The following is a 121,419-nucleotide window of genomic DNA, read 5'->3' on the forward strand; positions in this document are numbered from 1 at the left end:
AGGGCTCCTTCTGGGTTTGCTTCCCTCTGAATGCTAAAAATAAAAAAACCAGGCCATTGTGGTGCCAGTCAGAGACGGAGAGAGAGAGAGATACATTGCCCAGCTGCTTTCCCTAGTTAGATCCCCAAAGGCTACTGAGGCCATCTTTTCCTCATTCTGGAAATAGGGACTCAGTTTTTATTATTCTTTGTCACACCATCAATATCATTGCTAACATCATCACCATCATTTCAGTTTATACCCTGCTCATTCCACTTAAGCTCTAGATTCAACCAAGTCAAATCCCTGAACCTATTTGCAACCCCAGAATTCTGGGGCATTTGTCTGAGAACTAGAACGACTGAGTACTAGTACTCTGAGCATAAGCAGACTGCCTTACATGTAACCATGGGTAATCCCACCCTCACCACCCCCACAAAAAACACATACACATTCCCATGGGAGATATGAGGAACTGTTCAGAGGCTAAAAAGAGCTTTGCCTGCTACACACATGTCCTTTGGAGACAATCCTGAAGTCCCCACCCTGCAAAAACCATTTTGGCGCACTATTTATTGTCCAGATTGTTTACCAACAGAGTGTACTTGGTGCTGAACAGAACCCAGAAAGAAGTGATGCAATCCCTACCCACAGGTTTTGCAACCCACAAAAACCTATTATCAGTTTGACATATCCAGCACACTTAGATCCAGGCTGGACACAACCATGCCCAGCCAGGCCCTCTTCTGCCCTTTCTTCCATGCTCCCAGACTGCCAAAGCTGCTCTCCACCATCTCGGTATAGCATCCCTCATGGCTAGCCTAGCTGTATCATTTAACTTATAGAGATGTTGCCCTCAGCCTGTTAATCTTGCGCTGAATTCCAGCATCCTAACATGTTCAACCCTCATGTTTCCAATAAGATAGGCCCTATCTAGGCCTGATACCAAACAGAAGTGCCCAGACTGTATATATTGTTGGAATATATGTGGTTCAATTCCAACTTGTGGGTTGAGGGTGCATGGGGTTAAAAAGGGTAGCTAGAGAGGAGACCTCTTGGTTGCTAGGCTATACCTGTCCTTTGATCTCCTGCTGTCTCTTCCTTCCTGCTAGACTGATATGCAGAGGATGTTGATCACAGTTCCTTCCCTCCTTCCTTTTTCTTCTTTCTCTTGAGAGGGAGAGCAGATATATTCCTTTGTCTCTCCCTCTCCTCCAAGCATGAGGACAAGCACTGGGCTCAGTGTTTGCAGCTCCAACTTAGCTAGTTTGCTAGATATAGGACTCTTTCCTATCAAGTATGTATTTCCAGAATAAAGTAGTTATTTCTTATTTTAAAGCTTAAAGTCTCTGTCTGACTAATTTGCAGGGAAGGTATAATCTTTAGCAAGGATTCAAGCACACATATAAGCTCGCTCAGAACTCTCCATTCCCAGCATCGCGACTCTCCGACATATATGTGCCTATAGATCAGGGATTGCCCATGGGGACCAGTGTGCTCGCTACTTCTTATGGCACCCATGAACGGTCTCAGTAAACATCCCCTCAAAAATCCACAATGCACCATTTGCTCTTCCTGCCCAGTCTCTGTTTGCACTGGTTCAGCCTCTCATACATCCCCTGCCCCCTGCCAACAACCATTTTGTATTATGCCAATGCCCTGAGGCAGGCATTTTGGGACTGGCACCTATGGCATTTTCTCAAAATTCCAAATGTGCCCACTGGCCTAAAAAGGTTGGTGATCCCCTGTAGATCCTCTCAGAACCTCTCTGCGCCTTGTGTTATAAGGAAGTTCAGGTGAGCTAGAGCAGAATAGCAATCAGTATTAGGTAGGAGACAAATTATCTCCGGTCTCATCAGTGTGGTGTAGTGGTTAAGGTGTTGGACTGCGACCTGGGAGACCAGCGTTCGAACCCCCACATACCCATGAAGCTCACTGGGTGACCTTGGGCCAGTCACTGTCTCTCAGCCTCATGAAAACCCTATTCACAGGGTCGCCATAAGTTGGAATCGACTTGAAGAGGCAGTACATTTACATTTTACCCCAAATCTCTACTGAGACTTGGTAGCTAGACCAAGCTTCAGCCTTTGATCTGCACTATGTGGGTGATAATACTTGAGTAGTTTCTCCGTTGCTCTAAAGATTCCTGAACCATGTTGTGTGAAGTTTTTTTATTATTTATTATTTTTTAAAAGTTTATTATTTTCAAAAGAAACCAGAGACATCTTACAAATCCAACATTGTAATAGTATTAAAATACGTAACAATCTCCATTCCAACCCCAATCATAAGATCAAAATATTAACATAAAAAACCAAATCCATAAAAACAAATTCCAATGGGCTTTGAGCACTAAGAAAGCACTTAGGAAACATAACAAAGGGCACAAGAGTACAGTTACTGTGGAGGCAATGTTGCCTACAACATAGGGTTTTTGTTTTTTAGAAAGGAATAGATACATTCCTGGGTGACAGGTCCAAATTTGGCACTCATTATCTGCTAGAGTGGGCACCCTCAGACCCAGGGAAGTTCACTCAAATGCTCCATTCTTTTATTGCTGCTGGTGCATAGTACAAATAGGAAACTTACCACAACTTGATACACACAACTGTTAAGTTTGCAGTCCTAGGCACACTTATCTAACAGTGTGAACATTGTGGCACTTATGAGTAAACATGCATATGATTGCACAGTAAGACTATAATCCTATGCCCTTACATGTGAGGAAACCTTACTGAACCCACTGGTATGTATTTCTGAATAAACATGCAGAACTCAGGCTGCAGGATTTTGTAGGAAGAAATTAAAGTCACTGGAAGTGCTTCCCTCATTGTCCACAATTACTGGCTGCAAGGCAGGTCATCACTGTGCCCGTTTTACAGAGATAGGTAAAGGGAGACTCAGTACATTCATTTGCCCAGAACAGGCCTGGTGGACAAGCTGGCATACGAATCCAGGTCGACAGGGTTCAAGTCCAACACAGGAATCCCAGTTTGCAATGTGCATGTATTTCTCAATCAACTCATCTACACTGGTCTTCTTTGAAGCTTTCCTGCCTTGGCATAAAAAGGAAATGACAGGAAAACTACATATGAGATATGAAATGAAACCCTCTGGGTGACAAAAATGTATGACTGAAAGATTACTGCTTTGTTTTTGTTTTCCCTTTTCTTTTTAAAGCCCTACAGCTCTTTCTGTAAATGGGGACTTTTAAAATGTCTTCCGCATTGGATATTTTGTCCGCATTCCTCCCCCAGCCCGCACATTATAATGGACACATTATAAAAAACCACGGCAAATTGTGAGGAGGCAAAATACACTTCTGCATTCCTGAAAATACTGCCTGTCAGCATTTCCCGCCCCAAGCCTTCCATATTCCCTTTCTCCTGGAGGGGAGACCCCAAAAGTGAAAGTGAACCCTCTGTGAAGAAACGGTCCTGGGGACGAAGAAGAGCAGATCCTGCCTCCTGGATGTTTGTAAAGCGGGGGCAGGAAGGCTCGTGGTGGCTGTCAACGCAGGCCCCCAGAAACGGTGTGGTATAAAACGTACGCCAGGCGTTGCAGAGCCACCGTAGGCCCGCGGAGACCTCGCGCTCTTCTGCGCCACGCCTCCCTCCAGTTTTAGCAAAGGGGCCAGCGGGGCAGGTGAAGCCCCTTTATCTGATTTCCTAACCGCCCAAAAATCCCTTTGATGCTCCTTGTCCCGGGGAGTTCAAAGCGAAACTCTGTTTGACGCAGCAGCAGGTGCGCCCGACGGCAAATCTCCATTCATCATCGCTGCTGCGTTGGGGTGAACCGGGCGGGGGCAGACAGCCTTTGCTTTGCAGCCCGGGACACACACACCTCGGCGCGCGGTGCCCGCATCCCAGCCCCGCCTATGAGGCTTGAAAGGCTCCGCCTGCCATTAGAAATACCATATTGTTATTGTTATTAGCCACATGGGATTGGCAGGATTCATTTGCGATCACTACATCGTGGTGCGGTTGCTGCAGATCCTTCTTGTCTCCCCCCCACCCGCCCCACATTTTTAAATTTTGCGTACATAAAAGAGAACTAACTGGAGCTGGGCGCTGGTGACTCGCTCAAGGCCGTCCAAGAAGGGCTGGATGACAGCAGAAGACTCAAAAAGGCTTAGCCATGGAAAACAACCCGTTTTGGAATACAGTACCAGAACTTCCCAGCTGTCGGCCCTAAGAACATAAGAACATAAGAAGAGCCTGCTGGATCAGGCCAGTGGCCCATGTAGTCCAGCATCCTGTTCTCACAGTGGCCAACCAGGTGCCTGCGGGAAGCCCGCAAGCAGGACCCGAGTGCAAGAACACTCTCCCCTCCTGAGGCTTCCGGCAACTGGTTTTCAGAAGCATGCTGCCTCTGACTAGGGTGGCACAGCACAGCCATCACGGCTAGTAGCCATTGATAGCCCTGTCCTCCATGAATTGGTCTAATCTTCTTTTAAAGCTGTCCAAGCTGGTGGCCATTACTGCATCTTGTGGGAGCAAATTCCATAGTTTAACTATGCGCTGAGTAAAGAAGTACTTCCTTTTGTCTGTCCTGAATCTTCCAACATTCAGCTTCTTTGAATGTCCACGAGTTCTAGTATTATGAGAGAGCGAGAAGAACTTTTCTCTATCCACTTTCTCAATGCCATGCATAATTTTATACACTTCTATCATGTCTCCTCTGACCCGCCTTTTCTCTAAACTAAAAAGCCCCAAATGCTGCAACCTTTCCTCGTAAGAGAGTCGCTCCATCCCCTTGATCATTCTGGTTGCCCTCTTCTGAACCTTTTCCAACTCTAGAATATCCTTTCTGAGATGAGGCGACCAGAACTGTACACAGTATTCCAAATGCAGCTGCACCATAGATTTATACAACGGCATGATGATATTGGCTGTTTTATTTTCAATACCTTTCCTAATTATCGCTAGCATGGAATTTGCCTTTTTCACAGCTGCCGCACACTGGGTCGACATTTTCATCGTGCTGTCCACTACAACCCCGAGGTCTCTCTCCTGGTCGGTCACCGCCAGTTCAGACCCCATGAGCGTATATGTGAAATTCAGATTTTTTGCTCCAATATGCATAATTTTACACTTGTTTATATTGAATTGCATTTGCCATTTTTCCGCCCATTCACTCAGTTTGGAGAGATCTTTTTGGAGCTCTTCGCAATCCCTTTTTGTTTTAACAACCCTGAACAATTTAGTGTCATCAGCAAACTTGGCCACTTCACTGCTCACTCCTAATTCTAGGTCATTAATGAACAAGTTGAAAAGTACAGGTCCCAATACCGATCCTTGAGGGACTCCACTTTCTACAGCCCTCCATTGGGAGAACTGTCCGTTTATTCCTACTTTCTGCTTTCTGCTTCTTAACCAATTCCTTATCCACAAGAGGACCTCTCCTCTTATTCCATGACTGCTAAGCTTCCTCAGAAGCCTTTGGTGAGGTACCTTGTCAAACGCTTTTTGAAAGTCTAAGTACACTATGTCCACTGGATCACCTCTATCTATATGCTTGTTGACACTCTCAAAGAATTCTAATAGGTTACTGAGACAGGACTTTCCCTTGCAGAAGCCATGCTGGCTCTGCTTCAGCAAGGCTTGTTCTTCTATGTGCTTAGTTAATCTAGCTTTAATCATACTTTCTACCAGTTTTCCAGGGACAGAAGTTAAGCTAACTGGCCTGTAATTTCCGGGATCCCCTCTGGATCCCTTTTTGAAGATTGGCGTTACATTTGCCACTTTCCAGTCCTCAGGCACGGAGGAGGACCCAAGGGACAAGTTACATATTTTAGTTAGCAGATCAGCAATTTCACCTTTGAGTTCTTTGAGAACTCTCGGGTGGATGCCATCCGGGCCCGGTGATTTGTCAGTTTTTATATTGTCCATTAAGCTTAGAACTTCCTCTCTCGTTACCACTATTTGTCTCAGTTCCTCAGAATCCCTTCCTGCAATTGTTAGTTCAGGTTTAGGGATCTGCCCTATATCTTCCACTGTGAAGACAGATGCAAAGAATTCATTTAGCTTCTCTGCAATCTCCTTATCGTTCTTTAGTACACCTTTGACTCCCTTATCATCCAAGGGTCCAATCGTCTCCCTAGATGGTCTCCTGCTTTGAATGTATTTATAGAATTTTTTTTTGTTGGTTTTTATGTTCTTAGCAATGTGCTCCTCAGATTCTTTTTTAGCATCCCTTATTGTCTTCTTGCATTTCTTTTGCCAGAGTTTGTGTTCTTTTTTATTTTCTTCATTTGGACAAGACTTCCATTTTCTGAAGGAAGACTTTTTGCCTCTAAGAGCTTCCTTGACTTTGCTTGTTAACCATGCTGGCATCTTCTTGGCCCTGGCGGTACCTTTTCTGATCTGCGGTATGCACTCCAGTTGAGCTTCTAATATAGTGTTTTTCAACAACTTCCAAGCATTTTCGAGTGATGTGACCCTCTGGACTTTGTTTTTCAGCTTTCTTTTTACCAATCCCCTCATTTTTGTGAAGTTTCCTCTTTTGAAGTCAAATGTGACCGTGTTGGATTTTCTTGGCAATTGGTCATTTACATGTATGTTTAATTTAATAGCACTGTGGTCACTGCTCCCAATCGGTTCAACAGTAACAAGGAAGGACTGACTCGTCCCATCTCAAACTAGGGGTTGGGGCTTGTCGGCCGGAAGGCGTGGCCTTCTCCAGGCAGTTGTCTTCAGAAATTCTAAGTGCCTAAGTAGACTATGGGCCCCTCCAGACTGCTGTTTTGTTGCGGGTTTATTCTGCAACATGGTTTTGACACAACAATAGTGCATTACTGGGGCATTTATTCTGCTTTATGAGTTGTTCTTCAGTGATGCTTCCCCAGCGCTACCACTTTATTGCTGTCTGGAGGGGTTATAGCACTGCAAAAGCAGGACAAAAAAAAAAGAAAAACCCAGAAGGTTTGTGGTATAAAAAGTTAGGGGATTTCAGCAGAAGGTAACAGGATATGCACAGATCTGAAATGAAGCAATGTGAGTACCCCAAAATGTTTGCAAGCACAAATAGTATTGAAAGTGGGATTGCATATGACTAATCTGATAGAATCATGAACATGCAATAAAAAAGACATCTGGAAAGGCCCTATGAATGAGTTGGGAAAGCCAGTCCTACCATCAGGCAAAGTGAGGTGGCTGCCTTAGCCAGGTTTTGGGCATCATGAAAAGGCAGCAAATCTGTTCCTTATTTTATGTTTTGTTAATAATGCATTTTTCCTTCCCAAGAGAAATGCTTCTGGGATTTTCTCTCAGGGCCCAAAATAATTTGGCTGACTTTTGGTATCTCAGGCAGCAAAAGTTCTTGGGCCAGCCCAGCTTGGGTCATCGAGAAATAAGACTGACAGGAAGGATCAAAAGGTGGCCGAGAAAACTTTTTGCTCTGAGAGAGAGTGTGTGCAGCTAGCATGGGGGAGCTGTGATCCTCAGGATGCTGCTGAACCATTTCCCATCATCCCTGACCATTGGCATGCTGACTGAGGTTCCCATGCATTAGGTAGAAAATGAGAGGGAGGGGGTGGCTCTACCCTTCCTCCATTAATCTATCCCAGAGAAACTAATATCTGCTTTTCTCTTGCGAGTCTGCTCTGCCTCCATATTCCAGTCCTCTTCCATCTTTTATTATTTCCAATAATAAAACAAATTTGTTTTCAGCCTTACATTCCTCTGTCCCTACAAGCAGGGCTTTATTTATTTATTGAACAACATTGATTTACCGCTTGATTGTAAAAACCGCTAAGCTGTTGCAAAAAACATTAAGTATTATCAATAAAACAGTTAACAAGTAATTAAACATTTTTAAAACAATTAAAACAGCAACCAACTAAAAAGATTAAAACACAAGTTTAAAACACAAATTAAATACAAACGAGTTTGAGATTAAACTCATGAGCATAGAGAATATTGGCTCTATGGAATTCTTCTCTCCTCACACTGAAGGACACACACACACACTTATTTGGGATTACTTCTTGCCAGACAGTAACCACTGCCTGCAGGTATTTGAACTGTCAGAAGAGTTTTTATGTTTTTGCATCAGCCTTGGAGAAAAATCCTGACTTACCCACTGAAAGAAATGGCTGACAGCCAAATTCCCTTGATGTTGGAGGCAATCAAGAATGATTGCCTGTTAAGCTGGGGTGAAGAACCTGTGGCCCTCCAGATGTTATTGAACTACTACTCCCATTGTTTCTGACCACTGGCCATGCTGGCTGGGGCTGATGGAAGATAGAATCCAACAACATCTGGAAGTCCACAGAGAGACAGCAGAACAGGCTTGCTGGATCACCATGTGTCCATCTAGTCCAGCATCCTTTTCTCAATAGTGGCCAGTCATGTTTCTGAGAAGCTCACAAGCAAGCAGGAAGGCAACATATTCCGTATTATTTGCTCCTCAGCAACTGGTATTCAGTGATATATGAAGTGATATATGACCTCTGATTGTGAAAGTTTCATTTAGTTATCATGGCTAATGGCCACTGAGAGACAGATCATAGATTTGTTTAATCCCCTTTTAAAGCCATCTAAGCCCATATTTTATGGTGGCAAATTCCAAATGTTTTCTATGGGTTTTGGGATAGTTTTTTTTTATTGTATGTCGTGAATCAGTTTAATTGGGTTTGAGTAACCCAATTAATACTTGAACCCTGAGTATTATGAAAGACGGAGTCTATTCCAGGAACTCTGATTTTGCTATTTATTTCTAAAAGTGGGACATAGAATCACAGAACAGTAGAATTGGAAGGGGTCTGTAAGGTCATTGAGTCCAACCTCCTGCTCAGTGCAGGAATCCAAGTTAAACTACCCCCAAATGAATTAATACTACACTGAGGATCTAGACATTCATGTGATGGTATAACTATGGCAATATACTTCAGTCATAATTTAACCCCTATTCACCCCCCAATGCTTTCATCTACACCACATGCCAATCAAATGTATTTGATTGGCATCTGATGCTATGGAATCCATTCTCCCTTGTGATTGGGGAGGGGGAGCATTATGACATCAGAGACAGATGCACCAGTGTGTGTGTGTCCTGTTTTCATTCATGGGTTTGCTTCAGTTACAACAACATAGGATTAATAGTTGTACTAAAGTTCAGTCACCTGTTGTCTCTCCTGTCTCTTCTTCCTAAAGTTAGGCTTGTGTCAAGCATAGTTTTGATTCTAAATGATCCCTCACATATGTGTATTCACTATAATGTTGAGGCTCTAAGGAAGGGGCCTCGAAATCCATCTTTGCTAACAGGTGTTCATAATATGTAGACAATTTCTTTTTGAAAGAAGCAAACTCTCCTGTCCTGGCAAAACAGGCTTTGAAATATTTGCATGTCTTCTTGTTCTTTCTCTCTCATGCTCTCTCACACGTTTATGAACTGAGCATATCCTCTGCCTCCAAAATATCATATTTTTAACTCTTTTGATAGCTCTCCATTGTATCTGCATGGTTAACATCTTAGAAGGTTGTTATGGAACAGTGAGGTGAGGGGGGCACAAGACAAGTAGGTCTTCTTATAGCTAGAGCCAATTTATGTTTAATGTATACAGGTCTAAAGACTGATCCATCCGTATGGCTTGAGAGACAAGTCACAAATTTTCCGGTGGCTCATTCATCCTAGCCTGGATATAAGGATGGGCACACCATAAGAGTGCCAGGGGAGTGAGAAAGTACCCCTTCCTCTTGCTGGATTATGGTTACTTGAAGGCATTTTTCATATACTCAAGAGTGTTCTCCTTTATTATCATCAAATGATATTGTAGTAGACATATTTAAGTAAAGGTGTGCACTTTTGTTGCTGTTATGTGCCTTCAAGTCGACTACGACTTACGGCAACCCTATGAATCAGTGACCTCCGAGACTTTTGAGAACTTTAATAGATCATGGGATTTGTGACATAGGAATGCCTCTAAGCATGTTCTGAGTGCCAAATGCATATTCAGTGATAATAGTAAAAGAGGGATGTGCAAGCCCTAATTAAATATTTTTATTTTGCATCATGGGTTTTGCAGCATTAAAGATGCATACACAGTTTACCAGACTGGAGTGAGCCTGTTTCATTTGTAAAACTGAAGAGGGTTTGTTGCTCGGTCCCCCAGATATTCAATTTGAACTGTCTATACTTCACCCTGTCCCCACCGCCATGATATTTTTTTTCCCCTGGGGCTCTAAGAGGCACACAGGCAATTGTGCAAAGCTTTTTAAAAACACACTGGATTAGATAAGCAGGGTCAGCCCATGGCATTTTGCTGCCTGAGGTGAAGCAGCAAATGGTGCCCCTCCTCACAAATCAAAGTGGATACTACCCAAGACCAGTCAAGTTATTTTGGCAGAAAATCCCACTAGCTGTCCTCTCCCCTCCCCAGCAGTAAAAATCTGATAATAATTACCTAACAATTTGCTGCCTTTTCACAATTTATTTGTTTAAAATATTTCTATCCTGCCCTTCTGCTCTTCAATAGGGCACTCAAGGTGGCTACAATAAAATTGCACACATATATAATAAAATACACAATAAAAACACAAACATTACAGTGAATTGAAATGCATAGAATACAATTAAAATACATAAAATGCATTATGCATACATACACACACACACATACAAACACATACATGTATATATGTGCATACACATATGAGGGAGTGAGAATAAAAGAACTAAAAAGATAAAAATAAAAGATAAAAAACTTAAAACAGTATCAGGCTGACCCGTCAGTCCAACCAAAGGCTCTACGGAACAAAATAGTTTTGTTTTACAACACCCCAGATCAGATGCCTGACACAGCTGCCTCATTCTGCCTAACAGTAGGGCTAGCCCTATAGAAAGGGATTCAAAGTCAGTATGAGCACAGAGCATCATTTGTGCCAAGGCACAGGACTCAGCCCTTCCTAGCATCTCTTTAGAATGTCATGGCTTTACCTGTGTGGAGAAGCATAACAGACTAAAGTATAAGTCCACAAAACAAGTTCAGCGCTCATCCACTGACTACATAGTCCCTACACATTAGAGATTATAAGAAGGATTTCCAGATCACAGGATGCTGTTGACAGGCTTGACCCCCCACATCTTTTCTTTCTAGAAATTAAGCAGGGATGATGAGCAACAAGGATCATATCATACTCCCACTTTTCTCATCAGGAGATTATGAATCCTGATGAGTCATTTGAATCCTGGTCGGTTCTCAACTCAATCCGTTGGATCGCTGTGGTCAACTTTTATTTTTAAAGCGCCCCCCCCCGTTGCTCCTCAGGCCCAGCTGGAACTCGCCACCCACACCCTTAAATAAAAGACAACCAGGAAAGGCCTCCCTAGTTTTGAGCCCCTGTTTGGCTCAGCTGGCTGGGGCACAGCGACCCCTAGCAGTCAGCCAAGCTGCAAGAGCTTTGGGGGTCAGCGCTGATAATTTCATGAGGACAGTGCCACCTGTCGCCCCTAGCGCGCTCGCTTATGCGTGGGCTGTACGAAGCTGCGTCCCCTCCCTCCCAGCTAGCTTCCCGAGACGTCCTCGGCAGCTCCGGCTTTGCAGCTCTGCTTCCCAGCCTGAGCAGCTTTTGGCTTGCAGAACCTCTCCTGTTGACAGAAGATCGCCCTGCTTCCCCACTGCTCCGCCGACCAAGGGAGGGACGGAAATGGACGATGCCGCTGCGGGGAACACTTGTCTGTCTCCAACTCAAACAGCCGCCTGCTCAGCAGTCACATACTTTCCCATCGCTTCTCTTTGCCTTCATTACCCAGGCCGTCAGTGATTGAATGTCGGTAGGCCCAGCGTCCTGCAGTGAGGTCATCCAGCCATGTTTGTGACATCCCCAACCGTCTCCATAGCAGCACGCTGTGATGTCATCAGCACGAGGTTGCGACCTCACGGCAGGGGGAGGGGATGATCTGATTAGAATAACAAAGCTTCGGCAGAGAAGGTAGTAACATTGGATCCTCCACCACCGAGGGAAGCCGCATGTCGGCCCAATGGAGCTGGCAGGATTTGCTAGAACTCACCCACCCAGCCACACGACTCCAGCGTCAGCGAGGACAAGGAACGAGGAGTTGGCTGGTTCTAGGTCTGGACTCCTGACCCCAAGTTTTTAGGACGTGGGTACGGTGCTCGCTAGCCATTCTGCTCTTTTCGGCCGTGCAGATGGTCTCCGCAGTCGAACAGCTGGGGATTAATTAAAAATCAATTGGCAGTGGGCGGCTGTGTTCACGCTTCAGCCAAGACCTCCCTTTTATCACCCTCAATACTAGACTCATAATACTGGTCGAATCTGTACGTCCCTCCGCTACTGCAATTTTTATCAGCACCCTGTCTGCAGTGTGGTCAGGTCTGGTCAGTGCCCAGGTGGAAGACCACCTGGGAACCATATGTAAGCAGCCTTGGGTTTCATGAAAAGAAAGGCAGGGTATAAATGTAATAAATAAATAACTGCCTAGCTTTGGTTGAATATTATTTGATATTGATGAGAAAAGGCAGTAAGACAAGGATAGGGAACCTGTGGCCCTCCAGATGTTGTTAGACTCCAGCTGCCATCAGTCGAAAGAAGCATGGCCAATAGGGCTCCCTGTGCACCCGATTTGCCTGAGGCCCATCCCAAATTGAGGCCATTCGGATCTTTTTGGGCCTCAGCCAAATAGGGTTCTGACAGCCATGCATGGCTGCAGATCAGACTGGATGACCCAAAGCAACATGGGGCTGTCGGGGTGGGGCACCAGGCAGGGAGAAGAGGCACCCATTGCTGCAGGTGCGTTTACCTTGTGCAGGTTTGCTCCCTTGGCTCCTTAGCTGTTAAGCCCACTGAGCGATTCTGGTGGTGGTGGTGGTTTGCAACACGCTGCAGAAAAGCCAGCTGCAAATGGAATTATGCAGGTTTGCTGACTGCTCATCAGCTGTTCAGCCCATGGAGCAATCCTGCAGGAAAGCGCCTTGCAAACAACTACCCCCAGGATTGCTCCCTGCGCTCAACAGCCAATGAGCCAAGGGAACAAACCTGTGCAGCATTGACCCTGCTTTTGGTCTGGGGGGGGGGAGGAGACAGTAGTCTCCTTTCTCCCTGCTGTATGTGTAATTAGGTTTTTTTACCCTAATTAAACATTAGCCCCACCTCCCAAACTTATAATCATAGAATAGTAGAATTGGGAGGAGCCTATAAGGCCATTGAGTCCAATCCCCTGCTCAATGCAGGAATCCAAGTTGAAGCATACCTGACAGGTGGCTGTCCAGCTGCCTCCTGAATTCCTCCAATGTTGGAGAGCCCATCACTTCCCTAGGTAATTGGTTCTACTGTCATGCCACTCTAACAGTTAGGATGTTCAGCCGAAATCTGGCTTCCTTTGAGCCCGTTATTTTGTGTCCTGAATCTGGGATGATCGAGAAGATATCCTGGCCCTCCTCTGTGTGACAATCTTTCATGTACTTGAATAATGCTATCATATCTCCCCTCAGACTTCTCTTCTTAAGGCTAAACATGCCCAGTTCTTTCAGTCTGTCCTCATCTTTGTGGCCCTCCTCTGAACTTATTCCAGTTTATCAACATCCGTCTTAAATTGCAGTGTCCAGAACTGGACACAGTAATCAAGATGAGGCCTAACAAGTAGAGAATAGAGGAGAACTCATAGTTCACACAGTTCGGAAACTATACTTCTAATAATGCAGCCTAAGATAGCATTTGCCTTTTTTGCAGCCACTTCACACTGTTGGCTCATATTCAGTTTGTGATCAACAACAATTCCAAGATCCTTCTCACGTGTAGTATTGCTGAGCCAACTATCTCCATCTTATAACTGGGCATTTGGTTTCTTTTTCCTAGGTGTAGAAGCCAACAACATGTGGGGACCAGGATTGAAGAAGGCTGGTGTAGACAGTACTGACCTAGATGGACTAATGGTCTGACTTAGTATAAGGCAGCTTCCTGTGTTCCTAATTAAGTTCTTCCTTCCTCCTCCTCCTTCTTCTTCTTCTTGTTTATTAGTCACTTGTTACATAAAAGACCTCCAAGCGGCTTCCATTTCATATATATGTGTGTGTGTGCTCTCATGTAGGTCCTGCCACCCCTGTGAGCTTTGTGTGCCAAAACCCACCATCCACCCCGCCCCATAACAATGATAGGAAGCTTTAGGAGCACACTAACAATAAAGCAGTCTATCAAAAGCCTGGGGGGAAAGGTATGTCTTTACCTGGTGCTAAAAAGATGTCAGAGAAGGTGCCAGGCACACCTTATTATGGAGAGCATTCCACAGACGGGGAGCCACAACTGAAAAGGCCTTTTCCCTTGTCATCACCCTCAGAGGAGGGACCCGGAGAAGGGCCTCAGATGATGATCTAAAGGTCTGGGTACATTCCTATCGAGAGAGGAGTTCCAGAAGATATTCATCGATTCCGTACTCAACTGTCCCCCATCTTGAATGGCAGAAGCTGACAATTAAGTGTTCATCTCCTCCACTATTGGTCACTCCTGACTCCGATAGAATCTTCTGCATCCAGCCTCTTGACTAGCAATGATAATAGCTTGTTTGGGCAGCCCCATCCACTATATCCCACTACTCTCCCCCTGTCTCACTTCACTACAAGTTGTCAGCTGATAACCACTGTGAAGTGGTTGCCTCAGGTAGCGGAATCTGGGAACCATGAAAGGACAGCAAATCACTGGTTCACTTATTTTTTAAACTTAATTACCACTGGGAGCACTATTTGGATTTCCCCCCTCATGTACCAAAATATCTTGGGCTGGCTCTGATGATCAGAACTTAGAATGAATGAAAGTGTAGTCTACACAGAGTTATAATGCACAAATCCCTCCATTTATCTTTTTTCCCCTAATAATGGTCTTCATAACACATTTGTGCTCTCACGGTTACTTAAGCACCATTCCTGTGGCTAAAAAGCCATTTTTCCTGTGTATTTGTGCCCTCTGGGACTAAGATCAGAACATACCTGCAGGCATTCATAATACCAATAATACTAATAGTACAGCACATTTTAGAGTGTTCAGAGCACTTTCTGTACCTAATCTTACTGTAATCTTTACAAAAAACCTGTAAAATGGGACAGCATTATTACCCCCATTTTGCAGATTAGGCAAGGCTGAGGCTTAAGAGAGAGGAACTTGCCTATGGCTTCTTAATGAGTTCATAGCAAAGGCAAGATTTTATTGAGGGGGCTCATCACTCAGTTTCTTAGCCACTATGACAGGGCAACAGTTTTAGTGGCTCGTACAAGCTGAATGATGCTGGGATATGTGGCATGGTGTAAGAGGCAGTCGTGCAATACATAGATGAGTCAAATGGGTGTGGTAATGGACTACTTGCACTGTAGCCTTTACAAGGAAAGATAATAGAGCTCACTGTATCTTCATTAATATTGTCCCCCAAAGATTCCTGACTATTACAGCTCTAGACAACTGTTGAGTTTCTGGAGTTCAGTATATCCTGTTTTCCTGAATTATTGGATTATAGATAGGATGGAGAACCTCAGGCCCAGGGGCCAAATGCAGCACTCCAAGCCTCGCTATCTGGCCCTTGGAACTTTTCCCAGGCCACGCTTTTTACCAGCCCTACTCCTTGAGTGTGGAGTATTTTTGCCTGGCTGGAAAGTGTCCTTGAACGCTGATACAGCATCTTGCTTGCCTGAATGGAAGATAGAGAGGGGTGGGCAAGTATGTGTAGAAACTAGCCTACTCTGCAAAGGTAACATTCACACTTGTTGTCCTGCCCGCTTTGGCCTCCGGCCCTACCCACCACTGGCATGTGGCCCCTGGAGGATTGCCCACATGGAAATGCGGTCCTTGGGCTGAAAAAGGTTCTCTTCTCTTGGATTAGAGGAAGACCGGGTTTTGGAAAAGTGAATGCTTCCCTTGGCCCCAGTTTCTAACCTGAATAAAGGACAGGCTCATTGGGCATCAACATGGAAGGTTTGCTTCAGATGGAGCAACACCAGCACCACTCTAAACCAAGGCCCTGATTGAAATCACCACCTGCCCCATAGGTCAGTAGCTGCTTACACCAGCTGGCCTTTTTGCATTAGAACAATCCATTCCAACCAATTCCCTGCCCTGCAGTCTGATCTGGAGTCAGGTGGAGGCATAATCCCCAACCCCAGGGTGATACGGCTCGAACCTTTCAGGGATGATAGGCCCCACATAATCTCCTTTTTCAGGAGCCACTGATCTACTGACTGCAGTGCTGTGGCCTGAGCAGTCTGGATGCAGCCACTCCAGGGCCTCTGCAGCTGGGAGCTTATCGAGAAGCGGAAGGCCCTTTTATGTCCTGCTGGCCCAGACAGGCAGATGAGCTGCTGGTGGGGGTGGGGGTGGGTGATTGCTGAACCAAAGCCTGTCTGCAGATCACTGTAGGCTCCCTGCACTGCATACTTGAGGGGCTCTTGCATCAGACAAGCCTGTAGCATTGGTAACTTCCTTGCAACAACCCCATCTTCTACTTGGGTCTGAGGGCTTGTGGTGGGATAAAGGAATGTTGTATAAGGCTATCAACTGAGCAAAGTGGATTTTTTTTAAAAAAAAAAAACTTAATCTGGTTTTTAACAAATTAGTTGATAGACTTTAAATGGCTTTATAGATTGCAAAATGTAAAGGTGTGTTTCAGGTGGGAAGGGGGCTGCATTACTTAAGTGTGAAAATAATCCGTTTTACCTATCTTATAACTAGAGTTTAGAAAAGTTACTTATTTTGAAATACAACTCCCATCAGCTTAATCCAGTGGCCATGCTGGCTGGGGCTGATGGGAGTTGTAGTTCAAAAAAGTAACTTTTCCAAGCTCTGTTTATAACCTGCTTTTCCTCTATTGAGTTCAAGGTGCCATGCATGGTTCTCTCCTCCCCATTTTATCCCTCACAACAGCCCTGTGAGGTAGGCATGCTGGAGACATAGTGGCTGGCCCAAGATCAGCCAGCAAGCTTCATGACTGAGATATGCAGATGATACCATAGTACTAGCCGAAACCAGTAATGATTTGGAACAAATGCTGTTGAAAGTTAAAGAGGAAAGCACAAAAGCAGGACTACAGCTGAACGTCAAAAAGACTAAAGTAATAACAGAAGATTTATGTAACTTTAAAGTTGACAATGAGGACATTGAACTTGTCAGGGATTATCAATACGTCGGCACAGTCATTATCCAAAATGGAGACAATAGTCAAGAAATCAGAAGAAGGCTAGGACTGGAGAGGGCAGCTATGAGAGAACTAGAAAAGGTCCTCAAATGCAAAGATGTATCCCTGAACACTAAAGTTAGGATCATTCAGACCATGGTATTTCCGATCTCTATGTATGGATGTGAAAGTTGGACAGTGAAAAAGGCGGATAAGAGAAAAATCAACTCATTTGAAATGTGGTATTGGAGGAGAGTGTTGCACATACCATGGACTGCAAAAAAGACAAATAATTGGGTGTTAGAACAAATCAAACCAGAACTATCACTAGAAGCTAAAATGATGAAACTGAGGTTATCATACTTTGGACATATAATGAGAAGACATGATTCACTAGAAAAGACGCTAATGGTGGGAATAACAGAAGGGAGTAGAAAAAGAGGAAGACCAAACAAGAGATGGATTGATTTTATAAAGAAAGCCACAGACCTGAACTTACAAGATCTGAACAGGGTGGTTCATGACAGATGCTACTGGAGGTCACTGATTCATAGGGTCGCCATAAGTCATATTCGACTTGAAGGCATATAACAACAACAAAACTCTGGTATGTTGGTGAAAATGCAAACCAGACCTTTTGATGGGATGGCCATTGATGGAAACAACAGGACAGATGGAACCTGTAGGTTAGAGACAGGCAATCTGCAGCTGTAGGGCTTCAGGTGGCCCTTGACCTAATTTCAAGAGCCACCTAAAAGTGATCAAGTCAGACCTCTGGCAAGAATGATATTTTCCTTCCCCAGCAGCTCACTGGGTGAGGAAGGAGAGAGAGAGAGAGAAGGGGATAACAGAATGAGAGAAAGAAAAGGTGGCAGAAAGAGAGAGGGGAGGAGGCTATGTACACATCATACACTTAAAACACATTTAAAGCACATGGCTTCCCCCAAAGAATCCTGGGAACTGTAGTTTATCCCTCACAGCGCTACAATTCCCAGCATCCTTAACAAGCTTCTTGTTTCCAGGATTCTTTGAGGGAAGTCATGTACTTTAAATATGCTTTACCTTATGGTGTATACTCAGCCAAAGAAAAGGGGGTGGCACAAAGAGAGAGAGAAAGGAGTGGAAAATAGAGAAGACAGGATGGTCCTGTCCACTTTGGCTGTGGCCCCACACATTGTTAGCTTCAGTCCCACGCACTGCCTATATAGTACTACCCACAGATTACCCTCTCCCCCAAGGGATGCAGCCCTCAAATTGAAAAGGTTACCCAGGCTTATGGTAGGGAAAGAGCAACCAATCAAGGCTTTGAGTAGAGATACACTTCTTGTGGTGGTTCCACTGTGTCTCCACCTCTGTTTTCTGAAAACGGGGGCACATGATGTTAGTCAAACTCTGCCCCCTTTTACTCTAAAACCTAGTCAGATCAACTCCAGTGCAATTTAAAATAAAAATAAAAATTCAGCTTCAGACAGATTTTGCAGCTGATTGGTAGATCAACCCCTCCAGATGTGGCCAATGGAAACACTTTTCTGTAGGCTCAGAGACACCATTTGTGCTGGACAATCCTGAAAAATCTGAAGTCAGCAGTGGGGAAGGGAAGTGTGCCCAGCTGAGTGCAGAGTAACTTCAAACCACATCCAGAAAAAAACATTCTCACTGCTTTTGAAACAACTAGTGTGCCCACAATCTTAGGCTCTATCAGAGCACAGGGCACCGGGATTGTTAAAGGGATGAATGAGGTTTCCGAGTCCCTAACTCTGATGTGCCCAGTTACCTCAGGCAAGATATGAAGTGGCATGGTGAAAGCGGACTTGTAGGGAATCATGGAGAGAGTGGCAAGAGTGTGTGTGTGTGTGTGCGCGCGCGCGCACACACACACACACACACGAGTGCAGGAGCTGATCAATTGAATGAAGCAGCAAAAGAGTGTAGGCAGTAGTGTAGTGGCCAATTCAAAAGAGCACGGTCCCTTCATGTTAGTCACAGCCACATCCCTCCCTCCCCACATTTTTGTTGTTGTGTGGTTGAGAATGAGATCCTTGTTAATGCCTTCTCCCACAACAACAGATGGCTAACTCGCCTCCTTTCACTCTGACTGGCTCCAATCTGCAGAAAAGGGCAAGGAAACATGTTAGAAGACTCTCAGTGGCCACCACACTCCACTTTCATGCTGATTGGCTTATAGGATGATGGAGCCATAAGGACCCTGCTGGGACCCTGCTCCCAAAAAAGTAAGAGGTCTAAGACACACACACCCAGAGCCCAGACATCTACACCCCTGAGTAGAAACCAGCAGAGAGAGAAGAAACCAAGATAAGGCAGTGAAGAACCAGCCAGGTATATTCAATGAAAATGGGTGGTGGTTACAGGAGATCTAATATGATTCAAAGGGAGCATGATTTCATATTTGAGAAAACTCTGGCACGGGGAGATCTATAGATGGGTGCATAACTCAGATACAACAATACTTTTTAAATTAATTCAAAAGGCTCACATGGCTGGATCAACAATGGATGTGTATTTTTGCTATGTTTTAAACCCAGGGTTTTCTTCCTAATGTATTCCATTAGCTCCCCTTTCTCTCTAAGCCCCATAGCACACTTTCTCTTCTTTCTTTGCTCTACCAGTGCTCTCCTCTGCAGAACACCCATTTCTATTAACCTTCTTTCCCTCTTCCCATTCCCACAAGTCTCTCTGCGCCTCGTCTCTCATTCACCCCGTTTCTTCCATCAGGCTTTTTCTTTTGCTGTATTTCAGTCTCGCTCCCCACCACACACACACATTCTTATCTCTATTCCTCTCTGAACTTTGTGGTCACGCAGCACACACACACGACTTTTGGTCTTCAGGCAATTTGCACACTGAGGAAATTGGGCTGGATGCAACAGGCTGAAAGGCAGTTCCAACTCCCCAGTGCACCTACTGAGTCCAGGAAGAGGAGGAGAAACATTCTCCTATATCCCCATCCCAACTGTTGATGGGTCTGTATGGAGCGCAGATGTTCCCACAAAGAGGAGAGAATGGCCCCAGAAAGTAAGTTTTTGGAACACCTGTTGGGCACTGCAATATAATCAAGGAGAAGAAGACTGACAATCAGCCCACAGACATTATGTTATTCCTCTTTTACAATCCTTAGAAATTCAAACTCAAAAGTATTAGAACAGCAAGGGCAAAATTCCCTTGCCAAGGGTGTCCCAACAACACACGAGTCTTCAGGAGCTGGTAGTGGTCCACCTAAAGTAGAATATTATGTGACTGCCCTGCTCTGTTAACATACATCAGACTTCTGCAGCCTGGTAACCTCCTGACAATTGGCCATGCTGGCTGGAGCTTTTGGGAGCTGGAGTCCGATGACATCTGGAGGGTACCATATTGGGGAAGGCTGGTATACATACATGAAACATCTGATACAGACCTAATTTGGAGGAGGATATACAGAAGCTCATTGGCCTGGTCCTTTTGGAACTCTTTCTGAACAACTCTCCTTATCCAAAATGCATGAGTGCATGTTCATAGGGGCATGTCATTCCTGTGTTTCGGCCTGCATGCAGGGATGGCATGAAAAGGATGGTCTGCACAACTAGTTTGAGGGAAAGTCTCACAAAGTCCCACATAAATCACACCAGTCTTTTCCTCGAGCTGTATGCATATATTGTTATTCCCTACGTTATGCTTGCATGTATTTTCGGTCATAGGTATGGCTCATGAGAAACCATGCATATCAGATGGGGAGGTTTTGAGACTCCAGGTCTTCTCCCATGGAGATAACCACTGTCTTTGCTCCTCAACTGACTTGAAATGGGGGGGGGACTGCAGAGACAAATGGCAGCAGTGTAGTCAGCAGGGACAGAGGACAGCAACAGGTCGGGATATGGACTTAAGTCCCACTTCAGATCTCCTGCTGGGAAAGCTCTTCCCTCTGTGTACCTTATGGACAAGTCAGTGGAGGGCTGCACATTTTCTCACTCAGCCTGAGGGAACGCTTTGTGAGGAGTCCTGTGGCTTTTCAGGCAGCAAGACTTTGCAGACTATCCATTCCAGCTTCCTTTTGTCCCTGATTGTGTTTTACAGTTACAAGCCTCGCCTGCGTAGGAGGCATCTAGCAAGGGAAGGCGGCCAACTCTGACTGGAGACAGAGATAAAAATCAGGTTTGCTTAGGGCTGAAGGCAAGCAGCCATATGCAACAGGGGCAGGGACGCTGCTGCCTCGTTGGCTCAGCATATGCGCCACCCCCCTCCCCGCCTCGGAGAGTTTTAAAAAGAAGGAGCTAGAAAGTCTGTGGGATGCAGAAAAATGCTTCCCTGCAGCTGCCCCCCCCTTGCGATTCTCCACCAGACCTGACAGAGCTAGGCTGGGACGTGGCTGCAGAGCCTGGGGTCAAGGGCCAGGCCCACTTGCTGGGAGCAGCAGTTGCTCTGTGATTAGGCACACTGTCCTGAGGCTTCTTGGAAAAGATAATTACTTGTAGGCACTTCAAACCCTAATCAGACTAGCCCACTTGAAAGGGAGACATGGACCTCTTTGGGGACTGGGCCTCGTCACCGCCAGGATCTCCCGATGAGAAGGAGTAGACCCTCTTTGCTGGCATTGGCCTCAGCCTGCATGCCTCACTGTAGGTTTTTCATTCACATCAGAGTCAAGTGGGGATGCGCTCAGGAGGCTTTTAACCCTTTCCTGATTTTGACCCTAAATATCAATGAGGAATGAGACTTAAACAACAACAACCAAACCATAGTTGATTAAGGAATTCAAAGGACTGGTCTTGGGTTTGTTGTATTGTCCACCCAAGCAACACTAAGACAGAAGGAAGCTTGAGGACAATAATTTGGGATATTTAAGGCAAGAGGTCACCAGCCGGTGCTGCTGAACAGCTTTAAATCCACAGAATAGCAGCTGCAGCTTGCCATAGTCCTGGAGTATTACTCCTCCCCCGCTCTTTCTTTGAAAGTCAGTGCCCTGCATTACAAAGAGACCCAGAGAGGGAGTACAGAAGAAAGAAAGCCAGTAGAAGGGAAATCAGTTGACAATTCAGTGGGGAGAGATGCATGCAACAGTATAGGATGTGTAGTTGTCCATCTCCCTCTAGTGGTTGTTAAGAACATAAGAAGAGGATCAGGCCAAAGGCCCACGAGTCCAGCATCTTGTTCTCCCAGTGGCCAGCCAGATGCTCATGGGAAGCCCACAAGCAGGACCTGAGTGCAACACCCTTCTCCTCCCTTCTGCTCCCCAGCAACTGGTATTCAGAAGTATCCTGCCTCCAGTAGTGTAGTGACCAATTCAGAAGTGCAGGGTCCCTTCATGATAGTCACACCATGCCCCCACATAGTCACCCTCCCGCACAGCTATGCCCCCTTCTAAGATGATATAACCTTTTAAGATTATACAATAAAATGAGCTTTCATTTTCTTTCTTTGGAGTACTTTCCCCGAGTGATGCATCGCAACAATCAATGCAGATCTCCATGTGTTGCCATTTAGCTAGAACTACTATTTTCTGTGTATGTATATGGACAGATGTACTAAGATGCTGTAAAGTAAGGAGCCTTCCTTTGCTGTGTTTCCCTTCTTGGTTGCCATACTAAGACTAAGAGTAACTGCATTTGGGCAAAGCTTAAGGAGGAAACAAGCATGGAAATTCTAGAACCTGACCTCTGGTGTTGGCTGCACCACACACACACACACAGAGGCATATTCATTTGAATTTCACTTTACCATGCAGAACACATATACAGATAACATCATTAAAAGCTGAAACACCATCTCACAGACACACTTCTCCCCACACACACACTTGAATGTGACTCGTTTCCTTTCATTCTGTTTGGCTCCAATCAGCAGGAAAGGACGCTGAAACACAGGGATCCTGCTGGGACTCTACTTCCAAAAAAGTAAGGGGTCTAAAAATCCCTGGGGTCCTGGATGACTATACCCCTGAGTGACTCTGACATGGGAGAAATCATAGCTCTCTGCCCTATTCTGGACCATTGTTTTTCAACAGGTGGATTGGGATTCACTACTACCGGATTGCAGATTGGCCTAAGGTGGGTCACTATAGCAGCACCAGCAGAATATACAACAATATATGTGTATGGTTAAGAAAAAAAGAAGCGAATACTGAAATGCATGTATGTTTAGGATGAAGGTGGGTCTCCAGAGTCTAGGGTTCTCTTGAATTATGACTGTGCTCCAGCCCTATAAACCTGCTGCTCATCACCACCTACCTCCAGGCCTGGGTCAGAAAAAGATTCATAGCACTGGAGTACGACCATAATTCAAGAGTAGCTGGTCTAGAGTATGGCAGAGAACTACACTTCTTATTTCTCTTAGCAGCAATCACTAGCGGGAGTCAGAGAATTATGCATGTTAAACATTGAGGCACTTGCAGTCCTATCTGACCTTTCTATCATAGGGAACTTCCAGGTGAGGCTTTTAATGTGCAATCACCATGCCTCCTTTACAGCAGGTCCAGAGGATGTTGTAAGCCCCCATGTTATTGCTTGCTCTGCACTTCCAGTTTCAGAGCCATTTCATGTCCTGGACCACAAGCCCTTTCCCTGATCTACCAGTTCTCGGCCTTAATTGATTGCTTCCTGGAATGAGGTTTCCTCAATCCACACACTTTGATTAGCTATTTAATTATTTTTATTTATTTCATTCATTTTTATTTGGTTGGTCACCTAACACAGGGCCATCTCTAGATGACTTGCAATCAACTTTAAAACATACAAAATTGTTAGAAACAATGGCCATCAAAATTTAACAAATCAATACATATAACAACACCAGCCTCCACAGAAAACAAACAGCAAACAAAATATTTATCAGCAACCCAGAGTGTTTGTTGTTTGTATTCCAGAAGGAAGATAGAATTAGGGTCCTCCAACTGGCTAGGCTTGCCTACTTTTACTCTTCTCTACCTAACTTCCTTTCATTGTAAACTGATATGCTCAGGGAAACTTATCTGCCCCACCTTCCTTTGTTTTTTCTTTGACTGTCTGAGGAGAGAGGAGACATCTCTTTCTTTGATCTCTCTCCTAAACCATGAGGGCAATACCCAAGTCTGGGCATTGCGTCTCCAACTTAGTTAGTTAGAACTAGGTATGCCTTTCCTATCTACTATGTATTTCTATAGATAAAGTAGCTTTTTCTTATTTACTAAGTCTTAAGTCTCAGTAATTTAAATGTAGGGTAAAAGCCTGCTTCTTAGGTAAATACGCACACTGGCACACTCCAAGCTCAGACGCTGAGTTGCTCTGCGTATTTCCATAACAAAGGGTTAATGCACCCAGTAAGCTAAATTGAATTGCAAATTGTGCCTGAAAGCTAAAAAGCTAAGTATTGTGTGTGATTTACAAAAGAGATCAAAAGGAGACTTTAGGTTAGAGAAAGAAAAGCAGAACAAAAGATAGGAAACCATGGCTGAAGAATCACCACTTAAGACAAGTATCCCAAGGCTGGAGAAAGATAATTATGCCATCTGGAGTCCTCGAATGATGGCACTTTTGGAAGGGGAGGATCTGCATGGAGTCCTGACTGATCCTGAACCCTCAGCAGTGGATCAAGCGGCTGCTACCTCCTGGAAGCGCCAGCATGCCAAAGCTAAGTCTCTTCTTATTTCTGCTTTATCAGATGAGGCACTAAATGTTTGCATGGGCTATAAAAATGCTAAGGAAATACAGGGAAAGCTTGAGAAAGTGTATCAGAGAAAATCTAAAAATCATGTGAAGTTTCTCTATAAGTCACTGTACTTAGTTGCCCAGATTCGTTCTGACTTAGATACCAAAATTAATACAGTCTCTGGGGATGTAACTATGGCTCCTGCTTGTTTGATTAGAATGGATTCCTTTCAGCCTGTCCATCCCGAGGATGTGGACAAAATCCTTGGAGGGGTGCGTCCTACCACCTGCATATTGGATCCTTGCCCTTCCTGGCTTATAAAAAATGCCAGGGGGGGGGCTGGTTGATTGGGCCACGGAGGTGATTAATGCCTCCTTATTTCAGGGCAAAATTCCACCCTGTTTAAAGGAGGCAGTAATAAGACCTTTACTGAAAAAACCCTCCCTGGACCCTGCACTGTTAGTTAACTATCGCCCAGTCTCCAATATCCCTTTTTTGGGCAAGATAATAGAGCAGGTGGTGGCTACCCAACTCCAGAGGTTTTTGGATGAAACGGACTATTTAGATCCATCCCAATCTGGTTTCAGGCCCGGTCATGGGACCGAGACGGTTTTGGTCGCCTTGGTGGATGACCTACGCAGGGAACTGGACAGGGGGAGTGTGTCCCTGTTAGTTTTGCTGGATCTCTCCGCTGCTTTTGATACCATCGACCATGGTATCTTGTTGGGCCGCCTTGCTGGGATGGGACTTGGAGGCATGGTGTTCCAGTGGCTCCGGTCCTTTCTAGAGGGGCGAACCCAGAAGGTGGTCATGGGGGATGCCTGTTCGACTCCTTGGCCATTGACCTATGGGGTCCCTCAGGGTTTAGTTTTGTCCCCCATGTTGTTTAATATTTATATGAAACCGCTGGGAGAGGTTATCTGGAGTTTTGGGGTTCGGTGCCACCAATATGCAGATGACACCCAGCTCTACTTCTCTTTTCCACCTAATGAAACCAAGGAAGCCGTCCAGACTCTGAACCGATGCCTGGTATCAGTGGTGGACTGGATGAGGATGAACAGGCTGAAATTAAATCCTGACAAGACAGAGGTGCCCCTTGTCAGTCGGAGGGCGGATCGGGGAACAGGGATCCAACTTGTGCTGGACGGGGTTACACTCCCCCTGAAATCACAGGTCCGCAGCTTGGGAGTACTCCTGGACTTGGCTTTGAGCCTGGAGGCACAGGCCTCTGCTGTAGCAGGGAGTACTTTTGCTCAATTAAGATTGATACGCCAGCTGTGCCCTTTCCTTGATTTGTCAGACTTGACTATGGTGACACATGCACTAGTTACATCCCGATTAGACTACTGTAATGTGCTCTACGTGGAGCTGCCCTTGAAGACTGCTCGGAAACTTAAATTGGTACAAAGAGCTGCAGCCAGAATGTTAACTGGTGCTGGACTTAGAGAATGTACAACCCCTCTATTGTACCAGCTCCACTGGCTGCCAATTTGTTTCCGGGCACAATTCAAAGTGCTGGTTTTGACCTATAAAGCCCTATACGGCTTAGGTCCAGGCTATCTGTTAGATCGTATCTCCCCTTATGAACCTGCTCGGCCTTTGAGATCATCTGGTGAGACTCTTCTCTCTATTCCATCTTCTTCGCAAGTTTTTCTTGCGCAGACACAGCATAGGGCCTTCTCAGTGGCTGCCCCTAGATTATGGAACTCTCTCCCCAATGAGGTTCGTACGGCTCCCTCGTTATCGTCTTTTCGTACCCAGTTGAAGACTGTTTTGTTTAGACGGGCTTTTAATTAATAATGTTTATCTATTTTTAATCTATTTTGGATTTAATGTACTTTTAACTGTTTAATTGTATTCTTGTTTGATTTAATTGTTTTGGTTTTTAGTCTAATTATGTTTTAATTGTAAGCCGCCCTGAGTCTTTGGAGAAAGGGCAGGGTATAAATATTTAAAATAAATAAAATAAATAAATAATGCTTGCTGAAACAATCTAACACAGATCTCAGTCAACATCTGGAGGGGTTTACAAGTCTAGTCCAAGAATTAGAAAGTTGTGGAAAATCTTTAGATGAGGATTTGCAGAAAGCTATACTACTAGCCTCTCTAAGTGAACATTATTGTATCACGGCTTGCATACTACAACAGACAGATCAGAATTTGGACCAGATGATGGCAGATCTTAAAGATCAGGACTATAAAGAAAGACAAGAACAAATTCTGTCTGAAAAAGCAAATTTTAGTGTGGGCAGAAATAGCAGCCAAAGGCGGGATAGGGAGATGAGTCATGCCCCGAAGCCACAGCAGGGCACAGATAAACAAATAAAGAAATGCTTCAAATGCAAATCTCCTAATCACCTTCAAAGAGATTGTACTAGAAGAGAGAGAGGAGAAAGAGTTGCTTTTAAAGAAAAGCAAGCTGAAAGGAAAACAAATAGCTGAACTAAAGTAAAGCATATCTGAAGGGCACTGCAACCATGAAATTGAAGTTAGCAACTACCCGAGATCCCAAATGAGTGGGATATGCAGATGCTGATTGGGCTGAAGACACAACACATCAAATATCCACCTGTGGAAACATCTACTATGGAGATTCAGTTATCAGCTGGGCAAGTAAGAAAAAAGAGACTGTAGCACTCTCTTCCACAGAAGCAGAGTATACGTCAGCTTCTGAAGCTAGCAGACAGTCAACATGGCTATTGAACTATTCAAAGATTTAGGCATCTCTATACCTGAGCCTGTCATGATGCATGAAGACAACCAAGGATGCATCAGACTTGTGGAGTCAGAAGGGGCAAGTTCACAAAACAAGAACAGCACCATTTCATTAGAGATACCTACCGCAGAGGACTACTCAAGATGGAGCACAGCTTGGAAGATTGCTTTTAAAAAGTAATAAATTAAAGTTACAATTATATGGCCCAAAAAAGTAGTAATTAATGTTACAATTACAATTGCTCTGAAAGTAACTGATTACTTTACTTTTTCTCAAAAACAATCACTACAATTACATTACAGTTACTTTTAAAAAAAAACACATACAAGGTGCTGGCCTTGGCTGCTGCACATCTAAGTAGCCTAAAACAACATTAAAAATAAACACACACAAATACAGAGGTAGTAAAATAATTCTTTTTATCCATAAGATAACAATGGTGGTCTCTCCGCTGGTAAGGGAGGTGGGGAGGGAGGCAGAGCCACTACTCAGATCTTTGCACATCAAACCAAATGCAACCCCCCCCTCAGCCAGCAAGCATAATCTCTCTCACTTAACCACCTCCCGAACCCTGCCCTACCACCAACTAAGGGACACTCACTCAAGCAAACATTTTCCCCTGAGATGCAAAAAAGTTAAAATACTGCAAATTCAGCACAGCAGCCAGAGAGGGTGGTGGAGGCCACTTTGTGTCCCAAGTGCAAACACAGTATTCACACACACACAAGTTGTTATCTTTCACCTCCACAGTTCTTTTATCTCCATTCTGCTGCTGCCTCCTTCTCCTCCTTTATCCATATTCTTGCCCTCCGGCTCCTTTTTCCCTCCACTCCATTCTTCACCATCACCATCCATTTTTTTAAACAATTGTTTTTTCCACTCCACCCCATCTCACTCTCCACCTCCTCCCTTGTCACCTCCTACCCACCCACAGAGCATGAGGGAAGAGCGACACTGCACAGAAGCCCAGTTTGAGGCACATGATTTTTATCCACAAATCAGAGGAGTAGAAGACTTCCCCTGCTTCCCCCCCCCAGTAATGCCCAAAAGTAATGCTGGAAACATTACAATTACTCCACAAAAATAATACAATTACTCCTAGGTCTATTACAATCAAAATGTAAAGGAATTACCCACTCGTTCCTCAAAAAAGTAATGAATTACCAGTAATTTGTTACTTGTAGCAAATTACTTCCAAGCTCTGAGATGGAGTGTTGTCCAACAGAAGACATGACTGCAGACTCTCTGATGAAGGTGTTGGGCAAAGTCAGATACTGTAAGCTGCGAGACAAGATGAACCTCATGGGCTGAACCAAACGCTAATTGAGAAGGGGTGTTGGAAGTGGGGCAACAGCAACTCCTGTTTGGGTTCTTTTGTTCGTATTCCAGAAGGAAGATAGAGTTAGGGTCCTCCAGTTGGCTAGCCTTGCCTACCTTTACCTGTGCTCTTCTCTACCTAACTTCCTTTTGTTGGTAGACTGATATGCTCAGGGAAGCTTTGTTTTTTTCTTCAACTGTCTGAGGAGAGAGGAGACATTTCTGTCTTTGATCTCTCTCCTAAACCATGAGGGCAATACCCAAGTCTGGGCATTGCATCTCCAACTTAGTTCGTTAGTTAGAAGTAGGTATGTCTTTCCTATCTACTATATATTTCTATAAATAAGTAGCTTTTTCTTATTTTACTAAGTCTTAAGTCTCAGTGATTTAAATGCAGAGTAAAAGCCTGCTTCTTAGGTAAATACACACATTGGCACACTCCAAGGTCAGACCGCTGAGTTACTCTGCATTTTTCCATAACAATATAAAACCTTGACAGAGTTGGATCATATTCCATCAAATGCTTGGGAGAAGAAAAAAGTCTTAATCTGGCACAGACAAGATTTCAGTGTTGGTCCCAGACAACAAGCTGCACTTGGAAGAGCATTCCACAGGTTTGGGGGGGGGGGCACAGCCAAAAAACCTTTCTCGGAGTGGGCACCTGAGAGGGCTTCCGAGGATGATCTTAGGATTTGGATAGATTCATACTGGAAGAGGTGTTATGTGAGAAATTGGGGTCCTGAGCCGTGTAATGCTTTAAACCATTTTAAAACCAGTTCTTGAATTGAGCTCAGAAACATAGGCAGCCAGTGCAGTTGTGCTGAAACTGGTGTTATATAGTCAGATTGTTTATTCCCCATCAATGGCTTGCCCATGGCATTTGGCATCAGCTGCAGTTTCTGAACAGTCTTCAAGGGCCACAGTGGGATGAATGGTCCACCAGCCAAATCCCAAATCTGTCCTGCAAGATGCAAACATTCTAGATTAGCACTTAGTTGGCCAGGGAGCTGTGGAGAGAGAGAGATGGTATTCTTATAAATGACAGCAAACACCCACTCCTCAACCCTCAAGTCTGGAAAACTAACCAGGTAGAATTCTAGGCTAGAATCCTTCCCCCTAAGATCTAGTTTTCTGTAGAGGGAACTGTTTTCTATGGAGGAGCATTTAATCATGCAAGCCCCCACCTACCGTCTGAAGTAATACAACTCAGGCCCCAGTTCACTGCTTCCATGAGAACAAGACCACAGACTTTCATGTTTTGGAAGCCCTAAGAGGCATGGGACTGACATCAACTTATATTGATGATATAAATTAGAACTATCTGCTGTGTTTTGCTGTATTTTTCATTGTTTCAATATCTTAATGACAATTCATACTGTTTGATGTTGTTTATCACTGCCTATTGTCAGTGACCATAAACGGCTTTGAATGCTCTATCCGGCAAAAAAAGGGGAGAGGAGGAAAAGAATATAAATAAAAGAAACAGGAACAAACACCTTTCCTCCAAGCTACCAGGTATACAGTTTGCCGGTGCAGACTTACTGTGAGGCAAGCAGCCTCCAACCTCCTATTAAGTTTTTAAACCAAATCAGATAGTTCCATTCAAAAGTGAGGGTGTGGATGTCATTTTGATTGTTCACTTCCTGTGCAAAAACATCTAAGACCAGCACTAAGAGTTTGCATTCTCTGTAGTACCAATAATAGCATTGCTTTATGAAGCAGGAATGCAAGTTGCTTCCATTTTTGTAGGAACAATGCATCACTGCTGCCCTCTTGTGGATATAAATGCACCATTTCAGTCGAAAACAGTATGTTTTCTGTCCTAACACTGGCATGTTATAGGGTTTCCAGGTTCCTGGCCTGAGACTGATCCTGTATCTTTAGGAAAAGAGAAAGTCAGCCAAATGCAAGTGTTCTTGCAACACTGTACAGTAATGGGAAAAACCACAAGGTGGAATTCTCCCTTCCCCCTGCACACCTTTTAAAGATACAGAAGACATCTTGGTTGCCAGGCCCAGCCTACAAGAGGTCTTCTGTATCTTTAAAAGTTGTGCAGGGGGAAGGAAGAATTCCACCTTATGGTTTTTCCCATTACAGAGTTGCAAGAACATCTGCACTTCGCTGACTTTCTCTTCTCCTAAAGATACAGGATCAGTCTCAGGCCAGGAACCTGGCAACCCTGGTTATGAACCAAGCTGCCTCTCCTGTGGAAATTATTCCCCAGCAGGGGTGTAGTCATCCAGGGTCGTGGGGGTCACAGACACCTTACTTTTTAGGGAGTTGAGGCCTCAGCCAGGTCCCTATGTACAAGCCAATCAGCATGAAAGCGGAGTGTGTTAGCTACTGAGAAGAGTCCTTGTCCTTTTGTGCTTATTGGCACCGATCAGAGTGAAAGGAGATGAGTCAGCCAGTGAGAAGACTCTTCTCAGTAGCTAAAACAGTCTCTCCATTCATGCTGATTGGCTGCTATGGATATCTGTTGTAGTAGAGTGTGGACTCAGAGATGACACACAGAGCAAGGGAGACAAGGGAAAGTGGGAAAGGGTGTGGCTGTGCAGGGTCATAGTGTGACTATCTTGAAGGGACCCTGCATTTCTGAATTTGCCACCACACTACTGATCCCCAGTTCAGAATGGAAAATGAGACTTCTGTGCCTGCATGATCTCCATCCACAAAATAAACATTCAAAGTCATCTACCTTAAAAGCTGTTGATTCTTCAGTTAATGTGTAGCTTTCTGTCTATGCAACTAACTGAACTTCGTAAATGGGTATGTAGTTTACAAAATGATGCCTTGCTGGACAGAGAACTAAAGTAACTGATTTAGCTGCCACTTCAAGTATGAAGACATACATGTACAGGTGATCTTCTACAACAGTTAATCTGGCATGATGATGCCCTTTCTGCCACTACAGCCATGACCACGTGATGCTCCATGTTTGACAACATGGGGCACCAGCCAGTCACTGAGCAAAATACTGTGATGTACAAAATACATGGAAGGTCAGAAGGCGTTGCATGCAGGGCCAGTGCAAAACAAAAACAGTAGGTACAGTTGACCTCAACATGGAGATACAGAAACAGGCAAATGTTACAAAATGCCAATAAGCTTCCAGTAACCTCTTTCCAAAAGGAACCAAATAACATGGGGAAACAGTGCACCCCTAGAACTTGTCACCACTTGGAGAAGTGGGAGGAGCATGTTTAGAGTCCTTATGTCAGGCGTGGCTGGATTTCCAGCATGTATGACCAATGGTCAAGAAGGATGGTAGTTGTAGTCCCCAAGATCAGGTTAGTCACTCTTGCTTTATGAAGTGAGCATATGCAAAGGAGGAGAAGACTCCCGAACCTTTAATAAAAGCTATACATAATGTGTCATGCCACTCTCCTCATCTCTGCACCCACTGAAATTTCCATTTCTACACTGTGTTTATTAAAGATGCAGGAGCCCCATCTCCTTTTACACAGTCACTCTTATTCCTCATTTGATGTATTCCCTTTCTAAGGATAGATAGATAGATAGTTTTTATTACGACCATATGGTCAGCAAAGAAACATTATAAAACAACATATTTAACAACATAGTTCAATAATATTGGGTACAAGTTTAGTAGATTATACATATACATATATTGTAAATAAAGATAAAATAGATAAAAGTATTATGTAAGTATATAACAAGAATTTTTAAAATTTACTACAGGTTACAATTTGTTATTCATTATGTCTTCAAGTTAAAATCCCACTAAGCTTGGTCTGGGAGATTTTTTATAAAATTATTTCTTAATTTTTGTGCAACAAAGCTGAACTTTGCTAGTTGTACAGTTATCTTTGGTGATGTGTCGTTTAGTAGATATTCTAGCCAAAATTGTTCATTTTTATGCTGGAGACCGGACAACAAAGGGGTGATTAAATGGTGCCTTAGATTCCTATATAGAGTGCAATGGAAAAGGACATGTGTGTTATTTTCCACGTCATTTTCCCCACAGGGACATAACCTATCTTTATATGGGATTTTAGAGAATCTGCCATCCATAACAGCTGAAGGGAGAGTATTCATTCTAATCCAAGCAAAAGCTTTGCAATATTTTGGCACTTCTAAATTCATTAAATAAGACATTGGGATAAAGAACTTGGCATTATGCCTTTGATTTTTTACTAGGACTAGCTGTTGTTGAAAATCTTAGTCTTTCAAGCGCTGGTGGATATTTACTAAGGCAGCATCATGTCCCAGGGAAAGAACATATTGGGTGGAAAAACCTATTTTTAATAATTTTTCAATTACAAGATCCGCCCATGGATAAGGATTATATTAGGGTTGGCATCTTTTTTAGCCTTTAATGGCTAGTGTTACCATATCCTTTTCCCCTGAAGGAGCTATTTTCCTTTTAACAGATGCATGATTGGAGGAAGAGGTGGAAGGATGACAATCCAGAGTGAAGCTCCTGTACCTTAAACAGATACACAAAAGGCAGAAATGCAACAGATGAAGTATCTCCAGCATTGTGTCTCTGAGCTCCTGCTGGAAGGGCGGGATATAAATAAAATAATGAATAAATAAAGAAATACTTCACCTGTTGCATTGCTGCCTGTTGTGCAGCTGTTTAAAGTAAGAAAGCCCTGCTGGAACAAAGATAGAAACCCTGATTATTATATGCTGGACAGGTTGCTCAAGTTCAAGGGACACCCCAGAACAAAGGTTGGCCCTCTAAGGATGCCCTTTAGCCAAAATATCTGATAAGGGAAATTAATAATTAGCCAAGGCATCTGCAGCATAGCAGGAGTGCTAGGAATATTTCAGGGCTGGGATTGGCTTGGGGGGGACTGAGCTAAAAGGATCCTACAAAATCTGTTTTCAGTGTTGGGTCTCAACTCTTAAACATGTGACATGGAGCAGAAATTAAAAACAATACTCCTCATAGTTCAGCTGCAACTGAGTTATTGTGAAGATTATGGGATATAGCCAAAATGACTAAACTAATGGGAGAATATTAGGGAGAATATGTAACCTAGGGAGAATATGTAATGACAGAATTACAATAGGCAGGTTTGAAACAAGAAATGTTCATTAATTACTGAAAAATATTTATTTATTTATTTATTTATTGTACTTATATACCGCCCCATAGCCGAAGCTCTCTGGGCAGTTTACAGTATATTATCTGAGCTTTAACAGAACTGCAGTTCATCTTTTTGCAGTCCCTTAAGATACTGCGTTGGAGAAACTATTTTTTAAAAGATCTCTTTATTTCTAAGGTGACGTAATTCCACAGGATCTATTTCATTTATGAAAATTGCCATACCGACTTTAATTAAATGTGTCATATGGTTACTGCAAAACCAAGATTGGTTCAGTCATCTTTAAACCAACCACCTAACCAACTAATCAAGAAATACAAAGGACATATGCAAAGTGCCTCTAATGCATTACTGAGTAACCTCAACCAGTCCCAACCAGGGTTGCCACTAAATTCTATTTCTACTCTTTATGCTTTTCTTTCTTTTTCTTTAGAATAAGGTTAGGTTTAAAGGCAGATTTAGGGCACAATCTGCTCTTTACACCGGGCTGAGGGGAATTGGATATGGCGGATCTCTGGCTAAGCTGGCTGAGTCCTGGCTCAGCCGGGCTATGCCAAGCTACACCAGCATAAGCCCCTTACCCGGGTCAGCCAGAGGTTCTCCAGGGAAGCCCAGCCTAGTATAAGGGGAGTTGGTGGAAGCTGGTGGCAGGCCGGAAAAAGGGGCATTCCAGCAGCGTGTCAGAAGAGGGGGATTTATGCAATATCCAGGTTCTCCGGCTCCCGCAGCCCTCTGTGGCAGCAGTTGGTATGCCGGAAAAAGGGGTAACAAAAGGAAACATGTTTTCCTTCCTTTTTAACACCCTTAGATCAAGATTATTCTTTTCTTTTCCACATAATTCATACTCAAGGATAGACTTATTTTTTACAATTCCTCCACTGACTAAACAAATAGTTAAATCTGAAATCAAATCACAGTTTGATCATGCACCAATCACAATTTAATGGAATTATGAAACACAATCCTAGAATAATAGGATATGGACATTAGTTGAATGTTGCAAAATCAGGAAGTTGTTAATGATATGACCAATAAAATTCAGGGATATTTTCAAATTAATAACTCTTCTGAACTAACTAGCACAACAATATAGGAAGCATCCAAAGCCTTTGTGAGAGGCAACCTATTACAAAAATCAGTCTTTATTAAAAAGCAAAGGGCAAAAAGGAGATAGAGCTTAAAACAGAAATAAAGCAACTAGAACAAAAACATAAAGTAACTCCTTCTAAGGAAATGCCTAGAGAGTTAGAATTAAAGAAGCAATTAGATCTGCTTACTTTTTGAGAAACTGAAAGGAATGAAAAATAATAAAGTGGATAAATTATTAGCACATGTGTTAAAGAAGCAGCAATATAACAGTATGGTGATGCAGATTAGTTCTCAAGGTAAGATTTATACTGAATCCAAAGATATAGCAAACCAATTCAAACTGTTTTATGAAAAGCTATGTATTTCTGAATCGCCATCTACTCAGAGTATTCAGGCACATCTTAGAGAGATTAGGTTGCCTCTCATGACTGCAGTATATCATATATCTACACTGGAAGAACTACATAAGGTAATAATTAATCTGAAGAATAATAAATCCACTGACCCCTTTACAGCTGAATATGATAAAAACTTTTTTTATCAAATCAAACATCCACTATTGAAACTGATTAACATTATGCAGACACACTCATTTCCAAAGACATGGGAGAAAGCAAGGGTTGTAGTTATATCAAAAAAAAGGTAAAGATGTAGTAAAGACTGAATACTATAGACCAATAGATTTACCGAACCAGCAGTTTAAAATCTGAACATCCATTCTGGTTAATCCACTAAATAATATAATTAGTAAACATATCAAAGAAGATCAGATTGGTTTAGTAAAAAATAACAAATTATCAATGAATATTAGGAAACTTATTAACATCATTCATACCATCAATAAATCTAAAGAATCGTATGCTTTAGTATTTTTAGATGCCAAGAAAATGTTCAATTGTCTAGAATGAGAATTTCTGTTACAAGTCCTAGGTAAAATTAGTTTGGGAGGCCAATTTACCCAGTGGGTAAAAATGATTTATACAAATCCAACAGCCTGTGTTATGGTAAATGGAGTGATGTCTGATAAATTTAAGTCTTAAAAGAGTAACTATACAGGGGTGTCCTTTATCTCCTTTACTTTTTGCAGTGTCAATAGAACCATTAGCTCAAGCTATAAGAATGGATAAAATATTAAAAGGAGTTAAAGGAAGAAGAGTTCAAAATCATGCCTCATATGCTCTATATATACTGAGTAATGCCTAGAATACCTGATGCTGTGATCCTGTACTGACTTCTGGAATAAAGCTTTGAGCAAAACCCAGTCACCAAGTCATGAGTCTGTTTCTTTGGTTGAGAGCCAAGACAGACTCCAACTAAAGCACATTACTCTGAAACTTTATACACATATGGACCGCTCAGGGGAAAAACTGCTTGATGCGTTTATGATTCAAAATATTTAAAAAATCTATTAAAGAACATACATAATATACTTTTAAGTCTAGACACCTCTGTTAATACTTACCAGTCTAAATGGTGATTAGAGTTAGGACAGAAATGCCATCTAATACTTGGGAGATGGATTTGGCAAAATGTCTCTCAGCAGACACTGTGTTAGTTTAAAATAAAACATGATTGTGACATGAGTGACATGATTGCACTCTTTAAGTACCTGAAGGGCTGTCACATAGAGGAGGGTACAGATTTGTTCTCTGCTGCCCCAGAGGGTAGGACTAGGTCTAATGGTTTTAAGTTGCAAGAGCGTAGATTCAGACTGGATATTAGAAGGAACTTCTTGACAGTAAGGGCAGTTCGGCAATGGAACCGACTGCCTAGGGAGGTGGTGGGATCCCCTTCGCTGGATGTCTTCAAGCAGAGGCTGGACGGCTGTCTGCGGGAGATGCTCTAGCTGTGGATTTCCTGCTATGAGCAGGGGGTTGGACTCGATGGCCTACAAGGCCCCTTCCAACTCTATGATTCTATGATTCTGTAAATTTATTTATTGCTGGTACTTAACCCTAGCTAGATTAAGTAAAATTTATTAAAATAGCTATGATTATTGCTGGAAGTGTAAGAGCACAAATGCAGACATGAAATATATATTTTTGGTCCTGTACCAAAATAAAGAAATTCTGGACAAATATAACTGCTGAGATTGAAACCATCAAGGGCTGTCAAGCCCCAGGTGACCCAGGGGAGCCTGGATCAGGAGTTGGGGGAGCCGCAGGGCCCCTTCCTGGTGCAGAGTGACTCTGGGTTGGACGTGTTCGAGGGCACACCCCCAGCTCTGCAGATGGGAGAGATGTCAGATGTGGAGAATGCTCCTGAAGATCTGGGGGGAGGAGACATGACCAACCACTCTCTGATTCCCACGGGAAATTCACCTGGTCATGTGGAGACCCCTCCCTTGCCAAGCGCCCCAGGAGAGCTGTTGGAGCAAGGCGCACCAACTCCACCCCCCAGGATTCCTTGTCTGGCCCTTCAAATGCTTCCCCACCAGAAACGTCTCCGCCCCCTTCAATGGAGCTGGCACCTGAGGAGTCTAGACTGTCCGATGAGCAGACGTGTGTCACCTCGTGCGCGCCACAGAGAAAAGAAGCTTGGCCAGAGGGAGGTCCCATGCAGGAGTCAGAGATTACAGACGAAAACCTTTCCTACTTAAGCCTGCGCCCCCCTGATGAGAGTGCTGAGTCAACTCCCCTTACAAGCTGCAGAGTAAGCCTGAGTAGTTTAGTTAGGGATTACAGTGAGCTAGTGAGCGAAATCTATGAGACGCCTTGCCTTCGATGTTACTCTAATAAAACAGGAATTAATTCCAGTCTTGCCTCCGTTTCATGATTCTCACTCTGGGCAGGACAAGGGCTATAGATTACTTTTCAATCTGCTGACTATCTGGCTATATTAAAGATCTGGTATGCCCTGACGATTAAAAAATGGTTATACATCTTTTGACAGCAGCTAGAATGGTCATATCACTGAAATGGGGAAAAAATCAGAACATCCACATTGGATGAATGGACAATAAAACTCTGGGATATTATCTATATGACAAAACTCTATCTATCTATCTATCTATCTATCTATCTATCTATCTATCTATTTATCTATCTATCTATCTATCTATCTACCATCTACCTACCTACCTACCTACCTACCTACGGATTGCCAGGTGTTCAGTTTTTGTTGAGAGGCTCTGGTTTTTAGGGGTCCTCTCCTGGTCTCCAGGCAACTCACCTTAATCTCCAGACTCTTCGCTTTCATTTTAAAAAAAGTTTCTAGATGGTCAGGTTCAAATGATATAAACCAAAATGTCAGCCACCGCACCCCACAACTTCTGTTACTACCAGCTGCTCTAACCCCTGCCCTTTCAGGTTTTTAGCCAATAAGTCAGGGTTGTGATAGACAAGATTTGTTGACCACAGGCAATAGCTAAACTCAGTTTACTTTTCTGCTTGTTTCACATCAGGAATTCAGTAAACATACAGCTTTCAGCAGCATAAAGAGTACTTTCTCTGTACAGGATTGGGACTTGCTTCTGAGTAAACATGCGTAGGATTGCACTACAACAGAAGATCACAGCAGGATCTTGGATGGTATAAAAGTGTACATGCAGGGTTTTTTTTCAATTACTTGCAAAAATAGCATATTACACATTTTATCTTTCAAATAATTTGTGAACAGAAGTAAAGTGTACATGCTGCAGTGTTATACATTTCCAATTAAGGAGTCAAACAAGTTTAAATTTTACTGGAAGAGGGCAGTTTCTCTTATTCATAACCTGTTCTGAAAACCTTCCCAATATGAAGCTTTTCTGGGAGTAAAGCTGCAATACTAATTCCACATACCTGGGAGCTAACCCCATTGAATTCAGTAGGACTTACTTTTGAGTAGACGTGGTTAGGATTGTGCTGAAAATCAATGGGTCTTTTGAGTGAACATAGAAAAGGATTGAGTTGTAAACAGGGCCAGCCCCACATATGCTGGGGTCCTTGGGCACAAGCCTGCCCAAGGCCCTGGCACTCCCCTTCCGCGATTTGCAGCAGGATTGCTGCCGCAGATCACATGGCGAGAGCTTCGGAGCCCCCACCATTCTCTTGCTCAATCTGCCTTTCTCAGCTGTGTTGTGTGGTTGCACATGCAGTGCTGCCCTTAACCAAGATGGCGGACAAGGTTTCCCTAAGGGGCTGAAGCCTCTGCTGCCATCTTGGTTCATGGCAGGGATGCACGCACATCCTAACAATATCTACACAGAAGTAAGTTCTGTTGAATTATATGGGCCTTAGTCCCTTAGTACGTGTGTTTAGAATTGTAACCTTCAGGGGCATCCATCTTTACTCCTGCATGCTCCCATCTAGCATCTCAACAACACTAGGCTTTCTTCCTACAATGGCCTTCTGGTGACTGGCCTGGCCTGAGGGCACTTAAACCCTTCTTGCCAGAAGCAAGTAGGATAGATTAAATGTTCCTTACCTAGGATCTCAAAGCAAGTAAGAAGGAATGACCCTGGAAACACCCTCATTTAGCTAAGATTTCCATCTTAATTTCCAGTCAGATATTTTTTTTTTGTTTGAGTGGTATGCTTCAAGCAACTGTGGTTTGTTTGTTTGATGATTGATTGATTTATATCTTGCCGTTCCTCCCAGCAGGAGCCCAAGGTAGTTGATGCTTAATGTATCATGCTTAGTGACATCACTAGGGCTTGCCCCTATGACATCACTAGGGCACATCCCCTATGACAACTTTGTACTGTGATACATATATGGGTGGAATTCAACTACTGCATCCCATTACCTCAAGGATTTCCACTTGCACAGTGGGACTTCCCCCCTCCCGTGCCTCTTCCCTCCCCAAATCAGCTCCAGAGGGTTGGGGGAACCCCTAGAACAGGTTTAGGGGGGCACACAGGGGGAGAAGAGGGGGACAACATTCTGCTGTGCAAAGAGAACTCCTTGCACTGATGACATGAGAGACTTAGCACTTCATTGAATTCCACACATGGTCATCTCCAGATGATCAGTATTTTGCTGGGGAAATTCAACTGCATAACCAGAAATTCCAGTTTGTGTAATTCAAGTGGATTCAAATATTATTGTTTCAATATATATTTTAGCTGGTACTTAACAATTTAATAATTTTCTTTATAGATAATTGATTGTTAATGTAATATGTTTAATTCAAAAGTAATGTACACTTATGACTGTGATAATCTGATTGCTGTTATTTCTAGAAACAATGTGCACAAATTTGAAGATAAATAAAAAGTTTTGAAACAAAAAAAGTGGATTAAATTGCTGTGGCACAAATCCACTTTTTAATGGATTTTTTGTGACTGAGAAAGTGACTGATGAGTTACACTAAAAAGTGTGGGATACACTGTTGATAAATAAAGAGGAAGCACAACCAGAGCCAGATAAGATTAACTCTGTGAAGAATGTCTTTAATACCTTCATCTCCTTACCATCACCAGAGAAAAATGACAGGACTTCAGATATATCAGAAGATGTTGAAACACCAAGCAACGGACCTGTGAATTCTGCAGATGAGTATGTTCATGTGATGTCCTTAGGATCACCTGCTCTTCTCGTAGAAGAGGAAGAAAAATCATGTGGAGAAATGTTACATTTTGATGAAGAGGCAATTGATAAAGATTTTCAGGGCAGTGGAGATTCTAGAGAGTCTGAGGGACATCATGCAAGGAAAGAAACAAAGGAACTTTCCATTGAAGATCCCAAAAATTTTGCTGTATCTTCCTGTCAAAAAAAGATACCTGAGTCCTTAGCATCGTTAGAAACTGTAACAAGAACTTTTACACAACGAAATTCAGCCAGAGTGGAGCCAGAAGATGAGTGTGAGTTTTTGATAGATGAATCTTTTGGAGTCCCTTCCACATATTGGATTTCAGCATCCAAAAAAAATCAAAAGCCAAACAACATTAGTTTAATATCGTCATTTGAAGGAAAAAAGGCAGCTAAGCAGCAGAATGTAAGAAGAAAAAGTAAAAGGGCATCAGAGAAACATGTAATGTCAGCTCCACTAAAGCAAACCAAACCTAAATTAAGTAATGTTGCTGAAAGAACTGTTGATGGATTACAGAATGCTTCAAGGCCTAATGAAAGAATCACAGTTGTAGATGGCCAGTCACAGTTGAATGTAAATCTGGTGGCTGTTTTAGAATGTGACCATGATTTTTCAAAAGTTCCATTATCTGTGATAAGTACAGGTGAGCAATTACTTTGCAGTAAAAAAAACTGTGAAGCAAATACATTCAAAAATGCAACCATCTGTAAAAATGCATGAAGATAGCCAAGAGCACACAACTGTAGCCACACCCTCACAAGATTGTCTGTTTGGTTTGATTTTATTGTATTATTGTATTTATATATTTCTTGTAGTTTTATTGTTATGTACACCGCCCAGAGAGCCCCTGGGCTTAGGGCGGTATATAAATTAAACTAAATATATAAATTAAACTAAATAAATAAATGCAGGAGGATGCTCATTGCAATATAACCTCCACGCAAACAAATCAGAAATGCTCAGTAAAGCACCATTCAGGATTTCAAGTGGTAACTTCACATCCGGCTTGCCAAATGCTCAATAAAGGCCGGACATCCATCCTATACCCTTCAGCATAAGCTTTACGCAAGCAAATCATCATGAATGCACAAGATAAAGGGCGTCTGGAAGCGCCCATTCCAAAGCGATTCGACAACGGTCTGGTTTGTCCCATGGAAGTGCTCCAAAGCACAGCCGACACAGAAGAGCTCGCTTAGATCCGGCGGTTAGTCGTCGTTTAAACGTTAAAAAGTGGTCGTACATTTACTTGTCCTCTAAAGGTGCCCGTCCGAATCTTGTTGGGAAGAAGTTTACTATGAAACCCAGGGTAATTAAGCAGCGTCCACTTCCTCTTTCTGCCTTAAGCCAGCTCCGCCCCCGCTTGGCTTGTTGCTTCCTCCCTCTCCGTTTTCCCCTTTTCTCCGCCTGCCTTTCAGTCTGTCCGCGCCATGGCGAAGTTGGGGAGCTTTTCTGGGAAGCTACGGCACTGCCTGGGATCTCAGCGAGGGGCTCCCTGCCCGGATCTACTTCGGAGGGGCGCATCCAGCGCGGCGCAGACAGCTCCGGTCTCCCGGGATGAGGCGCGGCTGAAGCGGCCGGACGAGTTACCCGGGCCGGGCATTCTTGGATCCATCTACTGGCTCTTCGTGAGGGGCTACTTGCTGCACACGCACCGTCTGCAGGTGGGGAGATGCTCGCTTGTGGTGGGCGTGCCGGACAGCGAGGAGACGGGCGTTAAGGGGGCATGTCGCCAGATTGAGCGACACTGATCGCGTTGCCTGGCTCGCAGGTATTTTGAAGCCAGCTGCGCGAGCCCTGAGTCGGGCGTTGCTAGGGACTGAAAGGGACTTGCGGCACAGGCTCGTGACACAAATTTGCATATGAGATTTTATGCAGACGTTGCGTGGCTGAGGTCTCGCTAGCCCTGCCACCTAGCTATCTTATAAGCGCGCACACACGCACGCACACACAGAGGGATGGATGTGTAGGAGACTTGACAGCCAGTGACCCCTTCAGGCCAGGACTTTGGGACAGAAGCCTAGGGTCCCCCAAATGCAGCAAGGCTGGTTTATCACATTTTAAAGTTAGTGACAACTGAAGAGTGGAGTCTGTAAAACTGTTAAACCCAGAGTTTAAAAATTACTTAACTGAAGCACCACTGGCAGTGCAACATGTCTCCTTTGAAGTAAGTCCCATTGACTTTAATGGGGCGTACTTCCAGGTAAGCAGGTTTAAGATTGTAGTCTAATAGTACAATCCTACCATGTCTACTCAGAAGTAAACTCCACTGAGTGAAATACTCCCAAGGAAGAGGGCACAGGATTGCCCTCTAAAGTGTTTTTTGAGTTTTGACCCTTGTTCGCTGCCCTAGGCTCCTTCTGGGAGGAAGGTCAGAATAGAAGTTTAATTAATTAACTGTGTTTTTCCCCCATCTGCAGATAATCTGATGGATTTTGAACCTGTATCGCTGATCTTTTACCACTATCACAAATAATGCTTCTTAACCCCTATGATGCTTCAATAAGATAGGATCCTCCACAGCTAGCAACAGCTGATTGTGAAGTCAGAGAAACTAAAGAGTTAAGGGTCAGAGGACTAAACAGACCATGAGCCCTCTTTAGCAAGTAAAACTAAGGTGATCCTTAGATGCATGTACAAAAAGCAGTGGCAGGGGCGTGTTGTGCATGTAATATCATAAGGACACTGTTGTTGTGATCTCCAGCTGGAGTATTGCCTCATTCTGGTGCCTATGTTCTAAAATCTATGGCCCCAGATGTCGCTGAAGTACCATTCCCATCATCCTTGATTATTGGCCATGCTGGTTGAGGCTGGTGGGAGTTGAAGTCCAAAAAACCTCTGGAGGGCCACAGAGGCTCTCCATCCTTGTTCTGAAAAGATATCAGAGGAATTACACAAATAACCCAAGAATTGGAAAAGTGGTCAGATAGCTAGGCATGGAATGAGTGTGATCAGCCATATGGCTTAAAATAATGAAACAAGGTCTAATTATAGGGCTTCCTCTATAAGAGGAAAAGTGCTGGCTGCTCAAGGACTGTGATTGAATCCACACTTGGGAATTAATACTGACCACATTCAGGGCTCAAAAGAGTTCAGCAAAACCCTAACTCAGTCTAAAGTACACCAAGATGGTGAGTTTAGAGAAGGGAAAATATTCTTCCTTTTCAAATACAAATTGTTGAAAGGAGGTGCTTGGCTTAGCCCAGGAATAGGGAACCTGTAGCCATCCAGATGTTGTTGGTCTTCAGCCCCAGTCAGGATGGTCAATGGACAGGGATGATGGGAGCTGTAGTCCAGCAACATCTCAAAGGCCAAAGATTCCTTAGCCCTGGTTTAGCTGAAAGAGTGATTCTATGCTAACTATGAAAGAAGGCAGGGCAGAATACATATTATGCTAAATACTAAACTGGTTTATCATGCCTATAAAAACAAAAGGCACAGGAAGAACCCTTTGCTAGAGGGATCATGTTCTGTATTCCTGTAAGAGCAAGACAGTAAAAAGTTATGCCAAGATGATAAATATTATGATTTTATTGAATTTCTTACCTGCTTTTCACTATGAGGTTACAGGGCAGGTTGCAATGAAAAAATACAATATTAAAATATATTTTTACAATGCTTTTGTAAATATTATTATTATTACAATATTGAAAGATGTAAGGGGGAATCAGCAAGGAAATATAAAGAAACTTGATAGCAAGAGTCCATTGGGATATTCTCAGTGCCTCTTTTCAAGGTTTACAAAATAATTGACAAAACTACACTGGCTTAGTAATTAGTAACTGGCTTATGGGCATGTTTACAAGTCATGTGGGTATTTGCATCCAAAGGAGGCCCTGTGAATTCAGCCAGCACTAAAGTTGGTGAGACACAAGGAACAAAGACATTGTTTTTTACAAACTATTTCTTCTTGGGAAAGTTGCCCATTTCCTAGCAAATGAGAATCTATATAGTAACAAAATTCTTATGTTCTGCTGCTTGTGACTTGTTCTGAAAACTAGAGCCAAAGGACTCCACACTGCTGTAATTTCTAACTGTTGAGGCTTGTTTGGTATGAAGTTCTGTGAGCAAGAGTTGGCTAATGAAGCAATCCTACGTACATAGAACTGCATGCAGTGTGCATAGGATTGCAGCCTCAGTTAAGATGCCAGGGAGGGGAGAGAACCTATGAAATTCTCCTTAGATTTAACAGTGATAAACATATGTAAAAGGCAGCCTGCAGTGAACCATCACACCCTACCCTCACATACCCAAGAATTACAGAACACAAGTGTTGAAGGAAATATAAAATAAACTTTCAGAACAATGCACTGCCAAAAGGACAAGTTTATTGATAAGAAAAGAATATTGATGGCCATCAGGAGAGAGTGCCCAATGACAGTCAGCAAGTCTCTCTCTCTTGGCATGATTACCATGGGTTATATATGGATCAGCAACCAGCAGACAGATAGCCACATATGGTAAGCGTTTCCCCCCAAAATGGGTGGGAACTTTATACACTTGATGTATCCATTAACTTTTTCTTAAGTTGGCATGTATCCCTTCCTATAATTCTGGCTGACACCAGTTCTTTGTTATTCAAAGTGTCCTGATTGATAATGCAATTTTTCTCTCACCACAACTTCCCCTTTCTAGGAGCCAGCTGGCAGGGCCAGTGCCAAAGGTCAGCCAGGTTGGTGCAGATCGCAGGGAGGGAGCTTGCAAGCCACCTGCCTGTTCAATGGCTCCACCTACCTGTCTTTGCTGTCTTTTGTGGCTGCGCGTGCTGTGCACACAGGGCCGCCATTCACCAAGATGGCGGCCGAGGTTTTCCTAAGGTGCTGATGCCCCTGCCGCCATCTTGGTTGATGGCAGGGATGTGTGCACATAGCACAGCACGGACAAGACAGGAGAGACAGGTAGGTGGGGTGTGCGTGCATGTGCGCGCATGCTTGTGTTATTTTTTCTGCTACAAGGTAAACAGTCTGCAATAGAACATGCTATTATTTATTTATTTATATCACACCTTTCCTCCAAGGAACTCAAGGTCGCATATGCAATTCTCCTCACCCCCAATTTTATCCTCAGAACAACCCTGTAAAAGTAGGCTAGGCTGAGACTTGGGCTGCAGTCCAAACACCATTTATGCCAGGCTGTGTGGGGTTTGGACTGAGTGGAGGCATCCTCCACTTACTTCAGCTGGCCTCTGGTGGAGAGATGCTTGTGTCACTCCGCCAGCACAGACCTCTCCCATTCACCTGCTGAATAGGAAGGCAGGAGGCTCATCAGCGATACCCCCATCAGCAGAACCTGGCACAAGGCCCTGAAACAGTGCTGGGGGCAGACCTGAGCCAGACAAAGATCTGCTGGATCCTTAGCTGCTCTCATAGCCAGCACCAACAGGCAGAGGGCCTGATCTGCTTGTTCCCCTCTTCCACCATTGCTGCAGTGAGTGGCTGGGCTGAGGATGTGGCAGTAGCTTTGCTGAGCCTCAGCAGCAGGTTAGGGTTGCTCTGTGACTGGCTGAAGTTCACCCAGCCAAATCCTCATCCAATTCGAACTTGGGTCTCCCCAGTCATAGTGTGACCCTCTAACCACTACAGCATGCTGGCCCCACATCACACTGATCGTTAGAGAAGGGACCACCAAAAAAAGAGAGGTATAATCAGGAGCAGGGATCATTTCGAGTCCACACTACAAGGGGCCACCTGTTATCTAGGATGAAGGCCCATAATAGCCAGAGAAGAACAAGTTGGAAGAGGAAATACTATATAAGGATGGCTTAATTATGCTGGTTGAAAGCAATGCTTGTGCAGGGAGTTTAACAGTATATTGCAATTGATATGACATGGCAAAAACATCAAAGCCAGTATGGGATATATTTCCTAATCAGCCTTGGCCCAGGGCTGAGTTTACACCTACTTCCAAATGGTAATAGAATGCCAAGTTCACATGGTGAGGGAAGGGCAGACCTCAGATTTTGATTCGAATGGTGAAGTCTACTGTTACAAGTCAGGTGCAAAATGGTCACTCAGGAGATGGGATGGGCAGAAATACACTTGGAGTTAGGGTGCAGCCACAAGGCACTTGTAAATGCATACTCAGACTGAGAATTTGTTTTCAGTACCAGAAATGAGTGCACAGCCCTTTGACACTGCAGATAAATAAGGGTGGTGGTATTCAACTAAACAGTTGCATATGCACAAGGATAACTACTAGCACAACAGAAATTTCCCCCTTTCCTCCCCCCATATGCCCCATGCAATCCCCAGAACAGATTTAGGGAACATGTGGGGGAAGGAGAGGGGGAGAATGTTCCATTGTGTGAGGAGAAAACCTTGTGCAGACGGAACAAGCAATTTAGCGCTACATTGAATTCAATCCAGGACTTCCAGTCATTTTATGTTGGGTTTTGTGGTTGTATATATTGAGTCATAAAATGGTTCCTTTTTGCTTTAAAGGCTTTCGGCCATAGGAGGGTCAAAAGCTCAAAGAAAGGTTAAAAGTATATGGGGATGTTTTGCTCAGCAAGTTGTTCATAGCTGGGTCAAAAGTTCATCCTGGCAATTAAGAAGAAATAGACATTTAACCAAGACTGTCCTCTCCTTCTGATTGGCTAAAAGGTTGGGAGTTGGAATGAAAATATGTATATAGGTCAAGGTAGAAAACAGGGTAGTTGGCCAGAATGTTGTAGAATTAGAAACCTGAAGACCTGCAAGAGAGAGAAGCAGCTGAAACACCTCAAGAGAGATAGCACAGTTGGGTACTGTAGCAGGAAGGAGCCCATAAAGCAACCCAGAAGCTTGATCAAATAAGGCAAGCTCTGAGCAGCCTTTTTTCCCCAAGAAGGAAGTGGTCTAATGGTCCTTGGGTATTTGGCATTTCCCTAATCAGCATTTGGATTTAATTATTCCACTGAGCAATAACATATTTATGCAAACACTGATTTATTGAGTAATCTGATGCCATAAGTAATCCTTTGTGTGTCTGTTCCAGGTCATTTCTAAGAAGAGGTATGGCCCCATCTGGCGATCTTGGTTTGGTTCTTATAATAATATTAACATTGGCAGTCCTGAAGTCCTAGAGCAGCTGGTGCGTCAAGAGGGGAAGTACCCCATCCGAAGTGACATGGCCCTCTGGAAGGAACACCGGGACATACGACACTTGCCCTATGGCCCCTTCACTGAGTGAGTGTGAAGCCAGTTATATCCCATACCATGCTGCTACTGTGTGGGCATATGAAGGGTTGTATTCAAAAAGACGAGGGGCAGCACAGATCTTGCACTTGAATTTTATGAACTTTATTTTTCTAGGCTGGTTTGATACGTCCTGTGTATAATCTATGCTTTCTTTTTTTAAAAAAAGTGCCAAAAAGCTAAATTCTGCAATTTGTGTAAATTAATCAAATTTGCATGTTTGCTTACTTTGCAAAATTTATTCTGTTCCTGGTCTTATTCCCTCTTTCCCATGTAAAAAGTTAAAACCAGACAAAAAAAGTTGCAAAACTTCTTCTGAGACTGGAAAACAGTATTAATGACATAATGGATACAAGCCAATCAATGTCCCCCACAGCTGACTTTTATTGCAAACCACAGAGCCCATGCAATATGTATAATTGTTTGTAGGGTTTTTAAAAGACTTTGCATCTGTCTATTTGGACAATGTAGATTAAAATTAATAAAACCTTTTGAAAATGAAACAACAGTCTTGTGATGCCTTAAAGACCAACAAATTTATTATTGTCAAAAGCTGAGAGCGTCCTGAAAAAGACAGGTATCATTTTCCTTTGGGGTTTCAGTCCAGGTAGCCAGACATGTAGACTGAACAGTCTGCTCTGGCTCCATGCCTTTTCCTGTCAGCCAAGTGAGCAGGCCAGCCATTCTAGGCTAATGGATCTCTTAAGCTATGAAAGTGTTCCAGAACCTATTCCCTGCAGTTAGGGCTACCTAAGCATGCCCTTTGGCAAGGATGGGAAACCTGTGGCCCTCCAGGTGATGTTGGACTACAGCTCTCATAATCCCTGGCTGCTAGTTGGGAATCCAACAACATTTAGCGAGCCACAGGTTTCCCATCCCTGCCCTATCAGGTAGATGGGTGATCAAGGCTTGTTTAGGACCATGAGGGTAGAATCCAGAGCAGAACCAAGAACAGGTATTGGCAAACTGAGTAGTAGTGTTCAGCCTGGCTAGCTACAAGAGACATTTGGATTTCTTACATGGCTCCAACTCTCTCTCATTCTCAGGGAAGGGGAGCGGTGGTACCGCCTGCGGCAAGTGCTGAACAAGAGGATGCTCAAACCTTCAGAGGCTGTTTTGTATGCAGATGCCATCAATGAGGTGGTATCTGACCTGATGGTGTGTCTGGAGGCTGAGAGAAAAAAGAGCCCTTCAGGGGTAGTGGTCCAAGATATGGCCAGTGTATTATACAGGTTTGCCTTGGAAGGTGTGTAACCAGTTATGATGCAATACTGCAGTTTTTTTCCTTTCAGTGATTATTCCATTGTTCTCGTGGTATGGCTGATATGGAGGTGGAAAATGAGCCCTTCAGATATCAGATAGAAGCAGGCATGGCCTCATGCATGTGAGAGACGTCTTACGATTATTAGCCAAACTGGACCTGATATTAAATGCATCTTTTTATTTCATTGACTAGTTGACTCCAGGAGGGCAACAGAGTGCAGGATTCAGCTCAGAAAGGCTTTCTATTTTCCATGTATGAACCCAAATTGGTATTTTTTAAAAATTGAAACCTTTTCTTTTCTCCCAACAACACTCTTCCCCACTATATTTCAGAATGACACATGGCGGGGAGGGGGGGGAGAACAACTTTTCCCTAAAATATTGAACAATTCAAAATGTTTTTAATTTTATTTAACAAGTTTGCAGGAAAGGCAAAAATAATATTTTCTCTAGCACTGGGCTGGGGAGTCTGTAGCCCTCCAGAAGACTCTCATCAGCCCCAGCCAGCATGCCTCATCATCGGGGATTATGGGAGTTGTAGTCCAGCAACATCAGGGAGGCCACAAGTTCCCCACCCCTGAAAGCAGATCAACTGTGTGGGATGTCCTCCTGACATCTAGTATAGTCAGATTAAAAATGGCAAAGGAAGGGCCAGTTTGAAGTTTTTGTGTCTGTCATAATGGGGGGGGGGTTTCCTGTGTTTTTAGTGTTCATGTTCAAGGGACTTCCCCTATAACGCAAGTCCAGCCTTTTAAAATAACCTAACTGGTGGCTGGATAGAAGCCACCCCCACCCCTGGAGAGTTAGCTGAGTTCTATAAAGAGTATTATTCAGCCACCAGTAGCAGCCATATATACTCTCTTCCCTCCAGCATTTATACCCGTTGGAATACTTTCTGACAACCCAGCATCGGTATTGTCTCCCCAAAGTTCCTAGTACAACCAAGCCTGTATTGGGCATTCTCCCTAATGTGATTTCAGTTGCAGGAGGGGAGAGCAGGGCTGCATCACACTCAAAATACAAGGGGGGGAGAAGGTCTGAAGTACATACAGAGGTCTCCCCACATCACATATTCCTCCCACCCCACCACATATTGATGGTGGGAGTGGAACCAGTGAGGATGCAACAGTGAGGACGTGGCCTGAGAGTAGTTTCCTGCCAACATGACCCCAAAGGGCTCTCCATTTTCCTCAGTATGGCCAACCCAGTTTCCTCCTTCTCTTGTACCCCGGGTCTCAGCACCGCGTCCTCCTCACAGCCTCCATTCCTCGCACCCTGTGCTGTGACCCACTTTCATTGAATGGCAGTTTTCTTTTCCTGGTGGCTGCCATTTTATATAGCACCAAGGGCCGTTTCCTTCAGTCTGCCCGCCTGTGCTTTCCACTTCCAGGCATCTCGTACATCCTCTTTGAGACCCGCATTGGCTGTCTAGAGAAGCAGATCCCTGCTGAGACGCAGTGCTTTATCCATGCAATTGGTTACATGCTGAAGAATTCAGTCTTTGTCACCATCCTGCCCAAGTGGACCCGGGATATACTGCCTTTCTGGAGCCGCTACCTACAGGGCTGGGACACAATCTTTGCCTTCGGTATGTTTAGGGTGGGGATCCAGGGACAACCCTTCCTCTGGGCTTTTGGTTGGAAGTAGTTCATTGTCATTTGATTTATCCCTCCTCTACTCTCTGAGAGTGGGAGAATTTGCAGTCTCCCTAAGCTTCCTCAGACGTCCATGGCAGTAGGCAAGAAGTCAAAAGTGAGTGGTGGATACCCATTCCCTGTGGTGGATGCTGTTGTGACAGGCCTGTCAGTGTATTCCCATGGTAACAGATGCTATTTCATTGCTTTAGGCAAAAAGCTGATTGATCAGAAGATGGTGGCGTTAGAGGGGTCTCTGGACCGGGGCGAGGTTGTCTCCGGCTACCTAACTTACCTGCTGTCCAGTGGGCGGCTTAACCATGAAGAGGTATATGGCAGCATAGCTGAACTACTGCTGGCTGGCGTAGACACGGTAGGACATTGACTTCTTAGCTTTCCTGTTTGGGTGCTTGAGTCATGAAGTGAAAAGCTACCTTTTGGCAATAGCCAATGCTAGTTACAAAGTTCTTACAGCAATCAGCTGGCATGGAAATGGTTCAAGGAGAAGAGGTCCTTGAATAGTTGTTGGTCTCTCAGAAGAGCAGATGGAATGGCCCTGCTTCCCTTCTCTCCTGCTGCTGTAGCTTGAGGGAATAGTTGCTTCCAGGCGGCAGTAGATGGATAGAGGAATCTGATGGAGCTGGCTCCTCACCAGAGCTGAAGTGGTGGCCCCACTTCCCTTCTCTCCTGTAAATTTAAGCAGATATTTGAATAACTGACTCTCAAGTACAAGAATTCTATCTTTCTTTGTGCTTGTTCTCTGATTCAGTGCAGCAGCAGCAATCATCATCATCTGTGCTGCTCTTATATCATCTGTGCTATATAATCTTTACTTTAGCAGTTGTCATGTGATGCACCAATAAAATTTATTTATATTTATGCACTACAGTTATTTATTCACTAATAGGCAAAAAACCCTTGCGGTTTCAGAACATACCTGTAGCCAACAGATATTTCTAACAAACTTTAAAAAGCAGGGAAATTGGGCAGCTCTAGTGAATACATCAGGGGAACAGGAGACCTTACCTTCTCTCTGAGATATTGTACTGCTCTATAAATTTGTCAAAATGCAAACACAATTTGGGTTGGTCTTTCACAGTGCAATCCACTTCCTGTGTTGCTTGGAAGAATTTGGTAACATGTGCCTCTGAGCATATGGTGAATGGTGGTAACTTGATTTTATTAACTGCCTTGGATTTCTTTTAACCCAAGAGATTAAAAGATATAAATATTTTAATTAATAAATGCTTTACACTAGCATCAATATCTCAACAGGCATCTGTAATGAGCTTTTGCCATTTAAAAGGCAGACATTAACTAAAAATTATTTTAACTTGATTGAAAACCCTATATCTAATTTGCATTGCACATCACCTTTATTTATTTGTTACATTTGTGTCCCATCCTTCCTCCAAGGCAGAGGCATTAGCCTTATCAGGAAGGTTAAGCCATGAGAGAGACTTGCCCAAAGCAATCCACTTCAATAACTGAGCAGGAATTGGAACCTGGATTTTTCAGCACTTCTAAGCCCGAGATGAGCTGTGACACCACACAACATGAGCCAGCCTGAGCTCACTGTAGCAAATTCACTAATTTTTATAATAAAGCTGGTATCAACACATACTATTACATTTCCATTTTTTTTTAAAAAAAAGACAAGCTGAAAACTGGTGTTCTCTCATAATAAGCTTTTGGAAGAGATCTGTCACAGGCTAGTTACTCTGTTGGATTCATAAGGACTGTCATGGGATTCTGTCCCATCTTTGCTGCCCAGATGTACCATCTTCACCCTGTTGTTTTGCTTTTTCAGACATCCAATACCCTCTCATGGGCCATGTATCACTTGGCCAAAGACCTGGAGACCCAGAAAGCCTTATACCAGGAGGTGATCAGTGTGGTACCTGAAGACCGGCTCCCTGATGCCAAGGACCTCACCAAGATGCCACTGCTTAAGGCAGTAATCAAGGAGACTCTCAGGTAAGGGACTCTCTTGTTGTCCAAAGGAGTAGATCACAGTCCTGAACTTGTTGCCTCCCAGTGCCTTTATCACCTTGCCCAAAGCTGGTTTCACCAATTTCCCATGTGTGCTTCTGTAGTCTCTGGGGAGCCTTCCTTCCTTTATTATGCTGCACACTGACACCCCTCCCTCCACTAATGTCTTTATAGGCTTTACCCCGTGGTCCCCACCAATGCTCGAGTCATTGCAGAAGCGGATGTGGTTGTCAGAGGATACAAGTTTCCAAAGGATGTGAGTAGGCTTGCATTGCAGGTCTTGCAACTCAAGACATTCAATAGTGACCAGAAGTGGATGTGAAATAAAAAATGTGTGTGTGTTACTGGGTTTATCACATGGGGAGTCCATGCTAAGAAGGAAGTTGGGCAAAAAAGACCATCAGGGAGATATGAGGGATGAACTAGATGAGGGCTGTATGTACATCAGAACTGGGGAACTTGTTTAAGCTGGACATGTTTAAGAACTTGTTTAAACTGGATTGAAGGGAAATGATAAGCTGCATGGGAAGAATGTAAAGTGAGCTTTCCTGAGCTTGCCACTCTCCTTAATGTTTCTTTGGGAATTAGCTATAGGAGAGCAAAAGTATTTGTCACCCGTGCTTTTACAGTCTGTTCCTAATGCTGTCTCTGCTTCCCACTGAGCCCAGACTCTCTTCGTGTTGGCCCACTACGCTCTCTCACATGATGAGTCCAACTTTCCAGAGCCAGAGCGCTTCCTGCCACGTCGCTGGCTGCGAGATCAGAGAGACTTGCCTCCCCACCCCTTCAGCTCCATCCCTTTTGGCTATGGAGTGCGTGCATGTTTGGGGCGCCGCATTGCTGAGCTCGAGATGCATCTGGCTCTTGCCAGGGTGAGTTATGTGTATATGTATGTGTCAGCTTGAAGACAAATTCATGGTGGGTCAGGCTGTCAATGACTACTAGTCAGGATGGCTGTTTACTGCCTTCTCATATCAGAAGCAGCATCTGGTTGATGCTAAACTAGATGGGGCTGTGGTCTGATCCATCCAGGCTCTTGTGATCTCATAATCACCTGTTCTAGGTGACACCCTGTGATGCCCTTCCCTGGCTCTCCCTGTCAGGTTCCTACCTGCTCGTGGCTACTGCCTTTCACTAGGCACCACCAGGGACTCCACCAGTCCGGACTGTCCTTTTTATGGTTTCTCTCTCCGCTCTAGCACAGATCTCAATAGATCCCTCTGCTAGGCAGCACCACCAGTCACGTTCTACAACCAATGTTCCCAGAGACCTTGCCTGAGTCTCTCTATCTGGTCACATTCGTGACTGCGTGCCTATGCTGTTCCCAACCCCCTTGTATCAATGCAGATAACTCATAACTCGGGGTTGCTCTGGATACTTATAATGTTATCTTCTCCTCTTCACCGCTGCCACCATTTGTTACTGTTTTCCTTCAGCCTTGGTTATTACCTTACCCTCCCTTCTGGTCTGTGAAACCCCAGCCAAGGATCAGGCCTTCGGTAAACCAAAATAGTATTTATTAAATAACATTAATAACAAGATAACTTTGATAATGGTCTACAAGCTTATGGTTTCATCTATTACTGTGATGTTTGACTTATTACTAATCCGAACTCCACCTCCCTCCTTCTCCACACTCTCCTGACAAACACCAACTCACACCCACCTCCCAACTCCACCAAAACAACCCACTCCCGTCCACTGTCATTCTTCCATTTATACTCTCAGCCATTCAAACGCTCAGCCAATCCAGCATTCTACTGCTCATGTTCTCCCCCCTCCTCTTTCATTCCACTTACCACATATCTTCTATACAAACAGCACTTACCATATATACATTAATACAGGAACATCACACACACACACACCCCGCCCAGCTGCAGAATGTGGGTGTGAAATTCCAGTCCCACATTTCCTTGGCCTGGGTATCAGGTCAGGCACAAGCTAGATCTCTGCCCACAGGAAATTTAGTGGATGACAGCCATGCTTCTGATGGTTCATTAATGTGCTGGGAAAGTATTCCTTAGTAAAGGAGCAGCCCAGGGCCAGCTGGCTGCCTTAAGCAGCTGATTTTTGGTTGTTTTGAAAGGGCTGCAAATGGTTGACTACTTCATTTATATTTTTATTATATTTTATACTCCCAAGTGGAGGGACTTGTGAGATTTTTGACTCGGGTTCAAAAATAGCTTAGCTAGTTATTATGCTCCTTGACTTGAAGGAGAGGCACCATTTGCTGTTCTCCTTAAGTCAACAAAATATCTTCAGCCAGCCCTGGTGCAGCTAAGTGTAACCAAAACGATGGAAGGTAGATGGTGAGGGAGTTTGAACAGGGCTGGTCCAAAACAGTTTGCTGCCAGAAGTGAAGGACAAGAAGGTCCTCCCCGCCCACCCATCTCCACTGCATTATGAGGGCTGGCAGTTGAATTTTACTTCAATACTGGCAGCAGGATTGTGTTCTTACACATGGCTAAGGACAGCAGGCTAGTTTAGATGGTGCAAGAACAACGGCATGGTGCACAGAGCTCTATCTTCCAGCAAAAAGGATGGCATGGGGGCTCAGAAGGAATAGCCAGAGGAGGATCAGCATCATCTGCTGGCTGAGGGAGTTCCCTCATTCTGCCAGTGGTAGGGCCGGCCCTTAGTGGGACCTGTAGAACCCAGCATAACTTTGTGAGGAAAGAAAGGTAGTGATATGTGGGGAAAAGCTCCACAATATTTTAATTAAAAGTTCAATGGTTTTGCAAACATGGTATCCAGATTACTGGCTGGCCAATGCTGTGGCAAAAGAGATCATCACAGTGTAGAAACAGTCTGTAGGTATGCCTGATGACTTGTGGAGGAGAGAGAGTCAGATCAATGAAGCTTTGCCTTAAAATAATGTACAACTTTTCTCTTTGCAGCTCATCCGGACATTCTCAGTCAGGCCAGACCCACAGTGCACAGAGGTGAAGCCCCTCGCCCGCATTGTGCTTGTCCCCGACAGACCTATTAACCTGGAGCTGCTTGACAGACAGAGAGTGCTTTAAGATGGGAGTGGCAAGCCCACAGACTGGATCGGCCCCACCCCAAGCCATTTGAAATGGTCCACCAGCCTCCATCTTCCTCCCCTCTGCAGTGCTGGGACAGGAAGATAGTTTCACATCTCTTCACAAAGCCCAGTGCTGCAGTGTGCGTGCGTGCATGCATATGTGTGAGTAACTGAGAGAATGTGTCCTGTATGTCTGCATGTGTGGGGAATGTATGTGGGATGGGTACAGTGTGCATGTGTTCGGTGGCATTTTGGCCATAGTGGCTGCTAGCATGTGGTCCTTGAAGGGCTGGCCAACCTTGAACGTAGCTCTCAGATGAACAATGGTTAGTCACCCCTGCTTTAAGCAGCCCTTGGGTGACACTCCTTAATTTCATCTGAAGAGTCTGCAAAAACTGTGTTTGTGCCTTGGCTGATTAGCTAGTGGATTTTTCTGTACACAAATAATTTCTGACATTTGCTGCTGTTCTACAATTTTCTCCTGTGAATCTTGCAAGGCTTGGCACCATATTCTGCTCCCAATTCATACTTACAATTTATATGTCAGAATAGGTACAGTTAGTCAGTTTGCCTCAAAACTGACTTGGCCCTCTGCATCATTTCTCTTCCCTGGGCTCCCAGATGCCCAAAAATAAAATTGTAGTAGCTCAATGATGTTTAAAGTCCTTCCTTCCACCCTGCAACATGAAATCTTCTGCTCTCGGCTTCTTTGAGGGCCCTAGAGCTCCTAGTGCATTTGTACATGCAGATTGAGCATAGAATTTCAAATAGCATTTTATAAAAATGCAGCATTTCAAATGCAGGTTTTGAAATGTTCAATTAAACTTTGTTGTTGTTATGTGCCTTCAAGTCAATTACGACTTATGGCGACCTCCAATAGCATCTGTTGTGAACCACCCTGTTCAGATCTTGTAAGTTCAGGTCTGTGGTTTCCTTTATGGAATCAATCCATCTCTTGTTTGGCCTTCCTCTTTTTCTACTCCCTTCTGTTTTTCCCAGCATTATTGTCTTTTCAAGTGAATCAGGTCTTCTCATTATGTGTCCAAAGTATGATAACCTCAGTTTCATCATTTTAGTTTCTAGCAATAGTTCTGGTTTAATTTGTGCTAACACCCAATTATTTGTCTTTTCCACAGTTCATGTATGTGCAAAGCTCTCCTCCAACACCGCATTTCAAATGAGTTGATTTTTAGTAATAGTCAAATTTTACAAAAAAAATGATTCTATATAGTAACAGGGAAAGAAAGGTCCAAAAAAGCTGTCTAACAATACATTTTTCATAGTTAAAAATTCAAACAAGATTAGGGCAAATGAAAACCAATATTCTTTTATAATTTTGAGGGGGAAAAGATTTTTCACGCCTGTCATGCCTTAACCTGTTAAGACTTAGAAGTTGCTTATGAATCTTCATAGCCTGGAATACAAACTTTGCAACTGTTTCAGTCACATGAGATTGTGTATCTACGACCACGGAAGCTGTACAACACTTTACTGGGAAGGAATTAATCAGGAGACAGATTTAATTGTCTTTTGTCTTTATAGAAAATTGCACAATAGCAACTTGTGTAGTACAGTTTCTAACTCTTCACTGCACAAAGCAATTGTCATATGGTAGGAGTGAGGAGCCTATGGCCGTCCAAGTGTTATTGGTCTTCAACTCCCATCAGCCCCAGCCAGCATTGCCAGTCATCAGAGATGATGGGAATTGTAGACCAACAACATCTGGAGGCCACAGCTTCCCTATCCCTGTCAATCTTACTCAGGTGCACTCTTTTTTTAAAAAAATCCACATATGTGGCTTGTTACTTTGTGAGAACAAATGCAGACACACACACAAGTCTTTTGGCACCATATGGGCTCACAGATTTATGGTGTGCCATAAGCATTCAAGGACAAGACCCCATTTCATCAGATACATAAAATGTTGTCCTCAGTGGGCAGCGAGGAGGCCAAAAGGCCATGCGATGCAAAAGGTACAGCGAGACTGTGTTAACATATCTCTGTCTATATCGAATATGCCCAAGATAAGCATGTGATGTTCCAGACTGTACTTCTTGCAGTTCATGACATTTCAGCTCTACTGGCTGTATTTTTTCCCCCTTTGTACCCATGTATATGACTGCCAACTGAGGCTGTCCCTTCATACATATGATTTATTTTTATTTTCTTTTAGAAGACAGTTCTGCTCTGTGGAAGCTTATGCCCCCCCCGACACTGTCAGTCCTTAAGGTGCCACAATGGAGGGGGGGAACATCAGTTCCGGGGCCAAATGCAACCCTCTCTGTTGCTTGATCAGGCCCTCTGGACTCGTCTTAGACTGCACTCCTCCTCAGCCACACACCCTCGCCCTGGGTCGTACCCCCTTACTGACCCTGCTTCGCACCCTCCTGGAGTGTTTTTGCCTTGTCAGAATGCATCTTGAGTTCTGATCATGCCTCTTGCCTGCCAGGATGGAGGACACAGAGGGGTGTGTTCAGTGGGTGTAAAAACTAGACTGTACAAAGGGGAAATTTACATGGGTTGTTCTGCCCACTTTTGCCTCTGGCCCTGCCCATTACTGGCATGTGGCCCTTGAAGGTTGCCCAGAAGGGAATGCAGTCATTGGTCTAAAAATTGTGCCACAAGATAATTATTTAATTATTTGTAAAAACTTAATCCCACCTAATTTTCAAAAGAATCTCAAGCCACATTATTACAATGTTTGTTTATTTCACATAATTCTGGACAGAGCCCATTGCTGTTAGTGGGACTTGTACTGAAGCCCTATCCACAGTGTTCCCAGACTCAAATGGCTGCAAAGCCTGTCTCCTGGTGCTTTCCATAGTGTGGCATTACTAGCCACCGTGCTCACCTCTCATACCCACTTTTCTCTTTGGGGCTCTGTCTACCCTTATTGGGATAGCTCTGCAGCTGAAAGTGGCCTGACTGTTGGGGAAAGCCAAGAGGAACATCCAGTTCAGAATGACTCATCCCTAAGGGATGAGAGTGAGAATGTTAATGATTGCCCAAATGTGGTTGGAATAGAACTAGGTAATGACAGTGCAGGGTCATATCCTAGCCATTGGAAGAAGCCAAAGTGCCACAGAGGAAAACATGTGTTTGTATGCTAATGCTAGAAGCCTCCAAGCCAAAATGGGCAAGCTGAAGTGCTTGATTTGAAAGTATGTATGTGTGACAGAAACCTAGTGCAATGGGGAGAGAAGCAGTGGGACAGTTATCGCTAGATAAAAACTCTATAGAACAGAGGTGGGGAACTTCTTGGGGTTTGGGGGGCAGATCTTTACCTGCCTCCACCCCCTGGGCTAATTTTGACAGTTGGGTGGGGCAATCCACCTGGCACTCACATGATGTCATTATGATGTCATGTGACAGACAGCTGGGTTGTCCCACCTGCCTGTCAAAATTCAGAGGTTGAAAGGATCAGTGCAGGACAGACTTTCCAAGCCTCCCTGCAACCCTCCTTTCAAGCTCTGCAATCAGAACTTGAAAAGGGGGGGTGAAGGGACACTTGGAAAGCCCACCCCATGCTGATCCCTTCAACCTCCTAAAAGGAGAGCAAGCAGACACATTTTTTTTATTGCGTGGCGGAGCAGTCCTGGCAGCTCTGAAGCTTGAAGACAATAAAGAAATAGGCACTTGTTTTGCAGCACTCTTCGAAGCAATCTTCCCCCGCTTTTTCAGAGATCCAGAGATCCCTGCATGCGCAGCAAAAGCAAGCATACATGGGGATTTTTGGGAAGCCCACCCCACACTGATCGTCTTCGGTGGTTGAATGAATGAATGAATCAATGCAGGGCAGGCTTTCCAAGCAGGTGGACATGGTTTGAGGAAAATGGCCTCAGGGGCCAACTTTTTCCCCAACCCCAATACAGAGGGACAGAAAAGGGTGTATTGGACCCTTTATGTCAAGGAGGACGTACGAGTCCAACAAGCCCGAAATTCCAGAAGAGGCAGACTCCTCCACAGAATTGCTGTGAGATGTGATATCAGGAAGCAAGAGTATTTTAGTACTTGGGACATGCTATCACAAACACCCCCGACCAAAATACCCAGGGTGATCTTGAGATGGAGAATGAAATCAAGAAACACCCAAAGGAGGAAGACTTGTAGTAATGGGAACTTCACTTACGTCACATAGACCGTGTAAATGTGTATTCCACAGGCAACATTTCTAGATATCCTTAATGACTGCCCTAGTAGGGCTGGTCGTGGAGCTGACCAGAGGGATGATGACTTTGGATTTAATCTGAAGTAATGGCTAGGGCCTGGTGCAAGATATAAGTGCTGTTGAACAAACTGGAAACAGTGACCACAGGGCTATCGGATTAGACATATATGAAAGTGGGGTAGATAATTGTAAAGGAGCTCCAACACAGTCATGTTTGACTTCAAAACTGGAAAATTTGAAAAGAACAAAAAAGGGGATTGGTAACAAGGAAGATGAAAAGGGAAGTCAGTATGGTCAAAACTCTTCAGAATGACTGGGACTTATTCAAAACTAGAACAGAAGCTTAACTACAGTGTATACTGCAGATCAGGAGAGGTACCACCAAGGCCAAGAGGTTGCCAACATGGCTAATCGGCAGAGGCAAGGAAGTTATCAGAGGTAAGGTTTCTTTGGAAAATGGAAGTCTTGGCCAAGCAAGGAGAACAAAAAGGAATATTAATTGTAGCGAAATAAATGCAAGCAGACAATAAGGGCTAGAATAAAAGAACTTTGGAGCATGTTACAAAAATAAGAGACCACCACCAACAAAAATATTTAAATACATTAGTAGCAGGAGGCCAGCCAGAGAGGCAACTGGACACTTGAACAACAAGATCTGACATGCTACCCCACTGCTAAAAGAATTGCACTGCCTGCCCATTAGCAACCAGGCTAAGTTCAAGGTGCTGGTTTTATATACAAAACCCTATACAGCTTGGGATCAAGATACCTGAAAGATTGTCTTACCCCTTATATACCCAGCTGGTCTCTGCACTCTGCAGGTGAGGGCCTCCTACAGATACCATCTTATCAGAAGGTCATTCCACACAACATAGGAAGTGGACCTTTAGCATTGTGGCACTTACCCTTTGCAATTCCCTCCCCTTAAATACTAGGCAGACACCATCTCTGTTATCTTTTTGGTGCCTACTGAAGGCTTTCCCCTTTCAATAAGCCTTTTAAGTAGATCTCTTATCCCAGTCTGCATCTGTATTGGAATTAAGATTATTTTTTAAATATTTTTGTTTTTAAAGATGTTTTGGGTTTTTTAGGTCGTTATCATCTGCCACCTTGGGGTCCCTTTGGGAGGAAGGCTGGCTATACATTTAATAAACAAAGAATTTTTATGAGGCTTTAAGAAAAAAAGGCACATCACTCCAGCACTGGGAAAAGTGGGAAATGTAGAGAACCAAAATTGACGGGTTCCTCCATCCCTCCTTGCAGGGAGCAAGGCAGCAGCTGCGCCAGTCGGAGTCTGAGCGTTCAGTGCTGGAAGTGAAGTTGAAACATGCCCGCAACCAAGTGGAGGTGGAGATGAAAAAAAGGCATCGGGCAGAAGCTGAGCTGGAAAAGCAGGTTCTTGGAGGGGCACTGTGGAGAAAGGAAAAAAGTATTTTTTCTCCATAATGCTCAGATCTGGGGCCATCACATGAATGGAGATTCAGGATGGACGAAAGGCAGTATAGGAAGCTGTCTTTTACTGAGTCAAACTGTTGGTCCATCTAGCTCAGTACAGTCTACACTGACTGGCAGCAGCTCTGTAGCATTTCAGGCAGGAGTCTCTCCCAGCCTTACCTGGAGACGCCAATGATTCACTAGGGCTGGCACCAGGCATGACTGGGCCCTTGGGCACCAACAATTAAAAAAAAAACATTAGTAGCAGAAGACCAACCAGGGAGGCAACTGAACACTTGCACAACAAGATCCTACCTGAAGGACAACAGATTCTACCTGATGGACAGGACCCAAAAAGTAGTGATGGGAGACTACTGCTGGCCTTTGGCTTACGGGGTCCTGCAGGGTTCCATTCCGTCTTTCATGCTTTTCAACATCTATATGAAACCGCTGGGAGAGGACACCTGGAGATTTGGAGTACAATATCATCAATATGCTGATGACACTCAACTCTATCTCTCCTTACCTTCTGACTGCAGAGAGGGAGTGCTGATCCTAAACCAGTGTCTGGAGGCTGTGACAGGCTGGATGTGGGCAAACAAACTGAAACTTAATTCAGATAAGATGGAAGTGTTGCTGGCCAAGGAGAAAACTGCACCAGGGATAGGGTTGCAACCTATTTTGGATGGGGTTGCACTTCCCTTGAAGGAGCAGGTTCACAGTTTGGGAGTTCTCTTGGATCCTGCCCTGCTGCTTGAATTTCAGGTGGCTGTGGTGGCTAGGAATGCTTTTGGCTATCTTAAAATGGTCTACCAGCTGCTTCCATTCCTGCAAGCAGTTGACTTGGCCACAGTGACACGTGCTTTGGTGAAATTGAGGGTTGACTATTGTAACGCACTCTATGTAGGCGTGCCTTTGAAAACGGTTCAGAAACTACAGTTGGTTCAAAATGCTGCATCCAGAATGTTAACTTGAGCATGGCATATTACCCCTGTGCTTTACCGACTCCACTGGCTCCCAATTTGTTTCCGGGCCCAATTCAAAGTGCTGGTTTTGACCTTTAAAGCCCTAAACAGCCTTGCACCAGTGTATCTTGCACCCATATGCTCCTGCCCTGGATTTAAGATAATCTGCCTCTGGTGTCCTCTGAGTGCCTGGAATTAAAGATGTCAGACTGACAGGCACACGAGAGAGAGCCTTTTCAGTTGTGGCTCCTAGGCTTTGGAATTCACTGCCTCAAGAAGCCCATTCTGCTCCCTCTCTGATGGTTTTCCGGAAACTCGTAAAAACTATCTCGTTCCAGAGAGCCTTTGAGAGGGTCTGACGGGTGAGTCTGACACTGTCTCTACATTTTCTATTTTTAATTTTTCTTTTGTGGTTTTTACTATTGTTTCCCCATATATGTACTCATATATATACATGCAGGTTTCTCGGTTTGTTTGTATATATATGCTTATTGTCAGGGAAGGATGCAAAAAGACAATACCTCCAGCTAAAAAGAGCGAAAGACCTCAATGGACGACTGAAGAAACTCTTAAAATGGTTAAAGACAGAAGGAAAGCAAAAGCAAAAGCAGATAGAAACACGGTCAGAACCCTAAATGCAACAATACAGCAACTAGTACAGAACCATTACAATAGTTATCGTATAGAAATAGGACAACAAAAAGGGAAGAACAAGAGCCCTAGTCCAAAAGATTAGAGAAATGAAAGGGAAATTTAAACCAAGAGCAGGGATGTTGAATAATAAACAGGGGAACAAACTGACCGAGATGAAATAAAAGGAAGATGGAAGCAATACACTGAAGAACGAAAGCTGATGAAAGTTAAAAGAGGAAAGAACAAAAGCTGGACTGCAGCTGAATGTCAAAAAGACTAAAGTAATAACAGAAGATTTATGTAACTTTAAAGTTGACAATGAGGACATTGAACTTGTCAGGGATTATCAATACGTCGGCACAGTCATTATCCAAAATGGAGACAATAGTCAAGAAATCAGAAGAAGGCTAGGACTGGAGAGGGCACCTATGAGAGAACTAGAAAAGGTCCTCAAATGCAAAGATATAACTGAACACTAAGGTCAAGATCAATAAATAAAAAAACAGGAGAGTCAAATATGTGCTAAAGGGAGAAAAGGAGATTGTAGATAAGCTGAATGACTTCACTGCAATTGTCTTCACTGTGAAAGACATAGGGCAAGTCCCTGTGCCAGACCTAACTTTCTCAAGAAGGGTGTCTGAGGAACTGATGCAAATAGTGCAGAGCTTGGAAGATTACTTTGAAAAAGTAATAAATTACAGTTACAATTATATGGCTCAAAAAAGTAGTAATTACCGTTACAATAACAATTGCTCTGAAAGTAACTGATTACTTTACTTTTCCTCAAAAGTAATCACTACAATTACGTTTCAGTTACTTTTTTTAAAAAAACACCTACAAGGTGCTGGCCTTGGCTGCTGCACATCTAAGTAGCCTAAAACATCATTAAAAATAAACACACACATATACAGAGGTAGTAGAATAATTATTTTTATTCATAAGATAGCAATGGTGGTCTCTCCGCTGGTAAGGGAGGTGGGGAGGGAGGCAGAGGCCACTACTCAGATCTTTGCATGTCATACCAAGTGCCACCCCCCCCCACTCAGCCAGCAAGCATAATCTCTCTCACTTAACCACCTCCCGGACCCTGCCCTACCACCAACTAAGGGACACTCACCCAAGCAAACATTTTCCCCTGAGATGCAAAAAAGTTAAAATACTGCAAATGCAGCACAGCAGCCAGAGAGGGTGGTGGAGGCCACTTTGTGTCCCAAGTGCAAACACAGTATTCACACACACACAAGTTGTTATCTTTCACCTCCACAGTTCTTTTATCTCCATTCTGCTGCTGCCTCCTTCTCCTCCTTTCTTCACCATCACCATCCATTTTTTTAAACAATTGTTTTTTCCACTCCACCCCATCTCACTCTCCACCTCCTCCCTCATTGCCTCCTAAACACCCACAGAGCATGAGGCAAGAGGGACGCTGTGCAGAAGCCCAATTTGAGGCACATGATGTTCACCCACAAATCAGAGGAGCAGAAGACTTCCCCTGCTTTCCCCTCCCCAAGTAATGCCCAAAAGTAATGCTGGAAACATTACAATTACTCCTCAAAAGTAATAAAATTACTCATATTACAATCAAAATGCTTCCAAGCTCTAAAATAGTGGTGATAAAAGATGAAGTTCTAAGCCTTGCGGACAAATCAAAAATGAACAAACAAATCACCAGGTTCAGATGGGATCCAACAGTTCTTAACTCAAATGAGAAACCACTAATATTTTAACAAACCCCTGCTCTAACTTGTTCATAAAGGATCCAGTTAGAGATTAGCATTGTGGCAGCCAAATTTGCTGATGACACCAAATTGTTTAGGGTGTTTTTTTTTTTAAAGTATGGTAATGAGGTCCTAAAGATGGAATAGCCATTGTGGTCCCCCCCAGATATTGCTGAACTACAGCTCCCATCATCCCTGACCATTGTCCATGCTGGCTGGGGCTCATGGGAGTAGTGGTCTCCAGTACATAGATATTTTGGCCAAAAGTACGGATGGAAAGGTGGTGCCCTTATGTAATGGAATCTCCCCTAACCTTAGTAAGATCCTGGAAACTTCATGGCCCGATTGTTCCAAACGAGGGAGGGGGGTGTAAAAGACAGGGTTCTGCCTTGATTCTTGTTTCAGCACCCTAGATGTATTTTTAAAGTGGTATAGAGAACTCAAAACTGAAAAATTCTCCTATGCCACGATTTCCCTTGAAAGATGGGACTGAGGTGCTTTGGCACTCAAATCCAGACGAGGGAGAAATCTTCCGGTTGGTACCATTTTAAAGAGTCAGCCATTTCTTTGCTTGGGACCAGACAGGTTTTTGTAACCAGACAGGGCTGAGAATTTGCTACAACCTTCGGCTTTCGCCGCTGCTCGTAAACGAACAGAAAAGAAAACGTTCGCTCGAAATCGACGAGAAGGGAGTTTTTTTGCTCAGATCCCCGTCCCTCCTTAAAAAGAGGCTGCGTTGGTCCACGAGTCACGAACTTCGTTCGGAGGATGGGTGGAGCTTGCTAGGTGGGAGACGACGGTGGGCGGATTGTTTGAAAAACGCTGTGGCTCGCGCCGTGATTCTTTGATGGCGGAGGGTGATTTGTGTGACCGCGAGCAGAATGCATTGTTACTTAAGGGATTCATTAATTAATGCACTTAATCTGTTTGGCGAGCAGTCAGCGTGTTTCCATGCTCGGTTTACTTGTGTCTGTATGCCCCAGTAACGTGTGAGTGGGAGATGAGAGATGCTCTCTTGTTTTCTTTCCCTCTCCTTACTTTTTTTAAATTCAATTTTGCCCTTTCTGGGCCTTTTTTGGGGGGGGGGAGGGGGTGCGCTAAGGATGATTTTGCAAGAAAAAAAATGTTCAGAGTTTCCTCTAGTAGCTAGGAGCTCTTACCCTAGGCTTTCACAGCGTCCTGGACTTCCTTTCTGGAAGCTGTTCTAGAAGTATAGGGGCTGGGTTTGGATGGCATAATAAAGGCACTCTGTACATGCTCAGGAGCAGTTTTTTCATCAGCTTTTCACATACACTCAAAATATAATGAGCCACCGGAGTGACTCATACTGGGACCTGCGCATACTTTAGCATTGCCTTTTGTTTGCCTGCTTAACTGTTTTTCAAGCCCAAAGTGCCTTTGCTTCCTTCTCAACTATTGTATCTTTATCAGGATGAATCGCCTGTGCCCACAGCTTATGCGCTGCATGGACCAGCTCTTGAGGCTCATAGAGTTCAACAGCAGCATTGAACTAGGTGGGTTGGCTAGGGTTCTCATTCTCCTTTCCTTCATCTGACTCTGTAAGCAGCCTTTGCATTAGAGAAATCTGGGTATTTATTATTTTTATTTTATTCATTCAGTTTATATCCTGCCCTTCCTCCCACAAGGAGCCCAAGGTGGTATAGACACACTCACTGTTCTGCCAGTGTGTCTCTGCCTCTTTTCTGAAAAAGGGGGCACATGATGCTAGTCAAACCCCGCCCCTTTTTACTGGTGGGAGCAGCTTGAGTGCTCTCTTAAAAATTCGCTTCAAAGAGATCAAGTCATTCCCACTCCAGGTGTGGCCAGTGGAAATGCTTTGATCTGCCCACTAGTGTGTTCACAGCCTATGCTTGAGAGTGCTTACACTTACAGAGTCACCTATAGTAAAGCCTTTCCATTGGCCACACCTAGAGGGGCAATGGGTTGGCCTGCAATCAGTTGCAAAATCTCTTTGAAGCAAGCTAAAAAACAAACAAACTCAAGCTGCTCCCAACAGATTTTACAGGGAGGGGAAAGGGTGATGTTTGAATGTCGCATGCCCATTTTCAGAAAGGAGGTGGAGATGCATTGGAACCAACAAAAGAGCAAGTGGGTCTCTAACATGCCTTAAGTAATGCACACAATCCTTTGAGACTATTGCTTGCCCCCCTGATGTTCCATGCCTCTTCCATGGATCTTCAGTGGTCTTTACAGTGTTGTTCTAATGTGAAATTGACTTTTAAGTGCAGAGAACGTGGAACGTGGAAACATTGGCCAGTTAGAAGTAAGTTTATCCCCAACTTTCATTGTTCTGGTCAGTCAGTGCAAAGAGACCTGGATGGCTGACAAGTATACTGATATTCATATTTGGATGTTAATGGCATTAGTAAACTAGCTGATACATTTAGATTGCTTGTAAATCTGCTTGCTGATACTGTATGCTGTTACTGCACTGAGTGAAAATGTCCCCCACTTACTGCCGTTGACCTCATGTTATCATAACAGTTCCTTCTTTCTCCAGTTTGTGAATTGGCTGTTATCATTTTTTGTTTTGTTTTTGTGTTTGGGAACTTCTCTCATTGTTATCAGTCTGTTGAGGCTATTTTCCTGGAACAAAAACAGTTTGCTTTCCAGGGCTGAGCTTTGCATAGAAACAGGTTTCAGGGGTAGAATCTCAGACCAAAGAGCTGAATGTAGCTCTCCAGGCCTTTCTCTCTGGCCCTCAGCACTGCCCCCAGGTCATACCCACTCTCCTCAGGCTGCACCCCTCAGGGGCCCTGCTGTATACCCTCAAGTGCTCTTGCCTGGCTGGAATGTGGAAACCTCTGCCTTTACTGTACTGCTCCATCCTGTTTTGCCTTTGGCTTTGCTCCCCACTGGCATGCAACTCCCAGAAGGTTGCCCATGAGGGAATGTGGCCATTGGGGGGGGGGGAGAAGACTCCCCACCCCTATTGGATGAGGAGAGGTCCCTGCTGGTCCACCTCCGGGGTCCACTTAAGCTACTATAGTGCTTAACATTACGGGTCAGCATAATTTGCTTAAGTGTCTCTGCTTTGTTTAAAAACTCCATTAGCCCTAGCTCAAAGGGGCAATGGTTGGGGATTATGGGAGTTGTAGTCCAACAACATTTAGGAGTCATCACTCCTGCCTTAAATCTTCCCTCTCAGCCATTGTAACATACCAAGAAATAGAGCAGTAAGTTTTGAAGTTCTAGGGTAGCATGAGAGAAACCAGAGGTGCCATTTCTGAAGGAGCTGAGATTTCAGGAGTGTAACTGTGTCACTACCAAGCCACTCTTCAGCTCCCCAGATTAACCATAACCCCCAGATTCCCAGCTTTCATTTAAAAATAGTAAGTTTGTAACTCTTGTATAAACAGCGATATGAGACAAAATGTACAGACGCTGTTTTTGGTTTTTTGTGAGAAATTAGCCTGCTTCCCCCTTTCAGGGTTTTACTCCTCCCCCCGCCCCCTGTCAAAGTTCCTGCAAACACCAATGGCTCCCAGCACTAGCATGGTATGGATGCCACCAGGTAATTGTGTGATACTGAGACATCCTTCTGGACTGTTTACTGTTGGGAAGTGTTCTCCCTGTGCCATTGTAGCCTCTAGAATGCAGGGCTTTCTAGCTAACATGTTCAACTCAGGGTTCACAGGAGGCTTCTCCAAAGGGCTGGTATTCTTGTTTTCCTGTTTGTGGGCTTGCCAGGCAGATCCAGTCTTCTGGACTTAAGAGGGGTTGATCAGAAAACTTGTGTATGTGCTCCAGTTAAGAAACAACAATAGGACAAATATATCTGCTGCTGTTGGGTGGTGTTCAGTGCTTGCCCTGTTCAGAGTAAACTCATTGAAGTTAATAGAAATGACTATCTTAAGTTCATTAATTTCAGCGGATCTACTCCGAGTAGGACTTAGTTGAATACAACCCATTGTTTGGATCCAGGCATTTGTGTTAGGGTTTCAGCCCCACATGGCATTTGCTGGGGAGGACAGGAAGGGCACTGAATGAGCCCCCCTCCTAAAGCTTTGAGATTACATGGTTGGGAAAAGTAAGGGTTTGTACCTTCTCTGCTCCTTTCTTGACACACAGGATACCTAACTCTGTTCGCTAGCTTTGATGCCAACAGTTTGTTGGCTTCATGGGCCAGGTCCATATCAGGATCAGCCTGTGGGACAAATTGGAGAAGTGGGTGGAGCCTCTTATCTGTCAATCGTGTGATGCCTACCTGTCAATCGCAGGGCTCATCCACCTGTCAAAATCCCTTGGGCAGGGTTTCCAAGCACCAGCTGGCTGTCACGTGCTTGGGAACCACAGCTCAAGGAGCATTGCTGGCACAGCACTTCTTTATCCCCTCTCCATGAGCCAACCTGCAAAAAGAAGGTTTCTTCTGGGCTTGTTTCTTCTCCCTCCTCGTCCCCGCCCCCCAAGATGAAACTGCTTCTTGCAGATCAGCTGGGAGAGGGACTTCTCCCTCACCCAGCTGATGCTTGAAACAAAGGTCTGCTTTCTTTGGCTCTGTGTGCGTCTTCCTAGCACAGCACAGGCATGTACAGCCAAGATGAGCAGGATTTAATCCCTGCTCATCAGCTTTCAAGTGGTGGTTAAATTCTGCTGCTTTGACTGTGGATGCCTCTTCCCTGCTAGCCTCAGGCATCCACAGCCAATGCAGATTGAACTCTGCCCTCCTGCCTATCAACTGATGTCACAAGTGATATCAGCTGATTGACAGGTGGGTGTAGTTTGAGAAAAGTGGCTTCTGAAGCCAAATTAGACCCTCTGATGGACCAAAATAGGCCTGCGGGCCAGAGGTTCCCCATCACGGTTCTAGAATGACATAAATTGCTTACAAAGAGTCTGCTCCACTCACAAATAGTTCTTTTTTTGCTGTGCCCCATGGACCAACCTTGCCATCAGATGTTTGTCTCCCCTCCTAGACTACCTCCAGGTTGCCCAATGTCTTGAGAGGATGCGCCAGCGATGCTGCCAACTAGACTGTGACTTGCAGGTACAGATGGAAGAGAAACTTGATTTTGTTTCCATATTAATGAGAAACTTTCGAATTTGCACTTCTCAAACCAGTATGCAAACTGAAAAACAGCTATCCTTTGAAATTGGCACATCTTTGAATTTTACAATGCAGTTCTCCAAATGATACATACAAATATGGTATATTAGAGGAGAAATGTGTATGTGAAAATAAATACAAAAATGCATTATGTTCGGGAAAATGGCTTGCAAAAATGTGTCTACTGACTATGTAACTGCATACAAAAATGTGTTTATAATGCTAAATTCATGCTAAAATGCCAATGAATGCGACTGCTCACTGGGGCAGAATATTGCTGACATGCTATCCCACTGCTAAAAGAATTGCACTGCCTGCCCATTAGCAACCAGGCTAAGTTCAAGGTGCTGGTTTTATATACAAAACCCTATACAGCTTGGGATCAAGATACCTGAAAGATTGTCTTACCCCTTATATACCCAGCTGGTCTCTGCACTCTGCAGGTGAGGGCCTTCTGCAGATACCATCTTATCAGAAGGTCATTCCACACAACATAGGAAGTGGACCTTTAGCGTTGTGGCACTTACCCTTTGCAATTCCCTCCCCTTAAATACTAGGCAGACACCATCTCTGTTATCTTTTTGGTGCCTACTGAAGGCCTTCCCCTTTCAATAAGCCTTTTAAGTAGATATCCTATCCCAGTCTACATCTGTATTGGAATTAAGATTATTGTTTTAAGATATTTTTTTTAAAGATGTTTTGGGTTTTTTAGGTCTTTATCATCTGCCACCCTGGGGTCCCTTTGGGAGGAAGGCTGGCTATACATTTAATAAAGAATTTTCATGAGGCTTTAAGAAAAAAAGGCACATCACTCCAGCACTGCGAAAAGTGAGAAACATAGAGAACCAAAATTGACGGATTCCTCCATTCCTCCTTGCAGGGAGCAAGGGAGCAGCTGCGACAGTCAGAGTCTGAGCGTTCAGTGCTGGAAGTGAAGTTGAAACATGCCCGCAACCAAGTGGAGGTGGAGATGAAAAAAAGGCATCGGGCAGAAGCTGAGCTGGAAAAGCAGGTTCTTGGAGGGGCACTGTGGAGAAAGGAGAAAAGTATTTTTTCTCCATAATGCTCAGATCTGGGGCCATCACATGAATGGAGATTCAGGATGGACGAAAGGCAGTATAGGAAGCTGTCTTTTACTGAGTCAAACTGTTGGTCCATCTAGCTCAGTACAGTCTACACTGACTGGCAGCAGCTCTGTAGCATTTCAGGCAGGAGTCTCTCCCAGCCTTACCTGGAGACGCCAATGATTCACTAGGGCTGGCACCAGGCATGACTGGGCCCTTGGGCACCAGCTGGGCCCATGGCGCCCACTCACACCTACCTCTCCTGCTGCAGTAAATGCTGGCAGTGCTGTGCACACATGCCTGCCATCAACCAAGATGGTGGCAGAGGTATCAGCCACTTAGGGAAGCCTCAGCTGCCATCTTGGTTGATAGCAGGCATGAGCGCAGCAAAGCCAGCATTCACCCCAACAGGAGAGGTAAGTGGGGCATGCAGGTGTGCGTTGCAGGCCTGCATGGTTGTGGGGGGGGGTGACTGGGAGCTCCCTCTCTGCAAGCCATGGTAGAGTCAGGAGCCAACACTGCTGCGAATCGCGGAATGGGAGCGCTACCCACCCACCCTAAGGAAGGGCCCTTCAGGGGCCCCTCAGGTCCCAGGAGCCCTTGGCCAGGGCCCAACCTGGCCGCCCTTTGGTGCCTGCCCTGCCTGGCACCTTCTGCATGCAGAGCAGGTGCTCTGTCACTGAGCTGTGGCCCTTCTCTAAGTACTTCTTCACACAACTCATAATTCAAACTATGGGATTGCTACTGGAAGGTGTAGCAACAGCCACCAACTTAGATGGTGTTAAAAGAAGCGGAGATACATTTATGGTGGATAAGACTATCAATGGCTTCTTGCCTTGATGGCTATTCACTACTTTGAGGCTGAGAGGCAGCATGCCTCTGAATACCAATTGCTGGGGGAACAATAGCAAGAAGAAAAGGCTATTGTGCTCATGTGTTATTTCTGGGCTTCCCAGAGGCACAGGGATGGCCACTGTGAGAAACAGGATACTGGATTAGATAGGCCTTTGGTCTGATCCAGCAGGGTATCTTATTTAAAACACATCTACCCACCCTTCATTCCAAAAAGCAATTCCAGAAGGGGTAACAATTAAAATTATCATACAAAAAAGTAATAGCAGAAAACAAGAGAAAATAAAATGCATCCAAATGATAATACACGTCTTATGTTTTTAGGATGATGCAGTTTGGGAGGTGAGCTGTATGTGTTGTGTCAGAATGATGTATGTTAGGAAGAACCTCTAAATCAAGAGTGGGGAATCTTTAGTACAGCCCTTGGGGACTAATGAGACCTGGCTGATGCAAGAGGAAAGTTGCATGATCTGAATGGAAGCTAGTGTAGAAGCCAATATATGGCCTAGATGTGGTGCTCATGCAAGTCCCAAAACAAGCTTCATAGAGCTGATGTGACATAGTACCTTAGACACTGAACTACACAACAAGCAAATGGAAATTCACTGAATCTTGTAATTTATTCAGACTGCAGACTATGGAGCCTTATAGCACAGAAGATGAGTATCTTGCGTACAGAGTTAATGTAGTCCTGGATATACATCCTAGGCAAGAATAGTTCACTTGCTTTATGTAGGCTTGGGAGAACTGGGTTTCCCTCAACCGAAGGAGTGATGCACAGATTTGAAGATAGTTACAGCTGCAAAGAGGCTCCACTGGGGGATTGCTGCATTCTTCCTTTTAACAGGGTCTCCATTGTTCCACCCCTCCACTCCCCACCTTTTTATCCCTCTCAGGAGCGCAAGCTTCAGCTTATCTATGACTACCTGATGGCTGATCCACAGATCACTCCTTTCAATGAGGACCAGCGCTTAGCCCTAGCAGCTTTCGACAGGCAGTGTTGCAACCGTAGCACCCTTCTGCCTGGCAAGCGGTGAGTGCCAAGGGAAGCAAGAGGTTACTTTAAGACAACTGATACGGTAGCCTCTCTCAGGTAAACCAAACGATCACTGAATCCTTTTTGGATCTTATTGTTTTGTTTTTTAAATTGGACCCAGAAACGGACATATATCAAACTGGCCACAAATCAAATATAAAAGAAGTACAATCAACACACATCCTACAACCCAAATACACAGCAGATCAAGTTTGCCTCAAAGCAAAGATGTCTAATGCTGTAAATTATTGTGGTCTATCTTTACCGGTTCCGATAATAATAGAATCCCTTTTTTTTTTTTTTTTTTTTAAGTCTCTGGCGAGGAAGATGTGCAGGTAGCTTCTACTACTCACAATCATTCCTCTCACAATTATTCTGACCACCACCACCACGCACTTGAAAAGTGAAGGTTTGTGAGGAAGGGCTTTCAAATTAAACACAGCTGTGCAGGTGTGGATATGCAAACTTAGTAGCATTTAAAAAAAAATAACCACCAGTTCTACAGATTTGAAGCTGCCACCTACTCTGCTGAAAATACTAATAATAGCTGTCACCTAGTTCACATGGAAATCCACAGCTCAAGAGCCACACAGTAAGTAAGAAAAAGGTAATCATAAAAGTAGTCTGAGAAATCACAGAATAAAGAGGCAGGAGTGGTGGTGGTGCCACAGATTGGGGCCTGTGTCATATGAATTGCAAGAAGCAATATTACCAGGAAGAAAAATGCTAATGTGGATTAGACCATAGTTTGCTTGCTTCCTCAAGTTCTTTCCACGTAGGCAATTTGACCTGTTTGAACTTATGAAGCTGTCCTGTACTGAACTGGACCACTAGTCCATTTAGCCCACAATTGTCTACTCTGACTGGTAGTAGCTCTCCAGGGTTTCAGGCAGAGGTTTTTCACTTCACCTACTTACCAATAATTGAACTGGATTGAACTTGGGACCTTCTGCGTGCCATGCATGTGCGCTACCATTGGGCCGTGCCCTCATCAAGAATTCATGTTCCTAAAAGTCTTGAGTTGTACACAAAGCTCTCTGGAACAGTAAGTAATCATGCCTCTGTAGCAGCTACTGTCTGACCTTGAGAGGATCCTTGCAAAGAAAAGGACTGAATACAACAGCGGTGGCCAACAGTTTTTTCATACTTGCTAAAATAGCAGTGAATGTGTTAACATTTTTGCCACATGACAACAAAACTTGTAACATGTTTTAAGGTAGAAAAATACAATGTTTTGAATTATTTATTGATAGAATTAGTGAGAAATCTGACATATCTTTTCATTAAGTAGTGCAGGGAAATCAGGCATAAAATCAGTTAGACTACATCACCTCCAAATTTTTGTCCAGTATCTGTGACCTATATTTTGATTTCACAATTTTTACTGCAGAAAAGTTGATTTGCAGAGCCATGTTGAATCAAAAACTGAAACAGTTTTGGAATACCTATGTTTAGAACTATGGAGTCATTTTGATTTAAAAAATGAGTCCGCATTGTAACAACTGAATCATCTTTCAAATGCTGAGTGCTTGAAGTAAAATCATATCTGTCTTGAAAAGGTGCCTCTCCAGAGGAAGAAGCCTCACAATCTCTTAAGATAGTTGAGAATTATAGATGTCAAAGTGTATTTTGCAGTGTATAGGACCCAAAGATGATTCTATAATTGTTAAGGGTGGAGGATGGACACTTTCTGGAACTGGTATACGTATAAAAGAATGTTATTAAAACTTTTATTTTAAAAAAATAAGTGGTAGAAGTAAAGCACCAATTCACCACAGGTTAATTTTGTTTTGCCACATGTGAGTGGCAACTGTGTTGGACACAAAAGAAACAGAATCATGGAACCATAGAGCTGGAGGGGGCCTGTAAGGCCATGGAGTCCAACCCCCTGCTCAATGCAGGAATCCAAATTAAAGCATACGCAACAAGTGGCTGTCCAGCTGCCTCTTGAAGGTCTCCAGTGTTGGAGAGCCCACCATTTCCCTAGGTAATTAGTTCCATTGTTGTACCGCTCTAACAGGTAGGATGTTTTTCCTGATGTTCAGTTGAAATATGGCTTCCTGTAACTTGAGCCCATTATTCTGTGTCCTGCAATCTGGGATGATTGAGAAGAGATGCTGGCTCTCTGTGTGACAACCTTTCAAGTACTTGAAAAGCGCTATCATATCTCCCTTCACATTTCAAGGCTAAACACACCCAGTTCTTTCAGTCTCTCCTCATAGGGCTTTGTTTCCAGTCCCCTGATCATCCTCATTTCCCTCCTCTGAACCTGTTCCAGTTTGTCTGCATCCTGCTTAAAATGTGGTATCCAGAACTGGACACCGTACTCAAGATGAGGCCTAACCAGGGCCAAATAGAGGGAGACTAGTACTTCATGTGATTTGGAAACTCTACTTGTTAATATAGCCTAATGTAGCATTTGCCTTTTTTTACAGCCACATTGCACTGTTGGCTCATATTAAGCCAACAAAATTTATCTTCCCCAGAATGGTATGCCCACATTTTGAAAAATTGATGGGTATTTGGAGGAGATTGGATTAGATGAACTGGGCATGAAATGAGGGATGAATGGAGAGACAAATGTGACACTAGACAGTTATTCATTGTTACACAGCTCACTTTGCTACTATTCTGTGTAGGCTGTCTGCGGTGGAAGAACTTGGCACCTCAATCATATCTGACATCAGTTTTGACCACTCGGATGATGAAGTGGTAAGTAGCTCCCCTGTTCTCCCAGGCTTGCTAGGGGAGAAAGCACAAGGCATGGCCAAACTCTTGTTACTGCGGTCTGAGGTTTCTACACTCTGCAAGAGCAGAAGCCAAGACTTCACACTTGAAATATGCCAAATGTGCAACCTGCAGCTGTTACTGGATGATAGTATATAAGCTTTTTCTTTCTTTCTTCACCCCCACCAAATCTGATATACTGTACATTGATAAGAGGTGATGAACAGACATGGAAGGAAGAGGGGTGGGCTGAAACAAAATACTCTTTCAGAGGAAGTTGTATTTGGCGACAGAAGGGAGAAGACAGATATGCTGTATTGAGAACAGTGGGGCCAGTTTGAAAACACCTTATGGAACCTGTATGTTCAATACAATATAACTATAACCTTTTCTATTTTGAAGCAAGCCTTGTGGTGGCAGCGGGGGAAGCATTTACGCAAGTTTTTGTATAATTTGGTTGGAACAGGAAAAGTCAGCTATGGAGAGCACCTATTGCCCAGAGTCAGTAGCACCACCAACACACCTCCCTTTCTTCCCAATTTCCAGAGCAGTTCTGCAACCATTTTTGCAACAATAAGCAAAATATTTCTGCCATTTTTTAAAAGACAGACCACCTGACTGAAGCATGTGGAGAGGGGCAAGACTGAACTAGCATTTGACTTAACTGATGCATATGTGTGTAAAGCATGTTGCAAACACCAAACAGGTTGGAATATTTCTCTGCTGTTTTGTGACAAGAAATGGGCACCTTGCTCTAATGAGAGTTTGTATTATTTGGAGGCCAGATACTATGCCAGATGTAATTATTTGCATATGCAGACTGCAGGCAACTCTGTACTTATGCAAGCTTTGAGTAGAGCCGGAACTGGCAACATTTGTAGTAGCTGCTTGCAGGAAATGAGAATATGGAACCTTAGTAAGATTCTAGTACATGTGTGCAAATCATGTGTGAATGCAAGTAGACAGACTTTTACAGCCATCTAAACATGCGTGCATGCTATGAACATTATGCATAATGTGTGAATGTTCTCACCTTGCTTCTGTATAGCCTGTCAGGGTTGAAACAGACCACTCAGCTCCTTGCTATTCCATCTAAAAAGTTTGCTTGGCATATTAGCCACTGAGCCCATGATTTAGGGAATAATTAGGGAAAGGGGATCACAAGTAGGATATGGTAAACTGACTCTCTAGCTGGGTCAGAAACTGGTTGTCAAACCAGGTTTCAATAACAAGTGACATATTTTTTGCTGTCTGCATTTATCAAACTGTAGCAGTTGCATATTTTAGTCATTGCCAATTGGGTATTCCACAGCCAAGTATAGGGACTTTTCTGCAGATGTGAACTCCAAGCTGGGAGGTGAAGAAGGAGGCGTCAGAATCCAAATCAGTGTCTGCTTCCCTTTTCCTCCTTATTTGAGCAACTGTATCAGACCAAAGCCTAGCTAGTCCAGCATCCTGTTTCCCATGTTGGCCAATCAGATGTCATTGGGGAGCCCACGAGCAGGACATGGGGGCAGACAATAGCCCTCTCCCACTATTTTACCCTTTTGTCCCACCTCTCTATGTGTCAAACACTGCAAACAGTTTTTAGAACTATTTGTTTACTAGAACCAGTGACATCATAAACTGGCAACATAGAAATCCTACAATAGCTTTAAAAGATGCTGAATAATACAAATCCAACCCCAAACATAATGCAGACAGCACCTAACAGGATGACCCAAATCTTTCTTGCGCTCAAATAAGTTGGCTACATAGAATCTCCAACAGAAGGAATAAGAGGGAGGATGAGGATGGCCCATGTTCATCCCTAGGCTACCAAGCTGGGGGCAGAGGATGGGGAGAGTCGCCTGCCCTGAGTAGTTTCACCTTGTTGCCGACTTATTTAGTGTGCCTTTGAATTCTACACTTCTAATTTCTAATGCACTCTATTTTAAGGATTTGGTTGTGGCCAAGAGGAGGAGGAAGGGCAGGATATAAATGTAATAAATAAATTTTAAATACATATGAAATCCTTCTAACCTTCAAACGAAGCAAATATTCTTCAACTTTACTCATAGCCCATTCATTTGACTCCTGGCCACAGCAAATGAAAACTTGGGTTTGGGAATGCTTCTAGCATATGCTTATGGTCTGATAGGTCATGGAAGAGAGTTCCACAGTGGTGGGATGTCCCCTGGTTGGCTTTTTTATGTATCGGTGTCATTTGAGATTTTGAGGTTTAGCTAGAATGCTGTATAGGTAGCTAGTGAAGAGGCTGCTGGCACACTGATATAATCTGATTCTGGTGGCAATGGGGCTGCTGCATTCTTGTCTGTCTATAATATAGGGTGTGTATATACTGTATAAGTAAGTGTGTGTGTGTGTGTGTGTGTGTGTGAGAGAGAGAGAGAGAGAGAGAGAGAGAGAGAGGGAGAGAGAGTCTATAGTGCAAAGCAAAACGTGTGGTGGGAAGAAGTAGTAAAATGTGGACAAGCTCAAGGTGGGGATTGAGTTTAAGTAGCCTCTGAACTACAAATGCTCCTAACTCCTCTCTTGGGCTTCCCTTCCTCTTACTTTCTTCAAGGATTTGGAAGTGATGAAACCTGTCAAAGTCAGAGAGAGAGGGGAAGTAAAGGTGACATTGAAAGACATCCAGGACTGCAGTTGCATCATTCCTATACTAGACTTGTGTGGCTGCCCTGCAAATCTGTTTGATCAGAGACCACAGCTGAACAGGGGAAATAAAACTTCTATACCCACATACAATTATAATTGTCTTATTCAAGTATTTGAAAACTTTGCCATCTGTATCCAGCCATATACGTTGTTCTGTCTTGTCAATATTCTGCCAGGTGGAAAGTGGGTAGCAGTTGTACTGAGCTCCTCCCCCCGCTCCACCCAGGGGTTGCGTTCATGTTGCTCTCACACCTGTTTCTCTCCTCCAGTGCTCCTCCCTCGTTCCCCTGATTCAGCCAGTGATAACAACCAAGTGTGCAAGGCCCTCTGTGGTGCGTACTCCTAGTGTAAGTATCTGGCGATGCCCTATATCTCTATGTGAGTGAAGACCCAGACTGTGATGCATTATCTTTGACACTTCCACGAAATTAGCTCTGGTAACTGCATTTAATTGTTGTAAACCGCCCAGAGAGCTTTGGCTATGGGGCGGTATTGGGATGAGAGGGAGAGGGAGAGGTGCATTATAACGTGGCAAATTGCAGAGTGGGAACCTGGGTGTGTGTAATGCATGGCATGATCAAAAAAAGTACTGAAGTGGCAAGTGACATGGAATGTGGGTACATGGCAAAGGGATGTGTTTGCATCTCAGGACCCAAGGGTTCCTCTGCTTCCCAAAACCTGCTGTTATAATAAATAACATTTATACAGCCTACTTTAAATATACTCAGAGCACTTCTAAGAAACTGTCTCAGTAATCATTTCAATTAACCTGTAGTAAGGCCATTAATATTATCTCCTATTGCGGAGTGGGTGTAGTTTTCAGTGTGAGAGCACAGTGACTTGCATAAGGCCACCCTACTGAGTCTGTGGCAGAGGCGAGTTTTGAGCCAGGATTTCATAGATTACATTTGGCCACTATGCTACACCAGCTCTTAATAGGCTGTATCTGTGGGCCTTTATGATGGATGCTAGTACGCTGACCAAGATTTCACAAAGCATAAAGAACCTTCTTTTGAGTTGTTGCTCCCTGTGCCTCAATATCTCCTGTAGTAGTAATAAACCATAGTCCCGAGGTGATGAACTTGTGGCCCTCCAGATATTGCTGGACTCTCAAAAAACATCATCCCTGAACATTGGCCATGGGGTCTGGGGCTGATGAGAGTTGGGAGTCCAAGAATATCTGTAGGAAAACAGGTTCCCCATTTCTGCCCTACACCCTCCAATATCTCGTTTTGGATCTCCCTGGATCTGAGGAGTCAAGGTCCTAGGAGGGATTGGTTTACTTCAGTCCAGCACCACTTAAAGCAATACTTTTATTTATTTATTTGAAAAATGTATGACACTTTGCTCTCAGGGTGATTTACAATCATGTTTAAAAATAGCAAAACAGATTCACTAAAACGACATTTCAAAATTCAAATTGTAACCTTGAAAAACAAAAAAATCTATCAGTAGGGATGAAATAGGAATGAAACTATATTGTTACAAAGAAAACAAAACTTTTTTCAAAAAAAGTTCCTAAGTTTGAACACCTGAGCACAACCTTTTCATCAGTACAGCACAGTAGTTGCCTGGCTTGTGGATCTTCTTGCATGGTGAAAGATCCTACTGGCAAACTGGTCACATCTGTGTAGGCCCCAGATTCCTTAATACATATATACATACACACACACCACTTAACCTTGCAAATAAGCTCTCTTTTGTTTTCTGACCTGCCTACCCACATGTAACATACTTTATGTTAGTCATGTGTGTCATTTTGGCCATCTAAAAGAAGGGGAGCGCTCTCTCTCTCTCTCTCTCTCTCTCTCTCTCTCTCTCTCTCAATTTACAAAAGCCTATTCTGGTTGCCTACATGACAGTCTTACTTGCCATAGAGGGCCAAGCAAGTAGCTATTTATAAGCCTCTCATAGCAGTTTGAAGGAAAAGCCAAGTTGTGAGTTCTCAGCCCAGCTGCAGAGGGAGACACAGCACAGGCAGTTAAGTGGGCTTCAAAAGCTTATCTTTCATAATCCTGAGTGATTTTTATTTGGGGGCAAACACCTATTGCCACAGCAGGGAAGCACATTGATCAGCAAAATACCACAATACATGTCAAGCTGGAGGAAATGATGCCCCCGCATACATATCACAATGTCTGGTTCAGCTGTCACCTTCACAAATCATGCACATTTGGATAGATAGGCCCAACGAACACTTGGATGAGGACTGCTTAGAGTCTGAATGATCTATGATAATTGTAACAAACTTTGCAAATAGCTCTCCCAAAATACTGGTGCAATGTACTGTTAAAGGGAATTGATACTGGTGACTACAAAAAGGAGTAAAGTAATCATTGTATTCCATGTAGTAATTGGTGATGCTGCCTTAAGCCCTAATTCAAGGCATGGGAGAGAGCCTGAGTTTGGTCAGGAACTTCTATTAAAGGCTTCTATCACAAATCCTTGTTTCTGTGTGTGAGCCTTTAAGGCAGGGAGCAGGGGTGGAGAACCTCAGAGCCAGAGAACTCTCTCCAGGCCACGCCCCCCATGAGCCCTGCTTTGTTTTCACAAGTACTTTGGCATGGCTGGAATAGTAAAGCTATGGAACTCACTCCCAGAGGAGGCAGTGATGGCCACCAACTTGGAGGGCTTTAAAAGAGGATTAGACAAATTCATGGAGGATAAGGCTATCAGTGGCTACTAGCCGTGAAGGTTATGCTTTGCCTCCACAGTTGGAGGCAGTGTGCTTCTGAATGCCAGTTGCTGGAAACCACAGAAAGGGAGAGTGCTGTTGTGCTCAGGTCCAGCTTGTGGGCTTCCCATGGGCAACTGATTGGCCACTTGGAACAGGATACCAGACTAGATGGGCCATTGGCCTGATCCAACAGGTTCTTCTTAGGTACTTCTGTCTTTGAACTGTGATAATGCCTCTTGCTTGCTAGGATGGGGAGTGGTGTGTGTGTGCCTGTTTGTAACCTCTTTTGTGTGGCTGGAATGTAGCTTACAAGTGACATTATATTGCCCTCTGCACACTTCTGCTTTTGGTCCTGCCCACCACTGGCTTGTGTCGCCTTGGAAGGTTGTCCGTAAAGGGATGCAACCCGCAGGTTGATAAATGTTCCTCACCCCATCTAAAGAAACTGTTCATAATATCTGCTGAACCCAGAGTTATATACAGTCTTTAAGTGTGTGCAGTTACTTTGTTTAGTAAAAAAAAACCCCTAAGGCTTTTGAAAAGGCTGCAGAATATCTAGAAGAGGTACAGATAATGGTCCACTATGCAGACAAAACTGCAGCAGGATCGACCCAGCGGGCTTAAACCGAAAAGGAGAGCTTTTGATCAAGCTGAAATTGAGAATGGGAAGATGGGAGTGGATTTCTCTTACATTCTGCAACCTATGTATACCTCCTTGAACTTGTGTAAAGTTTACAACCTTAATTTAAAGAAGTGTGATCAAGGGTGCCCTTCACCATCCTCTTCCCCCCCCCTTTTCCTTAATTTTGCCAGGCCAGTGGGATGCCTGCCGTGACCCTGAGATCCGGGGCCATGGCGGAGAGCAGAGGCCCTGTCCACAGTTTGCCACCTATTGCAGTGGTGTCACGTCGCCGATCCCAGCAGAGCCGTTGCATCTCCACACACTCAGGTGCCTCTTCCCCTTTTCTTTTAAGTGGGGTCTGGCCAGTGCTGAAAGTGAACAGGCACAATTAGGTAGGGAGTGCTGGAAGAAGGTTTAGTTGTGGTACTAGAGTGTTTGCTATGATAAGCTTTTTAAAAATCCCAAAAAATTACAGTTGGACTATTCCCAGAATGCTCTGAAGGGAGGAGGTGGCAGTGCTGGGGCTAAAGAGGCTGGAGCTCCAAAGGAGTGCACAGGGTCCCCTCCATCTCTCTGGAGAGAAGCCTTTCTCCTTAAATGTAAATAGGGATGGAAGGTAATTGCTCATTGACATGGGAAATCCACTCTGTACATGATCAGGGTACTTATTGCAGTGTGCTTTGCGTGGAGCTGCCTTTGAAAATGTTTGGAAGTTTCAATTAGTGCAGAATGTGGCTGCCTGATTGTTGACGGGTTCAAGGCAAACAGGTCATACGACACCTATCCTGTTCCAATTGTAATGGCTGCCTGTACTCTTCTGAGCTCAGTTCAAAGTGCTGGTTGTGGCCAATAAAGGCCTTTAAAGCTCAGGACCCCAATATATTCCAGAATGCCTCTCCCGATATGAACCTGCCTGGACCCTTAGATCTTTTGAGGCCCTTTTCCAGGTTCCCCCTCTGAGGTAGGCGTGGAGGGTAGTGACAGGGGAGAGGGCTTTGTCAGTTGTGGCTCTCCATTTGTGAAATGCACTACCCAGTGAGGTCTGCCTGGTGCGTTCCTTGACATCTTTGGAGCGCCAGATAAAGACTTATCTTTTTCTCCAGGCATTTGATAGACTGAGGTGATGTTGTCTGTTATTAGTATGCTGCCAAAGCTTCCTGTGGCTGTATGGGGGATGTTGTTGTTTTATTGTTTTGTTTTACTGTTTGTTTTTATAGTATGATGTTTTTGTTTTAAGTCACTCAGAGACCTTTGGGCAACAAGAGGCGAATAAAAAATAAATAAATGTCGTTTTTTTTAAAAAAAGATATGCATTCCAAACATGTTACGTGTTGATGGTAGTTTAGAGGAGTAGGGGTGGGACCACAAAACCAAAATCAACAGTATTTGCATTTCTGCTTATTCTGCTGAGGCTGACAGGCAGCCCCTGCGTGGGTCTGAATGGTTCAATAGAGGTTTCAGATGTGGAGTTCTGTATTCCTAGGTGCTAGATTTGTAAGAATGGCTTTATGAGGGATGGGGCAAATGTTCAGCTTGTCTGTCTCCCTCCTGGGCATCCTTAGAGATGGGGTCCTAGGCTGTGCATCTGGTTTGCAAAGTTTGAGTCTGTTCTCTTGCCCCTCTTTCATCTGGAGGCTTGACCTGTCACCGTGTTCCCAAACCCAATACCATAGGCGTAGACGGAGCAAGACCTCTGTTCCACCTTAGCCAGGGTCCCTGGCCAATGCAGTACACACAGAGCAGCCATGTTGAGCTCTTAATTGTGGATTCCTGCACCCCCAGGGTGTTATAGTCCAGAGCAGGAGTCTGCAGCTTGAGGTAGGTAGACAGACTAGTATGAAGATTCTTCAATGCCTTCTGGGAGGTGCCAGCTTGAATGCTGGAAGAATGTGTCCCTCATGCATGACCCTTCTCTCCGCAGACCTCACCACAGTCTGGGGCAGCAGTGAGGAGTCAGGTGGACGAAGCAGCCAGGCTGAGAGTGACACCGCTGGCACAGAGATTAGGGCTGAGTCAAAAGGTGGTCAAGACGCCTTTTCTCCATCTCCTCGACAGGGAACACCTCCACTCCAACACCACCACTTTACTTCCAAGACGGTAAGGAAGACTTAGGTCACATCCACACCATACATTTAAAGCGCTATTATACCACTTTAACTCTCATGGAGGATCCTGGGAACCGTAGTTTCTTAAGGCTGCTGACCTCACAAAGGTATAATTCCCAGCACCCTTAAAGTGCAGGTCCCTTAAACTACAGTTCTCCATGACCATTGAAGTGGTACAGTAGTGCTTTAAATCTATAGTGTGAATGCGACCTTAGAAGAACAAGACTGCCTGCCCAATTACTGCTCAGCAATGCCCTCAGCCGGAGTACTTCTCCGCTGGAGTATCTCCAAGTCCTCTTAACGCAGGGTTGACTGGCTTCTCCTTAGCCAACTGCCTTTGCCAATCTGGTGCCTTCTATATATTTTGGACTGCAACTTCCATCAGCCTTAGCCAGTGCAGGGAGGGAGGCAGGCAGAGACAACATCTGGGCCTGCTCTAGTCAGGTCATCCCATCACCAAACAGGGCTAGCAGATACTGCCTCGGCAGCTGCAGATGTCTTTTTCAGTATGTGTTCATGTTGATTTACGCTCATGATGGCATCAGAACAATTATATGTGATCCTGCTTTAATACTCTGAGCACCTGCAAAAGTTTCAGGGCGGACATACTGCTTTGTTTCCAATCAGTGCATGTCTCAGAAATTCCTGTTGAAATCCTGTAATTTTTTATACTGGAAATGTTTGGTGGGGGGAGGGGTTCCTCCTTTTGTTGCCCAAAAGGATGTCCAGGTGACAATCATACAATAACATTTGGGAAGCATCTCAGAATAACTAACAAAGCGGAATAATATGTGGACGGTCCAGTACACATCCACCACTAATGCATTATTATTCTGTCAATTACATGTTGCAGAATTCTTCTGCCCAAAAAACAAACAAGCCACCAGTCTGGAGGGAGCTGACCATCTGCCCTGTGGGAAGGAAGAAGAGTACAGAGGAGGGGGACAGAGACAACATTGGGGGCTGCTCTGGTTAGACTGAACCTTTACCCCCATCCTTGCCAGCCCCTGGGCCAACTTTACTTTTTATTTTAATATTTTAAAATTGTAAATTGCCTTGGCAGAAAGGCCGTATATAAATGCAACAAATAAGGGGGCAGGCAACAGCTCCATGGGACAAACTCAGGCTAGTTGCTGAGATGGATGTTGTACAAATGGACACGCAATAGGAACCAAGTTGTCGTTGTCGTCTTCTTGATATCTCCTGTGTTCATCTCCTCTTCTTGTTCTCCCTCTTCCTTGGCCAAAAGATTATCAGTCTGGAGTCGTGTGCCATTTGCAAATCCCGCCTGCGCTTTGGGAAGATGGTGCTTAAATGTCGACCCTGCCAGCTTCTAGTGCATCCTGAGTGCAAGGAACGCTGCCCATCTGTATGCAGGCCAAGTGCCCACTCCAGAGTGAGAGAGGTGAGGACAGTTCCCTGGGGATGGGAACCTGCTGGATTTTATTTGAATAGTTGGTGGCTTTGTCTGGGGCAAAAGCGATTTTGGTGGCTGAGATAACTTGTGTATGGCAGGTGCGGCTCAGGGATTTCGCTCACATTCCACTGTCTGTCCTCTTCCATAGGGCGTTCTGGCTGATTTTGTACCCTCCACGCCCCCTCTGGTACCCCCCCTAGTGATCCAATGTGTGAATCAACTAGAAAGTCGTGGCCTGCATGAGGTGAGTAGAATGGTGGGTGGATGGGTCTTAAGAGTGAAAGACTCATCAGAATGCTTTTTTTAAAAGCAGCTACGCTTTTAAAGCTTGTAATAGTTTGCCCTTTGCGCTCATAGACCCTTCAGATTCTGTAAGTGCACTTTCCTGTGATATTTTTCTTTTCTTTTCGCCCCACTCCCTGTGCTTGTAGTGGGGGGGGTAGTGTAGTGTATTGGCCCTCCAGGCTTGCCATACCAGGAACTGCTGAGTCAGCCCCAGGCTGTGACAGTTTTATTTCCAGGCCTGCCTTACAAGCAGCACCATGCTGTGGGCCTTGTTCTCTGTATATAATTAGTTATAGTAATGTTGTTGTTTAGATCCTCTGTGTGGCCTCTTCCTAAATGATACTTTTCAGGTAGAGCTGCTGCATTTTGTTCACATGATTTTTCTGATTTCTGAGCTTCTTCCCTTTACTTTGATTTTTCATCTCTGCTTGTCAGTTTGTTTTTCTAATGTATTTTTAATATGCATATTTCTCTTTACTGGCTACCTTCTCTCCTCCCCTCCCCCATTTTCTATCACCCTCTTCAAGCTCTTCATAATCTTTCTCCTTCTTACCTTTCTCCTGTGATTCTCCTTATGTGCCTCCTCATGCTTTGCACTCTGCATGTCCTAAATTTTCTCGCTTGTCATCCTGTGTCAGTATTGCCCGCTTTGACATCTCTCTCGGCCTGGGACTCTCTTCCTCTCTTTCTACTGGCTTTCTTACTGGTGCTGGGAGATGTGCTTGGAAACTACCCGGTGACTGTTGGCTACAGTAGTTGTCTCTATTCTTCCAGGCCCAATTCAAGGTACTGGCTTTCATGTCTCATGTCCTACACAATCTAGGACAGAGGCTGCCAACTTTTCTGTGCCAGTGGGCACATTTGGAACGATGAGAGAGTGCTGTGGGTGTCAGTCACAAAATGGCTGCTGAGGGGGAGAGGCATAACATGAAATGGCTATCACATCTAGAAAAAGTAGAAAAAGAGAAAGGACCACAAAATACTGCAGGCATGTGCCCCCACCCCTCTATCAATGGGGGGAAAGCACCTACATCAGCCACTACCATGCTTACCCACAGGGAGAAGCTCTTCGTACATTTCCTTTTCTCAGAACAGAAGAAAGAGAGGGTGTCCAGTCCTGGCATTCAATGAAATGTGACCATGTTTAAGGGGATGTTTTAACATAGGACACAGGTGCCACCATAATTTCCTGGGTGCTGTATACAGTATGCGGATTGGGGGCCCTCCGTTCCTACCTACACCACACCACTTGGCAATCTATTGGCAAGAACTACTCATTGTGACATATATTACCAATATGGTCAGTTATTTTGAATCCACAGTACTGATTTAAGATGTATTTCACAGATTTTAACCTGCTGTTCAGAGTTCATTCTCTCACAAGGGGATATTTACCTTTGCAGGCACCATAGGAGGTACTGGTGGGCACACTGGCACCCATGGGAACTGTGTTGGCAACTCCTGATTTTTAAGTCTCTTGTACCCTGATAGAGTGACTGTCTGTCTGTCTGTGCCTCTCTCCCTCCCTCCCCCTTAGCCCACACATCAACTGAGATCTAGCCAGTGGGTCCTGCTTACAGTTCTTTCCCTATGTGTAATTAGGATGGTAGAAGCTAGGAGTAGGGCCTTTATTATGGTAGCCCCAGGCTCTGGAAATCCCTGCTTTTGTTGACCAGTGAGGCTTTAGAAAGCTGCAAAACCTTCTTGACTTGGCAAGCCATTGAATAATTCTCGATATTTTGGTGACTATTCACTGCTAGTTTATTTTTCTCTTTAATTTTGTATGTTGTTATTATGTGTCCTATCATGATGGCCACAGCTTTTGGAATGGGAGACTTACTCTATTTTATATTTATTTGATGCTTTGCAATGGATTATGAAAATATCACAGCAATGGGGAGCTTGTGGTCCTCCAGATGATGCTGGACTACAACTCCCTGACAGTTGGCCATACTGGTTTGGGCTGGTGGGAGTTGGGAGACCATGAAAATCTGGAGAGCCACAGGTTCCCCATCCCTGCTCTATGCTAAAATGCTCCATTACTTGAGATGATTCTGCTTCCTTCTAGTCAGTGCATCCTCTGATGTAGATGGTAGTTGCAGTATACATCCCTTGTTTGTGTAGGGCTGAAAGGACTATTTTAACTTGTAGGTATTTTTAAAGTTGGGGGCAATATGTATTTCCCCTCATGTCAGATTGCTGACCTTATTTTTATCATACCCTTCTTCCAAAGGAACTCAGGGAGCAATATATGATCTCCCAATCTATATTTTATCTTCGTGACAACTGAGTGAGGTAGGCTAGGCTGGAAAATTGGGTTTGGCCCAAAATCACACAATGAGACGTATTCGGAAACTTCAACTCGTCCAAAATGCAGCAGCCAGATTACTGATTGGGGTTCCATTTAAAAATTCACATAACCTCTGTTTTAAAATAGCTGCACTGGTTGCTAGTTTGTTTGTAACCCCATTTCAAGGTGCTCACTTTAATAAAGCCCTAAACAGCTTAGGCCCTAAATATCTGAAAAACCACCTCTTGCCCTACATATCATCTCTGGTGTTAAAACACACATACACGCTTTTGTGACTGTAGTCACCAGTATGGAGTACTTGCACCTCCTTTTTGCTACACATTGGAGCCATTTTGTATATGAGTACTGGCACCTCATTTTTTACCAAAAAAAAAAGCGCTCTCTCTCTCTCTATTATAAATGTAAGCAAGCAACTTTCAGAGCAAATAAGATCTATTCTGCAGGGCACTTCCTCTGTTTGCCACACACACTGTGGGCTTGAATTTAATGTAGGTTGGTCTGTAGATGGATGCCCTGGCCCTCCCTCGCTGCAGGGATTGCGCTTGATGGTCATCCTGTTCATAGCATTCCGACGCGTCTTAATGATTCCAGGCCTAACATGCTGGCTGGGGTTGCACTTAGTGGCTGTGTCATATTTCTTTTGTGTGACTGACGGTTCCTCTTGTCTTGCTTCTCACCTGCAGGCTGGGCTATACAGAGTGCCAGGTACAGAGCACCTTGTGCGAGAATGGAAGCGCAAACTGCTTTGTGCCCGAGGAGCACTTCCCTCGCTGGACCAAGTGACAGACGTCAATGTGATCTGTGGGGTCCTCAAGGACTTCCTGAGGAGCCTGAAGGAACCATTAGTGACTTTTGCCCTACACCCTGCCTTCCTGCATGCTGCAGGTGAGTTGAGACGAGGCTCTAGAGGAAAAAGAACCTGCTTTTGGGTGGTAATAGCTGAGGGAAGCCTTCCTGGTACTCCTGGTCATAGTTGCAAGAAGAACCTGAGATTGCTGGGTATAAACAGGAGGCTGAGTGACTTCAGTGCAGGGTTTCTTAGGGAGATCTTCTTTAATTTTGTGTAAAATGGGAAAATGGTAAACATTAGTGTAAGTCTTAAGAGAAGAGTAGGCAGACTTTAGGTTTGCGGGGTTCATTATATATATTACAGCATTTATATCCCCCCTTTAGTGAAAAAGGCTCTCAGAATGGCTTATAAAAATAAGATGGTCCCTGTCCTGAGACTCGCAATCTAAGAAGACAAGGAAAAAAGAATGGGAGGGGGAAATTAGCTCAAGCACAAGTTATTAAAATTACTTTTACAAGACAGCTAGGGTTTTGCTGGCTGAATGCTGGCTTCTGTGGGTGGCCTTGAAGATTCTGAGGACTCGTATTGTATTTTCTCTCACCATCCCTCACCACCAGAAATTCCTGATGAATCTGCCCGCCAGATTGCGCTCTGCCATGTTGTGATGAAGCTGCCTCTGGCCAATAGGGACACACTGGCTTTTCTCATGCTGCATCTCCATAGGTGAGTGGATGAGCACAGATTTAGGCTTGAAGGGAGGATACCTTGAACCCTCAAATGCGCAAAACCTTTCCCCATCTTGGTGGATATTTCTGCCTTAGCAAAATGTCACACTGCATATTCCGGACACTTTTTTTCTTTGGAGTAACAGACACATTCACAATTAATGTTAAAACTTTTGCATTGTTGTTAATTTGTATCCTCATTTAAAGGTTAAGGGCTGTTTTTTTGTACTATCTCATTTCGTTGTATAAAGATGAATGTCTTTCTCTTGTTAATTTCAGCTTGCTCTTGTACAGGGTATCTGGCTATTGCTTCATCATCAGTCCTTGTTGCAAGTGCTGACTTATCCACTTGATGGTTATTGTGAATAGTTTCCCCTCTTGCACAAAAGGCTCAACCTTGAAGCAAGATATCACTTTTTTCATTGATGGATTCACAATAACTGTTCAGAAATCTATTTTGATATTTGGGACACTTCTGCTGTAGCAAATTATGTACTTCTCACTTAAAAGAAACAAAAATCGTGGCTATCTGTTGCATCTCAGGAGGGATGAATTTTCTGCTAATGGGGGGTTCTAACCCTGAGATCAAAAATTGTCTTGTATGTGGACTTGGTTGCTCCATCCGATTGTGTGGCCTGCATGAACCATGGTTTCTGGCCCTGAAGTGATGCCCATCACCCAAGTGTTGGGGTGCCCTGACTGTTACAAGTATAGCTGGGCTATGTGCAGCAGCCTTTGGGTCAAGAGGTTTCTGCTGTAGCACCTGTCTATTGACTCCATGGATCCATCTCTCCATCCTTAGGGTCATGCAGAGCTCTGAATGTCGAATGGACCGGCATAACCTGGCACGTATCTTTGGACCGACACTAGTTGGGCACAATATTCCAAGCCCTTCCCCATGCACCATAATGGAAGACACACCACGCCAATGCCTGGTAACAGATGCAACATGTATTTATTGGATGTGTACCATCTTTAATTTCTTCTGACCCTCTGTGGGGCTGCAGGGATGGCCATGCAATGTTCAGTCTGTGCATCAAAGAAAATAGTTAGGAACTCAGGAGTAATCCATTTTGTTGCACTGGTATGCCTTTTGGTGCCTTAATGGGATGTGGGAAGTTTCCCTGAGCTTTGGAGGAATGCATCTCCTAGTTGTGAGAGAGGCAGGAACAAAGTCCTGACCATGGGAAATCCTGCTTGCTTCCAAGAGTTCATCAAGCATTTTACACACATTTTAAACAATATATTTGTCCATTAAGGACTAGAAACTTGCTCTTTTTTTTAAAAAAGAGAACACCTGAGATTCTAAGGAATACTTATTTTAGCCCAGTACAAAATTCTGCAAGTGAGCCCTGTGATGTTTCATTGTATATGAGCTGTTATAAGGACTTAAACAGGCAATGTTTTGGACTGGGTTTTTATTAGAGTATGTGTGGTATGGAGAGAGGGAGGAGTGGGAAGCTAGTGAGTTAGAATGTTGAGGATTGCTGTGTTTTGATTGGCTGAGAGAATGGGAGTGATGTGTTGATTGGTGTGTGAGAGTTGTCAGTTAGATAGGGCTAAGCCCTTGAGGGAGGGAGGGTTGAATTATTGAGGGTGGTGGTTAGGAGGGTTGTTTAGGTAGGATTCTAACATTATTCTCTGAAAAGAATTAACCAAGCAAAACATATAGGAGACTAGTGAACATTGTACTGTAATCATATGCTTTCAGAATCATCATATTAAGTAATCTTGTTTATATTTGTTCCATCGGTTTCATAAATTAATTCTATTTTAACACATGCCTGACTCTTGGCCTTGCTGTCATAGAGAACAAGCAGGTTGGCAAAGGGTGAATACAAGCAGATACAGTTACGAAAGGAGAGTCCGGAGTTGTACGACGCACACAATAGGAACATGGAATGTGAGAAGCATGAACAAGGGAAAGTTAGAAATTGTCAAGCAAGAAATGAGCATATCAACATTACAATACTTGGCGTGAGTGAATTAAAATGGATTGGAGTGGGACATTTTCAATCAGGCAACTACAAAATATTTTATGCAGGAAATGAGAAATCAAGAAGAAACGGGGTTGCTTTAATAGTGAGAAGTGATGTAGCAAAAGCAATTAAGAGCTACAACGCAAGGTCTGAGCAAGTGATATCAATGAGATTAAACGGGAAACCTATTAACATAGCCATCATCCAAGTCTACGCTCCAACATCAAATGCAGAAGAAGAAGAACTGGAGAGATTTTACGCAGAAGTACAGGAGGAAATTGATCACACACCAAAACAAGATATGATGATAATCATAGGGGACTGGAATGCAAAAGCAGAGAACAGAGAAGAACTAGGAATTGTGGGGAAATGGGGCTTAGGTGACAGAAATGAAGCAGGAGAAAGACTTATTGAATTCTGTGAAGCCAATGATTTGTTTCTTGCCAACACATTTTTTGAGCAACCAAAAAGATGACTGTACACGTGGACATCACCAGATGGTCAATATAGGAATCAAATTGATTATATAATTGGAAACAGAAGATGGAGAAGTTCCATACTTTCTGCAAAAACAAGACCAGGAGCAGACTGCGGTACAGATCATGAACTGATCGTATCGAAAATCAGAGTAAAGCTAAAGAACAACAACAAAGCACTCATAATGCCAAAATACAATTTAAATAACATCCCAGAAGAATATAAAGATCAAACAAGGAACAGGCTTGAGCCTTTAAACTTAGTTGTTAGAGAACCAGAAGAACTATGGACTGAAGCCAGGGACATTATCAGGGAAGAATGCAAAAAGACAATACCTCTAGTTAAAAAGAGAGAAAGACCTCAATGGATGACTGAACTCTTAAAATGGTTAAAGAGAGAAGGAAAGCAAAAGTAAAAGGAGATAGAAACATGGTCAGAACCCTAAATGCAACTATACAACGACTAGTACGTAGGGACAAAGAAAACTATTACAATAGTTATTGTATAGAAATAGAAAAGGACAACAAAATGGAAAGAACAAGAGCCCTATTCCAAAAGATTAGAGAAATGAAAGGGAAATTTAAACCACGAGTAAAGATGTTGAATAATCAACAGGGGAACGCACTGACTGACCAAAATGAAATAAAAGGAAGATGGAAGCAATACACTGAAGAACTCTATAAAAGAGATGACAGGATGACAGATTCATTCATGGAGGAACCATATGATGAAGAACCAGAAATTTTAGAATGTGAGGTGAAAGCTGCTCTTAAAATTCTTGGAAGAAACAAATCACCACGAATAGATGGCATACCAATAGAGTTGCTACAAGCTACTGAGACTGAATCTGTCCAAATTTTGACAAAAAATTGTCAAGAAATATGGAAAACTAAACAATGGCCCACAGACTGGAAGTGTTCAATATATATCCCACTTCCAAAGAAAGGGGATCCCAGAGAATGCAGTAATTACCGAACTATTGCCTTAATATCCCATGCAAGTAAAGTAATGCTCAAGATTCTACAAGAAAGGCTCTTACCGTATATGGAGCGAGAAATGCCAGACGTCCAAGCTGGATTTAGAAAGGGAAGAGGCACCAGAGATCATATCGCAAACATACGTTAGATAATGGAACGGAGCAAGGAATTTCAGAAGAAAATCACCCTGTGCTTTATAGACTACAGCAAAGCCTTTGACTGTGTAGATCATGAAAAACTATGGAATGCTTTAAAAGAAATAGGGGTGCCACAGCATCTGATTGTCCTGATGCGCAACCTGTACTCTGGACAAAAGACTACTGTAAGGACAGAATATGGAGAAACCGATTGGTTCCCCATCGGAAAGGGTGTGAGACGGGTGTATTTGATCACCCTATTTGTTTAATCTGTACGCAGAACATATCATATAGAAAGTGGAATTGGACCAAGATGAAGGAGGTGTGGAAACTGGAGGGAGAAACATCAATAATTTAAGATATGCAGACAATACCATACTCTTAGCAGAAACCAGTAATGATTTGAAATGAATGCTGATGAAAGTTAAAGAGGGAAGCACAAAAGCTGGATTGCAGCTGAACGTCAAAAAGACTAGAGTAATGACAACAGAAGATTTATGTAATTTTAAAGTTGACAATGAGGACATTGAACTTGTCAAGGATTATCAATACCTCGGCACAGTCATTAACCAAAAAGGAGACAATAGTCAAGAAATCAGAAGAAGACTAGGACTGGGTAGGGCAGCTGTGAGAGAACTAGAAAAGGTCCTCAAATGCAAAGATGTATCACTGAACATCAAAGTCAGGATCATTCAGACCATGGTATTTCCGATCTCTATGTATGCATGTGAAAGTTGGACAGTGAAAAAAGTGGATGAGAAAAATCAACTCATTTGAAATGTGGTGTTGGAGGAGAGCTTTGCACATACCATGGACTGCGAAAAAGACAAATAATTGGGTGTTAGAACAAATTAACCAGAACTGTCACTAGAAGCTAAAATGATGGAACAGGCTATCATACTTTGGACACATAATGAGAAGACATGATTCACTAGAAAAGACCGTAATGCTGGGAAAAACAGAAGGGAGTAGAAAAAGAGGAAGGCCAAACAAGAGATGGATTGATTCCATAAAGGAAGCCACAGGCCTGAACTTACAAGATCTGAACAGGGTGGTTCACGACAGCTGCTCTTGGAGGTTGCTGATTCATAGGGTCGCCATAAGTCGTAATCAACTTGAGGGCACATAACAACAACAGAAGGGCTGAGGCTTTCTTTTGGCCAGGGCAGTTTGTAAGCAAGGGCTGGGGGAAATAAAACAAAGTCCCTAGAAACAACTTTGCTTAACCCTTAGTGTGTGAGATAAAAGTATATCTCCTGTATCTGTTCAAGGCAATGTGTTGCCAGGGGAGATACAAGCCCTTGCTATGAACTAGTGGCTTTCATCTTCCGTAACATTTAATCGGAGCAGCAACAGAGCTGCAGTGAGAAAAAGAACCTGAAAGTGGTATTAGAAAACAGAGCTCAGTTGGATGCTGCTTGACCAAAGCTCTTGCATCTCAAGCAGCAGAGGCCAGAGGAGGATTCTGAATGCTTTGTTTCAAATCTTGGCTTGTGAGAGCGTTGACTAACTTTTCTTCCAAGCTTGTGTTCTTGCAAACTCTCATCTCTCCCATATTGCCAAGAAATCTTACAAGTGTTCTGAACTGAACCCGTGCAGAAAGAGACAGGCAGACACGCACATCTCTGGAACACGAGCAGGAAACGGCTAATGCAAGGGGGGCAGGGAAGGAGTCCTGTGGAAGGAGGTAGATAAAAGCTAACATGATTCCTTCCCCCACAGGTGGTTGCCCACCTCTTAGCATTGCCCCTTTCATTCTGGAGACGTTTTGTGGAAGAGGAGCAGGAAAACCTGGTGCCATCGGTGCAGCAGCCCAACGCAGTGAATGAGCAAGGTGAGTTTAAAATGTAGGTGGTTTAGGGAGGAAGAAATAGGGGGGAGGGTCCCATCATTACTTAGTTTTGGTTATCCTCCAAAGGACAGGTGTGGGGAAACTGGACCTAATTCTCTCCTCTGACCCTCCATCCACAGAGCAGCTCTTCTGTCCTCTCGCTCCCCCTGAAGCCAACACCATCCAGGTGAGCCCAAGAAGTGGCTGCCTTCCTAATAAGCTACGTGACTGCATTGGGACCGCCTTCCCACCCTTGTAAGTGATGCAATAAGGGGAGGAGCTGGCACAACATTGGGATGCAAAGTGCGGGATAGGGGTATTGCAGGGGTTGGGAACTGATTGCCCATGGGCTGAATGCGGCCAGCCAGGAGTCTCTATTGGGCCCTCGTGACTCTTCTCATGCCATGCCCCTCATGGGTCCTGCTCCACTCTGTACCTGAGTGCCTTTTGCCTAGCTGGAAAGTGTCCTTGAACTATAATGATGCCTCTTGGTTACCTGGATTTTGTGTGCGTGTGTGTGTGTGTGTGCGTGTGCAGGCTCTGAGGTGTGCATTACCATACTTCTACCTGTTGGGTGGATTTGCTGACCTTCCTTTCATCTGCCAGAGGCACTGATGCCAAAGTGATGATCATATGTTTGTAGAGGAAGTGTCCACTTTGGAGTCTACCTCTTTTGTTTTTGTCTTTGGCCAGGAATGTTTCCCGTACTAAGAGGACTGGCAAATTCTTCCCACTTCCAACATAAGGAGGCAACTCTGGCTGGCTACCTCCTTAGTCCTCTTGTTCATGAAGGCTGTGCTCCTCCTTGCTATGATGCACCAACCTCCCAGCAAACCTCTTCCTTGCCACCTCCAAATCCCAGGCCTATGCCGTCACAATTCATGGGGAGATGTTATCTGTACTTTAAGTCAATGTTGGCTGACATTCTGATCTCCCTCCCTCCACGATCTGGGATCTGCAGAAGAGAGAAAACCTTGTCTCTCCCCTTTCATATTGCTGGTTGAGGACGATGCTCTCAAAGGGTGTTTTGATTTCTAGGGTCCCAACCAAAACTCCATAGTGGCTTTGTCTTTGATAAATACACTTCAGAAGGCTTGAACATGAAGATCCTAATCCAGATCATAACTTCATTATGTGACTGGCTTGCTTACTATTTATTTATCACTCAAGGAAGTCCACCCAGAAGTCTTTCTCTCCCCCTTCCCTTCCCCATCCCTGTGAGTCCTATTGCTCTTCATGCCTTCCTCTCTGCACTTTGATTCAAGCCCTTGCTAGTTTTCTTCTTCTTGGAGTAGGGGGGTGGCCAATCTGGTGCCCTCTAGTAGATGTTTTGGACTACAGTTCCCATCATCCCTGACTGCTGACCATGTTCACTAGGGCTGAGAGGAATCATAGCCCAAGACATTTGAAGGGCACTGCATTGGCTGCCTTTGCCCTGGAAACATATTGCTCCTTCCTTAAATGTAATAGCAACACCAACTGAATACGGAAGCAAGAAGATACCGCTAACTGTCCCACTAAGGCCTGGAATGGGATATGAGATGTATGTTGAAAGAAAAGAAGGTGCTGTAACTGTCCCTAGTAGCCTTCTTCCTGGAATATCCAAGCGCCTTATGCTAACAAAGAAAGGTAATAATGCTGGTTTATTATAAAGTGTATAGTTTGTGTCTTAATATGAAAATTTATTTCAATGAACATAGCAGCAACAAGAAGTGAAATTGCACACTTTCCTGTAGTGACACCTTCCTCACCAAGTCTACTGGAAAAATGCTCCTAGCAAATTGCTGTTACGGGTGCTTAAGAGTAAATGCCTTGGTTGTTCCTTTAGGCTTAAGCAGAAAGATTGTAAGTTGCTTGTTGTCAACTACAGGAAAATGGTGGACTGAGTTAGGCACATTCTATCATCTCCTAATGATGAGGGAAAGAGATGCTGTAATGTTCTGCAACAGGATATATTTGAAAGAAGGCGGTTAACCTTCCATCAACTTCAAAACTCCCTCTTAAATTGCTTTTCTCTTGCTTAGGCCAGGCAGATCTCACACCTTGTTGCTGGCTCAAGTACAATGAAAAATCACAACAATAAAAAATAATGCAGTAGCCTGCTAAGTGTTCAGTCTTGTGTTGGAGGCAACAGTTAAGGAAAATTCTGCCTTTTCTCCAAAGCAATGTGGTCTAATGGGGAAATTCTTTCTCCCTGTTGAAGCCAAAGAGCCTGGCTTTAAATTAGGACCAATACACTTCTACTGTGCAGCCTCTGGCTTCTATTCTGTCATCCTCTTGTGAGTGTAATGAGCCTTCTTTATTGTCCATTAGTCTGAAGCAGTAGCCATCACCTTCTCCGTTCAGCCAAAAGCATCTGCTACAGGCCTTGAAGTAAATTGGATTTTTGTATGTGATAGTATCTCCTACAGGCAGCAGGAGCTAGGGGAGGAAACAAGCAACAGATGCAATGTTCAGCCAGGGCCAGCTTTCTCACCACCTCTAGCGAGGCTGCTTGTATAATGTAGTAGATTTCAGGCGTTGAAAATCTATTTACAGTTTTGAAGTCCAGGACCTCCTTTGTTATTGCTTCTCTCACCTTTTTCCAGTATTATGGGAGGGAGTAACTGGCAGCCAAAGCATCAGCACTGCCTGTTAAGGGAAAATGTCTCTCTCTTTTCATGGGTTGGAGAGCCCCACCTTACTCCTGTGTGTCATAGATGCTGTGGCGGTAGCCCAAGGTGCTGAGTAGCAAGTGGTCTTTAACATCAGTTTGAATGGCGGTCAATGCCTGCAGTAAGGAATTAACAAAGTTAAGAGCATTGCAAGGAAATGAGCCTGCCCTATGCTTCTCCCTCTTTTTTTGTCTGTGTAACGAGCTAGTATTTATCCATCACACATGTATCTTCTGCTGTGGAGCTCAGTGGCATTTTAATGTCATACCACATCAGCAAGGCCAACAGATGATTGTGTGCTCAAGCCACCCAACCAATCTTGTCCTGGAGCAGGAGTGGCTAGCCTGTGGCTCTCCAAATGTTATTAGGCTACAGTTCCCATAACCCCTGACCATAAAGGCTATAGCAGATGTGAGTTGGAGTCCAACAAAGCTGGAGGACCAGAGCCCCCCTTGGCCTAGAGAATGAGCTGAAGCCTTGTTTAATGCACTGGCCTCCCCACTAAAAAAGAAATGCGCTGCTCAGTAAAACTCCTTAAGCGTTCAAAACCTTTTGTTTGCAGTTAGTGGCTTTCGATGCATATCAGAGGCTAACTGGTGCCTTAAATGCATGCTCCCACCTGTTCTTTTCATGCTGCTTTTTAGCATGTTACCTGGCAGGTTCTTCTCTCTCCACCACCACCACCCCTGCAAGATGGCTCTTAGGAAGTCCTGTGAGGGCAGTCAGCAGAGGAAGGAGCTTTGCTCAAATACAGTTGTACTGCTTAAGCTGGGCAGGATACTATATGGAGGGGAAGGCTTCCTTAGAACCATAGATAAGCTGCTCTGAGTATCCGGAGGAAGAGTGGGGCTTAAGTTGTAATAGCTTATAACAGGGATTTGGACCTAGGTGTTTCCCAATCCCTGCATTTGAGCCCAGTGTTTTAGGCACTGGCATTACATGGCCAAGTTTATTAAACTTGCTCCATCATAAACTAGACAGCTAAGAGCCACAATCAGTCACTTAAGTGGGAACCCCTAAAGGACTCAGCCAAAAGTTAGGTACAGGTTAAGGTCACTTTTAATTTAATTAATTTCAAGCATTGTATTGGGAGGTGCGAGTGATGCCCTAACAGGGCAGGTCTCAAGCAAAAAAATGGCTTAGGGTTAGGAAGGATGGACCTAGGCTAAACAGCTATATCCATCTGCTGTTTCTTGGAGTGAATTGTACTTAAGAAAGCTTGCATTTTCCTCAGTCAGATATGAGGGACCTGTGGCTCTCCAAGATGCTGTTGGGCTATATCTCCCATCATTCCTTATCATTGCCCATGCTGCCTGGGGCTGATGGGAGCCGCACAGTAGCAGGAGGGCTGCACATGTAAGCCACCCCCTCTATTACAAAGTGGTGATTGGAATAGGCTATTCAGAGTAGCCACAGCCATTAACCAAAGGGATGCTACCCTATATACAGCCCCATGTGCAAGTCCACCCCAGCCAGCATGCAAACATGATTGAGCTCAGGCGAAGCCATACACACAACTAGCTGCAGGAAGGTGGCAACAGTGGGCTCCTGCTGGGAGGAAGAGCGGGATATAAATCAAATAATTAATAAATAAACAGGGTGAATGGTATCAGGCAAGAACACAGAAGACCATTCAGATTTAAGCCCACTGGAACTAGGCAACAAGAAGCCTTAAGTTGAAGCAGCCGGTATGCATGTGGCCAAAGCTTCTCCCAGTATCTGGCAAAATTGTTTGTTTTTCTTAAGTGTGTATAGGTGTTTAAGAATTGGGGGGGGGGTGAGCACAAGAAGAAAGTATAAACCTTGTGGTTGGTTGCTACATCAGCTAATGGGGAGTCTGGGTTGTACACCAGCCATGCAATGGGTGAAGCCCATCTACATCCACCCCCTTACAGCTGATGCCAAGGTAGGACAAGCAAGTTCCTTAGCTCCTTTTCCTAGCTACTGTGCTCCTCCAGCAACTGAGATGCTCCTATGCACCTTTGAGATACTTTTATTAAATTATCAGGAGTCTTGATATGGCAAATAGTAGCTGACCAAACTGTTCCTACACAATCAGAAGGGGAGCGTTGTTGCAGGGAAGACTACTGAGCCCTTGAGCTTAGAGAGGTGAAAGATTATTTTAAAAATAAAATAAAACTGGGAATAAAAAGGAAGAAGGCAAGAGAAGAAAGCTGCTGTAGAAGGAAGACGTGAATGTAAAAGAAGCAGGAAGAGGAGGGAAGAACAGGTGGGGTGGGGGAGAGAGAGAGGGTACAAGTGCTACAGGAGAAGGAAGGACAGCTTTGGAATGCTGCCTTTACTGGAACAGGCACATGAGTCTATGCAAAACTATCATTCCACATGACAAGTACCTAACTGGCAACCACTACCATCTGCAAAGGGAGAGTGAGAGGGTCCCTGTCTCTTCACCACCACAAGATGTGATGACAGCCAGTGGCCTAGATGGCTTTAAAGGGGGATTAGACAGATTCATGGGAGGATAAGGCTGCTACACCCTGGATAGCTAAAGGGAACCTCCCTCATGCGAGGCAATGTGCCCATCAACCCTAGATGTTTGGGGGGGGTAAACAAAGGGTGGGGCTGCTTCCTTCAAGCCCTACTTGTGGGCTTCCAGAAGGCATCTGACTGGCCATTGTTGGCAAAAGGATGCTAGACCCCTGGCCTGATCCAGTAGGCCTGTTTGTGTTCTTTTTATATCCTAATGGCCTTGGGAATCACTTTTCCTATGTGGTTGGCACAGTGGGGAGTATACAGTCTCTGCAAGAAGAAATAAAACATAAAACAAAAGTGTTTCAATGGCAGGACAGGGAGAGTGTAACATATCACACATTTTGCCATGAGCACCAGCCAAAGTGCCAGAGACACTTGTGGAAATACATTGCAGCGCTCCAAGCTGCGGTGGACGTGTGTGCTGCTAAAAGAGACCACACTTTGCAAGTGATAAAATATGTGCTAGGAAAATGCTGTCGACTGACGGGGTTCTATGTTTGCAATTAGAAATGGGCCTAATGTGCAGCAAGTCTCCTAGCTTTCTCCCAAAATAAATTCACATGGAGAGAGAGTCACTCATTCACTCACTTTCCCAGATGCTTTGCTTTATTAGCTGTAGCAGATTACTCTGGTGCCATCCAGTTCTTTAACCATCTCTTGTCATGCAACAAAACACTTCCAACAATTGGGTGTGCTGTGCAAGCAACAAGTTGAACAAGAGTAAGTAGAAAATCTAAATAGATTTAAGGTTGAAAGGAAAGCCCCTAGTCCTGAAGGTTTAAGCACAGCTTTGATTTATCAGGAGGTCTATCTTACCAGAAAGCTACCAGAAGCTGAAACTCTGCCTTTGTGTGTGCGAGTGTGCCTACAGGCCCCCAAAAGGTTCCTCCTACATGGCTACTCTATGTCTATGATCCACAGCATTGGCCTCCCTCCTAGGCTGGGTGTTTTGGTTCTAGACAGACAGAAATACAGACCTGGCTTGGCCGGACAAGAGAGACCTGGCAGCAAGGCAAAAATGAGCAGCAGGAAAAAGGCTGGAGAGGCCAAGGCATGGGGCCTACCTGAACTGGAGAGAAGCGGAGGAAATGGAGGCTACAAATGGAGGAAGGATGGAGCGTCGAGCAGCTTAAGAGTTTAGGGCATCGATACCTGCAGGCGTGAGCACCAGGGCTTGGAGAATGTCAGAGAGGGACACGATCCCCCGTGGGGTTGTCTTCTCATCCACCAGAACCAGACGATGGACCTGTCAGATGAGTGAGCCGCACACCATCAAGGGGAGGATAGTAATGGGACAGGCTGAGATGAGTGTTTGAGATCCAGAGGACAAGAGTTACACTGCCACCACCTTAGAAAAACCTAAGTAATGTTTCCCTTTGCTGGGTTATTGTCATCCTCATTGTTCTATTACAGCAAGATATTTTTAGAAGTATGTGCATACACTTGATTACATATGGAAACATCTGTTTGCTGTAAATCAAGGATAGGGAACCTGTGACCCTCCAGCAGTTGCTAGACTACAACTCCCATCATCCTCTCTGGCCACTGACCACATATGCTAGGGCTGATGGCAGTTGGAGTTGGACTTGATGGCCTTATAGGCCCCTTCCAACTCTATGATTCAACACTATGTGAAGGGCCATTGCTGCAGTAAACAACAATTTCCAGCTATGTGAATTATATATGTACATGCAGTAGGGAGCCAGGACTTGCCAAGGATTCCAGCTGTATGGAACCAAACTAGTGATGCATTCTGTTTCTTCAATAATCGGATCTGCCATTGGATTATTATTTCTGATATTCTCTATCTTTGCAGACAGAATTTTGAAGTAGTAACTCTCCATGCCTGGTTTCCAATTCATTCTTTTTTCTGATTTTTTTAAAAAATCACTTTGAAATCAATAGTGTGAGTGATACTTTTATTGATCTACTTTCTATATGAGCTCTTGGAATGTATATTCCCTTTCACTGATGTCAATGAAGTGTTGTAATTGACAGACAGAAAGCAGCAGGGGGGAATAAGGTGTTGATTGTAAGCAGCAGGGGGGAAGGCACTGACTTGATTATCTACCTTAATCTGCTCTGCAATGCACTTGAAAAGGAATATAAACAGGCAATAATTACAGAGTTCAGAAAAAAGATTGATACCAGTGGAGACGCGTGAATAAATAGCAATTATAATATCAATAATTCTTTCCAAAGCAAGAAAAAATTGGAGGTCAGAAAAATGAAAAGATAGAGAAAAAAGTAATTGGATTGTTAACAACCGCTAGGGGGGCACACTTTAAAACAGAATGTAAAAAAGGACAGGATTCCATCCTACACCAAACAGATGCTTGCTTTCATATAACATGAGAAGCACCCTTTAGATTTCTTGTTCTGAATTTTAAGCTCTCATCAGCATCCCAAGATGTTTTCACTTACCTTGGGGATCATCCTCCTGAGCAATCTGTCTCTTGAGTGAGGAGGCCTCCCAGCTTCCCCCCGGATCCCCCTTTTAAGTGGTTCATTGGCAATAGCTTCTCCCCTGGAGATATCCCACGTGCTGAAATTGATGGCATATTCTACACACTGCACCCCACCCTCTCAGTTCCTGGCTCAAGACATCTGCCGCTACCACCTTTGGGAGCAAAGATACTTTCCCTAAATATGCAGTTGGGTAGGAACTCATGATAAAACAAGGCATGATGTTTTACCAAGATGCAAAACAGTTTCTGGACTCCAGGCTGATCCAAGAGTTGAATCAGTTACCCCATTTGATAACGCAAAACAAGCTGGAGGAAAAAGAAAGAAAAAATCCCCCAATAAATCAATTTCACTATATACGCACACAAAGCCTTGCTTGGAGAGCCTTTTGACTAGCAAGTGCTGCAATACACCCGTCCCTTGTTTCAGCAGACAACTTCCTATTATGACTTGGCCAAAAAAAAAGGCTGCCTCTGAATGCCTCCTTTGTCACTTCCAAAAAGGAGTCCCCGATATTATAGTGTGGCATTTAGTTTAATGAAACAGCCCCTAGAACGTAAGGAAAACAGATCTGCTAAAGAGTGTGTCTCTGTCTATATACCTGCATATGCACACACACTCCTTGATACACCTCTTAGGGTGGGGTGGGGAACCTGTGGCCCTACAGAAATTGCTGGACTACAGCTCCCATCATCACTGACCATTGGCCATGTTGGTTGGAGGACTGATGGAAACTGAGTTCAACACAGGTTCTGGAGGGTCACAGGTTTCCCACACCTGTCCTAGGGCCTGCAAGTCACCAGTCAGGAGTCTCGACCATGAGTGGCATATGGGGAAAAACAGGGTAGAGATTGTTGCTATTGGAACACAGATGTCTATAGGGCAAAGTCAATCATGGGCCAGGCTTGAGGCTCTCAAGTGACATCAGGCATGACCTGAGTCAGCAGAAAGCAGAGATGGAAGAGGTTTAGGTTCACAAAATCAAAAGTCAGATTTTGGGAAGGGCAAGGTCTTGCAGCAGCAGAACTGTTAAGTAAGGCCCTGCACATTCCTTCCCCTCTGCACAAGCCTGCTGGCATACCTGCTCCTTGGCGATGCGATCAATGATGTCTTCCATAGTGTCACGAGGATGGCATGTGAGCACCCCTTCCAGGCAGACTAAGCGCTGCCTCAGTGCTTCCCCCACGCTAATGTCCAGGTTATTGTAGGACTTCTGGGCAGCCAAGTGCTATGGACAGACAAGGAAATGGTTTCAAGCCACCATGACAGATCGTTGTAGGGAATATGTAAATCCAAACCCCACTTTGTGAAGGTGGGAGAGCTCTAGCCTTGATACACAACTAGCTGTTATTGAAGCAAGGCCATGGCTCAGCTGCCCCATACTGCTTTAATGCTTTATGTAAGAGATGCTTTGTTAAATGGAGCATAAGTCCTAGAAATTGCCATCAATATAGAATCAATTGGAGAAATTGCCCTTTGCTTTCCACCCTACATTTACAGTTACCAAGTTCTCTATTTGGAGCTGACAGCAATGAAAAATTGTATCTCCAACCCCCTTAGATGGACAGAGTTCAGGAAACATTTCCAAGGGAGTCCCTGTCAAACATACACCTGCCCAAGTGATGCTTTCATCTCAAAAGTTACACCAGAGAGACAGCATCCCCTGGAAGCAAGATGGAAACATCCCATTTCCAAATTTATTTTCCCCTCACATTTACTGTGAGCCTCCAGCCTGCATGCGATCCTTTGCCAGTTTAGGCCAACTCATTAGGCAAGGTTCACATGGCCATTTAATTTGAGATCTAACTGCTGTTTATCTAACAATCAGAACTTGGAAAAAAATGGGACTGTACTGAACTTACAATCACATCAAAGCGGGAGTAGAGACCAACCACCATCCCTGTAAAGAGAAAGAAGGGAAGTCAGCATTAGAAACAACCCCTACCAATAGAGAAAACCTTCCAATAACACTGCTATAGTCATATATATTCACTAATAGGCAAAAAAACTTGCAGTTTAAGAACGTTCCTATAGCCAACAGATATTTCTAACAAACTTTAAAAAGCAGGGAAATTGGGCAGCGGAGACCATGGCTGGGCATCCAGAGTCTGTGAGTTCAAATCCCGGCTCATGTCTTCTGGGTGTCCAGGGCCAGCTAAAGATCACCCCCACAGTAAGAGGCTCAGGGGTTATGTGCCCTGCCACCTGTGAAGCCATGGGCAAGCTGTATAGTCCCAAGGAGCCCAGTTGCCCCCCCAGCTGGCAGTTGCAGACAAGAAAGGGGCTGGTTTGTGCAGCTGTGGCAAGCTGAGCAGGCCCTAGCCAGCTGGGGAGGACTAGCCTCAGAGGGAGGCAATGGTAAACCCCTCTGAATACCACTTACAATGAAATCCCTATTCATAGGGTCACCATAAGTCAGGATCGACTTAAAGGCAGTCCATTTCCATTTTTTTTTCATAGTGAATACACCAGGGCTGAGATATTGTACTGCCGTACAAATTTGTAAAAATGCAAACACAAGTTGGATTGGTCTTAAACAGCAAGGTTTTTTGCTTGTTAAGTGAATTTCTCTGCTTTTTAATCCTGGAGGTACAAAATGGGATCCTGTGCAAGTTTGCCGAGAATTGGTTGATCATTTGCATGCTTATTGAGTTCAGTGGGATTTACTCCCCTGCAATCATGCTTAGGATAGGTGAAATTGACCACAGGAGATGGGGAGGAGAAGGAAAGGCAGCAGAAAGGAGGGGGAGGGGAGGAGGAAGGCAGGTTTGATGGTTTGCATGCTTATTGAGTTCAGTGGGATTTACTCCCATGCAATCATGCTTAAGATAAGTAAAACTGACCATGGGGGAGGAGGAGGGGGAGGGAGGAGAGGATTGGAAGGGGGAGGGAAGGGGAGAGGAGGGAGGAGGGCAGGTTTGATCATTTGCATGCTTTTTGAGTTCAATGGGATTTACTCCTGTGCAATCATACTTAGAATAGGTGAAACTGACCTGGGGGAGTGGCAGGGGGCAGGAAGGGGAGGGAGGAGAGGAGATTAGGTGGGTGGGCACCAGACAGAGGGGAAGCAAAAGGAAAACATTGTGAACAGTATCATTGTTTTTCAGCATTTCCCCCACCTTTTTATTCTACAGCAGGCACATGTAGTCTCCCACCCAAATTTAAACCAAAACTGTCACTGGCCACATCCAAACCAGACCTTTAGTCCACTTTAGACAGTCATGGCTTCCCCCAAAGAATCCTGGGAAGTTTAGTTAGTGAAGGGTGCTGAGAGTTGATAGGAGATGCTCTGTTCCACTCACAGAGCTTCAATCAGAGCGACTGACTGTTAAACCACTCTGGCCAGTGGAGCTCTGTCAGGGGAAAAGGAGTCTTCTCTCAGCACCCTTCACAAACTACACTTCCTAGGATTCTTTGGGGGAGCCATGACTGTCTAAAGTGAAATAAAGGTCTGGGGTGGGTGTGGCCCCCTGATTAGCCAAGCCAAGCAGCTGTGAGTCTGGCTTTCTTACTGAGCATGCCTGGGCTTATCATTTAATTCAATGCTAAATTTCTTAAATTAATAAAAATCAGCTAGGCATTTTTAAAGTTTGAAACTGCAGAAGATGAAGGTCAGAGTATGGGGCAAGGTCAGTAACAGGATTACAGGTGCTCTGTGAACATGGCTGATTTTTAATTCAACAAATTTTGAGAACTCTGACAGAAAAAAGTCCAAAAGGAGTCTGGTCTCTCTCTCTCTTTTTACACTTTGAAATCTTGATTCTCTCTGACTGTTTTGTGTATCACCATGAAAATTTAGAGGGTTGTTAACCAAGCGTTTCTGAGTTCAGGACTATAAGTTTTGTAAGGTTTTGTTTTAAAATGAGCTTATGGGAAGCATCAGAATGGCATTGGGGGTATTTTCAATTTAACATTGCAGAATGCAAAAAATCCATGCTGGCTATAGTATACAGCCACTCTTGTGGCTGTATAGTGAGAGAAAGGCTTAAAAAAATCTATCCAAGCAAATATTCCACAGGTATTAATCACAAAAATGATTTTAAAATGCCAAACAAAAGAAGAAAAAACCCATTCACCATAAAGTCTTGATCAGACCTAGACACAGAGCATTCTTTGTTTGTTTATTAGATTTCTTACCCATCCTTCACCATGAGGTCCCAGGGCGGGTTACAACAATTTTAAACTCCAATATTAAAGATGGTTTTAAAAAAATTGCCGTCAAAATATATGTAATCACCATTTTCCAGGCTTTTTATCACCGAGCTTGAGTCCTTGAGAAAGAGGCAAGCAATGTTTCAGAACAAACATGGGGAAAGAAGACAGGAGTTGGTGATGACTGACTAAAGTCGCTACAGTAAGGATGCTAAGCCACATGTACAGCAGCGCTTACAGAAAAACCGATGAAATACTAGCCCTGGGTGCAATTGAGGAAGCATCCAAAATGATACCATCTAGCAAAAGCCACATCATGTGATGTCTCAGATTTTTTGACAAATGCCATATGGGGTTTATGGACTATCAGTGGCACCAAAAGATGTAGGGAGAGGATGAATTATAAAGCTACTCTGTCTGTGCTTAAGTACCAGAGAGAGAGAGAGAAAGAGGTAAGTAAGTCTCAGCTGACATTGCAAAGATAGGGATGAGCAGAGGAGTTCCCCACAGTAAATACCTTTTTCATTAATGACAGGCAATGCTGAGACCCTGCGGTCCACAAAAATCTCCAAAGCTGAGTAGACAGGAGCTGACTCCAGCACCATTGCAACATCACGGAAAGTGCCTATGCCTAGTTCCAGGATGGTTTTCTGGAGGAATCGTGGCTTCGGAAGCATGGCCCCCTGCAGCGAGAGAAGAAGAAACTGCTGTGAGAGTTGGTCAAGAGCCACTTACTAGCCCACAGTGGAGGGACAATGGCACGGAGGTTTAAAGAGGCAGAAGACATATGTGTCAAATAAATGCCGCCAGCATGGAGACCAGTGGGGTATTTACAAGACACTTGAAGCAGATAGTGGCCTTTTATTAGATACTCTGCAACAGCTGAAACAAGTGGCCAAGTCACAACTCCATTTAAGACCCTATGGATCTTATGAAGTGATAGTTCTATCACCAAGAGCGAAGGGAAGAAGGGAAGGTGGGGTTAGGGTGGGGGTGGGGGGGAAGAAAAAAGGAGGAGTTAGAGGCTTATTATTTAGATTGTTAAGATTTATATTGTAAAACGCAGAGAGAGAACAGTGGGGCATTTTCTCTGATCCCAAGATCCCCAAGGATCCATGCATTCCATAAAGCAGGGGTGGGGAACCTTTTTCAGCCTCAGGGTCGCATTCCCTTCTGGATAAGCTTCTGGAGGATACATGTCAGTGGTGAACAGGACCAGAGTCAAAAGTGGGCGGAGCAACAAGAAAAACTCCACAAAATTCTACCTTTGCACAGTGGGCTAGTTTCTATGCACACTCACTCACCCTCTCTATCCTCCATCTAGGCAAGCCAGAGGCATGATCAGAGCTCAAAGACATATTTCAACCAGGCAAAAACACTTGGGGTGTAGCCTAGGGGGAGTTCCAAGGGCCAGATAGAAACCTGTAGGACCACATTCAGTTCCCGGGTTTCCCACAACTATCTTAAATAATTACTCTTTCAACTATTATGTGACCTGTTTTTGCTTTTCTAAGTCAAAATGTCAGCAAATACACTGAGTTCTAAGCCTCTCCATTCCCCTCATTGAGATTTGAGGGGGAAATATACATTGTTATAAATGCCTCATGTCAGCAAGTGACAAGGGGTTCCAGGGAACAATGGTGACAGGTTTGGTTTCCTTTTGATGAGAAAACACTGGAGACTTGTGATGCTGCCATAGTAATATTTGTGTTATTAACAAATAATCAAGCAGAGCATCAATGGAGCCTAACCCTCCTAATCCTCCCAGCTGTAATCAAGCTGTAAGTACCTCTATTTTCATGAGCTCACATTCATCTCCCTCCGCCCTTTTTCTCTCTCCTACTGTTTCCCCCCATTGTCTATTTTAGATTGTGAGCTCCTTGGGGGCAGGGTCTCATCTGTTTTTGTCTATGCAACTCTGAAAAGCACCACATACAGTGATGGAACTGTACAAATAAATAAATGATAAAAGAAAATATCAGGCATTGGACCAAGGCTTCCTAGCCACTAAGCACTCACGAAGATATGCAGGAACTTGAGGATACGCTTGTGCGTCAGAATGTGAAGGACATTCCCTGAGATGGGCTCAATAACTGGCAGCCGATGGATCTTGTTCTTAATCAAGGAATAAACAGCATCAAAGAGGCTACAAAAGTGAGAGACAAAAGGGCCATGTGGTAGACCTGAAGACTGGATCAGGAACCTTCTCTGTACCCAGTTAGTCCTCCTCACTGTATGACACCGCCACTTTGGGCATCACACAGCATGGATGGCCTAGAATGGAGCAGGGGGTGCAAGCCAGCTAGGGTTGCTACCTTATGGGTAAAGGCTGTGTGCATTCAGCTCCATAACAGGCAGACATCAACTGCTGAAGCATTTTTTGGCAAGAAAATGATGGGCAAAGCATAGTTCTTGTCTTGTCAATTACTATGCTGTTAAAGGTACATACCTCGTGGCCACACTATTATTATTTATTACATTTCCATCCTATCCTTCCTCCCAAAGGGACCCAGGATAGCAAACAACAAAGCAGCATAACAAAAGAATTAAAATAGGAACAGGACACCTGGGTTCTTACACCATGGGGGAGGGATCTACTGTGGTAACAGGAACCTTGCTTTATAAACTTACATACTTTGTGTCCATTCCTTTGGGGGCATCTCTGCTTCTCAAGCCAGATATCCTTTTTCAGTCCTCAGACTTCCCCTAGCTCCTCTCTGACAACCATAGGATGGCCTCGATTTGGCAATGTATGGCATAGTGGGATTGTTTGCAATAGGCAACACAGGGAGGAAGACTGCAGATTGATGATCCTCACAGCACCCCCCAACCTGGTGTCTTCCAGATATTATTGGACTACAACTCCCACCATCCCTGACCATAAGCCATACTGGCAAGGGCATCAGGTTGGGGAAAGCTGTTCTATAGAAAGAGAGGGTGTTTCTTCCTGCCTCTATCTACAAGAGATGTGAGCAAGCAACAGGAATGACTTACCTACCATTCGGGGAGATGTATACCAAGGGTTTGAAGGAACCTTGCAAATACACCTCTGGGGAGAAAGGAAAGCAGCTGAATAGCATACGGAACTGTTGCCCTAGGTGGGATGGAAGAATACCCACCTTAGGTTGAGAAAGGAGCTATGTCTGGGGGGGGGGGGAACTTGGCAGAAGAGGTAAATTGGATTTCCAACCAACTTAGGATGAGTTACTCGGACTTTGGCATTTAATAGCTTGGGTTGACTATACCTTATGAATCATAGGTAATCACTGCCAAGTTAAAAGATTTATTATAAACTTCCTGCCCATACTATGTGCACTGAAAACATTTCAGAAATTGGTGCAGGCATGGTAGATGACTGTTGGTGGTGATTCAATTTGTAGCACTTTGAAGAGGGGAAATTGCTATAGTGGTTATACTGAACCAGACCAATGGTCCAGATAGCTCAACTTTGTCTATACGCTGACTGGCAGCCATCCTCCAGAGTTTCGGATAGGGGTCTTTTGCAGCACTACATGAAGTTGCCAGAGATTGAACCTGGGATGTTTTGCATGCAAAAAAGCATGTGCTTCATCACTGAGCATGGAAGCAGTGAGGAGATGGAGCAACATCCCTCATCTGTCTTGCACTCTGCCACTGTGGTCAGGGCAGCCAACATGGTGCCCCCCCCAGATGTAGTTGGATTCCAACTCCCATCACCCATGATTAGGGAGGGGCAAATCTGTCAATCTGGGTTTCAACTCTACATTTCTGCAGCAAATTGCAATATTTTTTCATCAGTATTTTAGTGCATATTTTTCTTAATAAACACAATTTTGTATGTAGTTTTGACTAATTACACATTTTTAACGTTATTTCTCCTAAGATGATGCATTTTTGTATGTTATTTTCACTGTGTTTGTTTTAATGCACATTTATCCCTAATATATGCTTTTGTGTAAACATTGGTTGGAGAACTACATCACAAAATTCAGAGAAGTATAAATTTCATCTCATTAGAATACAGCAAAATAGTTTGTATTGCAGGGACAGTGAACCTGCGGCCCTCCAGATGTTACTGGATTACAAGTCCCATCATCCCTGCTTATTGGCCATGCTGGCTAGGACTGATGGGAGGTGCAGTCCATCAACACCTGAAGAGTCAGTTTCCCCATCTCTGCTGTACTATAATCGAAATCCTTTATCTAGGACAGGAGTAGCCCATGTGGTGCACTCCAACCAACATGGACACCAACTTCCATCAGCCCTAGCAAGCATGGCCAATAATCAGAGATGATGCAACTTGTAATCCAGCAACATCTGGAACAGTGGTTCCCTAACTTTTTCCCCCACGGACCACTTGAAAATTGCTGATGGTCTTGGTGGACTACTTAATGGTTTTTATTTATTTGTTTGTTTGGTTGGTTGATTGGTTATTATTTGATTTATTGATTTATATCTTGCCCTTCCTCCCAGCAGGAGCCCAGGGTGGCAAACAGAAACACTAAAAACACTTTAAATCATCATAAAAAACCTTAAAATACATTAAAACAAAATGTTAAAAACATTTTTTTAAAGCTTTAAAAACATCTTTTTGTTAAAAAAAAGGGTTAAAAATATCGTTAAAAAAACATTAAAATCAATTCTAACACAGACGTAGACTGGGATAGGTCTCAACTTAAAAGGCTTGTTGAAAGAGGAAAGTCTTCAAAAGACACCAAAAAGATAGCAGAGATGGTACCTGCCTAATATTTAAGGGGAGGAAATTCCACAGGGTAAGGTGCCCCCACACTAAAGGTCTATTTCCTATATTGTGCAGAATGAACCTCCTGATAAGATGGTATCTGCAGGAGGCCCTCACCTGCAGAGCGCAGTGATGGACTGGGTATATAAAGGGTAAGATGATCTTTCAGGTATCCTGGTCCCGAGCTGCATAGGGCTTTGTACACCAAAACTGGAACCTTGAACTCGGACCAGTAACAAATGGGCAGCCAGTGCAATTCTTTCAGCAGCAGGGTGACATGTTGGCAATACCCTGCCCCAGTGAGCAGTCTTGCCGCTGCATTTTGCACCAGCTGCAGCTTCCGGACCAACCTCAAGGGCAGCCTCACATAGAGCGCATTACAGTAATCCAGCCTGGACATTACCAGTGCGTGAACAACAGTGGTCAGGCTATCCCGGTCCAGAAACGGCCACAGCTGTCTTACCAGCCGAAGCTGGTAAAAGGCACTCCTAGCCACTGAGGTCACCTAGCCTCTAGCGACAAAGATGGATCCAGGAGCACCCCCAGACTATGGACCTGCTCTTTCAGAGGGAGTATGACCCCATCCAAAGCAGGCAACTGACCAATTATCCGAACTCAGGAACCACCAACCCACAGTGCCTCCGTCTTGCTATGATTCAGACTCAGTTTATTGGCCCTCATCCAGCCCACCACCGAGTCCAGGCAGCGGTCCAGGGCTTGCATGGCCTCTCCTGATTCAGATGTTACAGAGAAATAGAGCTGGGTATCGTCAGCATACTGCTGACACCTCACCCCAAATCTTCTGATGACTGCTCCCAAGGGCTTCATATAGATGTTAAACAGCATAGGAGACAAGATGGTACCCTGCGGCACCCCACAGCACATCTGCCAGGGGGCCAAAAGACAGTAACCCAATGCTATTCTCTGAGAGCAACCTTGGAGATAGGATCGGAACCACTGTAAAACACTTCCTCCAATACCTATCTCACCAAGTCAGCCCAGAAGGATACCATGGTTGATGGTATCAAAAGCCACTGAGAGATCAAGTAAGAATAACAGGGTCACACTCCCCCTGTCCTTCTCCCGATAAAGGTCATCCATCAGGGCGACCAAGTCTGATTCAGTCCCATAACCAGGCCTGAACCCAGACTGGGATGGGTCAAGATAATCTGTTTCATCCAAGAGTAATTGCAATTGCTGTGCCACAATCCTCTCAATCACCTTCCTTAAAAAGGGGGTATTTGCAACCGGTCAGTAGTTGTCACAAACCAATGGGTCCAGGGTAGGCTTTTTTTTTTCTGCCTGTAGCAATTGTAATGCAGTCTGCTAGATATGGCATTATTTTTAATTATATTTTTAATGCTTCCATTATTCTTTATATTGTATTACAATTTACATCCCATAGATTTCAAACTGTATCAAAATGGAAGAAATAAAAGAAACAATAAAAATATTATTGACAATCAATATGAATATTTAATGTGGGCATGCTGTGGACCACCTGAATAAAGCTCACAGACCACTTGTGGTCCATGGACCACAGTTTGGGAACCACTGATCTGGGGGGCACAACATTGGCTGCCCTTGTCTAGGGAAAGAACATCAAGCTGGATCAACTATCAAGTTAAAAGAGGAACAGTTTCAATCAAGACTCATGCGGACAAGCATAAACATGCACACGTAGAAGGTATCATTCACCTTCCACTGATGTCAACCAATGTAAATAAAGTTCAATTGCATCCATGCATACACTACTCCCCCTAGTAGCGCCCTCCTCACCTCTCCATGTTTCAATTTTGTGTTCTTCAATCTCGTATATCTGAACCTAGAAACAGCACAAAATCATACTGGTGAGTGGGATATGTCACTAAAGGGTAAGATAATGAGCTTAGCGTGGGGTATGTTGTTCAAATTTTGCTTTAGGATGGTAGAACTGCACACTGCATTGTGGGAGGTCAGAAACATTTGTATTGAGGTTGCACTTGGATTTTGTGTTGCATTTTTAATCCCCAGGAAATTAAAACCAAAGAGTGGTATTCAATGCTAGTCCTACTGAGAGCAGACCCATTGAAGTTAATGGACACGGCCGACTTAGGTTCATTAATTTCAATAAGTCTACTCTGAGCAGTGAGGTTGTTACCTGTATGTTTAATCTGCATATGCGTTGTTTTTCAAGATTTTTTAAATGAACTTAATTAAATACAACCCTAAATATCTAAAACATAAAGCACTTTTCACATTAAATAAAGGTTTACTTTGTTAATAAACATTCCCACTAAATGATTTGTTTAATGAGACTGTGGGGAAATTGTTTGATTCTGCCCTATAGGTATCCCTGGTTCACATTTTTAAGCATTCATTCATTAGTTACAGCTGTATCTAGCCTTTCTTCCAAGGCACTCTCTTTTTATCCTTACAGCAACCCTGTGAGGTAGGTTAGGCTGACAAATAGTGAATGCCAGGGATATTCAAATACCTTTTGGTGTCTGAAGCAAAGGATAAGATGGTGCCTTTTCCTGTTCCATGTTTTAAAAAACTGACTGGACTGGCAGATGAATCTCAGTTCAAGATTGTATATGGAATATTGGCCTCTGCTGCACCTGATGGCAGCACTTTAGATTAGGGCAGGCTGTGTGGCCCACACTCCTCTGACCTCCAACAGCTCTTCACCACTCTGTGCATCTACCACCTTCCTTATTCTGCCTAGGGCAGGGCCAGCCCCAGTGATTGACCCAAGGTCACCCAATGAGCTTCATGGCTGAGTGGGGATTCCATCAAGTTGGCTCTTTGAATCCCAGAATTCCAAGCAGCTCTGCTGTCACTCTGTGCCCAGACCCCTAACTCCAATCACGGTGCATTGTAGGAGCTGAGATGCCGGAAGCTGATTTGCTCCAGATCTTGAGAAGGGGTTTGAGCAGTGCTGGAAAACTCACCAGAGGGGATCGGTAATAGCGATGTAGGATGTTAATGAAGTCAGTGATAGTCAGCATACCTGCAGGAAGAGAAAAGGGGAAAAGGAGAAAGAGAGTGCACACATGCAGGTGCAGGTCTGAAGATGTTGAAGCAACAGACAATGAAGGACCTGAATGGAGCAGGCTTCAGTTCATGGGGTAACACACTATTCAAACACTTCTTAATAAATCACTCACAGAATTCCTGCATACATTAAATCTTGCCTTCTTAGCCATCCTTAGCACAGTCTGAAGTACCATGAGGTCTGAGTTCTCACTTCCATCTTATGCCCAAAGCTTGCTGTCCTCTCTCTTACCCACCTAAGCCCCTATGGCTGCATCACTTACCCACAAAACACTGCTGCTTGCTGTCCCAGAGAGGGGCGGCTCGCACCCCATTGGCCACCATGGCCAAGAAGGCCTTCTTAATCTGGGGACAGAGAAAAAGAATAGATGGGCCAGACTGGTAGTTGTTGTTTGTCATTCCTGTCTTTCTGCAGTAGGGACAGTCAACATGGTGTCCTGTAGATGATGTTGGACTACAACCCCCATCATCCTCTACCATTGGCTAAGGCTGATGGGAGTTGTGGTTCAACAACAGCCAAAGGCATCACATTGGTTACCCCAGATCTACAGGGTGAGGAAATATCTGCATCCAGCCAAGCAAGCTAGGGAGGGGAAAATCCCAAAGTTTTTCCACTTGAATATCATCCATGTAGCAATCCCTTTATCCTCTTCTACTAGACTGAGTATTATTATTAAACATTGCAGCTAGATTTTGGGGGTGACAGTCTTAGTTCTATTGTTCACCAGATGATGGGACTTTTACTTTCTTCCTGTTTGCTCTTCCCACAATTGTACCATCTCCTAAACTGCAGTTGTAGGAATGCAAAGAACTACAACAAATATAGTGGAAGGTGAAATTGCAGCAGGAGGAACAACCTGATGAAACAGGTAGATTTGCTGCATCCTGAAAGCAATCTTCTGTTGATTTAAGGATTCCTTGCTAGACAGAAGCAGGCAGATTTGAGTTCCCATGTTCTAGCTCCGCCACAGTCATAAGAAAGTAAGACAAGCCCTGATGGATCAGGCGACAGGCCAGTCTAGACCAGCATCTCTTTCCCACAGTGGCCAACCATATCCCTGTGGGAAGCCTGCACGCAGGATCTGAGCATAACAGTGCTCTCCCCACTTGTGCTCCCCAGCAACTGGTATTCAGAAGCATACTGCCCCCGACAATGGAGGTAGAATAATCACAATCGCTTTCTCCTTAATAAATTTCTGCAGCTGTTTCTCTTGCACACCGTCTGCAATAGCAGAAAGCCAAGTACCTGACAAACCAGCAAGAAATTAGCAGACTATCTGACATTACTGGGGGCAGAGTGTGTATGGAAGGCAGACAAGTATTGAAAGGATCCCAGGGAAGACTTTGCTGTAGAATCCCTGTCAGTGAAGGTTACACTGTCAAGGTTGTACTGTCAGGGATGGAAGCTTGCTGTAACTGTTCCTATTTGCCTTTTGTCGGAATGCCTTCTCTACTCCTTAGTTTTAAGTTTTTTAGCCTGGCATGGCCAGTGGTCTTGAATTTAAATATTGTATTAATATGTTGTATGAACAGTTTTATTCATACTTTTGTATACCACGCTGGAATAGTCTGATGGACACTTAAGAATATTCTTTTAAAAACAGAAGTGTTCCTGAAGTATCATGCTTTGCTCATAGGAATGAAAAGCAAGCACGCACATAAGAAGGAGGGATACCATCAGGATGGGAACCAGCCAGCTTCTTGCCCGATTACCATTGCCATTGAAAACCAAGCCTTTGCATACCCCCCATTCATCTGCATAATTCTGCCCTGTATTAATAGAATATGTCACACCACTAAATTGTGAAAGTTGAGAACTGGCTTTTATAGAGAGATCACAACTTTATCAGGAACACTGAGAGGAAGGGAGCAGAGTGTTCGCTTGAGTCCATCTGACTATTGTCCTTTGTTGGATGTCTCAGGATTTATTGCAGGGATGCAGAGTTGTTGGACTCCATCTCACATGAGCCCCAGCCAGCATGGCCAGTGGTCAGGAAAGATGGGAGTTGTCGTCCAACAATATCTGGATAGTCACAGGTTCCTCATCCCCAATGTATAAGAAAGTGAGTTTCTATCATCCCAACATCCAAAACAACCAGTTTTCTGTTCCCCTCCCCCACTTGACCCACAATAACTCCCACATTCCCCCTCACCTGCAAGGTGGTTTCAAAAACTACCAGTTTGGAGCTGGTGGGAATGGCATCGTAACAGCGGTGGCTCCGCATGAAATGCATGTAAGTTTCAGCATCAGGGCCCAGCAAATCAGTATCAGGACCAAACCCCAGAATTTCACAGTCGAGAGAAATTATTTCAGCATCATCTTCTTTGTTTTCTTCTGGATTGGTGACCTCTGATGCTGATGGTTTGGTATCCAGAAGTGTGACTTTGCTTTGTTGACCTGCATCTTTAACATTCAGGATGGGTACATTGGCATTCCAGCCCTCACTCCCACCTCTTGGCATCACATCCTTGCCCTCTGGCTCTGCTTGCCTGCTATCTGTCACTGTGGCCTGTGGTCCACCATTGTTGTCAGCTGCATCCAGTTCTTTGGTCTCTGCAACTGCAGTCTTAACATCTGATTCTGTAGCAACTACATCCACAGCTGTTACTTTGCCATCCTGATTTGCAGTCCTGGCATCCAGCGCAACAGCTTTGGGACCTCTATTCATGGTCCTGCCATCTGACATCACATTGATCATATTCAGCTCTGGATCTCTGCCATCTGTAGCCAGGTCTTTGGCCTCTTGCCCTACAACCTTGGCTTCCAACGCTGATTTCTTAATATCCAGAGACTGGATGGGGCCTAGCGGGTAAGGGAAAGCAATGCAAATCCAGACACCAAAAACGTCTTGGTAGGTGAAATATTTAAGTAATCTTGGCCCTTTGGACTGACACAACCTTCCCTCCTTCTCACTAAGCCCAAAGAAATTGTGTCTTCTGACATAAACTGAAGGCACACACATGCTGAGCTGAACAAATCTGTGACTTGCGCAGAAAAACAGCCAAAAGTTGTGGCAATAAGTACACTAACCAACCCTCACCAACTCCACCTCACCCAGCATAACAGAACACACACCCAATTAGTTGTTTACATCCTTTGACAAACAGTATCACACACACTTCAGTTAAAGGTGAAGGCATTCTTTGATTTCAATTAGGGCCCAAACTGAGATGGAATGTCTCCTGCAAATTCCCTCTATTGTAAAATATGCAGTAACTACAAACAAAGTGGGGACTAACTACTACTGCTTCTGAAAAATAAGAAACAGCCAGGAGGAGACTATATGTTTATTCACACATTTTGGTGGCACTTGAATAACTTTATGGTCTTTATTGAGTGCCCTCACAACAACCCTGTGAGGTAGGTCATCTTTGTTGCCATTCAACAGATGGAAAACAGAGACTAGAAGATACTGGACTCACCTAAGGAATTTAGTGATCAGCTTACATTTTGAACTCAAGTTTCTCAGGTTGAATTCCATCTCTCTGTTTGTTGCATAATATGGCACTAGGATAGATTTCACATGTACCTGCAGAACTGGAGCCACCCTCCCAAACACAAAAGCAAGATGACTAGAGACTGAGGGGAAGTAAAATCTGGGTACAACTAATTCCAAGACTAGAATAACAGGGGAAGCAGTGGTTTAGCAGGAAGGCCATCATCCTAGCTATGTGAGATGGGCAACACAGGCAAAAAAGGGATACATAATATCCCAGATTTAATGCACACAATCATGCTGTTATGGATTAGCAAGTTTAGAAGGCACCCAAAGCAGACAATTAATATCCTAAACTGTTCCCTGCATCAGATGTCAGGACTCAGGATGGCTGGCAGGCAGTGAAGTCTGTACATGGAAGTGATCACTCCACCAAAGGCAGGCAAAACCAGTGCACTACCCACCTGCTTCCTGAGTCTGGAAGCCATTGCTCACTGGTAACGTCTGGAAGTGAAGAAGAAATGGACAGTTAAAAAGCGGCCTCTATGGTCCATATTCAATGTGCAAGAGACCAGCTTTTAGGGTTTGATGAGTGGGTGCTACAATTCTACAGCATACACTGATGAGAGGGAACACTAGACTCCTCCCTAGGCCCTCAATCCCAAACTGTCACAAATCTAGTTCAAATTAAAAGCTGGAAGGATCAAAAACATACTACTCCACTTCTTTCTGGGCAGGGGCCATTCAGGCATTGTATTTCCTTCCAACTGACTGCTGTTTATCACCTTCTTATTGCTGCAGCTTTGAAATGCACACAGAACTGTTGACGGGGAACATTAAGTGTGGAGTGGGAAAGCAGATGTTTAAATCTTGGGTAGGATAATAATATATTCTCCTTATTTTTACACCATGGAGAAGAGAATGGATTAGTTAGATAATAGCACAAGAGAGTTAATAAAAACAGAGATGAGAAATGAGGCCCCTCTAGCTCTTACAATCCCCAACAATCATATCTATTCATTTATAAATATTTATATACTGCTATTCAATTAAAAAATTAGAGAGCAGTTTACAAAAATCACACCTACATACAATAAAAACCATGTAAAAAATTAAACTCAGAGACCATCAAATATTACAAAAAGGTATTACCTATGCCATCAGGGCTGTGGAGTCGGAGTCGTGGAGTCGGAAACAATTTTGGGTGGAGTCAGAGTAGGTAGAAATGTACCGACTCCAACTCTGGCTTCAAAATAAAAACTTTCCTAGGAATTTAGGAAAGTTTTCTTGTTCAGAAATTTTAATCAAATAAATATATTTTATGTTCTATCAATCTAGCCTGATGATTCATGTGGTGGTGATGAAATGCCTTGTGCTACCATTTTACTACAGTAAATTTGTTATTACTAGTTAATATACATTTGCCATTTATGAAGGAGTCGGAGTCGGACAGTAGAAAAATAGAGAAGTCGGAGTCGAAGGTTTGGCGTACCGACTCCACAACCCTGTATGCCATACACTGTTGTTCAACCTTTTGTCCCCAGATGTTGTTGGACTACAACTCCCATCATCCCCAGGCAGTATGGCCAATGGTCAAGATGATGGGAGTTGTAGTCCATCAACATCAGGGGACACAGGTTGAACAACACTGGATGGCTTCTCTAGTTGCCACACAAAACTAACAGCTGTAAGGACCTGCAATCAGGAATCATGTGCTATATTGTTAACATAGAGTGGGGTGGGGACAGGGACAGAAGGATGACCTAATAAAAGTTGTATGTTCATGCTTCACAGCTAGAAACTGTGCATTGGAGACAACACAATCAACCACAATGCATGCATACTCAGTCACAGAAGGAAACACACAGAACAGCAGAGTATAATCAGGCACAGCAGTGCTCAGAGGCACAGAACAAACCCCAAAGAGATGTGGTGGGACATCATTTCCCTGCCTCAATTAATATGAGGCAGAAACATACCAGCTTGCAAAAATAATCAATATTGTTAGGACAGACACTTGCTGCAAAACAGCAAGAAAGCCAAATAGGGATGGGATTTAGGTGCTAAGTTCATCTCATCTCATCTAGGGCTGTACCATTTACTTGATTAACGAGTTAATCAATTACATATTTTGATTAAAAAAGTGTCTCCAATTCCACAGACAGATTTTTTTTAAAAGACATTATTATAATTAACACAAGTGCTTACCAAACATGTGAGTACCTGCATCTGATATCTGATGTTCTGTTATGATACATGCTTGCATTATCTAAAAAACACAACATGTATTCCCCCAACCCCCCCCGCTTTACACATGAACATTTATGGAGATTTTATTAATGTATTAAAACTAAGATTTCATTAATTGTTTTTTGTAAGCCGCCCTGAGTGCCCTATTATAGGGTAGAAGGGAGGAATAGAAATGTTTTAAATAAATTAATTAAATTAAATAATTGGGTAACAGCCCTATTTAGGAGTACAAACTTGAGTTAAGAGGGGACACAACCTAGGCTGGCCCTACTATTAGGCAGAGTGAGGTGGGTGCCACAGATACTGGATGCTGGGGGGGCATGGAGCAAAGACAAGGCATTGGGGGACAGAGTTGGGTGTGCCATGTAGCCTACCCTGTAACCCCCTAAGCTTGCCTCCTTCCCTCAGGTGCAGTGGAGAACCCTATCTGATCACCAGTGTTGAAGTAAGGTTTATGGGAGTGGGGTGGAGAGTGACGAATCTTGTTCTTTGCCTCAAGCAATAAAATGTTTTGAGTCGGTTCTGGGCAGGGCTGCCTTGGTTTTTAATTCCATCTGAGGTACAACAAATCCTTCTGAACTAGAAGGCTGGGAGGCAGAACTCCTAGACAGAAATTATAGGGATTCCTGGTTTCTGTTCTCTGCTGTCTCTTTGGCGTTCTTAATGGTTGCTTGGCACTTTTCCCAGTCTGCCTATCTAAATCCAGTCCCTACTTGCCTGGGTATAAACTCCATCACAGTAACTCCTTCGTTCTTCCCTCTTCAGAAAACATTTACGTATATGGGAGGGGGGTGTTGGGAGAGGGAGAGAGAAGATAGCCAGGAAAAGCGTTAGGGGGCAAACACGCATAGAAGTCACACGCGGAGGTGTGGGAGAGAAAAATTCAGAGAGACAGGCAACACTCTGCACGTGCTCAAAAGCTCTTTTCTTTGTAAATTGTGTAAAAAGAACTTGGGAAACAGGTTCTGGGGCTCGGCCCTGGACTCAAATAAGCTCCACTCTCCAAGTGACTGTCACTGAAAGCAGGAAGTGGTCGTGGCGTTGTTTGAGGTAGGAAGTGGCCTCCGTGCTGCTGGGCTGGGACGGGCCTCGCCGGCAGGACGGTACTATCTCGGCACGGCTGCTGCGAATCCTTTTGTCCGGGCTGGACTTTTTGTACTCTGCCAGTCTCCTACCCCCCCCTTACCTTCTCCAAAGCCGGTGTCGTCGTCGTTGCCGCTCGCTCCATGCCGGGCCAGCTGCTATTTAGGGCGACTAGCCGAGGAGCGAGTTAGCGTCAGGCAGGCGCGGCGGACCTGGCGCAAACACACACGCACAACGTTGGGAGGGAGGGAGGGAGGGAGGGAGGGACGGACGGACGGACAGACAGCGTCCGCAGCGTTTTCCAAAGGGTCTTCTCGCCGTCAGCGACAGGTCTGTTGATCACAGCAACACACCGTCGCTTCCCAGGACTTGAACCGCACACGCGGTGCCCTTTCCCAGACGGCGAAAGGTGAAATGGTCGGGATGCCGCCAGGCCCCATCGACAGTAAAGCGGGCTTAGGACGCTCCAATACAAAAGCAGATTCCCTTCCTCCGTCAGTATGTTTGCACCGCACACGACCAAGTGGCGGGCTCGCAGGTATATAAATCACTGCTGGAAGCGCCGACCGACATTTCTGAAAGGAGGAAGTCGGTGTACAGGTTCAAGATCACGAGGAAACATGTACACGGCAGGGCCTTGTGGGAGGCGGGAGCTAATTTTGGGAGCCGCCTGTGATGCCCCTGTATTTTGATTACTGTAAATATGGTAGGTGCAGGTTTTGTAGGGTAAATGTGGTAAATAGAGTGAGTGAGAGGAGGGAATACATGGGCTAGAATGCTAGAGAATGCTGTATTGTGATTGGCTGAGCGTTTGAGTGGCTGAAAGTATAAATGAGAGGATGACAGTTGAGAGAGGGAGTTCGGTTGGATTATATTTGGCTGGTATTGAGGTAGATTATATATGACTAGAAACATAAAGAGGAACACAATATATGAAACCATACGCTTGTTAAATACACCT

The 121,419-nt window shown here is 44.1% G+C and overlaps 3 protein-coding genes across 11 annotated transcripts; 2 read left to right on the forward strand and 1 right to left on the reverse strand.

The window, feature by feature from the left end:
• Positions 1 to 41,587: 41,587 nt before the first annotated feature.
• LOC133376704 (sterol 26-hydroxylase, mitochondrial) lies at positions 41,588 to 56,949 on the forward strand. The gene is made up of 9 exons (XM_061609345.1): positions 41,588 to 42,083; positions 47,395 to 47,585; positions 48,641 to 48,840; positions 50,248 to 50,445; positions 50,704 to 50,864; positions 52,302 to 52,468; positions 52,658 to 52,739; positions 53,152 to 53,355; positions 55,384 to 56,949. Exons 1-9 carry the CDS (start codon positions 41,850 to 41,852, stop codon positions 55,507 to 55,509), a joined length of 1,563 nt encoding a protein of 520 aa, XP_061465329.1. The 5' UTR covers positions 41,588 to 41,849; the 3' UTR covers positions 55,510 to 56,949.
• Positions 56,950 to 64,875: 7,926 nt separating this feature from the next.
• LOC133376705 (rac GTPase-activating protein 1-like) lies at positions 64,876 to 96,720 on the forward strand. 5 transcript variants are annotated; one of them, XM_061609347.1, is made up of 17 exons: positions 64,876 to 64,964; positions 65,861 to 65,943; positions 69,367 to 69,437; positions 70,378 to 70,509; positions 72,310 to 72,446; positions 75,089 to 75,161; positions 78,104 to 78,181; positions 81,325 to 81,460; positions 83,055 to 83,230; positions 84,488 to 84,643; positions 84,804 to 84,899; positions 87,935 to 88,136; positions 88,659 to 88,764; positions 89,569 to 89,701; positions 94,059 to 94,170; positions 94,308 to 94,422; positions 94,861 to 96,716. In XM_061609347.1, the coding sequence occupies exons 1-17, from the start codon at positions 64,891 to 64,893 to the stop codon at positions 94,910 to 94,912; spliced, it is 1,932 nt and encodes a 643-aa protein (XP_061465331.1). In that variant the 5' UTR covers positions 64,876 to 64,890; the 3' UTR covers positions 94,913 to 96,716. The 5 variants fall into 5 exon arrangements, with proteins under 5 accessions (XP_061465331.1, XP_061465335.1, XP_061465332.1 ...); XM_061609351.1 differs by lacking the exon at positions 64,876 to 64,964 and adding an exon at positions 64,997 to 65,228 and having other exon boundaries at positions 94,861 to 96,720; XM_061609348.1 differs by lacking the exon at positions 64,876 to 64,964 and adding an exon at positions 65,014 to 65,215 and having other exon boundaries at positions 94,861 to 96,610.
• Positions 95,251 to 121,150, reverse strand: PRKAG3 (protein kinase AMP-activated non-catalytic subunit gamma 3). Of its 5 annotated transcripts, none has more exons than XM_061609352.1 (13): positions 120,562 to 121,150; positions 117,590 to 117,629; positions 115,842 to 116,491; positions 113,952 to 114,033; positions 113,586 to 113,644; positions 112,432 to 112,477; positions 108,927 to 109,026; positions 107,952 to 108,078; positions 106,450 to 106,615; positions 103,643 to 103,680; positions 102,862 to 103,008; positions 100,467 to 100,560; positions 95,251 to 96,937 (listed from the first exon to the last, which is right to left on the reverse strand). In XM_061609352.1, exons 1-13 carry the CDS (start codon positions 120,601 to 120,603, stop codon positions 96,915 to 96,917), a joined length of 1,614 nt encoding a protein of 537 aa, XP_061465336.1. In that variant the 5' UTR covers positions 120,604 to 121,150; the 3' UTR covers positions 95,251 to 96,914. The 5 variants fall into 5 exon arrangements, 3 of the variants coding, with proteins under 3 accessions (XP_061465336.1, XP_061465337.1, XP_061465338.1); XM_061609354.1 differs by having other exon boundaries at positions 95,253 to 96,937; positions 108,927 to 108,981; positions 120,562 to 121,149; XR_009760556.1 differs by having other exon boundaries at positions 96,851 to 96,937; positions 100,379 to 100,560; positions 108,927 to 108,981.
• Positions 121,151 to 121,419: the final 269 nt, after the last annotated feature.

Source organism: Rhineura floridana, chromosome 2 (genome assembly GCF_030035675.1).
Source record: "Rhineura floridana isolate rRhiFlo1 chromosome 2, rRhiFlo1.hap2, whole genome shotgun sequence".
NCBI lineage: Eukaryota > Metazoa > Chordata > Lepidosauria > Squamata > Rhineuridae > Rhineura > Rhineura floridana.

What these genes read in the sequence shown, in the direction of transcription:
- LOC133376704 (XM_061609345.1), top strand. Translation starts at nt 41,850, where the DNA reads ATGGCGAAGTTGGGGAGCTTTTCTGGGAAGCTACGGCACTGCCTGGGA. An exon ending in CCCTATGGCCCCTTCACTGA is followed by an intron (nt 47,586 to 48,640) that starts GTGAGTGTGAAG and finishes TCTCATTCTCAG; the next exon opens with GGAAGGGGAGCGGTGGTACC. An exon ending in TGCTGGCTGGCGTAGACACG is followed by an intron (nt 50,865 to 52,301) that starts GTAGGACATTGA and finishes TTGCTTTTTCAG; the next exon opens with ACATCCAATACCCTCTCATG.
- LOC133376705 (XM_061609346.1), top strand. Translation starts at nt 65,342, where the DNA reads ATGCACTTAATCTGTTTGGCGAGCAGTCAGCGTGTTTCCATGCTCGGT. An exon ending in CTCATGCTGCATCTCCATAG is followed by an intron (nt 88,765 to 89,568) that starts GTGAGTGGATGA and finishes CTCCATCCTTAG; the next exon opens with GGTCATGCAGAGCTCTGAAT. An exon ending in ACACACCACGCCAATGCCTG is followed by an intron (nt 89,702 to 94,058) that starts GTAACAGATGCA and finishes CTTCCCCCACAG; the next exon opens with GTGGTTGCCCACCTCTTAGC.
- PRKAG3 (XM_061609352.1), bottom strand. Translation starts at nt 120,603, where the DNA reads ATGGAGCGAGCGGCAACGACGACGACACCGGCTTTGGAGAAG. An exon ending in CAAAATTGAAACATGGAGAG is followed by an intron (nt 109,027 to 112,431) that starts GTGAGGAGGGCG and finishes CATCCCACCTAG; the next exon opens with GGCAACAGTTCCGTATGCTA. An exon ending in CCTGGTGCTCACGCCTGCAG is followed by an intron (nt 96,938 to 100,466) that starts GTATCGATGCCC and finishes TCCTTACTGCAG; the next exon opens with GCATTGACCGCCATTCAAAC.